The sequence below is a fragment of the Silene latifolia genome, chromosome 5, assembly GCF_048544455.1.
Source record: "Silene latifolia isolate original U9 population chromosome 5, ASM4854445v1, whole genome shotgun sequence".
Classification (NCBI taxonomy): Eukaryota; Viridiplantae; Streptophyta; class Magnoliopsida; order Caryophyllales; family Caryophyllaceae; genus Silene; species Silene latifolia.
Genome location: NC_133530.1, coordinates 90184054 through 90292771, shown reverse-complemented (window position 1 = coordinate 90292771; position 108718 = coordinate 90184054). Strand labels below are relative to the sequence as shown.

The window sequence follows — 108718 nt, the reverse complement described above, 5'->3', positions numbered from 1 at the left end:
CATCACCAACCATTGTAGGTGATGACAAAGTAGAAAAACCCAACCCGTCTTATTTCACTTGGCTTAAACAAGACGGCCTCATACTCGGTGCTCTTATGGGAACCTTGTCCTCGGCTGTTCAAGCCTTAATTGTCCGGGGAAAAACCTCGAAAGAGGCCTGGGACATACTCGCGCAAACCTACGCAAACCCTTCGCGTGCGCACATATTACAACTTAAAGATCGTCTTGAATCGATTGTCAAAACCACTTGACCAATCAATAACCGATTATATGAACTCCATTAAAGCCATCATCGACCAACTTGCTTTAATGGGTAAAGTTCTTGACCCGGAAGATATTGTATTCAAGGTTTTAAAAGGCCTTGATTACAAGCTCTACAAACCCGTCATGGATACCGTTCGTGCTCGAGACAATCTTATCACATTTGAAGCACTCCATGAAAAATTACTACAACATGAATTACTTATCAAGCAACAACAACCCGAAACCGAAATTTTTAACCCCTCTGCCAGTCCCGCATATCGCCAAAACCGTGACTATGGCAACCAACGAAACACCACCAATTACTATCAACACAACCGTGCACCTAACCCTACCACCACACACCCCTACCACACCAACCAGCAGCAACCCGTAAGCAATCCTAACCCACGGCCATTCAAGGGTCGTTGCCAGTGGTGTAGGCAAACGGGACATGTGATTTCTGAGTGTCCCTTCTTCCGCAAATTGTTTCCAAATATCGTGTTCCCTGCCCCCACCAAGTCGACAACCACCACCGCAGGCTCACACCGTCTCCACCGGACCCATACCCAACCCAAATTACCTTCTTGACAGTGGGGCATCACACCACGTAACTCATGTTGACGGGAGCACCAATCCACCAGGGCCGAGCTAGACACGGCATCTACGAGTTGAGCACGCACCAACCGACTGCAAGTTTTATGAAGAAAAGCTCAACTCCTTTATCATGGCATCATCGTTTAGGACACCAAACCTTCGATGTAATGCAAATTATCAATAAAAATTTACCTATTAAGTTATCTAATTTCTCGTCTTGTGAATCATGTCAAATTAGTAAAAGCAAGAAACAACCATTCGGAACATCAACCTTCAAAACCAACGCACCACTCGAACTTATTTTTTCGGATTTATGGACAAGCCCAGTTTATTCTCGTGAACATTACAAATATTACGTAATTTTCGTTGACCACTTTAGCAAATATATTTGGTTATTTCCACTAAAACGAAAATCAGAAATCCAACAAGTTTTTTTACGATTTAAAGCACTTGTAGAAATTTTTTTTCAAAAACCAATAAGACAATTCTTTTCCGACAATGGTGGAGAATTTCAGAAAATGATACCCACCTTGCTCGACAATGGCATAAGCCACTTTACCACCCCGCCTCACACTCCCGAACATAATGGATATTCTGAACGACGACACCGTCACATAGTTGAAACCGGACTAGCCTTGCTTGCCCACGCTAAGCTGCCTACCACGTTTTGGCCTTACGTTTAGCACGGCCACATACCTCATTAATAGACTACCCACAACTACATTACAAGGACAAACTCCGTACTATAAATTGCATAACAAATTACCGGTATATACAAAATTACACAACTTTGGATGTCTTTGCTATCCATGGCTAAGACCATATACAAACAATAAACTTGAGTATCGTTCTATTCCTTGCATCTTCGTTGGCTACTCTTCCACTCAAAGTGCATTTCACTGCCTCGATCCCAAAACCAATAGATTATACACCTCGCGACATGTTAAATTTGTTGAAGATGATTTTTCATACTCTCGACTACACACCACAACCTCGTCACCAAGTGACAATACAGACCCTGATGAGTGGTGTCCTCCTATGCACACCATTCTGCCCGCTGCCACCTCACCCACCCCAAACCACGCCTCAACCACCACCTCGACAACTACACCTATTCCTCGCTCTCGCCACCCAATCACAAATGTATATACTCTACGGCAAACCTCCTTGACTAATCCCATAACCACACATTCTTCCACACCCTCTTCAAATAATGTTAGCCCATCCACTACAACCCCATCCTCGTCCTCTGCCAGACACGAAAACAGCCAGCCATAACCCTCTACACAACAAAAAGTTGTAACCCGTCTGGCCAATAACATACGAAAACCAAATCCACGCTATGCCAACCTTGCCCTTACTTCCGCCTCATCACACTCGCTACCCACAACTGTAAAACAAGCTCTTGTTTCCACTCAATGACGTGCAGCTATGCAAGACGAATTTCGTGCCCTTGAACGGAATCAAACATGGACATTAGTCCCTAAACAACCATCTCACAATGTAATTGGATGTAAATGGGTCTATCGAATTAAATACAACCCCGATGGCTCACTAAAACAACATAAAGCACGCCTCGTTGCAAAAGGTTTTCATCAACGACCAGGATTGGACTATACCGAGACATTTAGCCCAGTCGTCAAACCCGTTACTGTTCGACTAATTCTTTCCTTAGCCGTCACCCAATCCTGGCCATTACGACAGCTTGATGTCAATAATGCCTTCTTACAAGGCACTCTGACAGACGATGTCTACATGGCACAACCACAAGGCTTTGTCGATGAATCAAAGCCAACCTATGTATGCAAACTAAACAAGGCGATTTATGGCTTCAAACAAGCTCCACGAGCTTAGCACACCGAGCTTAAATCGTATCTAATTACCTATGGTTTCAAACAATCTATCTCAGACTCTTCCCTATTTATTTTTAAAACCAATAACATTCGTATATACATGCTTGTCTATGTTGACGATATAATCGTTACAGGACCAAACCACCAACATTTACAATCTTTTATCAACCAACTAGCAAAACGATTTTCCATTAAAGACCTTGGACCACTCTCATACTTTCTAGGTGTTGAAGTCATACCAAATTCACTTGGCCTTCATCTAAACCAATCCAAATATATTTATGACCTACTCCTAAAGTACAATATGTCAAATGCAAAACCGTGAAGATGATAAACCCCTTCACGATCATTCGAACTATCGTGCTATTGTCGGTAGTCTTCAGTATTTATCACATACTCGACCAGATATTGCCTTTACCACAAATCGACTCGCACAATTTCTGCATCATCCTACCGCAACTCACTGGTCTGCTCTCAAGCGATTACTTCGATATCTCCAGGGCACTCAAACCTTCGGCATCCAACTCTATCGGGAATCTCCTTTGTGCTTACATGTAACACCCCCATACTCCAAGTGCCTTACCAGGACCACTCAGGTATGAAGACATTACCATCTCGGTTACCCGAGGCAATGATAATCAAACAACAATAAAGAAACAATGTTTATTATAAATAATTTAGTGAATAGATACAATCCTCAAACCAAACCAAAAGTACGATACATGATTCCAAACTAACTGTCTAACTGAAATGTAAATAAACTAAAGGCTACAGCGGAAGACTCTTATCATCATGTCGTGACATCCTAACTATCCCAGTACTCATCTCAATACCTGCTCAATATCTGCTCACCATCCCCGAATGGATCACCGCAGGTTTACAAAACAACACCGGGGTCAGTACTAATCACACAATCAATATAGATAACAATAATAAGATAAACAGACAGCTGAACTGTCACACACACACACACACCACCAATTCCCATCATCTCAATCCTGACTGTCCACTGGACCAGCCCTGCCAGTGGGGGACCGCAGCCGTACCCACCAAATCCCCGCTCCACATAGTGAGCGATAACCCTGTCCATTAATGTGCACATCCCCTTCCGTGGCGGGTTCCACGAAGGGCGAAACTAGGGCGGGAAGTCACTACCGCAAGTGACCCCACTCAGCCGAGAACGCATCTCGAGAACCATCAACAGCAATCACAACCACAAACACAGTACAATCATATATCAAACAACCAAATACAGCACATCACCAATATCCCATTATGGGACTAATACTGAGTAGGAAATCCTACCCTGGAAAGCACAACAGTCAGACGGTATCAACAGCTGTATCAAAAAGCCTCTTCTACGAACCCTCCTCCTATCATATAACACATAGAGGCTACACATCACATACTACACATAAAAACCCCCAATCTCTAAATTAGGGTTTAACCAAATCAAGGGAAAAACAATAAAAAGGGTACGTAGATCTTACCCTCAACGCAAGGAACTCAACGATACAAATAACGACAAGAACTGACCGTCTGAACTCCGGGAATTGCTAAGAATGCGATTAGGAAGATGAACTTGTTGCTTTCTCTCTTAAACAGGGTTTTAGGTTTTGTAAAAGTGATTTAAAACAATGACGACGATACTTAAATACCTTAATCGCATAATTAACAAAACCCGAGAAAATTCCCCGTAAAACCGGACACTCGATCGAGTACCCAAGGTACTCGATCGAGTACCCCCTTACTCGATCGAGTACCCCAGCTACTCGATCGAGTACCCAACAGGTCAGAAACTATTTTATTTTGCAACTTACCCTTACTCGACAGAGTAAGGGCTACTCGATAGAGTACCCCAAGACTTATAAATACGGAGTATTACAGTCTTCCCTCCTTAAAAAGGAACTTCGTCCCCGAAATTCAAACCACTACTAAACAAAGGTACTCCCACAACATTCCCGACTCAAAAGCCAAACAAAATACAACATAAGACATGATACTAACCCAACTCATCCCGACAAACATACCGACACTACATATAAAAGGTGTATAAAACTCTTAAAACTGCTCGCGATCATCTCCTACCCCCCTAAAAGAAACAAGGTTACGTCCTCGTAACCATACATACCTGATTAAAAAGGAAAGGGTAACGCTCTTTCATAGCTTCCTCTGGCTCCCATGTAGCTTCCTCGGTCTCGTGGTTAGACCACAGGATCTTAAGCAAAACTGTCTCACCACTCCTAGTCTTTCTAACCTTTCGGTCTAGAATCTGCTTAGGCACCTCCAGATATGATAAGGACTCATCTAGCTCTAAGCTCTCTGCCTCCAACACATGTGACGGGTCACTCACATACTTCCGCAGCTGCGATACATGAAACACATTATGCACTCTCTCTAACGCAGCTGGTAAAGCCAGACGATAAGCAACTTCCCCAACTCGCTCTAAGATCTCATAAGGCCCTATAAACTTCTGACTTAACTTGCCTTTCTTCCCAAATCTCATAACCCCACGCATAGGAGACACTTTCAAAAGAACTTTGTCCCCAACTTGAAACTCTATGTCCCGACGATGTAGATCTGCATAACTCTTTTGTCGATCCCGGGCGCTTCTCATCCGTTCCTCGATCATCTTAACTGTTTCACCATCTCATGCACCATCTCTGGTCCTAAAACCACTGCCTCAGCACTGTCGTCCCAACAGATTGGACTCCTACATCTCCTCCCATACAAAGCCTCAAACGGTGCCATGCCAATACTGGTGTGATAGCTGTTGTTGTAAGAAAACTCTATCAAGTCCAACCTCTGCTCCCAGCTACCACCAAAATCCATCACACAAGCTCGCAACATATCCTCAAGTGTCTTGATTGTTCTCTCATCGCCCGTCCGTCGCAGGATGAAATGCTGTACTCATCTTCAAAGTTGTTCCCAACGATTCCTGCAACTCCTTCCAAAACCTCGATATAAACCTCGCATCTCTGTCAGACACTATGTCCTTAAGGACTCCATGTAACTTAAGCACGTTCTTTCGATAGGCCATAGCCAATTGTGCCTTAGTCCATGTATCTTTCATTGGAACAAAGTGAGCTGACTTGGTCAGACGATCCACTATCACCCAAATCATGTTGTTACCTTGTTGACTCTTTGGCAAACCCACAATGAAATCCATGGAAATGGATTCCCACTTCTACTCAGGCACCTCTAAAGACTGAATCTTACCTTGCGGTCGTCATTTGTTCCCCTTTAACTCTGGCATGTCAAACAACGGGACACAAACTCAGCTGTCTCTTTCTTCATCCCAGGCCACCAAAACGTTTTCTTCAAATCCTTGTATAGCTTGTCTCCACCTGGATGAACTGAAAATGGTGTGCAATGCGCCTCTGCCATGATTGTCTTTTTCAACTCCTCGTCATTAGGAACACACCACCTACCATCAAACCTAAAACTACCATCTGTATGAATAGAAAACCGGGACACTGTCCCTTTCTCTACTCCAGCTCTCCACTCCACTATCTTAGGATCCAAAGCCTACTTATCCCGAATATCATCATAAAACTCCAGATGTACTGTCATATTACCCATGACATCTCCTTTCTGCATCATATGTATCCCAAAGCTCGCTACCTCATCCCTCAGCCTCATCAAAGATAAAGCTGTACACAAGGAATGTACACTCTTCCTACTCAAAGCATCAGCAACAACATTGGCCTTCCCTTCATGGTAGATAATCTCCATGTCGTAGTCGCCAATCAGCTCCATCCACCTCCTCTGTCTCATGTTCAACTCCTTCTGCGTGAAGATGTACTTGAGACTCTTGTGATCAGAAAATACCTTAAAGATTGCTCCATAAAGGTAATGTCTCCAAATCTTGAGAGCAAACACCACTGCACCCAACTCCAGATCATGAGTAGGGTAGTTCTCCTCATAAGGCTTCAATTGCCTAGAAGCATAGGCAATCACTTTACCATTCTGCATCAACACACATCCCAGCCCATTCTTCGAGGCATCTGTATAAACCTCAAAGTTCTCGCTCCCTTCAGGCAATGCTAAGACAGGAGCTGTGGTCAAACGCTCCTTTAATGTTTGGAACGCCGTCTCACAACTCTCATCCCAACGAAACCTGTTCTCTTTCCTCATCAACGCTGTCATCGGTCTAGCTATCTTGGAGAAATCTTTCACGAACCGTCGTAGTATCCGCCTAAACCCAAGAAACTCCTAACCTCAAGAACATTCTTTGGTGCCTCCCACTTTGTCACCGCCTCAATCTTCGCTTAGGATCCACACTACCCCATCTTTAGAGATTACATGCCCCGGAAAAGCAACTTTGTCTAACCGAACTCACACTTAGACGACTTGGCATACAACTCATGATCCCTCAAAGTCTCGTGCAACACGATCCTCAAATGCTCCTCATGTTCCTCCTTAGTCTTAGAGTAGACTAAGATATCGTCGATGAATACCACTACAAACTGGTCCAAAAACTGTCCTCAAGATTCTCGTTCATCAAATCCATAAACACCGCCGGCGCATTAGACAACCCAAACGGCATCACCACATACTCGTAATGGCCATACCTCGACGTGAAAGCTGTCTTTGGTATGTCCATCTCTCTAATCTTCACCTGATGGTACCCCGACCTCAAATCAATCTTAGAAAAGACTGTTGCACCGCTCAACTGATCAAACAGGTCATCTATCCTTGGCAAAGGATACTTGTTCTTTATCGTCACACGGTTCGGCTCCCGTAATCTATGCACGACCTCAAGCTCCCATCTTTCTTCTTCACGAAAAGAACTGGTGCTCCCCAAGGCGATACACTTGGTCTAATGTATCCCTTCTCTATCAAATCATCCAACTGCTTCCTAAGCTCCTCCATCTCCTTAGGACCCATACGGTACGGTGCCTTAGAGATTGGCCCCGTCCCTGGCTTCAACTCGACGGTGAAATCTATCTCCCTCTTCGGTGGTAACCCCGGAATCTCCTCTGGAAAAACATCCGCAAACTCCCCCACCACTGGTATCTCATCCACTGCCGGGCTCTCTATTCGGTCATCTCTCACATGGCACAGGATCAAAGGACATCCCTTCCTTAGATAAGACTTCAAGGTAACAGCTGCAATCAACTTAACTTTGGGTTTGACTAGAAACCCACGGTAAGACACACTAACACCCTTTGGACCTCTTAAAGACACTTTCTTTTGATGACAGTCTATCTTAGCTTTATACTTTCCTAACCAATCCATCCCAACTATCATCTCAAAACCGTTAAAAGGAAACTCTAGCAAGTCTACAGGGAAATCAACTTGCCCAACTATCAAAGATACATCTCTAAACAATCTCCCACACGATACAGACTCACCCGAAGGTATGAAAACTTGCTCACTAACAGACTCATATACTCTCAAACCCAACTGTTTTACATGACTCGAAGACACAAACGACTGAGAAGCCCCCGAATCAAACAAAACAAAGGTAGGAATACCATTAACAAGGAATGTACCGGTGATAACGTGCGCATCCTCCTCAGCTGCCTTCTTCTCCATCATGAATAGCTTGCCACTGGTCTTCTGTCCACCTCTGGGACAAGATCTTGGCTGATGCGGTCGGCTTAGCACCCGACCCTTGATTGTTGTTGTTGTTCGTCGGTGTTTTTTGATAAGAATTACCGCCGTTGCGGTTGCCTCCACTCGGTAACTCGACTTCCCCGATTTGGCCATGATCCGGCCCGGTCATTTGCTCACGAAGCTCAGTGCGGGTCTCGAAAAGATCCGGTGCACTCGTGCACTCATGTCTCTTGTGGCCTACACCACCACAACCATAGCAGGTCACTCCCAACTATTACTCACACTCCCACGGCCACGCCCAAAGGAAGCCCCAAAGACTAAACCCGGACCCGAGAAGAAAATCCTTTAGATCGATTGTGGTTGCCTTTCTTGTGATTCGATTGGCCACCACCCTCGCTCTCGAACTTCCTCTTCTCACCACCCGACCTCTCCGAGCCATCTCCATCAACCTCTCCGCTCTCCCAGCCCTCTCATAAGCTTCCTTAACATCAGTAAGGATCCCCACGGGTAACTTATCCATAATCTTGGTGGTCAACCCCCTCTCAAACCTCAATGCCAAATTCTCCTCACTCAAACCCATGTCCTCAAAGATACCTAGACTTCTCATTGAACACTGTAGTACTCAGCCACAGAGATCTCGGCGGTCATCTTAAAACCATCAAACTCTTCTCTCAACTTACTCCTCACATGTTCCTAAGACAAACTCCTTTCTCACAACCCTACGAAACTCCTCCCAAGGTATAGCGGGTAAGCCTTGGTTGGTATACATTTCCTTAGCACTCACCTTCACCGAATCCCACCACTTGCCTCGCTTTGCCTCCCTCGGATAGAACGCACTGTTCCACTCTCATCTCATCGGGACAATGAACCAAGTCTAAGATGTTCTCCATCGCTCTCGACCAACTATCAAGCGATTGGGCTCCCCAACTCCCTTGTACTCTTTCGGGTTAAACCTCGCAATATAGAGGTTGATTTTAGAATGATCAACCTCCTTCTCCTTATTCTTATCCTTGTCCTCATTCACTCTCTTCGGGGGTCTCAAGAAGAGCATCCTGGTGCTCTAACATCTTAACGATGTCATCCACGGTCATAAGCTCGACTCTCGCATACAAAGCAGTTCTCTTGGGCGGCATCTTGAAGCTATATAAGAAAGGGTAAACATAAACACACGTACTAAACCTCAAAACACGAAAACACGCCGCCCAGAACCCACTCGATCGAGTTCCCAAACACACTCGATCGAGTAACGGGCTACTCGATCGAGTGCCCCACGTACTCGATCGAGTACCCAAACTTCGGACCCAAGCGGACCTTCGATCTCTTACCTACTCGATCGAGTATCTAGGCTACTCGATCGAGTGACCCCTACTCGATCGAGTACCCCTAGTTACTCGATCGAGTGCCCCAAAACTCGATTCTGGACTCAAAATCGCCAAAAACCCACCCCATCGAGTCAGTCCCACTCGATCGAGTAACACTAATTCGTAAGAGCTATCCGCATGTTACGTCATATGCTAACATGCTAAACTTTATAAACCACATTATATCATAATAAGCATACTACGCATCTTTTCTACTATCTAGGAAACCATTTCATCATATTATTAAATGCCACATTGTAAATCATCCAACATGTTATCATTTCATCAACAAGTTTCCTCATATCACCATTTTCTTTCACATGCTCAACTTTCTTCTTCAACATCCAACAACTAACACATTCCATCACATTCGTAAACAAGTTAACCAAACACACATACGACTCGACAAACACTTCCCCCATGTGACCGGTTCAAAGTTGTAGGGCGACCCCCGCGACTTTAGGACGTCTCCCAAGCCTTTGCACTAGCTCCCACAACTTTTAACCCGGGTTCATTTTAATTGACTCCCTATGTTCATTAAGTTCATTGGTTACAGGTTTCAGGATCGTCGCTCTGATACCATTTGTAACACTCCCATACTCCAAGTGCCTTACCAGGACCACTCAGGTATGAAGACATTACCATCTCGGTTACCCGAGGCAATGATAATCAAACAACAATAAAGAAACAATGTTTATTATAAATAATTTAGTGAATAGATACAATCCTCAAACCAAACCAAAAGTATGATACATGATTCCAAACTAACTGTCTAACTGAAATGTAAATAAACTAAAGGCTACAGCGGAAGACTCCTATCATCATGTCGTGGCATCCCCTATCCCAAGACTCATCTCAATACTCGCTCAATATCGCTCACCATCCCGAATGGATCACCGCGGGTTTACAAAACAACACCGGGTCGCACTAATCACACAATCAATATAGATAACAATAATAAGATAAACAGACAAATTTGACCGTCACACACACACACACCACCAATTCCCATCATCTCAATCCCGACCGTCCACCGGACGTACCGCGCTGGGGGACCGCACCTGCCACCCACCAAATCCCCGCTCCACATAGTGAGTGATAACCCTGTCCATTAATGTGCACATCCCATTCCGTGGCGGGTTCCACGAAGGGCGAAACTAGGGCGTGAAGTCACCCCCGCAAGTGACCCCACTCAGCCGAGAACGCATCTCGAGAACCATCAACAAAGAATCACAACCACAAACACAAGACAATCATTATATCAAACAACCAAATACAAAGACATCACCAATATCCCATTATGGGACTAATACCGAGTAGAAATCCTACCCGGAAAGCACAATGATCAGACGGTATCAACAATTTGTATCAAAAAGCCTCTTCTACGAACCCTCCTCCTATCATATAACACATAGAGGCTACACATCACATACTACACATAAAAACCCCCAATCTCTAAATTAGGGTTTAACCAAATCAAGGGAAAAACAATAAAAAGGGTACGTAGATCTTACCCTCAACGCAAGGAACTCAACGATACGAATAACGACAAGAAATGACCGTCTGAACTCCGGGAATTGCTAAGAATGCGATTAGGAAGATGAACTTGCTTGTTGCTTTCTCTCTTAAACAGGGTTTTAGGTTTTGTAAAAGTGATTTAAAACAATGACGACGATACTTAAATACCTTAATCGCATAATTAACAAAACCCGAGAAAATTCCCCGTAAAACCGGACACTCGATCGAGTACCCAAGGTACTCGATCGAGTACCCCCTTACTCGATCGAGTACCCCAGCTACTCGATCGAGTACCCAACAGGTCAGAAACTATTTTATTTTGCAACTTACCCTTACTCGACAGAGTAAGGGCTACTCGATAGAGTACCCCAAGACTTATAAATACGGAGTATTACATTACATGCTTTCCGTGATGCTGACTTTGTGGGTGATAAGGATCAATACCTGTCTACAACCGGCTACATTACTTATCTAGGCCGCAATCCCATTTCGTGGTCTTCCAAAAAACAACGAGGTCTTGCTCTATCCACAACTGAGGCTGAATTCCGGGCTATTGCAGCTGTTACAATTGATATTCTATGACTTCGAAATCTACTCACTGAGCTGCGCATTCATGTCACAAAGTCGCCTGCAATTTACTGTGATAATATCTCGGCTACTCTCTACGCCAAAAATCCCGTCTTTCATTCTCGTATGAAGCATATGGCTCTTTCCTTTCACTTTGTTCGAGAACAACTTAAGCTTGGCCACATTCGCATACAACACGTAGCAAGCAAGGATCAACTGGCCGATGCTCTCACTAAGCCACTGCCCAAGCCTCGTTTCCATGATCTGCGTGACAAGATTGGACTCCTCTTCCCTACGTCCATCTTGCGGGGGCGTATTAACGATATACCAAGATCTTGTATACTTTCCATATCTTCCTCAAGCAAGACACAATCTGCAACAAATAATTCAAGTGTATAATTGTAATATATTTTTCCATAACTTGTGTTTATAGCTTTCTTGTATATGACTCCATTCTATTAGGTCATTAGTAGTATAAATAGGATGAAATTCATTGTAATTTTATTCATTGAAATACAACCTTCTTATAGTAACTTTGTAATTTTTCGATGCAGTTCTCGACGCAATTTTCATTTTGGCTCGTTTGGAAACAGTCTCTTTGTGTTACTAACACAAGAGTAAGGTTGTGTACATCTGACCACCCACTTACCCCACAATTTGCGAGAGCCATAAATGCACTAGAGTAATGTTGTTGTTGTGTAAAAATTTGGCATGAGAACTACACGAAGTTGATGAGAACTTAATATCGATCCACTAATTAGAAATTTGGATCTCTAATTCAGTAAACAATAAATTTGGATCTCTAAGGCCCTGTTTTTTCGGACTTAATTTCAGTTATAATAAGTTCAGTTCAGTTCAGTTCAGCTCCATTAAGTTCAGTTCAGTTCAGCCTCATTCAGTTTAGTTCAGTTTATTTCAACATTCATATTATTATTATTCTTATTGATATTCTTATTATTATTATTATTGTTGTTATTGTAGTTGTTATTATTATTATTATTATTATTATTATTATTATTATTATTATTATTATTATTATTATTATTATTATTACTGTATTATATTATTGTATTTACTATTGTTATTACTATTACTATTATATTATTATTATATTTATTATATTACTATATATTTATTAATAATCAATTCGTATTGTTTATATTATTACTATATATTTATTAACAATTCTTTTATAGGACCGTTCTATAGTATATGACTAGCCCAATAGGAGAAAAACCAAACAAAAACATTAATATATTAAGTTTTCGATTTTATTTTGATAAATTTATAATTTATAATGAAAACTAAAATAGTTAATTATGTGGGTTATTAAATTAAAATATTAGGTTACTAAAATAAAAATATTACTCCCTCCTATTCTATATTTTCTTTCCTATTTCCTAAAACGGTTTATTCATGTTTTCTTTTCCTTTCCCATTTTGGAAACATTTTTTCTTATTTTATTTATTTCTCTCTCCTATCACCAAACTCACTCAACTCTTTTACTCATATTTTATTATTTTGGAGGGCATATTTTTTTAAGTAATTTTGTTGGGCTTATGCTATTGAGTTACTCTTACCTAAATATAGGTCTCATAAAACAAGTTGTGTTTTTTATTAGTTTTTACCTTGAGTTTCTTCAAAAGAAGTACTCAGAGAGGGGATTGTCGTTGACTGATCGGAGGTAGTGAACGACAAAATGAAAGTGGTGATTAGGGATGGCAGTGTATAAGGGACCCGACCCAGACCCTTTGCGTCGGACCCTAATGGGTCGTGTTTGTCTCTTAATTTTTGAGACCCGAACGGGTATGGGTCGGGTATGAGTGTTAATAAAACATTTCGGGCCCAGGTTTAATTTATGGGACCCGAACCCGTAATTTAAAAAAAAAAAAAAAAAAAAAAAGGAAAACTTAAAACAACAAAACAAACACCCGCCGTTCCTTAATTCTTTCACAAATAAACCCCCAATTCTTTCCTTCAACTAATAACTCTTGCGTAACACAATAAGATAAAACTCGTCAATTATTTATTCCAATTTGCCTAAGAATTTGAGTGAAATTGATAGTTATAATCAAGCCCTAAGGATTAAAACAGTAAATATAAATCCAGTGTGGAAGCATTACTGCTCGAATTTTGCTTTGATTGTTGTCTGAAGACTTGCTTTCTGATTATTATTATTATAGGTGCAAGCTGGCTGCTTTTCGATTGGTCTTTCTTAAGACGGTTATATCCGTCTTAAACCCTAAATAAGTGGATGGGACAATAATTTCTCATTGACATTCCCCTTTTTTTTCATCCATTTATTCGTATCCGTATTAAATAAGAATTTGTATGTTCCTATAGGTGTGCAATTTACCATTCAACTTGGTTTTAATCCGGCTGATTTTGCTCATAGGCAGGTAAATTCTTTTGGTGAATTATATATACAGTCTTTTCTTTATTTCCCATGTCTCCTTTTGATTGTGAATTATGTATCAGTAACTGTGCAATTAGTATACAATTACGAATATGAGGCAACAAATCGACAAATAATACCCGTTTTAATCTTAAGATTGATATACCCGGTAAGATATTCCCTTACACACCCGTCTTAAACAAGAATTTAAGATTGATATACGCTGTAAGATATTCCCTTATACACTCGTCTTAAACAAGAATTTAAGATTGATATACGCTGTAAGATATTCCCTTACACACCCGTCTTAAACAAGAATTTGTGAGAAAATATAGTCTGGCTTTCAAATAGCATTCTTCCTATTGAAGTACACTATGATAGAAGAAGTGCTAATAATTGATGCATTTCAGTTGCAGAGTAGCAAAAAAAAAAAAGGATGGAATTTCATGTTGTATAGAAATAATTTGCGATTGTTTAGATTCGAGCCAACCATTCGACTTATGTGAGTAGGGAACTAGCTGTTTGACTGGATTTTTAAAATTTAGAATTCAGATTCAGATACTTGTCACCCCCGTCGGCCTATTTAGTTCAAATTTTACATTTTTATTTGACTGTAAAGTATGATTTTGCAGCCGGAGGTCTTGGACCAATAATGGTGACCATTAATGGTGAAGAATGCTCCCTAATAACCTGTTGTCGCCAACGAGAAAGCCGGCAACAAAGTCGTAAGTATGTACCTGAAGAAATATGGCTAGAGATTTTTTCAAGATTGCCTTTCAAGTCTCTTTTCATAAGTCGATGTGTGTGTAAGTCGTGGAGAAACATTATCTTCACCCTGGAAAATATAATCGACACCGACCCTATGTATATTCCCGTGTGTGGTCTCTTTCTTGCATGCCTTGAACCAATAAAAAAGCGCTCTTTTAGCTACATTTGTTTGAGGACCAAGACGTGTTCTATCACACACTTCGACTCTCCCGAAAATAATTTATATTATTCCAGTGGCTTTGAAAGTGGTTTGCTGTCTGACTTATCATTCGACTTTTCAATAATATACAATTTCACAGATCATGCTCGTGATTCGCGGTTTGTTTCATTCATTCCGGCCGGTGGTTTGATTGTGGTAGCTCTTGATGATTACAATTGGGAAGTGCATAATCCAACCACCAAGCAAATCTATGTTGTGCCAACGTCTCCAAGGACGGCAAAACATGGTTTTGAATGCCGTAATGGCTGGGAATTGCCTGGTCACGTCATCAAACTCCCTTCCCGTCTCACTGAACAAAGGTGTGGCTTTATTTTTGTCATATTCTGTACCCAATTGAGGATCATGGAAGTCTACTATTCGACGACTCGAATGTGGAGAAAATATGATTTGACGCTGGACGCTGAAGTTATGACGTCAGGACACTACTGGCATACATTTAATTATGCAGTTTGTAATGAATGTGGAGTTTTGTGTTTATATGTGTTGACAAATAAGGGCCTTGGTGTAGCAGTGAAATTCGAGGGCTCCATGAATTATGTCATGAATCAATACTGTTTTCCTTTGCCTGAAGCCTTAGTTGGAAATTACGTAAGTCCGTCCAAAATTTGGGGGTGTGCTAACAGCCTTTATCTCTCCTACTACAACGATACCGGACTTTGGATCTGGAAAGCGGGTTGCACCCAAATTGATGCGTGGGTGTGGGTCCCTATGCTTGAAATCAACCCTGTGAGACAATGGTGCAAGCCAGTAGCCCGTGAACATCTATCCAAAGTGGTCCTTAATACAAGGGCTCGTGTAATGGTGTTCGCATGCCACCCAGATGTTCCTGTTATGTACCTTCTGGTCAAATCCTCAATATTTGCATACAATTTAAATACGGACACCCTTGACATGATTTGTGGTGTAAAAGATGAAGGTGTTGAGCATATAAACTTTCTTTATTGTGCTGTTGCTTTTAAGCCGTTCCTGAACTTTATGGATGCTGGTGAAGAGGTAATTGGGCATGTCATGTCGCAACTCCAGTCCTTGCTTTGATATTTAGTTGTCATTTTCTAATGGTTTATAATTTATTTACAATTTCTAATATCATTCATATGTGATCTGAGTTGATTTTTCATTAAATTTTTACTGAATTGATATTGGTTTTCTTTCGCTTCCAGTACCAATATAATAAGCATAAGTATAAGGCTCTGCACTGCATCGTGTGTTAAGATGTCTTCAACTCTTGGTGAAATAATATAAGCTTCTTGTATGATTGAACTTAAGTTGGTCTTGCTCTTTGCAGTTGCTGAGCAATGGATGCGAGTACCGCTGAGACTTAAAAGAAGTTGGGCAAAGCAAATAGAGGACCTCACAATTAGGGGAGGAGTCTGTTTATCTTTTAGTTTGAGCCACTCATTTTCTGTTCTAGTAGTTTCATTGCCTGACTTGTTTATTTTTGCTGTGTATTGAAGTAATTAAGATTGATTTCCATTTCCATTTAGTATTAGTATTCTATTTATAGATACAAAGTTTGAAATGGGAATATTTTTGCTGTGTACCAAAGTAATTAAGATTGATCTTTCCACCTTACTAAAAAGTGCATCCTCTGTTGGTCTAAGGTATTCATTCAGTTTTCTTAGTTGTAACTATTAACGATATATCAAGATCTTCTATACTTTCCATATCTTCCTCAAGCAAGACACAATCTGCAACAAATAATTCAAGTGTATAATTGTAATATATTTTTCCATAACTTGTGTTTATAGCCTTCTTGTATATGACTCCATCTATTAGGTCATTAGTAGTATAAATAGGATGAAACTCATTGTAATTTTATTCATTGAAATACAACCTTCTTATATAGTAGGGTTATTTAATAGGAATACTCCAAACTATTGGACTGCTTCTCAAAATACTACAAACTCTATTTTAACTACCAATATACCTAACTTTTACCCTATTTCTCTTTTATTAGAACAGGTGGAAGGGCTACCTGCTAAACCGGTTTCTTTCTCTTTGTTAGTACACTTTTACTATTATCATACACAAATTATTCCAGTAAACCCATTAATCTCTCTTTTTTCCTCCAAAACCCCATTGAACCTCCAAAAAAACGCCATTGATTTTGTATATAAAAAATGTGCAGACCAAATTCAAACCCATTTCAATCATATGCCTAAAATTTTAAACCACTCTTCAATTCACTCATAACCCAATCATTTTAATTTTAGTAAGACAACGACCAACGAAGATACCCAAAGCACGATATTTGGGCTGTACCAATGCTGGAAGACCATACCGAAATCGACTACAACAATCACGTTCCCAAAATGGCAAGAAAATATTGCCGAGAAAATGCAATAACAATTCAATTAGTTGGGTGTAAGGTAAGGTATAAGGCAGTAGGATTTCCGGAGATATCGAACACGGAGTTTGAGGAAGTTGAATCGGGTACGGGTCAGTGTAAATGGAGGAGTGTTGTGACTGGAGGCGGGTTTAATTTGAAGGGAGGAAAGACAGCGGGTCTGAGGAAGTGGAATCGGGTATGGGTGGTGGTGGAAGCGGGTTTTATGTAGCTAGCTACGGATCGGTTATTGTGATGGGTCAGTGTGAAGAGATTTGGTTGGGACGTGGGAGTGATTGTGAGGATTGTGTGAAGATGAATAATGAGTAATGACCTCTTAATCTTCGGAAGAATGGAGAAAATAATGAACCGCTGTAATGGAATAGTAGGAAAAAAATTTGCAGGTTAAATGTTAAGAGGGAAGAAGATGAAGATAGAGTTTTATAATGAGAAAGGTGGGATCGCTTTACCTTTTACCTGGTGCAATAGGTTACCAAATGACCAATTCTATTAAAAGAGAAGGGGTGCAAAAGTTGGGTATATTGATAGTTAAAATAGAGTTTGTAGTATTTTGAGAAGTACACTAATAGTTTGGAGTATTCTTATTAAATAATCCTATATAGTATCCAAGAGCTCACATCGATCCGCCAAAACTCACCTCCAACCCCGCCGTTCCATCTACAAACGCCACACCAAAATTCAATTTAAACCTACTGCAACCATGACTAACACCATCGACACCACCATCTCCAACCCTCACGAAACCACCACTCCACTCACCTCTCTCAATCTCAACCATTGTGTGAAACTCACTCCCATGAACTACACCTCGTGGCACTTCCAACTAACCCATATCCTCTTTGGATATAGCCTACTCAGGTTCCTAGACGGTTCCCACCCATCTCCATCACCAACCATTGTAGGTGATGACAAAGTAGAAAAACCCAACCCGTCTTATTTCACTTGGCTTAAACAAGACGGCCTCATACTCGGTGCTCTTATGGGAACCTTGTCCTCGGCTGTTCAAGCCTTAATTGTCCGGGGAAAAACCTCGAAAGAGGCCTGGGACATACTCGCGCAAACCTACGCAAACCCTTCGCGTGCGCACATATTACAACTTAAAGATCGTCTTGAATCGATTGTCAAAACCACTGACCAATCAATAACCGATTATATGAACTCCATTAAAGCCATCATCGACCAACTTGCTTTAATGGGTAAAGTTCTTGACCCGGAAGATATTGTATTCAAGGTTTTAAAAGGCCTTGATTACAAGCTCTACAAACCCGTCATGGATACCGTTCGTGCTCGAGACAATCTTATCACATTCGAAGCACTCCATGAAAAATTACTACAACATGAATTACTTATCAAGCAACAACAACCCGAAACCGAAATTTTTAACCCCTCTGCCAGTCCCGCATATCGCCAAAACCGTGACTATGGCAACCAACGAAACACCACCAATTACTATCAACACAACCGTGCACCTAACCCTACCACCACACACCCCTACCACACCAACCAGCAGCAACCCGTAAGCAATCCTAACCCACGGCCATTCAAGGGTCGTTGCCAGTGGTGTAGGCAAACGGGACATGTGATTTCTGAGTGTCCCTTCTTCCGCAAATTGTTTCCAAATATCGTGTTCCCTGCCCCCACCAAGTCGACAACCACCACCGCAGGCTCACACCGTCTCCACCGGACCCATACCCAACCCAAATTACCTTCTTGACAGTGGGGCATCACACCACGTAACTCATGACCTCGACACCCTTGCCCTTCACACCCCTTACTTCGGTCAAGATGACCTCATTATTGATGATGGATCCGCTCTCGACATTGCCAATATAGGTAATTTCACTCTCAATTCTCTAAAACTAAATAACGTTTTACATGTTCCGAAAATCTCGCGTAATATTTTGTCAATTTCGAAATTGTGTAAAGATAATAATGCATTTGTTATATTCTCATCCGATTCTTTTATTATTAAGGACATGTTGACGGGAGCACCAATCCACCAGGGCCGAGCTAGACACGGCATCTACGAGTTGAGCACGCACCAACCGACTGCAAGTTTTATGAAGAAAAGCTCAACTCCTTTATCATGGCATCATCGTTTAGGACACCAAACCTTCGATGTAATGCAAATTATCAATAAAAATTTACCTATTAAGTTATCTAATTTCTCGTCTTGTGAATCATGTCAAATTAGTAAAAGCAAGAAACAACCATTCGGAACATCAACCTTCAAAACCAACGCACCACTCGAACTTATTTTTTCGGATTTATGGACAAGCCCAGTTTATTCTCGTGAACATTACAAATATTACGTAATTTTTGTTGACCACTTTAGCAAATATATTTGGTTATTTCCACTAAAACGAAAATCAGAAATCCAACAAGTTTTTTTACGATTTAAAGCACTTGTAGAAATTTTTTTTCAAAAACCAATAAGACAATTCTTTTCCGACAATGGTGGAGAATTTCAGAAAATGATACCCACCTTGCTCGACAATGGCATAAGCCACTTTACCACCCCGCCTCACACTCCCGAACATAATGGATATTCTGAACGACGACACCGTCACATAGTTGAAACCGGACTAGCCTTGCTTGCCCACGCTAAGCTGCCTACCACGTTTTGGCCTTACGCGTTTAGCACGGCCACATACCTCATTAATAGACTACCCACAACTACATTACAAGGACAAACTCCGTACTATAAATTGCATAACAAATTACCGGTATATACAAAATTACACAACTTTGGATGTCTTTGCTATCCATGGCTAAGACCATATACAAACAATAAACTTGAGTATCGTTCTATTCCTTGCATCTTCGTTGGCTACTCTTCCACTCAAAGTGCGTTTCACTGCCTCGATCCCAAAACCAATAGATTATACACCTCGCGACATGTTAAATTTGTTGAAGATGATTTTTCATACTCTCGACTACACACCACAACCTCGTCACCAAGTGACAATACATACCCTGATGAGTGGTGTCCTCCTATGCACACCATTTTGCCCGCTGCCACCTCACCCACCCCAAACCACGCCTCAACCACCACCTCGACAACTACACCTATTCCTCGCTCTCGCCACCCAATCACAAATGTATATACTCTACGACAAACCTCCTTGACTAATCCCATAACCACACATTCTTCCACACCCTCTTCAAATAATGTTAGCCCATCCACTACAACCCCATCCTCGTCCTCTGCCAGTCACGAAAACAGCCAGCCATAACCCTCTACACAACAAAAAGTTGTAACCCGTATGGCCAATAACATACGAAAACCAAATCCACGCTATGCCAACCTTGCCCTTACTTCCGCCTCATCACACTCGCTACCCACAACTGTAAAACAAGCTCTTGTTTCCACTCAATGACGTGCAGCTATGCAAGACGAATTTCGTGCCCTTGAACGGAATCAAACATGGACATTAGTCCCTAAACAACCATCTCACAATGTAATTGGATGTAAATGGGTCTATCGAATTAAATACAACCCCGATGGCTCACTAAAACAACATAAAGCACGCCTCGTTGCAAAAGGTTTTCATCAACGACCAGGATTGGACTATACCGAGACATTTAGCCCAGTCGTCAAACCCGTTACCGTTCGACTAATTCTTTCCTTAGCCGTCACCCAATCCTGGCCATTACGACAGCTTGATGTCAATAATGCCTTCTTACAAGGCACTCTGACAGACGATGTCTACATGGCACAACCACAAGGCTTTGTCGATGAATCAAAGCCAACCTATGTATGCAAACTAAACAAGGCGATTTATGGCTTCAAACAAGCTCCACGAGCTTAGCACACCGAGCTTAAATCGTATCTAATTACCTATGGTTTCAAACAATCTATCTCAGACTCTTCCCTATTTATTTTTAAAACCAATAACATTCGTATATACATGCTTGTCTATGTTGACGATATAATCGTTACAGGACCAACCCACCAACATTTACAATCTTTTATCAACCAACTAGCAAAACGATTTTCCATTAAAGACCTTGGACCACTCTCATACTTTCTAGGTGTTGAAGTCATACCAAATTCACTTGGCCTTCATCTAAACCAATCGAAATATATTTATGACCTACTCCTAAAGTACAATATGTCAAATGCAAAACCGTGAAGATGATAAACCCCTTCACGATCATTCGAACTATCGTGCTATTGTCGGTAGTCTTCAGTATTTATCACATACTCGACCAGATATTGCCTTTACCACAAATCGACTCGCACAATTTCTGCATCATCCTACCGCAACTCACTGGTCTGCTCTCAAGCGATTACTTCGATATCTCCAGGGCACTCAAACCTTCGGCATCCAACTCTATCGGGAATCTCCTTTGTGCTTACATGTAACACCCCCATACTCCAAGTGCCTTACCAGGACCACTCAGGTATGAAGACATTACCATCTCGGTTACCCGAGGCAATGATAATCAAACAACAATAAAGAAACAATGTTTATTATAAATAATTTAGTGAATAGATACAATCCTCAAACCAAACCAAAAGTACGATACATGATTCCAAACTAACTGTCTAACTGAAATGTAAATAAACTAAAGGCTACAGCGGAAGACTCTTATCATCATGTCGTGGCATCCCAACTATCCCAAAGACTCATCTCAATACTCGCTCAATATCTCGCTCACCATCCCCGAATGGATCACCGCAGTTTACAAAACAACACGGGTCGACTAATCACACAATCAATATAGATAACAATAATAAGATAAAGCATAATTTGAAATCACACACACACACACACCACCAATTCCCATCATCTCAATCCCGACCGTCCACCTGGACCCGCCACGCGATGGGGGACCGCAGCCGTACCCACCAAATCCCCGCTCCACATAGTGAGCGATAACCCTGTCCATTAATGTGCACATCCCCTTCCGTGGCGGGTTCCACGAAGGGCGAAACTAGGGCGTGAAGTCACTTCCGCAAGTGACCCCACTCGGTAGAGAACGCATCTCGAGAACCATCAACAAAGCAATCACAACCACAAACACAAGACAATCATTATATCAAACAACCAAATACAAAGACATCACCAATATCACATTATGGGACTAATACTTGAGTAGGAAATCCTACTCGGAAAGCACAACAATGACGGTATCAACAATTTGTATCAAAAAGCCTCTTCTACGAACCCTCCTCCTATCATATAACACATAGAGGCTACACATCACATACTACACATAAAAACCCCCAATCTCTAAATTAGGGTTTAACCAAATCAAGGGAAAAACAATAAAAAGGGTACGTAGATCTTACCCTCAACGCAAGGAACTCAACGATACAAATAACGACAAGAACTGACCGTCTGAACTCCGGGAATTGCTAAGAATGCGATTAGGAAGATGAACTTGTTGCTTTCTCTCTTAAACAGGGTTTTAGGTTTTGTAAAAGTGATTTAAAACAATGACGACGATACTTAAATACCTTAATCGCATAATTAACAAAACCCGAGAAAATTCCCCGTAAAACCGGACACTCGATCGAGTACCCAAGGTACTCGATCGAGTACCCTCCTACTCGATCGAGTACCCTGACTACTCGATCGAGTACCCAACAGTCGAAACTATTTTATTTTGCAACTTACCCTTACTCGACAGAGTAAGGGCTACTCGATAGAGTACCCCAAGACTTATAAATACGGAGTATTACAGTCTTCCCTCCTTAAAAAGGAACTTCGTCCCCGAAATTCAAACCACTACTAAACAAAGGTACTCCCACAACATTCCCGACTCAAAAGCCAAACAAAATACAACATAAGACATGATACTAACCCAACTCATCCCGACAAACATACTGACACTACATATAAAAGGTGTATAAAACTCTTAAAAGCGCTCGCGATCATCTCCTACCCCCTAAAAGAAACAAGGTTACGTCCTCGTAACCATACATACCTGATTAAAAAGGAAAGGGTAACGCTCTTTCATAGCTTCCTCTGGCTCCCATATAGCTTCCTCGGTCTCGTGGTTAGACCACAGGATCTTAAGCAAAACTGTCTCACCACTCCTAGTCTTTCTAACCTTTCGGTCTAGAATGTGCTTAGGCACCTCCAGATATGATAAGGACTCATCTAGCTCTAAGCTCTCTGCCTCCAACACATGTGACGGGTCACTCACATACTTCGCACTGCGATACATGAAACACATTATGCACTCTCTCTAACGCAGCTGGTAAAGCCAGACGATAAGCAACTTCCCCAACTCGCTCTAAGATCTCATAAGGCCCTATAAACTTCTGACTTAGCTTGCCTTTCTTCCCAAATCTCATAACCCCACGCATAGGAGACACTTTCAAAAGAACTTTGTCCCCAACTTGAAACTCTATGTCCCGACGATGTAGATCTGCATAACTCTTTTGTCGATCCTGGGCTGCTCTCATCCGTTCCCTGATCATCTTAATCTGTTCCACCATCTCATGCACCATCTCTGGTCCTAAAACCACTGCCTCAGCACTGTCGTCCCAACAGATTGGACTCCTACATCTCCTCCCATACAAAGCCTCAAACGGTGCCATGCCAATACTGGTGTGATAGCTGTTGTTGTAAGAAAACTCTATCAAGTCCAACCTCTGCTCCCAGCTACCACCAAAATCCATCACACAAGCTCGCAACATATCCTCAAGTGTCTTGATTGTTCTCTCGATCGCCTGTCTGTCGCAGAGGATGAAATCTTTGTACTCATCTTCAAAGTTGTTCCCAACGATTCTCGCAACTCCTTCCAAAACCTCGATATAAACCTCGCATCTCTGTCAGACACTATGTCCTTAGGGACTCCATGTAACTTAAGCACGTTCTTTCGATAGGCCATAGCCAATTGTGCCTTAGTCCATGTATCTTTCATTGGAACAAAGTGAGCTGACTTGGTCAGACGATCCACTATCACCCAAATCATGTTGTTACCTTGTTGACTCTTTCGCAAACCCACAATGAAATCCATGGAAATGGATTCCCACTTCTACTCGTGCACCTCTAAAGATGAATCTTACCTTGCGGTCGTCATTGTTCCCCTTTAACTCTCGGCATGTCAAACAACGGACACAAACTCATTTGTCTCTTTCTTCATCCTGTGCCACCAAAACGTTTTCTTCAAATCCTTGTATAGCTTGTCTCCACCTGGATGAACTGAAAATGGTGTGCAATGCGCTCGCCATGATTGTCTTTTTCAACTCCTCGTCATTAGGAACACACCACCTACCATCAAACCTCAAACTACCATCTGTATGAATAGAAAACCGGGACACTGTCCCTTTCTCTACTCCAGCTCTCCACTCCACTATCTTAGGATCCAAAGCCTACTTATCCCGAATATCATCATAAAACTCCAGATGTACTGTCATATCACCCATGACATCTCCTTTTCGCATCATATGTATCCCAAAGCTCGCTACCTCATCCTCGGCCTCATCAAAGATAAAGCCGTACACAAGGAATGTACACTCTTCCTACTCAAAGCATCAGCAACAACATTGGCCTTCCCTTCATGGTAGATAATCTTCATGTCGTAGTCGCCAATCAGCTCCATCCACCTCCTCTGTCTCATGTTCAACTCCTTCTGCGTGAACATGTACTTGAGACTCTTGTGATCAGAAAATACCTTAAAGATTGCTCCATAAAGGTAATGTCTCCAAATCTTGAGAGCAAACACCACTGCACCCAACTCCAGATCATGAGTAGGGTAGTTCTCCTCATAAGGCTTCAATTGCCTAGAAGCATAGGCAATCACTTTACCATTCCGCATCAACACACATCCAAACCCCATTCTTCGAGGCATCCGTATAAACCTCAAAGTTCTCGCTCCCTTCAGTAATGCTAAGACGGGAGCCGTGGTCAAACGCTCCTTTAATGTTTGGAACGCCGTCTCACAACTCTCATCCCAACGAAACCTGTTCTCTTTCCTCATCAACGCTGTCATCGGTCTAGCTATCTTGGAGAAATCTTTCACGAACCGTCTGTAGTATCCAGCTAAACCCAAGAAACTCCTAACCTCAGCAACATTCTTTGGTGCCTCCCACTTTGTCACTGCCTCAATCTTCGCCGGATCCACAGCTACCCCATCTTTAGAGATTACATGCCCCAGAAAAGCAACTTTGTCTAACCAGAACTCACACTTAGACAGCTTGGCATACAACTCATGATCCCTCAAAGTCTGCAACACGATCCTCAAATGCTCCTCATGTTCCTCCTTAGTCTTAGAGTAGACTAAGATATCGTCGATGAATACCACTACAAACTGGTCCAAAAACTGTCTGAAGATTCTGTTCATCAAATCCATAAACACTGCCGGCGCATTAGACAACCCAAACGGCATCACCACATACTCGTAATGGCCATACCTCGACGTGAAAGCTGTCTTTGGTATGTCCATCTCTCTAATCTTCACCTGATGGTACCCCGACCTCAAATCAATCTTAGAAAAGACTGTTGCACCGCTCAACTGATCAAACAGGTCATCTATCCTTGGCAAAGGATACTTGTTCTTTATCGTCACACGGTTCAGCTCCCTGTAATCTATGCACAGCCTCAAGCTCCCATCTTTCTTCTTCACGAAAAGAACTGGTGCTCCCCAAGGCGATACACTTGGTCTAATGTATCCCTTCTCTATCAAATCATCCAACTGCTTCCTAAGCTCCTCCATCTCCTTAGGACCCATACGGCACGGTGCCTTAGAGATTGGCCCGTCCCCGGCTTCAACTCGACGGTGAAATCTATCTCCCTCTTCGGTGGTAACCCGGAATCTCCTCGGAAAAACATCCGCAAACTCCCCACCACTGGTATCTCATCCACCGCCAGGGCTCTCTATTCGGTCATCTCTCACATGGCACAGGATCAAAGGACATTCCTTCCTTAGATAAGACTTCAAGGTAATAAATTTGTAATCAACTTAACTTTGGGTTTGACTAGAAACCCACGGTAAGACACACTAACACCCTTTGGACATCTTAAGGACACTTTCTTTTGATGACAGTCTATCTTAGCTTTATACTTTCCTAACCAATCCATCCCAACTATCATCTCAAAACCGTTAAAAGGAAACTCTAGCAAGTCTACAGGGAAATCAACTTGCCCAACTATCAAAGATACATCTCTAAACAATCTCCCACATGATACAGACTCACCCGAAGGTATGAAAACTTGCTCACTAACAGACTCATATACTCTCAAACCCAACTGTTTTACATGACTCGAAGACACAAACGACTGAGAAGCCCCCGAATCAAACAAAACAAAGGTAGGAATACCATTAACAAGGAATGTACCGGTGATAACGTGTGCATCCTCCTCAGCTGCCTTCTTCTCCATCATGAATAGCTTGCCATCGGTCTTTGTCCACCTCCTGGGACAAGATCTTGGTGATGCGGTCGGCTTAGCACCCGACCCTTGATTGTTGTTGTTGTTCGTCGGTGTTTTTTGATAAGAATTACCGCCGTTGCGGTTGCCTCCACTCGGTAACTCGACTTCCCGGTTTGGCCATGATCCGGGGTCATTTGCTCGCGAAGCTCTGTGCGTCAGTCTCGAAAAGATCCGGTGCACTCGTGCACTCATGTCTCTTGTGGCCTACACCACCACAACCATAGCAGGTCACTCCCCAACTATTACTCACACTTCCACGGCCACGCCCAAAGGAAGCCCCAAAGACTAAACCGGACCAGGAAGAAAATCCTTTAGATCGATTGTGGTTGCCTTTCTTGTGATTCGATTGGCCACCACCCTCGCTCTCGGACTTCCTCTTCTCACCACCCGACCTCTCCTGAGCCATCTCCACCAACCTCTCCGCTCTCCCGACCCCTCTCATAAACTTCCTTAACATCGTAAGGATCCCCACGGGTAACTTATCCATAATCTTGGTGGTCAACCCCCTCTCAAACCTCAATGCCAAATTCTCCTCACTCAAACCCATGTCCTCAGCATACCTAGACTTCTCATTGAACAGCCTGTAGTACTCAGCCACAGACATCTCAGCGGTCATCTTAAAACCATCAAACTCTTCTCTCAACTTACTCCTCACATGTTCTAAGACAAACTCCTTTCACACCCCCTACGAAACTCCTCCCAAGGTATAGCGGGTAAGCCTTGGTTGGTATACATTTCCTTAGCACTCACCTTCACCTTTGAATCCCACCACTTGCCTTTGCCTCCCTCGGATAGAACGCAGCACTGTTCCACTCTCATCTCATCGGGACAATGAACCAAGTCTAAGATGTTCTCCATCGCTCTCGACCCAACTATCAGCGATTGGGCTCCCAACTCCTTGTACTCTTTCGGGTTAAACCTCGCAATATAGAGGCCGATTTTAGAATGATCAACCTCCTTCTCCTTATTCTTATCCTTGTCCTCATTCACTCTCTTCAGGGTCTCGGTAAGAGCATCCTGGTGCTCTAACATCTTAACGATGTCATCCACGGTCATAAGCTCGGCTCTCGCATACAAAGCGAGTTCTCTTGGCGGCATCTTGAAGCTATATAAGAAAGGGTAAACATAAACACACGTACTAAACCTCAAAACACGAAAACACGCTGCCCAGAACCCACTCGATCGAGTTCCCAAACACACTCGATCGAGTAACGGGCTACTCGATCGAGTGCCCCACGTACTCGATCGAGTACCCAAACTTCAGACTCCAAACGGACCTTCGATCTCTTACCTACTCGATCGAGTATCTAGGCTACTCGATCGAGTGACCCCCTACTCGATCGAATACCCCTAGTTACTCGATCGAGTGCCCCAAAACTCGATTCTGGACTCAAAATCGCCAAAAACCCACCCCATCGAGTCAGTCCCACTCGATCGAGTAACACTAATTCGTAAGAGCTACCCGCATGTTACGTCATATGCTAACATGCTAAAGTTTATAAACCACATTATATCATAATAAGCATACTACGCATCTTTTCTACTATCTAGGAAACCATTTCATCATATTATTAAATGCCACATTGTAAATCATCCAACATGTTATCATTTCATAAACAAATTTCCTCATATCACCATTTTCTTTCACATGCTCAACTTTCTTCTTCAACATCCAACAACTAACACATTCCATCACATTCGTAAACAAGTTAACCAAACACACATACGACTCGACAAACACTTCCCCCATGTTACCGGTTCAAAGTTGTAGGGCGACCCCCGCGACTTTAGGACGTCTCCCAAGCCTTTGCACTAGCTCCCACAACTTTTAACCCGGGTTCATTTTAATTGACTCCCTATGTTCATTAAGTTCATTGGTTACAGGTTTCAGGATCGTCGCTCTGATACCATTTGTAACACTCCCATACTCCAAGTGCCTTACCAGGACCACTCAGGTATGAAGACATTACCATCTCGGTTACCCGAGGCAATGATAATCAAACAACAATAAAGAAACAATTTTTATTATAAATAATTTAGTGAATAGATACAATCCTCAAACCAAACCAAAAGTACGATACATGATTCCAAACTAACTGTCTAACTGAAATGTAAATAAACTAAAGGCTACGCGGAAGACTCCTATCATCATGTCGTGGCATCCCACTATCCCAAGACTCATCTCAATACCGCTCAATATCGCTCACCATCCCCGAATGGATCACCGCAGGTTTACAAAACAACACCGGTCGATACTAATCACACAATCAATATAGATAACAATAATAAGATAAACAGACAATTTGAATCACACACACACACACACACACCACCAATTCCCATCATCTCAATCCCGATCGTCCACTTTGGACAGCCCGCTGCCAGTGGGGGACCGCACCGTACCCACCAAATCCCCGCTCCACATAGTGAGCGATAACCCCGTCCATTAATGTGCACATCCCCTTCCGTGGCGGGTTCCACGAAGGGCGAAACTAGGGCGTGAAGTCACTCCCGCAAGTGACCCCACTCACCCGAGAACGCATCTCGAGAACCATCAACAGCAATCACAACCACAAACACAAGACAATCATTATATCAAACAACCAAATACAAAGACATCACCAATATCCCATTATGGGACTAATACCGAGTAGGAAATCCTACCCGGAAAGCTGTGATCAGACGGTATCAACAATTTTGTATCAAAAAGCCTCTTCTACGAACCCTCCTCCTATCATATAACACATAGAGGCTACACATCACATACTACACATAAAAACCCCAATCTCTAAATTAGGGTTTAACCAAATCAAGGGAAAAACAATAAAAAGGGTACGTAGATCTTACCCTCAACGCAAGGAACTCAACGATACGAATAACGACAAGAACTGACCGTCTGAACTCCGGGAATTGCTAAGAATGCGATTAGGAAGATGAACTTGTTGCTTTCTCTCTTAAACAGGGTTTTAGGTTTTGTAAAAGTGATTTAAAACAATGACGACGATACTTAAATACCTTAATCGCATAATTAACAAAACCCGAGAAAATTCCCCGTAAAACCAGGACACTCGATCGAGTACCCAAGGTACTCGATCGAGTACCTCCTTACTCGATCGAGTACCCCGCCTACTCGATCGAGTACCCAACAGTCAGAAACTATTTTATTTCGCAACTTACCCTTACTCGACAGAGTAAGGGCTACTCGATAGAGTACCCCAAGACTTATAAATACGGAGTATTACATTACATGCTTTCTGTGATGCTGACTTTGTGGGTGATAAGGATCAATACCTGTCTACAACCGGCTACATTACTTATCTAGGCCGCAATCCCATTTCGTGCTCTTCCAAAAAACAACGAGGTCTTGCTCTATCCACAACTGAGGCTGAATTCCGGGCTATTGCAGCTGTTACAATTGATATTCTATGACTTCGAAATCTACTCACTGAGCTGCACATTCATGTCACAAAGTCGCCTGCAATTTACTGTGATAATATCTCGGCTACTCTCTACGCCAAAAATCCCGTCTTTCATTCTCGTATGAAGCATATGGCTCTCTCATTTCACTTTGTTCGAGAACAACTTAAGCTTGGCCACATTCGCATACAACACGTAGCAAGCAAGGATCAACTGGCCGATGCTCTCACTAAGCCACTGCCCAAGCCTCGTTTCCATGATCTGCGTGACAAGATTGGACTCCTCTCCCCTACGTCCATCTTGCGGGGGCGTATTAACGATATACCAAGATCTTGTATACTTTCCATATCTTCCTCAAGCAAGACACAATCTGCAACAAATAATTCAAGTGTATAATTGTAATATATTTTTCCATAACTTGTGTTTATAGCTTTCTTGTATATGACTCTATTCTATTAGGTCATTAGTAGTATAAATAGGATGAAATTCATTGTAATTTTATTCATTGAAATACAACCTTCTTATAGTAACTTTGTAATTTTTCGATGCAGTTCTCGACGCAATTTTCATTTTGGCTCGTTTGGAAACAGTCTCTTTGTGTTACTAACACAAGAGTAAGGTTGTGTACATCTGACCACCCACTTACCCCACAATTTGCGAGAGCCATTAATGCACTAGAGTAATGTTGTTGTTGTGTAAAAATTTGGCATGAGAACTACACGAAGTTGATGAGAACTTAATATCGATCCATTAATTAGAAATTTGGATCTCTAATTCAGTAAACAATAAATTTGGATCTCTAAGGCCCTGTTTTTTTGGACTTAATTTCAGTTATAATAAGTTCGATTCGATTGATTCAGCTCCATTAAGTTGATTCGATTCACCCCATTCAGTTTAGTTCAGTTTATTTCAACATTCATATTATTATTATTCTTATTGATATTCTTATTCTTATTATTATTGTTGTTATTGTAGTTGTTATTATTATTATTATTATTATTATTATTATTATTATTATTATTATTATTATTATTATTATTATTATTACTGTATTATATTATTGTATTTACTATTGTTATTACTATTACTATTATATTATTATTATATTTATTATATTACTATATATTTATTAATAATCAATTCGTATTGTTTATATTATTACTATATATTTATTAACAATTCTTTTATAGGACCGTTCTATAGTATATGACTAGCCCAATAGGAGAAAAACCAAAAAAAACATTAATATATTAAGTTTTCGATTTTATTTTGATAAATTTATAATGAAAACTAAAATAGTTAATTATGTGGGTTATTAAATTAATATATTAGGTTACTAAAATAAAAATATTACTCCCTCCTATTCTATATATATTTTCTTTCCTATTTCCTAAAACGGTTTATTCATGTTTTCTTTTCCTTTCCCATTTTGGAAACATTTTTTCTTATTTTATTTATTTCTCTCTCCTATCACCAAACTCATTCAACTCTTTTACTCATATTTTATTATTTTGGAGGGCATATTTTTTTTAAGTAATTTTGTTGGGCTTATGCTATTGAGTTACTCTTACCTAAATATAGGTCTCATAAAACAATTTGTGTTTTTTATTAGTTTTTACCTTGAGTTTCTTCAAAAGAAGTACTCAGAGAGGGGATTGTCGTTGACTGATCGGAGGTAGTGAACGACAGAATGAAAGTGGTGATTAGGGATGGCAGTGTATAAGGACCCGACAGGACCGCTTTGCGTCGGACCTAATGGGTCGTGTTTGTCTCTTAATTTTTGAGACCAACGGGTATGGGTCGGGATGAGTGTTAATAAAACATTTCGGTAGGGTTTAATTTATGGGACCCGAACCCGTAATTTAAAAAAAAAAAAAAAAAAAAAAGGAAAACTTAAAACAACAAAACAAACACCCGCCGTTCCTTAATTCTTTCACAAATAAACCCCCAATTCTTTCCTTCAACTAATAACTCTTGCGTAACACAATAAGATAAAACTCGTCAATTATTTATTCCAATTTGCCTAAGAATTTGAGTGAAATTGATAGTTATAATCAAGCCCTAAGGATTAAAACAGTAAATATAAATCCAGTGTGGAAGCATTACTGCTCGAATTTTGCTTTGATTGTTGTCTGAAGACTTGCTTTCTGATTATTATTATTATAGGTGCAAGCTGGCTGCTTTTCGATTGGTCTTTCTTAAGACGGTTATATCCGTCTTAAACCCTAAATAAGTGGATGGGACAATAATTTCTCATTGACATTCCCCTTTTTTTTCATCCATTTATTCGTATCCGTATTAAATAAGAATTTGTATGTTCCTATAGGTGTGCAATTTACCATTCAACTTGGTTTTAATCCGGCTGATTTTGCTCATAGGCAGGTAAATTCTTTTGGTGAATTATATATACAGTCTTTTCTTTATTTCCCATGTCTCCTTTTGATTGTGAATTATGTATCAGTAACTGTGCAATTAGTATACAATTACGAATATGAGGCAACAAATCGACAAATAATACCCGTTTTAAGCTTAAGATTGATATACCCGGTAAGATATTCCCTTACACACCCGTCTTAAACAAGAATTTAAGATTGATATACGCTGTAAGATATTCCCTTATACACTCGTCTTAAACAAGAATTTAAGATTGATATACGCTGTAAGATATTCCCTTACACACCCGTCTTAAACAAGAATTTGTGAGAAAATATAGTCTGGCTTTCAAATAGCATTCTTCCTATTGAAGTACACTATGATAGAAGAAGTGCTAATAATTGATGCATTTCAGTTGCAGAGTAGCAAAAAAAAAAAAGGATGGAATTTCATGTTGTATAGAAATAATTTGCGATTGTTTAGATTCGAGCCAACCATTCGACTTATGTGAGTAGGGAACTAGCTGTTTGACTGGATTTTTAAAATTTAGAATTCAGATTCAGATACTTGTCACCCCCGTCGGCCTATTTAGTTCAAATTTTACATTTTTATTTGACTGTAAAGTATGATTTTGCAGCCGGAGGTCTTGGACCAATAATGGTGACCATTAATGGTGAAGAATGCTCCCTAATAACCTGTTGTCGCCAACGAGAAAGCCGGCAACAAAGTCGTAAGTATGTACCTGAAGAAATATGGCTAGAGATTTTTTCAAGATTGCCTTTCAAGTCTCTTTTCATAAGTCGATGTGTGTGTAAGTCGTGGAGAAACATTATCTTCACCCTGGAAAATATAATCGACACCGACCCTATGTATATTCCCGTGTGTGGTCTCTTTCTTGCATGCCTTGAACCAATAAAAAAGCGCTCTTTTAGCTACATTTGTTTGAGGACCAAGACGTGTTCTATCACACACTTCGACTCTCCCGAAAATAATTTATATTATTCCAGTGGCTTTGAAAGTGGTTTGCTGTCTGACTTATCATTCGACTTTTCAATAATATACAATTTCACAGATCATGCTCGTGATTCGCGGTTTGTTTCATTCATTCCGGCCGGTGGTTTGATTGTGGTAGCTCTTGATGATTACAATTGGGAAGTGCATAATCCAACCACCAAGCAAATCTATGTTGTGCCAACGTCTCCAAGGACGGCAAAACATGGTTTTGAATGCCGTAATGGCTGGGAATTGCCTGGTCACGTCATCAAACTCCCTTCCCGTCTCACTGAACAAAGGTGTGGCTTTATTTTTGTCATATTCTGGACCAAATTGAGGGTCATGGAAGTTTACTATTCGATGACTCGAATGTGGAGAGAATATGATTTGACGTTGGACGCTGAAGTTATGGCGTCAGGAAACTACTGGCTTGCATTTAATTATGTAGTTTGTGATGAAAGTGGAGTTTTGTGTATGTATTTGTTGACGGACAAGGGCGTTGGTGTAACAGTGAAATTCGAGGGCTCCACGAAGTCTGTCATGGATCAATACTGTTTTCCTTTGCCTCAAGTCATTGTTGGGAATTACATAAATAACTCGAAAATTTGGGGGTGTGAAAACAGCCTTTATCTCTCCTACTACAACGATACTGGACTCTGGATCTGGAAAGCGGGTTGCACCCAAATTGATGCGTGGGTGTGGGTCCCTATGCTTGAGATCAACCCTGCGAGACAATTGTGCAAGCCAGTAGCCCGTGAACATCTATCCAAAGTGGTCCTTAATGCAAGGGCTCGTGTAATGGTGCTCGCATGCCACCCAGATGTTGCTATTATATACCTTATGGTCAAATCCTCAGTATTTGCATACAATTTAAATACGGACACCCTTGACATGATTTGTGATGTAAAAGATGAGGGTGATGAGCATACAAACTTTATTTATTCTGCTGTTACTTTTAAGCCGTTCCTGAACTTTATGGATGCTGGTGAAGAGGTAATTGGGCATGTCATGTCGCTACTTCAGTCCTTGCCTTTAATATTTAGTTATGTCATTCAAATATCATTCATATGTGATTTGAGTTGATTTTCCGTAAAAATCTTACTGAATTGATATTGGTTTTGTTTGGTTTCCAGTACCAGTATGAGTACAAGTATTAGCTCTGCTCTGCATTGTGTGTGTATGTATATATGATGTCTTAGTCAAATAATATAAGCTTCTTGTACTAGTTACCAGGCTGTTGGACTGCCTACTCTAATCTATGTTGGTCTTGTTGTTTGCAGTTGCCGAGCAATGGATGCGAGTGCCGCTGAGACTTAAAACAAGTTGGGCAAAGCAAATGGAGGACCTCACAACTGGAGGAGTAGTTTTCATTGCCGGACCCGGACTTGTTTATTTTTGCTGTGTACCGAAAGAATTAAGTTTGATCTCCATTTACATTAGTATTCTATTTATAGATACAAAGTTCGAAACGGGAATATTTGTTTATTTACTTACTAGTTTAGACCTGTGCAAAATTGCACGGACATACATAAAATACACATATAAATTAGTCTTAAATATGTATAATTATAACACTATTAGTTTGGATGAACATATTAGGATTAATTAATGGGAATAATCCATATTATAGGTGTCCTTCCTATAATACTCCAAACTATGCTTTAACCTACTATAATCCTAACTATCCTACTCCCTTCTCTGATTGCACTACATAATTTTGTTTACCTGCTGACACAGGTCATCTTCAATTTACTCACTTATCTGCAAGAGAATACAAATAAAAAATGGATTTTTTGTCAAACACAACGTTAAAAAAAAAATTCCAAACACCATTTTCAAAAAAAAATTGTCAAATACAACCTTTAATATTTTTTTTTTGTCAAACACGGCTTTTTGACAACTTCCTGGCCACTGGCAATGGGGTGACTTTCAGTCTATATTTGAGATAGTAAACGAAGTCGGTTTGAGGTGTTCTTGAATTCGTTGGAAAGGTGGGAGTACAAGCTTTTCATGGGTTGTCAACACCGTGGTCAAAGGTGGCCTTATGTGGGGTCGATTGGTGCGTAAAGTTAGGCCGGTAAGAGGAAGGGCAGTAAGTCTGGGTTTACAGCAGGTGGTCAGGGTGTTTTTCGTGGGTCTTTTAATGGGGTTATGATATTTTATTTGGTTTGAAATTTGGTATGTAGGTTGAGGGAAGTGCAAAGTATGTCGTAGTTGTGTTGTTTGTGGTGGTCGTTGGTTGTAAGTGGTGACTCGAGGGGTGTTAATTGACACACGAAAAAATCATATTTTAACTTACATCAACCCTTGTGACCAGTCTTACTTTACACACCAATCTACCTCACATATGACCATATTTGACCACCGCCTTGACAACCGTTGGAAAATCAGTACTCCCACCTTTCAACGAGTCCAAGAACGGCTCAAACCGACCTCGTTTGTTATCTCCAATATCGACTGAAAGTCATCCCATTGGAAGTAGCCAAACTCTGGCCAAAATATCGTGTTTGACAAAAAAAAAATTATTAAAGGTTGTGTTTCACAAACTTTTTTTTTTAAAGGTAGTGTCCAGAAATATTTTTTTTTAAAAGGTTGTGTTTGACAAAAAAAAAATTCATAAATAATAGCAACAACTATCAATTATTATATGTATGAACGTATTTTACAACAAGATTATTGTAAAACCAAACAGTGAAAATAAAAGACGAGTGAGTTAAGCACGAGAAAAACCCTTTTATCATCAAGAAATTCTGATGCTTCACAAAAGAACTCTTTTACATGACTAAACTTAAATTTCTAAAGACTAGGACATTTATATTCATTCCCCTTAATCTTGCTTGGATCAGTAATCAATAACTTCAGGTATATTAACAGGAAACCTATCAATTTTATCAGACCATGCACTTGGTACATTTTTATAACTTGGTCTCTTAGAAACACACTTCCAAACTGCACTATTACACTTAAATCCACTCCCAAAACAAATCTGAAATACCTTATCACCCTTCTTAATTCTTCCTTTGGCTTCATGGTAACACAATGAGTACCAAGTCGAAGACGATGAAGTATTACCAAACCTATATAATGTCATTTTAGACGCCTCAACATCGCTCTCGCTTAACTTCAACATCCCCTTTATCCCTTCAATCACCGCCTTACCCCCAGCATGGATGCAAAAATGATCAAATGCCTTCTTAAATTTCGGAACGTAGACAGCTTTCTTCGTTGTTGCCTTCCAGGGATGGAAGTAGTTCCACAAGAAATGTAAGACGTAGTGTATTTGCTCCGAGTAAGGTAATACAAGTGGCCCTAAGGTTGTCATGTTGATCCTCAGGGCTTCCGATGCTACTTCCACCACTCTTCTTGATAATGACACTCCTACATTGCCAACATCATCAGCCTTCTGGAATACACACCTATGACAAGAACAAAGCCCAATTTTTTTTTTGTTAATTCGAGAATAATTGACAACAATCTAAATCTAGCAAAAACAAAAGACAAATTTTTCATACTATCCCCAGTCAAGTAACATTTTTATTTAAAGCGGACAAATAGTAGCCATAAAATTTCAAATCAACAAGTGATAATAGTATTTCGCTACTCCCTCTGTTTCAGTCGATAAGGCCCAATTTTCAAAATTCCCTAAAAACTAAATATGAGTTATCGCCAGTAACAGAGGAGCACTTGATAATGAAGTTACGTAATGTCGAGTTTCTAAAAGTATCTATAACAGCAGCAATTACGCTTCAGCAAAACCATCCTATGTAGGAGTTTTTATCCCATACAGAGTATTTGATTATTGAGAAATTTAAAATGGAAAAACCGCAAACGACAACCTATATGCTACTCGCGCAGTCGCGCTAGCCTGAACGAAATTTGCACCTGAGTGAGCGTATTTTACCTTGTTAAGCTACCAGATTTTAGATTGAACTTTTAGTTGATAAACTGGATTTAACATGTGAATTAATTTTTGTACAGAAAAAACAAAAGGTTGATAAAATGACAACAAAAAGGGTTAGTGAAAATGCATACGTGTAGGCATCATCCTTGGCACCAAGATGGGTTCGGACAAGATGTTGGAGCTCATACTTAGCCACATCTCTATCACAACTCCGGTTAGACAGCAAAATTGCGGCCCCACCTACCTGGAACAAGCAATTAGCAAGAAGCATAGACTTGACACTCCCTTTGTATAAATTCGAGCAAATGGTCTCCGTACTAAGGACCAAAGCCAGTGAGTTCTTATGAATTTTGAGCAAGTCCTTAGCCAAGCCAATTGAGAGTAATCCCGCACTACAGCCCATTCCAGATAGATGGACGCTCCGAACATTGCTTCGAAACCCAAACTTATTTATAATCATAGCAGCTAATGAAGGTGTTGGACAGTTGACACTACAATTGGTTATGATGATATCAATGCTTTTAGGGCTAATGTTGTGTTTGTTAAGGAGGGTTTCAGTGACCGAAAAGAGCACTAATTTAACCTCTTCCATCGATTGTTTGTACGAGGTATCTACTGGAATAAAATCCATTCCTAAAGTGGCATAACTCTCATTCCCAATCCCCGATCTTATAATTACTTTCCTTTCAAACTCAGCCGCCCCTAATGTTCCAAAGTCCTTCTCACGCATCAGGGAGTGTTCGATGAAAGAGGATATGGGGACACGGTGACTGTCAGGGGACCGGAAACACTCGAAATCAACAAGAAAAATAGGAGCTCTTCTCCAAGATCTGTAGAGAATGATTGTCACAAAAAGAAGAGCTAGGATTAAGTTGAGGTGACTAGCACAAAATCCGATCACGTTGTTTATGTAATTAGAGATGCAATCATCTCGATCAAATTGTAAGAGTCCCTCCATTTTAAATTCTTATCAAGGAAGTGAACTAATTAAATAATTTAAGATAATAGGAGAACATTAAAGGTTTGCCTCATAATTTCTCAGTTTTGGTAGAGATCTTATACTAAGATTACTACTAGGAGGAGGTTAAGGGAACTAAATGCATGTACAGCATCAATTAGGCATATTAACAGCAGAAATTAGGGAGTCATGCAACTTACATGTTTTAGCAGAAAGAAGTACGTAATGAGGTGAAACATAAACACATTTTCTGAGGGTAGACTTATTGGAAATTTGGAACTGCATCATTCATCATAAATAAGGTGCTCCCTCCCTACATAAGTGCATTCCTGTAATTATATGAATCGGGTCGAACACCATAGACAGTTTTAATTTATTTACATAATTTGACAGTGTAGAGGCTTCATTGCAGACTTAGTTGATATATCTAAAAAACCATCAGAACATCATCTATGGAAAGAGATCAGTCATTTTAGGTATTTTACGCCCCCATGCTATAACTCTGTATAAGAACGAAAAGATTGAGCAAAAGAACATACCAGATAAAACCCTCAACAAGAGTAGAGGTAGTCGAACTCCCTGATGATAACAGTAACAGCTGTCTGGACAACAGCTTAAAACCTTAAAGAGACAAGAGTAAATGGCTGAATAAGTAATAACTTCATATTATTTATGGTACTTTCTATCAATTAAATTCACAGAAGCGTATATGAGATAGCCGTACAATGGAGACCAACCCATGCATAATTTTATGAGGATTACACATGTGAGACGGTTTCAGACAAGACACATTATGAAGATCATCACCAGTGGCCAATCACAAATCAAAACTGTCTACTAAACATCCTTAGTTAACAGGAAAGAGAGTAGAAAATGCAGAACAGATCTCCCATGCATCTGAAAATATAACCGTAAATCATAGTATAACAACAGTGGTTTGATGTTTCTGTTCTATAACTGTCACCATTCACTTTTCCACACCAAAAATAATTAGCCCTTACCTACAAAACATATGTAAGGCAGAGTAAACAAGGAAAGCGCTAGTTAAATTCAAGTAATGAATAGAGTCTTTCCAACCTAACACATCGAAGTAACACAGCATTACTGATTGGTGCAGACCACAAAGATTCTCAGTATTCAAAAGAGACAGTTGAATGTAATTTCGCTGAGCTCCTATAGAAAAAATGTTTGTATTATTTTCATTGGCAAGTTACACCAAATCCAGAATTCTAGTTGCTTCATATGAGTTTGAGATAACAAAAATAATAGAAGCAACATCAATATCCTACAATACACAAAAAGAGAAGAGATCCCTAGTTAAAATGATTCTTCATGCTTGGAGACGGCTTATGAACTCCACTTAATGTTTGTGCGAGCTATTTTGAAGAGAAAACTTTGCACGTGGGTCATCTTTAGCTGGGGCACTTTTGCGGTCAAAGTATTCAACGGTTGCAGCACCAACAAGGGCAGTCAATGTAAGGGCTTGAGCATGCAACCTAGGAGAAAACAGCAAACTTTGAACAGTCAGCTGAGCTTAATTAACAACCACGTACTGTTTTCAAGCGAAAAATCAGTGTGATAGAGACATGTTCTACTGATGCATGAGTCAGTTGAAGTTCAAAAGATTGAGTTGATGCATGAGTCAGTTGAAGTTCAAAAGATTGAGTTGATGCATGAGTCTCGCATCAAAATTCTTAGAAGGACATTTAAGAGTGTTCTGCTGATTACAGTAGCTAAACCCTGATAAACCAGACATTTGCACCATCCCATTTCTACTGTATCACATGCTCGTTCAACAGTCAAATTAGCGACTACACGTGGTAGGTTCTGAGAAATTAGAATAGAACACAAACTATAAAATAAAATATTTGAGAGTTTGTTGTCTTGCAACAATGTCTTTAAAATCTCGTATTCTCTCCGTCCCATTCATTTGTTTAGCTTTTTTATTCTTTGTGAGGCATATTTTAATCAAAAAGGAAACAAATGGTTGAGATGGAAGGGTAATTTAAAGACAAGTCAGTGGAGAATTTGATGAAACTTAACTCTACTAATGCAATCGTCATTCTACCCCAAATCACAACGGAAGGGATGGGGTTCATAGTAATATAGCAGCTGAAAGTATTGTAATAATGTGAAGTCTTTTTTCAATGAGTGGCCAGAGTCTTTAGTGCAGGAAATCTTCTGCCCTAATCCTTAACAAAGTCGAAATTGTTTTATCATTCAACGAATGACCAGGCGCTCCAAGAGCCATAAAAAACCCAAAAAATAGATATTTTATCCCCTAGACTATGAATTTCGTTGTTTCACCACAAACCTCGCATCTAAATTGCAAAAATCTACAACACATACTTTAACAAGCTCTTCTGTTAAGGCGGTTTTTAAGCACGATCATCAACACAATGAATTCGGCATCCCAATTAATCAAACCAAATGAATTCAGCAAGCGAATTCAACCGTTACACCTAATATGTCCAATTGCATTATACAATAACAAATTAAAAGTACAAAATAATAATAAAGAAAGGCGTAACCTAGCATGAATGAGTCTGAGTCTGACGCTAGTTTTCATGGTGGGACGAGACCAATTGTAGGCGATTGATCCAGTAATTCCGCTCAACCATAAACACCCTGTCAAATTAATTCCCCATTTTTTTCATTATTCATCATAAATTAAGCGTAATTCTAATTCAATTAAAGAGATGTAAGGTTATTGAAGGTAAAAAAAAAAAACAAAAGGAGAATTACCGCGGTACGAAGCTTGTGTTCGGCGACCCAATGCCTAGCTGATTCCATGGTTGTCTTTGATTCCGCCATGTTTGTCGTTCAATTAAGAATTCAATTTAATTGAAATTGGGGAAGAAATGGTTTTGTTTCTTGGAGAATAAACTATAGGACGGCGGCTTTGGCTAATTTAATAGTCTAAGGCGGGAAAACGGTCCAACGATCTCGGAATTTACAACCTTTTGTGTACCTACTAAACCAATGGTTAGACCTCTCAAATGGATCGGGTATTACGAATTACTATTAGACCTGTCAAGTGGGTGGCGAGGGGTCGGCTTGCGATTAGGTTCTATGAGTTATGGGGCAAAACAATTATTAACGTCTTTTTTTTTATACCATTTTGAATTAAAATAATTTTTTAAGATCACATCATATTTTATATTAATAATTTTTTAAAAAAAATGACTAATTCATTAATAAAATCTTATCTTTATAAATACAAAAATATTTCATGCATCCACACTGATCCACATCACCTTATGCAGTTTTTTTTTTCTTTTTTGTTTTTCCCATAAAATAAATCGTGCGCCACTTTGCCAGTTAGTTGAATTAATTTCTTTTTCATTATAGACTTATCGTGTTTATAATATGATAAGTTAATATGTTTATATAATGATTACTATTTCTTCAACTTTACAATTTTATAACTTTAAGAATATTAAGTAAATAATATAAAATATCAATACAGTATTCCCAAAATTGAACAAATTTAAATTGATAGAATAAGGGCTTAAAAATTGATAGCTTTAAAAAATTACGGAGTAGTTACATCAATCTTAAATAATTTTTTAAGAATGCAATTACCAGATTTACATATTTTCTAATTCTATACAATAATTACCATTTGGTACTCATAAAGTATAACTATTAAAAAAAGGATTAATTAATGGGAATAATCCATACTATAAGTGACCTTCCTATAATACTCTAAACTATGCTTTAACCTACTATAATCCTAACTATCCTACTTCTTTCTCTGATTGCACTACATAATTTTGTTTACCTACTGACATAGGTCATCTTCAATTCCCCCCCCCCCTTTTTCCTTTCTCTCTCTCTCTCTCTCTCTCTCTCTCTCTCTCTCTCTCTCTCTCTGTTTCTGGAATTTCTTTTATTTATCTTCTGGGCTTCTTCTTAATGGTTCTTTCTCCCCTAATCACAAAGCCAGAAAGCCTCTAAACACAAACCCCAATCCATCACCGCACTGCTCCTCCAACCCATCTCCAAATTACAGTAATTAAACTTGAAAAAATCAATAAAACCTAACAAGAAATGCCCCAATCTTGAAAGTTTTTAGGGTAATTAATAAGCAAAAATACACAGTACTACCTCCATCATCACAAAGCAACGCATAATCTTCACAAACCATGGCTACCCACATAAACTTCATCAACACCACACACTAAATTCACCACCATGACTACCACTTTGACAACCATGGATTTGCTCCTGCCCACCTCGAGTCGTCAACAAGCAGTTCAACCAACATGCACAAACTCTAATCGAAATCCGTGTATCGTCCCATAGCAATAATCCATGCGTCACCATCACAACACCAATGAACACGAGTTTGACCCTTGATCCGCTCACCTTCATCCACCGAACACCAAGACTAGAAGCCGCTTGACAAGCACAACCAGTTCCCTCGTCTTAGGCAATCGAGACGCATTCCAAACCACAATCGTATGTGCACCACCCCTCCCAGAGCATCACCAAGTGTTAATGAAGAATGGCGACAATGGCGACAATTGAATTGGATTAGGCGTTAAAATGAAAAAAATTGATAGATGAAGATTGAAGGAGAATAAGGAGTGTTAAATTGTTAATATGTTATTGAGTAAGTGAGAGAATAAGAAAATAAAGAGAGATAATGTAACACCCCCTCATACCAAGGTACCTTACCAAGGACTACCCTAGCATGAAAGGCTGTTACCATCTCGGTTTCCCGAGGTTAGTATATCAAAGTTACAATTTCCAAACAACATTTATCAAAGTATATAAGTTAAAGATTACATTATCTCAGACCAACTCAAAATAAACGTACAAGGTCCCAATACAAATGAAATCCATGACATCTAAACTCATAACAACTAAGCTAGACTTGACGTGGTGACTCCCATGATCGTCCCATAGCTAAACATCTCGCATTACTGTCACAATCGCTCACCATCCCCGAATGGATCACCGCAGCAGTTTTACAAAACAACAACACGGGGTCAAGATTACTCAATCAATATAAGACCACAACAATGCAACCACCGATCATCGATCTCACACAAGAACCGACTACACACCGAAGTGTGTAGCCCCGCCGGATTACCCATCGCAACGGGTAATCCTCGCCGCCAAATGGGTGACCGCAGACCCATCCCCACCTAGTCCGGCTCATCAACGAGCGACTAACAATCCCTGTCCCTTAATGTGCACATCCCCTCCCGTGGCGGGTTCCACGGAGGGCGAACTAGGGTGTGAAGCCACTCCCGCAAGTGACTCCACCACAATCACAATCACATGACATCACAGCCATCTCAATCCGCTCATACCAACATCGTCACAACAATCTCCATACTCCGATGATCAGCAGATAACAACAATTACAATAAGCACAATCTCAAATCAATTGACAGTAAACTGAGTAGGGAAACCCTACCTTTTCGCAATCCGCTATGCTGCAATCAACCATACAAATGCATAACAAATATCACATCGTCACCTACAACAATAATCACATAATACAATTACACATTGCACAATCCCATTTTCCCCAATTCCGTAAACACACAGTAACCCCAACGAATACAAACAACATAGAATAACACTTACCAATAGTAGGATGAGGAAATGTACGTAAGGACTCCGAAGGTTTCGCAATCAACAAAGCAAAGGGGTGATTAAGGAGTAATTAGGGAGAGATTAGGGTTACGTAAGAATGATGAAGTAGAAATGATATTTTGAAAACTGACGCGGATATAAAATAAATCTTAAACGCTCCCTAATCAAACCGTCGAAATAACACTTCGCCAAACCGGACACTCGGTCGAGTAAGTGTATACTCGGCCGAGTGTCCCATACTCGGTCGAGTGTTCACTTTACTCGGCCGAGTGTTCCTCGGCAGAACCAAAACAATACACAACCTCAAACACTACTACTCGGCCGAGTAGGTTCTACTCGGTCGAGTAGTCACCAAGGAAAATCCGTAGTGTTACACTCTTCCCCCCTTAAAAAGAACTTCGTCCCGAAGTTCACACTCTACTATAAAATAAAGCACAACACTACGCCACAAGGCTACACCAACCACATATAACAACACCAAGGGACTATACAAGTCACCACAAAAATCATTATCCCGAGTCAAAGCAAAACAACAAACAAAACGAAACACGACCGCAAAGTTCCAACCCAACCTATAAAACATGGACACTTAACACCAACTCCACAAACTACTCTTCCTTCCACAACATGGCTCACGATATCGTCTCAACTATAGCATAGGCTCTCAATACTGACTCCATAACATTACTTCCATAACACTCAATAGCACTCAATCCACACAAGAAGATCAATCATCAAAACGGAATGTTACATTCTATCATCCTTAAAACGAACTTCGTCCTCGAAGTTTACTCAAACACATAAACATCATCTTCCAACTGTCAAAACCATTAGACTCATAATCATTATCATTCAACCGTCAACATATTTGAAATATTCTCTCATTGCTAAACATCGAACTACTACAAGCACGGTCATGACCTTTAATAAAATCAACACAAATATCCGTCCTTTATGCTACACCAACACTGTACTTCCAATTATACTACCATATGCACAACCATTAAAATCTCTTTTATCGCATCCTACTCCTCTTAAGATAAATGTTACGTCCTCGTAACTCACTAATACCAGATCCTTAGTTATACCTCTCATTATCTTCATCACCACCACATGTCAAAGATAACCACTTATAATCGAACAGTCGCCATGCATATATCTTAGGCTCTCCTACTTAAACAACTCTCATCCTTCAATTCACTCGTCACACCCCCTAACCTATACCTCAAAATCCTTAACTTAACCCAAAACTTCAACTCTTCCCCATTACCGCAACATGACATATATCTTTATATAAACTATATAAAACTCATATCACCAAAAGCATAATTCACACTCCACACTTGTTACGTACACTCACACTAGATCCTCAATTTCTTTTCTTTCATTACCGCAAAACTCATACATAACTGAACATGACACTAATTCCCAATATCCTGCACTCACTATCTCAACAAAAGATTATGAACCACTTGTCGCTTTCAGATCATTACAACACCTATTCCACGAATCACTTGCCATGACTATGACTACCGATGCCTCATCTTAAAACAAGATAAAAATTATCGAATAACTTCTCACCACTGTGTCCCATCAACAGAATATCACTATACCATGACAACAACGAAAACATATACAACTCTCTTTCACATCATACTCTACCCTCATTCCCAAACTGAAACTGGTAAGAAACATCAACAAAACAAAACAACAGTCTTTATGTTCAACCAAAACTCACAAGGAACAAAAAGAACAAAACAACAATCTATGTTTAACTGGTATGCACTTACGAAAACTCGTATTATAGTCATCTCACCTACTCCACCACAACCGGTGACAGCATCGCAACACCGCCACCAACAGCCGCACCATAGTGCGAAAATACCCGCATCACAACAGTAAGTACCGTGCCCGGATCACCACTCGAGGCACCACAACCACACCGATAGACATCCCAACATACACAATCCCATAAACACTGACTCAATATAACATCTTGGACAACAAACTTACTCAAAAGCGCTTTACGGATCACAACACCATACATAATACGGAATAAATAGACAAGAATCTCATGCATACCATCCATACTTTTCATGGAATAAACATATATCATGAATACACATGCAAGTATAACCAGTCTTGTCAGACCACCCAAACTATCACTTTTGATCATCATTCGATTAAGTTACTGTATCCAACATATATTACAAACATTCATATAACAACTTTATGACTAACACACCATACCGCATCTCGTGAAGTCACAACCTCACACAAACATTTACATACTCCTAAGACCCATAATCACATCCAAATAGTCAATCCTGATTACGTAAGTTACCACTTGACAATGAATACCTCTTATCCGGACTTAACTCAGGTGCCCTTCATAACATATCTTCTTTTACACATAATTATCACCACCCGGCGAACGTAGCCATATCATCTGTACCCAACTACTAACGAATACCTCATATATCCATACCTTAAAATCCCTCATAACCAAACATTAATCACCTTCACAAAATCAACCTCATTAGAACAACTAACTTCCCCAAAATAACATCATCCTCAACCACTAGTGACAATACTATGACACCAACATTTTTCATGTGACTACTCTCTTACTATCACTTCTTAATATAACAATTCTTTTCCTCCCTTTGGTTCTCATCCCAAACGACAAACATCAAATATATCTACAAAAATCACCTCAACACTATTTCCAATTTCATCCGTAATCGTATCGTCACCCGACTCACCACCAAAATCTCATATCGTGCAAATTCTTTACCCAACTTTTGCTTTCTTTAATTCCTCGAAACTCATGATTATCATGTTGTCCTGGAACTTCTATATAACTGTAACTCAAATCCTCATGATAGTATCATACATCTCTACGATTCCTTACTTTTATATCACATATCCTCAGTGAACATGTTCCTAGTTTTATTCCCCTTATTCTTTTCTTTTACCCTCGACAAACTCCCTTAATGATTCAACTCTTCATTATTTCTGTCTAACTCTTAAGTGCTTCGGTTACCTTCACATTGCTCCAAACTCAATCCCCATTATTTTATGTCGATATCATCTCACTCTTTCTTACCATGGGTCTTCTCTCATTATACTATAACTCCCAATTGTCACTAATCTATCCATAAAATCAACGTTTAAAGTTCAAACAATTGCATCTCCCTTTTTACATCACTAGGAAACCAAAATTCATCTCATACCGTTAGCTGCCCAAAGAATTACTCATTTCGTGAAAATTCCAAATTCCCAAACTTGGTCAACATCTTCAATTTTACGTCGCGACATATCTCTATCTAAGTTCACTATATACCCCTCTTCTCCATCCATCTAAAGCAACCTTTCATTACCTATATCCTTAAGCAACACAAAGCTAACCGTCTCCCTCTATAAGTCCTTACACATCCCGAAATGTCACTATTCGTATCTCCCATCTCAATCTTTCATTCTCATGCTTCTTTACACTTACATCACTCTTGCCCATATACACTTACTTTTATACTACTCAATACACGACTATTTCACTCATCATATCTCACAAACATGCTCTTTACCTCAATTAGCTCATCATTCTCCCCTTTTCTTTTTCCACTATCCTTCACAACCACATTAACACATGTCCTCCTTACCCAACACATGTCCCTCATAAGCCGTCATTCTCCATGTCATAACTTCCGGTAACTTACGTATCAAGACCGTCTCACATATAAAAGAATGCGTTAAGACTCAAAACATACATGTGTATTTACCCTACGACTCAAAACAATGTAAAAACATAGCCACCGGCTCAAAACAAAAGTAAGAACATAGCCACCGACTCAAAACAAAAGTAAGAACATAGCCACCGACTCAAAGTGACCGCCCGATGAGGTACTCAGTCGGGTACATAACATACTAGATCGAGTACAAGGTACTCGGTCGAGTAACCATATTACTCGGTCGAGTTTTCGACTCAGAAGCAACTCAATTGCCGCAGAAGGATTACTCGGTCGAGTATTGGGAATACTCGGCCGAGTAGACCTTACTCGGTCGAGTATACTACTACTCGGCCGAGTTCACAACTCCAGACGCTAAATAGTATTATCACAGAAAGATTACTCGGCCGAATATGGAATACTCGGTCGAGTATAAAAGACACTCGGCCGAGTAGGGACTACTCGGTCGAGTATAGGCGCAGTTCTCAGCACCGTCCAGTTTTCGTAAAACAGTCATATCTCACTCGTTACTTGGTCAATCTGGGCGTGTGACCTATCGTTAGAATCGTAAGAGGACAAGCTATCACCTCAACTTGGAATCACAGCAATATCATTTCTATAACTCGACTTATGACAGTTTTAAGACAACCCTTCCAAAGTCGGTTTGTATATAAATCAAAATTTCTTTTCAAAACACCCTTAACATGCATAAAACAAACAATAACGACCCAATGCTTCTAAAAACCAGTACATAGTTGAACATTTATCATATTCACATTAAAATTAAACACCACATTTACATATACAGACGCATGACCTTAATCACATGCTTCTACCAACAATCAAGCATTAAAATCATCATATTCATATGCACATGTACCACTACCATACCTCATGCTCAACATTGTATTAAACAGGTAACATGATCACATTCTTCATGCTCAATATCAACCAGATACAATTTCACAATTCACTTTTCATCTTTCACCATGTTCTAACACTTAACATGCCAACATATTCCATGCTCAAAGTTTCAACATCAACAAATCGTCGATACATCTTTCAACTACTACCATATTCCACTTCTTTCCTCATTTAATCCAACCATGCACAAGATTCAAACTACTGATATCAAACACACATAACTCAAACATACAACAGTTTCCCCCCCATGTGACCGGCTTGAGATCGTAAGGGCCTTAGTGCGACTCCGGGACGTCTCCCAAGTCTTTGCGGTAGCTCCAAACAACTCTCCCGGGTTCATTTTATTTAGACTCCCTAAGTTCATTGAGTTCATTAGTTTTAGGTGCCGGAATCGTCGGCTACGATACCACTTTGTAACACCCCTCATACCAAGGTACCTTACCAAGGACTACCCTAGCATGAAAGGCTGTTACCATCTCGGTTTCCCGAGGTTAGTATATCAAAGTTACAATTTCCAAACAACATTTATCAAAGTATATAAGTTAAAGATTACATTATCTCAGACCAACTCAAAATAAACGTACAAGGTCCCAATACAAATGAAATCCATGACATCTAAACTCATAACAACGGAAGCTAGACTTGACGTGGTGACTCCCCATGACTGTCCCATAGCTAAACATCCGCATTACTGTCACAATCGCTCACCATCCCCGAATGGATCACCGCAGGTTTTACAAAACAACAACACGGGTCAAGACTACTCAATCAATATAAGACCACAACAATGCAACCAAGTGATCATCGATCTCACACAAGAACCGACTACACACCGAAGTGTGTAGCCCCGCAGATTACCCATCGCAACAGGTAATCCTCGCGCGATGGGTGACCGCAGCCCATCCCCACCTAGTCCAGCTCATCAACGAGCGACTAACAATCCCTGTCCCTTAATGTGCACATCCCCTCCCGTGGCGGGTTCCACGGAGGGCGAACTAGGGTGTGAAGCCACTCCCGCAAGTGACTCCACCACAATCACAATCACATGACATCACAGCCATCTCAATCCGCTCATACCAACATCGTCACAACAATCTCCATACTCCGATGATCAGCAGATAACAACAATTACAATAAGCACAATCTCAAATCAATTGACAAGAACGAGTAGGGAAACCCTACCTTTTCGCAATCCGCTATGCCGCAATCAATCATACAATATGCATAACAAATATCACATCGTCACCTACAACAATAATCACATAATACAATTACACATTGCACAATCCCATTTTCCCCAATTCCGTAAACACACAGTAACCCCAACGAATACAAACAACATAGAATAACACTTACCAATAGTAGGATGAGGAAATGTACGTAAGGACTCCGAAGGTTTCGCAATCAACAAAGCAAAGGGGTGATTAAGGAGTAATTAGGGAGAGATTAGGGTTACGTAAGAATGATGAAGTAGAAATGATATTTTGAAAACTGACGCGGATATAAAATAAATCTTAAACGCTCCCTAATCAAACCGTCGAAATAACACTTCGCCAAACCGGACACTCGGTCGAGTAAGTGTATACTCGGCCGAGTGTCCCATACTCGGTCGAGTGTTCACTTTACTCGGCCGAGTGTTCCTCGGCAGAACCAAAACAATACACAACCTCAGCACTACTCGGCCGAGTAGGTTCTACTCGGTCGAGTAGTCACCAAGGAAAATCCGTAGTGTTACAGATAACCTCCTTTAAACAAAGGGTTACCTGTTATTCAGGTAACCGGTCAGTTGGGTGTAATGTGGGAAGAAAGTATGATAGTTAGGATTATAGTAGGTTAAAACGTAGTTTGGAGTATTATAAGAAGGGCACCCATAGTATGGATTATTTCCATTAATTAATCCAACATATTAAGCAAGTGGTTTACAATTTAGGAAAAAGCAATCGCTCCAAAATCAAAGTGAAAGAATTATAGTTTCTCCATTCATGATTCACCTCTATTCTATCACTTTCAATTTTCTACATTAATCTTAAATAAACATTCAATTTCCATTTTCTTTCAATACATAAATGAGAAATATATTCATGTGAAATTACGTTTAATTTGTTTTTACGAATGAATACATTATAAATATTTAACTTTTATAACTTTTGCAAATAGGTAGTTAGCTATATTTATCGCGTAAAACACGCGTTGACAAACATTATAAAGTAAATTGGTAGAGTGGAGTTGAATGAAGTAATGAACAAATCCAACCAACTTCTGACATTGTTATTAGACCTGACAAAACTGCCCCAGACCCAAAGTGACCCGAACTTGCTTAACCCGAAACCCGAACTGACACAAACTATGATTGACGTAATTGACCCGACCCGAAAGGCATGACTCATAACTGAGCCGATCTAAAATGACATGAAGTGATCGAAAATGACCTGGAACGATGAATACTAAATCATATTAATGTTATATACATCAAAATTAAGTTTTATAGTTACAACCATCCCTAATAAATAGTTATATTTGCAAAATAATATTTTTTAGGGTTATTTGACGGGAATAATCCAAACTATAACTCCCCTTCTCATATTAATCCATACCATACTTTAACTGAGAATAATCTGACCTATGCATTCATTTCTCTCACAATACACAAGGGTAACCAGCTACCTATTGATCAAGTCACATTTAAAAAAAAAAAAAAAAAAAACTTAAATCATTAGATCAATTGGAACAATACAAGATCAGAACACTAATAACCTCCATCATCTTCATCCTCTTGTCTCCAAAGTTAAAAATCACCAAACCCCATAAACCACAACTTTCCACCGCCGTTCATCACTCCTCTCCGAATCACCGCCACAAGGCCCACAACCCAACAATCGAACTTCATTGCCGCCTTTGATGCCGTCTCCGACTTCGAACACCTCGACAACGATGATAATGGAGCCTTAAAATTAACCCACCAATCCTCATAGCCATTCACCTTCCCAATCATCAGATCTCAGCCCATTTCCGTCATTTTTTTTTAAGGAATTGAATATAATGTTACAAATTTAATATTAGTTGAGGAATAAGATGAAGGAGAAGAAGAACCGTGGGTTGTTGTTTGTGTTCTTCTCTTCTCTGACCGACCTCTTTATGATCGTCCAAGATTTGTAAAAAATAGAAATGATCTTGATAATGTTGGTATTTGTTGGATTTTATTTGGTATTTATTTACTTTGAGATTCAATTGAAGAATCCGGGTTAGTATGAACCCTAATTTTTCTGGGTTAGAAAGAGTAATTTTTGGGGTTCCTTTATACTACAAATTTGGGTATTGCTGTTAATTTGAAGAGATGATGCGATTTGGTAAATGAGAAACTATTATTTTTCATCTGAAATTTAGGGTTGAAGATGAATAGAACCAGGAATAATTCTGGATTGAGAATAGAACCTGGAGGAAGAAGATGAAGAATGGGACCCACATCAATTTGACCCTTTACATTACCTGTTATCACCGGTCAGAAATTGCACAAGTTCAGTACAAGTTAAATGAGTGTATAGTTTAGATTATTTTGAGTTAAAATATGGTATGGATTAATATGAGAAGGGGAGGCATAGTATGGATTATTCCTATCAATTAACCCTATTTTTTAATCAAGATAGCACTAACTAAAGTACTTTAACCATTAACCCGAAAGCGACCCGACCCAACATGACCCATACCCGAAAGTGATCCCGATCTAACCCGACCCGACCCGACCCAAAATGTACGACAAACCCAAAATGCCAGACCCAAACTGATCCGACCCCAATGACCCATTTGTTTCTAAGTTGTATAGTTTCTAAGCATTATATAATAAAGTTTTCGAGTTTTGTTTTAAAAATTATGAGTTTACTATAAAGTTCATACACTTAAACATTATAAACTCAAAAAGTTTGTTAAATTTGAGTTTTGATGACACAAAATTAAAATGTCGGAAAAACAAGGTATTACATCCGATGTACTATCACCAATTGTGTAATTTCTGAGCATTATATAATAAAGTTTTCGAGTTTTGTTTTAAAAATTACAGTATGAGTTTCGCTATAAAATTTATGAATTTATACACTTAAACATTAAGCTTTAAAATTACAATATAATTTAAAAACATTGCATATCAACTCGGTTAAATTTGAGTTTTGACGGCAAAAAATTAAAATTATAAACTTTAAAAATATCAAAACAAATACACAAAAGCTTAATTACAAACGAGGTTTGAGGTATTACAAAGCGTCGTGCTTGTGACGGGTACATTTCGTCACAAGCTGAAGAAGGGGTAAAATATAACCTATTTAAGACGAAAATGTAACAATTTTAACTAAAGGTTACCATAACAATTTCCTAAACTATAATAATTTGTCATTAAAATGATCACATTTTGTGGTTAAAATGGTGATATTTGGCCCGTTTTTAGGCTTGTGATGAAAAGTGTCCGTCTTCAATGAGAATTGTTGTTCTATGTATGAGAGGCTGACAGCAGCTTAGTTGTCATCACACGCTTCTTTTCCCGCCATAGTAAGACGTTGAAGATACGAGTAGCTTTGTTTGCAGAAATTTTTTATCATACAAGCCTCAATTGCTTCAATTAGGGTTTGTAATCGAAGATTTCCTCTCAATTATTTCGCTTTGATTTATCTCAATTTAGCATTGTATAGTTGTAGTTGAATTATACGGCGCTTGAATTTCAAATTACGTGGAAATTTTCGTCATTTTGTTTCAATTTGTTCGTCAGTAAGTGATTCAATGTGATAGAATTTCATTGATATTACGTTTAGCGTTGATGCGATTTCGGTTGTTCGTCTGTAAATGATCAATTTCTTGACCTTGCTGTGCATAATTATTCATGATTAATTTTATCTATGGCTTAATTTGTCGATAGCAGCGTTAATTTCTCATGCAATGCTGCATTTGTTTCATCACTATTCTTCGTCATACAGAATAATGTAGCATGAATTCGGAAGGTTTTTCAGTTGTACATCGGATATTCCGATCCCCCTTACCCTGCAATTTGTTGTTGTATCGGTTGATTTGTTGAGGAAAAGAGATCAGATGTAATCTTACCTTTTGATTTTTGATAGTTCAATGAAATATGTATCAACCGTCAGTAGGTTAAGCTATTTATTAAACTTGCTCAGATATGTTTGTTGTTTCCTATTTCATGAGGATGCAAATCTGTTGTGCTGGAAACTGAACAATTTCTTTCTTTTGGCTTTCAGCCTCAGGTTTCGGATATATTGGTGCGCCAAGGGAAAGGCGGTGAAGGAGATCAATTTTATCTTGGTAGGTTCAACTTGATTTAACTGTTTTACTGCTGGCAATTTGATATCCAATATGTTATGATAGCTTCTGTTTTTCGTTTTTTATATATTCTCTCAAGTCCAAATCTTAATTGAATGTTATATGATCGTGTTACCATGGCATGAGCACACTTGTTAATGTTTAAGTACATGCATTCTTCACTACTTCGTCTAATGTTCATTTGAACTGTACTTATGATAGTGCCTGCGCCCTTTAGTCCTGCAGACCAGTAGTCAAAGGGAGTTTTTAACATATTATGAGCCGGGGACTTATGGAGATATTCGACATGCACTGCCCTTTGTGTGACTGGAGTTGATAGTTTTGTTTAATGTTTACAACTAATTTTAGGCGCAGATTGTTCATTTAGTCTTTTCTCTGGAAGAATTGAACATCTTTTATGTGTAATTCATACTTTCATAGCATCCTGAAACATTTATATCAACAATATATATGTACTGATATCCATGGTATCTGCGTGATATTTTGATTTTCCTAGCACCTGCTAAGCTTTTGCTACTTGATTTGCTATTTCATTTGACAGAGTGGTTGAGGCTGAATATCACTCACCGAAATGGACTAGGAGGTTTAAGATATGCGTTTATCTTCGGAATTCCCTAAATGTACCAGAAAAAAGCTTTGTTTTGAGGTTGATTATGCGAGTAGTCACACACTGTCTTTAAGCTTGTAACTTTGTTGTTGGAAGTTATAGCCATTGTACATATAAATGATTAAATCACTTGCTTTCTCCGGACACTAGTTGCTGTTTCTCCCTGTTTAGTCACATGAATTCTGAGACATGGATGCATAACCATTCTTGTTAATTGTAATCAACTTCATGCATTGTTTGCCTTGTGAAGTAGAAGAGATCGCATGTCAACAAAGTTTCAGTAACTTCGCGACATAGGAAAGATAGAAGTAAACCTGCATTTATTGAGCTCTGGAAGAGTTTCTGTAGTTGCATTGTCTTGTTTTCTTTCGCTTGGTAAAAAAAATGTTCTAATGTAATGTGTGTATTTGCTTTTCAGTGTTGCAGAAGATATGTACTCGTACTACCTAAAGTTGGAATGTCGTAGTTCTTTGGTGATGAATGGATTATGGGTAAGGCAGTACCTACTACCTACTGATCCTCTACTCAGTGGTTTATCATTTGCCTTTTATTGGGTATATTAATGTTTACATTTGTTATCTCAACTTATGAGTTTGAGACATGCCTTTTCTTTTCTTTAAATTACAATAGAAACTGAAGGAAAATATTAACAAATCAATTGGGGATCAACTGCAACAGGTTCCTATCTACTGGTTTCTTGGCAAAACTATCGGTGCCATTTCCAATGTGATCTAGAGTTTGTATAAGGTACAACTAAATGTCAGTCTTGGATTCTAAGTTTTTTTTTTCCGTACTTGTTCAGTTTGTAACTGTAACTGCACCCGCTATAATTTCCAACGTGAGCGGGCTACTATTCTGTAGCCTGAGTCCTGACTGGTGTGGACTAGTTCTTGCATCTGTTGCATGTAGTTTTTCTCACAATTAGTCAAGAACTATAGATGTAGATATTTCACATTTTCACTCCCTAGCCTATTAGTAGTCTTATAAGACTGGACTGTGCCAACATTTCTTCAAGGAAATGGCTACTAGCCCGATGTTCCTACCGCTTCACAGAATGCCGGAATCTTTTTTAGTTTCATGTATGCTGTATGACATTCTATGCCTGTACAACTTTGTGATTGCACATACCTTTCAGATACTGTTCAATCTGATTATTAGCATGGTATCTGATACTAGTCCATTGTGATTTAGGAGCATATATTTTATAAGACAAATTATTGTTTACGATGCATATCCGTCTTAAACATAAAACGGGCCAATAGAATAGGTGAGACAAAAAAACAGAATCTTAGGGACCAGCAAATAGCCTCTCCCATCTATCCACGTGGGGGTGTTATTTGGCCCATTTTAATATTAAGACGGACATATCCGTCTTAAGAGAGACCAATTGACTTTTTATAAAAGACTTAACTTGTAGGCAGGATATGAAATCTCATTTCATTACTCAAGCTATTGTCAGTAATCCTATGAAGTGAATGTCTAAATTACCAAATTGGATTAAAAAGTGTTTGGTGACTTATTGTTAGAGGAAAAAAAATCACTGGAGGTCAAATGGGCATGAAACTTGGCTGGAGTTTAAATCTAACATATGCATCATACTTTCACATTTTATTCAGTTTTTTTTCAAAGTTATTCTAAAGTAGTTATCATTAATTTTTGATTGCTTGGAACTTTGAATGTTCTCTTTGTTTTTTCCCTCCCATTGTTTTTATTTTGTCGAATAATGGAATAACTAAACTTATTTCTTAGGAAATGCACAATGGTAGGAGGCCTAGTAGCTCATTCCCAACTCTTACACTATGTCACGATATATATTCCTAACAATAGAAAAAACTCGGATAACTTTTAAGTTTTAACAGCGATCCATAGTCTCACACAATTTCCACGGAAACAACGCCTATATCAATAACCTACTCATGCATTAGGAGTGGTCATCGACAAAGATTTTTTCTTAAGAAGCTTTCTAAGGGGACTATTGGGGTTAAAATGTTACATATCAACCGTTTTAGCCCTTAGTGCCTCTAAAGCTCCCGTCCATAAAGGTAAGAGGGAATCGGATGTAAAAACCTTGTCCATGTTTTGTGAAACTATTTGGAGGTAAAACGTAGTTGAATATTGAAAAATGTATTAGAGAATTTAGGCAGGAAATTCTACTATCTTTAGTTGTTCGCTTGTTCCTTTTATTTAGTGTCTAGTTTAAACTTCAAAGTTGCAGTAATATGATTATTTCTTCTCGCCACGTAAACTCACTGAGTGAAAAATTAATTGTTGTGAAAGAGAAATCTGATTCTTCAAAATTCTTGATGTCAATTGCTACTTGCTGCTTGATCTTCTCTAGTTAGTATAATGAATTGATGGAAGTATATGCTGTCAATAAGTAATATAAAGATTTACTGAATCTTAAGGAATACTTTATATTTCAATTTTTTCACTACATATGCTGTCAATATGAATCAATTTCACCAACTTGAATTTACAATATCGGATTTGTACTTGGAGTTTGAGGTGATTATCCCAATAAATTTGTTTTCAGTAGACTTGTGCCTATACAAGTATACATGGGCTTTTGCCTAATAAATTACACTTTCTTTAGGTGATTATGAGCTTATATACTCTTTCTCTCTTTCTTTAATGGGTGTGAACCTAGCAAGGGATTACCTAACTACATTTCAATCAAATATTCCTAAGCCGGTTAAAACTCGTAACCATATATCACGAGGGCATCATCTACAACATTACGAAATTGGTATGTACGGAGTGTTGTACATGATGCCTAAATTTGGAGGGTTGTAATTGTACAACAATACTGCTTTTGTATTTTCTCTTTGTTTGATTTATTACGAGTCCATACATAATTGAGATTTGCCCTACCCAGTTTGGAGGGTTCTTGGTTTCCTGCTTGTGATATTGCTTGCGCTCTATGGTTCAAAAAGCAGGTTTACTAAATTTCACACATCATTTTGCAGTGTGTGGACACGGCCTATGTTATTGTCTTTTTCTTTCTTTGGCAGACACTAATTTCAGGTACTTTAATGCTTTGGTCCCCACAGAGAAGCTATTTCTACTTTGATTAATTAGTATTGATAAGTGATTAAGTCATTGTAGCTTACAGCTGGTGTTTAGTACATATTCTCACAGGCACTAAACAGACGATTTAGTACTGTAATGTGTGCCCCCCTCTCTATTCATGTTACAGTAACGATATTGCCTAACATTGAAAGACTAACATAGTTGAAACATTAGCATTATTTTCCTTTCATTGGTGTGGAAAGGTCGAACTAACATAGTTGAAAGATTAGCAAGTTAGCATTATTTACATGGCAGTATGTCAGCCACTTGATTTCCTAAATGTTATGACTTATTAGTTGAAAAGTAAATCAAGTTATCACTTTTAAGCTTAAGTCTAATTTTCGTATTGCTTTAAGGTACTCCATATAACACTAGTATTGACTATTGAGTATTGCTTTAAGCTACCATATTCGCCATGTTTGGGAAGCCCGCCCTTAATTTATTAATTACTTCCTCCGTCCCAATTATTTGTTTACCTTATTTTTATTCTTTGTGAGGGGTATTTTAATCAAAAGAAGACAAATGATTAGAATAGAGGGAGTAATTAGCATGTCCGTGGGACTAGCCCTAGGAACTTTTAGGAGGACCTTTCAGAAATCCCCAATTTTGAACTGTGTTTGATGACATGAAACTTATTCACCATGCTTTGGGGAGATGAAAATTATGATCCAGATTGTAGCTAACTCCTAATTGTAGCTTTGTTATCTAAATGCGATGGAGTAGTTATTGATGGAGTATTTTAAAATTTTGAACTTCAGTGATGTGCTAACTCTGAAATAACACAGAAACGTTTTGCTGCCTGAGATTTGTAACATGGGTCCTCTGGTGCGATTGTAATATGATTGTGACTAAGGAAATATATCACCTAAGTATCGAATATTGATGTTCATATAAAAAATGATTTTTTTTGTTTCAAATTCATTTGTTTGGAATGTTGAATTGAATTGTTATCCATCTATTGTAGATGGGTTGTTTTAAATTCATTTGTAGTCTACTAGTGAGACATCTATTACGAAACGTTTTTGGATTAGATGATCTTGACTGGTTACCAACATAATATCTGTTTATCCTTGGTAGTCTTTTATATTAATACTCCTCTTAATCTATATTATCTATGAATTGCCATACATCATACCAACAGCTCAGGAGGAATAAAATACTAGGTTGATTGTAATATTCAATGCAACTTTGGATGCCTGAGCCTGACCTTTATTTTATACACAAAAGGACAAAGTCCAGCAATTATTTGCTGGAGATCTCTCCCCACAATCTCGGAATAGTAGCATCATATAAACATGGTTGTGCTCGTCACCTAAATTCTACAACAATGAGAAACATACACGTGCATTGCTGTGAGACTCTATAATTTCCCCTTTTACTGGTATCAATAGATCTAGATCTTACCCTGGGAGACTATAGTATAGGCTACACTTGTACAAATGCTTGCTTTAATACCTAGATTAAATTACCATGCTTGATGTAAAATAAAAATACTCATTTAACTCCTTATCATTCTTCTTATTTAATTATGTAGATGGAGATGAAACCCACCAGGCCACCATGAGGTTTAGACTCAGTTGTTTTCCTCGCATATCTTCCACAATTCGAGTGGTCTTTTGCATTACATGTGGGATGCCTTGGATTATCTTGGACAGGTACACTTTGCCTGATTACCATGCAGGGTCTTGAAAAAGACATTAATGTAAAATGAGATGAGATAATCCGAAATGAAATCAAAACACAATTTATGGTGGAACTTTTTAAAGGTAGTAGTATCTTTTTAAAGGGTATTAAAAGAATGCTTTTTAGATTAAAGGAGGATCTTGTGAAGCTATCGTCGTGGAAAGACGACTAATTGAGAGGGGACCAATACTTAGGTCAGCTTATGCATAATTGTAGCTTTGTTATTTAGCAATAACAAAGTTTACCTTTTAACTTATCCCACACATAATATTTGCCAAGTAAAGCAAACTTGGGTGAAATTTAAAGAGACCAGTTTCTCTCCCAAGAAAGAAAATTTGTGGAAAGATTCTGGCAAGTCACGCCTAATAGACTTCGAGTCTGTCACCCTCGGGTGGCTTATCTGGTATACGTAGTTTGGAGGCTATCACGTACACCCGAGGGTTTACCCAGTGCGCACCGAAAGTAGCGGCGGGTTCCCTCGTCACCAAAAAAAAGAAAAAAAAAAAAATTTACTAGTTAGGTTGAAGACGTACCGTGACCTGCTTCCGAAGATCTTTGATATAATCAACAGCCAATTCTAGCATATCTGCAGTGTTTGTTTGCTGCAGTGCCACAAATGGTGTAAATTTGTTGTTCGAGATACTTAAGAACACAGTACCTACTTTTAAGAGGAGCTTATCTAAATCTACAGCTATCTTTGGGGACAAATGACTAACCTTGTCCATGTTGGGAACTAGGTCTTGAAGCTTCCTCATCCTTTCACTAATCTTTGTCCTTCTTACCTAAAGTGAGTAGTAATATACCAGTGTAAGTATGCTTGATAAGAAACCATAAAAATTAGTATAACTGATTCAAATTTGCGAAAAGTCTCTGAAATGATTTCGGTAGCAGTGTCATTTTTACCCTCTCTGCAATGCTTCGAGGGTGAGTAGCAAATCCTCTCTTAGCCCTTATTCTAAGAGGCACAGCATCTTGGAGATACAGTAACTTCTCCATAGCAGAGAGTTCAGATGTTGTTGTGCTGGGTAGACTTAGATGACGAGCCAATTCCGATGCACGGCCTCTACTTTCTCCGGTCTGATAAATAATCAAAATCTTTATCAAACAGTTATCATGTTTGTTCCTTAAAAGAAGGAATCACAAAATAGATCTCATCATAAACCTGGTTTTCTGATAAATTCTGTTCTGAAAATATTTTCCTATCATCATCTTCATCTAAGCCGGGGATTGTCTCAGACAAGATTGAGTCAGCCCATGAGCTGATACCGTTGCTGAAATTTGTTTCTTCAAGGCTGTTCATTTTCATGATTTTCTCCTCAACTTGTGAGTTCTGCCTCATGAGCCCCGGTCTAGTAGATGGTTGCCCTGATGAGTAATTTACTTGATCATTATTGCTGCTACCGCTACCATAGCTACCCATTTCTCTCACCACACCATAACCTGCCATAATCTAGCAGTTTTGAACTTCAAGGTGGAAATCGATTTTTTTGGCAAATTGGAGTTAATTAGCAAAATAATTAGGGAGTTGGGGTTCCTTTGAAACTATTTTGTCCCAATGGTGTCCACGTCATCACTTTCATTTTTTTTCCCAATTTTTAGGCAATGTTTCTTAGCGGCTTTGTCTCTTTGTCATTTTTCAGATGATAGATACCATAAATTTATGAAAAATAGAAAAATAGGGAAGCCGCTAACTTTCATAGCGGCTTCCGTGGTTGTTCATTTTTAGAATAGGCTGCCATCCGTGTTTGAAGGTGAAATTTTTTGAAAACAGTAGTAAGCCGCTAGGTTTCTTAGCGGCTTCACTATTCATTTTTTTTTTTCTTAATACTATAAAAGGATGATTCATGGCAGCCGACGCCAATTCATTTTGGGATTAAGGCTCTGATGTTGTTGTTGTTCTACTATAAAAACTGGAAAAAAAAATAAAAACTAATGACGTGGTTGGACACCATTGGGCAAAATAGTTTCAAAGGAACTCCAACTTCCTAATTATTTTGCTAATCAATACCTATTTGCCAAAAAATTCATGGAAATCAACCAAAAAAGAAGAAAATCTAGAATTTGATCTTTTTTTCTTAGATCTGCAAGAAACAGGAAAACAGCTAGGAAAAAGGAAGATACCGTCAATATTAAGGTTATCGAAGAATCCTGCGGGGGAGCTGCTATGCCTAGTGAGACTAGTAGTAGTAGTATTGATATCACGTCCCCCAATACCAATCTTCATAAGCGGTTTAGAATGCATCCTGACTGAACTCGCAGCTGAAGCTGAACTGTGCTGATTCGCCAAAGGCGGTTTTGATGTACTATGATAGATCATCGGAGAGGAAGTATTATAATCACCCTCTTGCTTCACCTTAGCTGTAAGTTCGGGCCTCATCTGCGAATTTTCGGGTATTTCACATAAGTTTTGTGACAAGGAGTTGTTTCCATCATCCATACTAGACACAAACTTTGATAGGATGTTTTCGGTTTCGGGACTTAGCGGTCTAGCATTGAAGAAATCCCCTTTAGTATTTGAGATATCACCTCTATCTCCTCCATTAGCTCCACCAGTATTAGTGACTGTATCAGCAGCATCAAGGAAACTTGCAAAATAAGAACTCGGTGCAGACCGAAACCTCGTTAAACTGTTCACCTGTTGCTTCTGATGCTGAAACTGCTTCTGTAAATCTTGGAAATGATGCTGGTACTGTTGCTGTTGAAAATCGGAATCCATCTCTTTATCTATCTCCCTTACTGCCTAAAAAACAGGGAAAACAAGGGTAAAAGAAGTCAATTTTAGTTGAGCATAGCCATATCCATTTCTGACCTTTACATTTACGGCTGATAATAATATGTACTACTTGGGACAACAGAATTTACATGGGAGCCTAAAACAAAACCAAACCAATAAGAAGAATCTCTCTCTCTCTCTCTCTCTCTCTCTTCTTTCAGCTCTGCTTCTGATAAATTGAATGATCAAATGAGAGAATAGTAGAGACAGAAATTGTTATTTGCTTATTTATTATATTTGATAAAATATTTTTTACTGTAGTTTTGCCAAATCAGAACAGTAAATAAATCATAAAATATGGCTACTTTGGTAGTAGTTCCTAGCATATTTCCATATTAGTTGGTTGACAGAAACACCCTCAAACACTATGCTTATTCTCAATGTTTCCTTTTTCATCACATGTGAAATGTTGACTTCCTGGTTGTGACTTGTGTTAAAGTTATGTAAACAATTTGTTTACTTAAAATACTACTTTGCATAATTATATTTTATATCACTATTTTTTAAAAGTTAGATTATAACTAAGTCTATGTGAGTGCTGTTACTGCTGTATGACTTTTACTGCCCTTGGTACATAGTACTAAGTATTGTGCGAGTTTACAATTTTCCCTTGACAGAGTCAAATGTCGATACTGCCGAAATAGGGAATTCATAATGAACTGTTGATGTTTAAGTAGTACTGTGTTAAGCTTAATGACTGGCCATGTATTCATAGTACTTGTTTACCTAGGACATGCTATTAAATTTCGGTTTGAGATTTTACCCTGAAATCGGTTACGAGAGAGACTCAAAACCTTTGTTACTCAGTTACGATGCAATGTTGCGGCCGAGATTTAGGATGGTTTTTATTGTAATTCAAGTGTTCTTTTTAGGGGAAATAATTGAATGGGGATTTACTGTTATATCCTCTGTTGGACCACCAATACCATCATACATCATAGATGTCAGTATGTCACCCTTATTTATTTGGTTTAAATATTGCTTTTATGTTGTTTACTTTTCTTCTTGCGTTAATTAGTGATAGGTTTATGCATTCAGACTTTGTGGGGTTAGAAGGATAGGATGAAGAGATGACTCATCTCAACAATGACATTTTGAACTAATATATACACCTAAGAAGTAGTCTTTCACCACTCTAAATTTTTGATTGTGAGTCTTGCTTGTGACACACTCACAAGCTCGTGAAATCCCACAACCCTTTTTCTTTTTAAACGTTATTTAAATTGTGTGTGAGTCGTCACAAATTTGTGACAGTCACAAGTAAGAATTTTTGAAATAAAAATAACATCAAAATTTGTTGGCGAGAAATCTCGCTCTTTTGGCAGTAGCAGAATAATCGTGGAACTTTAGTGAGTTTACATGTGTTTCTAATTCCTGTCCTAATTATACCATTTTTGATATGGATAACCTTGCTTGGAGGGGAGGGTTGAAAGTGAAAGAGAGGGATAATCTATGGATTGTCTAATTGTCTTCCTAAACACTCTTTTGATTGTCAAGCTTTAATCCCCCTTATATAGACAAGAATAAGGGATAACTAAAATTTTCCCGCCTAAATAATTTATTCAATAATCAGATCTCATAGTGTGAGTATTTTGTATAAAATAGGACCATTTCATAGTGTGAGTCTGTCTTATGTTGGAATTTGTGAAAGATAACTTAAAAGCACAACTATTTCTCTTTCATCTAATACCATTATTAATTTACTGAAAAGAGTTGAGACAATACTCTTAACACATGATATCTTTAAGAGTTTTAAGGGTTTTAAAATGGTAAAAGGGCCTTTCACTAAGCTCTAGGGACATCTTTTAACTCTTTTCTGTAAGATTAGGACATGTCTCTAATTCTCATACATGTCTTTTAAGCTCCTTTATTTCTTATGCTATATGTGACATAATATCTACTCAATATGAACGAAGTGAGCTGAAATCGGCACATTTGGTTGATCACATACTGTCAAAGCCTCTAAGGTTAAGCGTCTTGACAGGTGCCAAAGAAAAAAAGTTCTAGCATCCTTTAATTCATCCTTTTTACAGGTGCCAAAGAAAAAAAGTTCTAGCATCCTTTAATGACTCAGTAATCGATGCAGGGCGCTGAGCCGCTGAGATGTGGGGGGGTTATATTTTAGGATCAAATAAAACTGCATTACTCTTCTGCTTTGTGTATCTCTTGTGCAATTCTGCTTATAAAAGTTCATTATCAAAAGGGTTAAGTTAGTTTATAAACGGTTTAGAGTGTCGGATTATTATCAAAAGGGTTAAGTTAGTGTATAAACGGTTTAGAGTGTCGGATTATTGAAGTATGCATGCAGAAATGGACTAGATTTGACATGCTTTGGCCCCTAATCTGTTGTAATGGCATTGTTGGCAATCTGTATTGTTACTGAGGAACTGAGGAATGTATCTGACTACTGTTTTTTGTGCTTTGTTAGCCCATATTATGTATTGGGCTTGAAACTGAATTCATGATTTCTACTAATATTGCCTAACACAAGTAACTCAGGGAGAGTCTGGGGTGTTAACACCAGTTGAGCAATATCTTATACGGAGTTTTAGTTACTAAAATCATATCGTATAGATTTAGACTAAAGAGAAGCAGGGAACTGCCAACGATTTCTTTAAAGATACACGTATGTGGAGCGATGCTGGGTGCAATATACTGTTCCGCCTTAGCACATTAAACAAAAAAGGTTGAGCAATGATCGTAATCCCATCCTATGGTAATTATTCATCCCATCCCGTGGTAATCATTCATCTCTCAAGGATGATATTTCCCCCCCCGAAAATGCACAAGGATCAAACAGACTACCATAAGCTACAACAGGTACTGAAAACTGACTGAGTCTGTTGCTTATGTGATTCTTTCTGTTCCTTCAAAGGTCTGACCTTCGTAATTCGACTGTAACAAGTATGCATGCAGAAATGGACTAGATTGCTATTTCCTCTTTTGCAGTGTGTATCGCCTGTGCAATCCCGCAAATAAAAATTCATTATCAAAGGGTTAAGTTAGTGTATAAACAGTTTAGACTGTCGGATTGTTTAAATATGCATGCAGAAATGGACTAGATTTGACCTGCTTTAGTCCCTGATCTGTTATAATGGCATTGTTGGCAATCTGTATGAATGCTGATAGCATTTTGTTGTTGATTTCTAAGTGCTGTTGTAGTTCACCTCTGTCTTTGTATGAGATTTACCAGTTAAAGACTTGACTTTTGTGAGAGAATAATATAGATCAGAAGGATAAACTGAAAAAATAGTTCAAATTTAACTTCAAAAATTTAACAAGAAGATTATTTTGCTGTTGAAACTGATACAGTATGCAGTAGTATTAGTATATCAGATTATCAGTATACGGGATAGAAAATATTCTAAAATGGATATTATTTGTGACGAAGGAGATGTGAACATTTTATGATATAAAAAAGTAAATGTTTCTGATAAATAAAAATATGTGGATGATTATTTTTTTAACATAAAATGGTCACATTTTCTCTGTCATAACTTGTGGCCGTCACAAGAGACACCAAGATGGATAAATATTTACAAAGCAAAATGTTATAGGTGGGAAGAATGAGAGTAGGGTCACTTACTCTGAAGAAACCAATAAGAAAACACATCTTATCTAAGATATCCTATCCCTTTATCCAATAGTTTACACTCAAAGCAAAGCCAAGCCACTAAAATCACTGTCATATTTTACATGTATTTCTGTCCTAAAACATAGAGAACACAAAACCTGTGGTACTTAGTTCACTGAAAACCAGAAGAGAGAAAAAAAAAAAAAACTACAAGGAAAAATGGCAGCCTCACTTCAGGCTTCAACAACCTTCCTGCAGCATACTAAGGTTGCTTCAAGAAACACCCTTCAACTTAGGTCTACTCCTAATGTATCCAAGGCTTTCGGTGTCGATCACTCTGCTGGTAGAGTCTCCCTGTCTCTTCAATCTAATGTTAAGGAGTTGACTCAAAAGTGTGTTGATGCTACCAAACTTGCTGGTTTCGCTCTCGCCACCTCTGCACTCATCGCCTCGGTATGTTTCCTGATCTTTTACTCGTTTTGTACCAATCATTTGTTTACCTTTGATTAAAATACCTGGGATCATTGATCATAAGCTCAGAACTCGGTCCAAGTTAATGTTGTATGATCCCAGTCCATGAAGAACTCCATAATTTCAGTATTTCTTGTCCATATTTATACTTTTTACGTTGAATCTTCGCTTTTTATGTAGTACTCCCTCTGTCCCGGTCAATTGTTGTCCTCTGATTTTGGCACAAAGACCAAAGAAAGAGGATGGGACCAATTACTGATGACAAGTGTAACAAATTGAGTATGAATGATCAAATTACTTATGAAGTTCATTCTTAAAATAGAAACGACAACAATTGACCGATACCCCCAAAATGGAATAGGACAACAAATGACCGGGACAGAGGGAATATGTTTTTTATGATCATTATAGATTTCTCAACCTCTTACTCTTTTCCTTATTTTTTTTGCAAAACAAACCATTAAGTTTCTATATGGATGAAGGGAGTATATATTTTGCATGCATAAACATATATCATGCATCATGTATGTGGCTGGGATCAATTCTGTATACAAATGCTCTTTGGTAAACAAAATGGTACTGGTAGATGAATCATGGTACAACTTTCAGATAGATAAAAATTTCTGATGCAGCGATTCTCTGATCAGAATATATAAGAACAGTTGCTGTAACACAGATTACTTGTATCAAGTTTGAGTTGATTTTGTGTCAATGGTGGTATCCGGTTCATGAAATTTTACGAGTGATGCTAAAAAGTATATGATCAGTGTAGTATTACTGTACAGCAGAAGTTTATTCATTATTTCAGACGTAGACTGTCGAACAGATTTAGAAATGAACAAATTATGTTCCGGCTTTCAAAGTATAGTTGCTTAGTTTCTGTTTCCATAAATTCTGTACTGTAATGATGGTGACGAGAATAACTCGGTTCTAAGTGAATGCTGCATTATTATACTTTTCACTACTCTTCTTTTGCTGAAATTGTGTTTGTTAACAGGGAGCAAATGCAGAGGGAGCTCCGAAGAGATTAACCTTTGACGAGATTCAGAGCAAGACTTACATGGAGGTCAAAGGAACTGGAACCGCAAACCAGTGCCCAACCTTAGGTGATGGAGTGGATTCCTTCGCCATCAAACCAGGCAAATACCAAGCCAAGAAGTTCTGCCTTGAGCCCACCAAATTCACAGTCAAAGCCGAGGGAGTGAGCAAGAACTCCCCACCCGATTTCCAAGACACAAAACTCATGACCCGTCTCACTTACACCCTTGACGAAATTGAGGGACCCTTTGAAGTCTCATCTGACGGCACTGTCAAGTTTGAGGAGAAAGACGGTATTGACTACGCTGCTGTCACCGTTCAACTGCCTGGTGGCGAGCGTGTGCCCTTTCTGTTCACTGTCAAGCAACTGGTTGCATCTGGCAAACCTGAAGCTTTCAGTGGAGACTTCCTTGTACCATCATACCGTGGCTCTTCCTTCCTAGACCCAAAGGGCCGAGGTGGATCCACTGGTTACGACAATGCTGTTGCATTGCCAGCTGGCGGGAGAGGAGATGAAGAGGAGCTCCAGAAGGAGAATGTCAAGAATACTGCTTCATCAAAAGGGACTATTACCTTGAGTGTGACCAAGAGCAATCCGGAAACAGGGGAGGTTATCGGCGTCTTCCAAAGTCTCCAGCCATCTGATACTGATTTGGGGGCCAAAACTCCCAAGGATGTCAAGATTGAGGGTATTTGGTACGCGCAGCTTGAGCAATAGTTTGTGTTCGTTTTTGTGTATAATGTCATGATTATTGTTGTCGGAGCTCGTTTTATTACAATCTGAAAGCTATTTCTGAAACAATTACATAAGCTGTTAGACCGCATCTAACCTAGGTTTAATCTGCGTAAATTAACAGATTGCATTTACCTTTTAAGTTTCAATGAACTAAAATCGATTACAGGTAAGTAAATCATACGAAAACTGAAAATGTTAGACCGCGTCTAAGCTAGGCCCTGCCAGAAAATATAAAAGTACGAGTAATTAAGTAAATCATACGAAAACTGAAAATGTTTCAATGAACTAAAATCGATTACAGATAAATATGCAGAAGAAAACTAAAAAGATTGATAGAGATCTATGATTCATGAGTGGCGTCTAATAAAAATTCTCTCAGTCTGTCCGTCAGCCCACCAAGCCCGATCAATGTGAAGAAATTGATGGCAAAGCGGGTGTTCCTCAGGTTATCTCTCGGGAAAATAGACTCAAACGAGGAACTCATTGATGGATCATTTAATCGGTCATTAAGCAAACCGATACCCAACTGCTCAGCCAACTCCTGGAAAAGAAACTTTATAAAGATTCGAGAAGAGGAAGTGGTTTCGTCTTCTGTCAGCCTGACATAAGCTAAGATACGCCATGAAAGAGCATTAGTCCCTAGCAAATGAGCAAAGAATTTAGCCACATTGCGCAGCTTGTTCGTCTCCAGACGATGAACCATCGAATATTGCTCCACAAAACATCTCTCAAAATTACTCTTGGTACATTTGATTTATCATACACAATCTTTGACCCAATAAACCATAAAATTTAACATAAGTCTTTTCTTGGATGCAACACTGCAATAACATTTTACATAACTCGATCTCTAACCCGGGTTCAAGTTTTATTTTCAGTAACTTATGCCCGGCTGCTTCAAAATCATTACTCGACATAATCGTCAGATATATTTCTCTCCGTAGTTCAACTAGGTTTCTATTAGTACCGTCTTCTATCACCATTCGCTCTTCATCATCAGATTCATCTTCGTCTAAATCGTCTTCATCATAATCTTTATATTCATCTCCGAGCATGGAATTCTTTAACTCCTCATATTTTGTCTCATTTTCGACAAAATTGGTATCCATCTGGAAAACATCGAGACAAGTCTCAGGATCGATGTCATCAGTTAAAGATATCTCATGGGTAATCTGATCTTCGAGGTTAACAAGATCGAGTTCAGGTAAAACAGAAGGATAACCCTGAAATATACCCTTTCTGATAGCGAACAAATCCTCAATCATAAACTCGACTCTCCTATCAATTTCTCCTTGGTACAAAATCCCGCGAAATCTCTCAAAAATGGCATGCATAGACTTAGGACAAAGTTCTTCAAGAATGCACCCACATTCTTTAACAAACTCAACTGCGACTTCAACACTATCATAACTCGGCTTTTCTAAAAAAGCCGTAAGCAACTCCAACGCGACAATTTCATGAATTACTCGCTGGTTTACGAGATGAGCGATGAATTTAACCGAAGCAGTTAGTTGATGTTTATTATTACGCTTGTAAGCTCTTGTAAGCTGCAAAGCTACCCTTCGAACTAAAAGATGTCCGATTTCAGGGAATTTTGAATTCACAACCGCGATTAATGAAGCATAAACATGGCTAAAACCGGGGTATATATCAGTTGCGATTTCATACAAATTCGACAGAATAATCCTCTTCCTCGAATTAGATTCTCGTTGAATAAATCGGGAATTATGTTCTTGATATTACAAGTATTAACCTTGTTTACTAACCCATTAATGCTCTTTCGAAGAGCATCCCAGTTCGATCGCTGGTATGACTCACTTTCGATATCCCCGACTTCGGTGATTTGAAGAGATAGAACAAGTTATGATTAGAATAAACACATAACATTAAATAGCATATTTATTTATTAATATTCCTCTTCCTCGAATTAGAATAATCCTCTTCCTCGAATAATCCTCATCCCAGAATAATCCTCTTCCTCGAATTAGAATTTTTCAAATTCTAATGTGATTTGAAGAGATAGAACAAGTTTTTTATTTCCTTTACGGTGCCACAATTCAATTTATGTCGTGAATCATGATTAGAATAAACACATAACATTAAATAGCATATTTATTTATTAATATTTTTACTCGACTCTCGTATCAATCATCCAATAGTTTTTATTTCATATTTATTAATAGTTTATAATTACTAATTTAATGTCACATCATCAAAACTCAACGCTCATTTAACCATTTTTACATTAAGGATACCATGGGTACAAAAATGGAACTTCACAAGGATATCATAGGCAGATTCTTAAAAACATGGATATCATGGGAAATCTGACCAAATTAAAGGGTACCATTAGAAATTTCCGTTAAAATAATCTAATACACGAATTATTATTTCAGACAGTCTTAAGTTAAGACATACTCTCAACAGAGTTAATTGTGAGAGATCTTAACTTAAAACCGTATTAATCAAAACCTACCGAATCAAATATAAAAAAAAAGAAAAAAAAATATTAGTAGGCTCCAAGTCCTAACCGCTAGTTTTTAAGTCGGGGCAAAATAGTGAAGAAGAGAGACCGCGAAAGGCCCTTGGATTATCCTTCAAAATTATAAGGTAAATAAATAATTAATCCTTCAAATTTTCTTTTGTTTTTACTCTAATCTTTAAATTAATTTTTGATTCAAATGTATCAATTCAAGTTTCAAATTGCTTAATTGTACTAGTGTTTGAGCTAGGGTTTTGTTTTTCCCCAATTACCTTTTTGAATCAGTTTTTATAATTAATTTTGCCGATTCATAGCTCAAATTGTACTGATTAACAACTGAATCTGTGGTTAAATTTTAGGGGAACTGTAATTTAATTTGCTTGGTTAAAAAAATTTCAATTTACTGCAGATACCCAATTGATTTTTATCTATAAAAATCGAAACTTAATTGAATTCTTGCCAATGCAGCTCATGTTCATCTGTAATTGTGTTGTGTAGAACTAATTTTGGGTTGCAATGTGGTTCAAATTAATAAGTTTATATTGTACCTTGTGTCTGTCATCCGACTCCCCTTATCCCGCAATTTACAAGAGCCCTTGGGAGCCTTGAGGCACTAAACTACTGAAGTAATGTTATTGTTTTTGTATATTAGAAGTTGTAACTTGCGTATTTAGCTTTTATTTTCGGTTTTTTGATAGATAGGGCAGTGAGTAATCACTCTGGCTGTTGAGGAACAAGATAACTTCATTAAAGACTTTAGCTTGGTATGTTTTTTTCTTTCTTTTTAGCGATGCGAGTTTTTGTATGGTATTGGTATGTGCATGAAAGAAACATGGTATTACTGAACTCGAGTAACCGGCTTTCATTTCTTGGAAGAGTTTTCTCAAAGGGTGTTAATTCCATCTGAAACCTTAAGAGCGATTTAATTTTTCGCAAAAAGAGGATTATCTGTTGGTATAGTTTCTTTCTAGTACTCCCTTTGTCCCACAATTTGATCCTATTTTCATAATATATTGGCTGAAATGCAAGTGATCACTTTCTATGCCTTGTACAATATTTCATTTTAACCTCAACAACAATAATCAAATCTAAAGGTTAAGTGTTACTCCGTAGTATACTATTTCTGTGGAAATTAGTAAGAGGTAATGGTACTAAATTTTGGTGTGTACCTATGAGAATCAAAGATATGGGCTGGCAACTTGGCTAAGACTTTCCTCAACTTTTATTCGTACATTGTCACTCCGGGAAGTATAATTCGTTGTAGTTTGTCCCCTTTTTTTATGAATTTTTATAATTACCGGTGCCAATTATTACTTGAAACCAAATGAACTCTAGAGTCTAGAGTATTTTCCCACATATCCTTACATATTAGCTCCAAATCAAAGGCAAACAATCTTGTATGGATGGAGGGAGTAGGAATAATGGCTTCACATGATATAGTTAATCTATTTGCAGTTGTTAATTGGCATTCTGGTGCATTTAGTTATCTACTGTATGTTGCTGTCGGATAAGAAAGATAGTCACTCTACGTCTCTACGGTTAATATTTCTCTGATGTGAAAAAAAACTTGATCTCAACCTCCGGGCCCAATAAGCCTCGGTTGTGAATTACACTGTTGTGAGTTGTAGACAAAGGATTCACCTTTTCGTTAGTTTGGTACTTTGGTTTACCCTCAGTTAGTGCAATTTTGTAGCAGTCAATATCACACTTAAGATAATGGTCAAATGTTCCACGATTTTGAATGTATATAGGAATTAAAAGCTTGTTTGGATGAGGGTTTTGAAGGGAAAGGGAGGGGAGGAGAAAGGGGGGATTCAAAATCCCTTGTTTGGATAACAAGTGCGGTAGGAGGCAAATGGAGGGAGGGTTTTGGAGGGATCCATTTTCCCTCCGTTTCCAAGGGAGCGAATAACTCTCTTCTTTGGTTTTGGATTGTAGTAGAATAAAGCAAAATGATTCATTAAATTGGTTGTGCTTTTATTGTGATGTTTCAGTCATTTGATTCCATTCTCGACACAATTTTCGATATAGTTCATCTGGAGACAATTCTTTGTGTCAAGGACTAAGATTATGTACATTGAACTCCGCGCCTTTTGTGAGAGCCCTTGTGACACTGGAGTGCTGTTGTTGTCTTAGTCTTTTCACTTTGGTTAGAAATACTTAGAATACTATTTAGTATTCCGTAGTTGCTGAAGCTATCTGAGCTCAGAATTCAATTACAGCTAACCTTAATATGGTTGGAAGGGCTTACAACTTCACATACTGGAAATTTGCTAATAGTCTCACTTGTTGTTGTAGTCTTTTCACTTCGGTTAGGGTGTGTTTGGATTGAGAGTTTTGGAGGGAAAAGAAAGGAAGGAAGAGTAAGGGATTTAAAATCCCTTGTTTGGATAGCAAATGAGGGTGGAGGGAAATAGAGGGGGAGAGATTTGGAGGGATTCAATTTCCCTCCTCCAAGCCTAATCAAAATCTCTCTACAATAGGCAAGATTTGGAGGGAAATTGTATCCAAACAACCACACTCCATTCCCCCTCCCCTTCCCTTCTCTCCCTTTCTCTTCCCTCCTTCCCCCTCCCCTCCCTTTCCCTCCACTTTTGTTATCCAAACACACCCTTAGAATTCTATTTAGGCCTTGTTTGGATAGGAAAAAAGGAGGGAAAGGGAGAGGAGGGGGAAGGAGGGAAGGGAAAGGAAGAGAAGGGGGAGGGGAGGGAGAATGGAGGAGGTGATTTTCCCTCCAAATCTTGCCTATGTTAGTCGGGAATAATTTGCCTTAAAGGAGGGAAATGGAGGGATCCATTTTCCCTCTCCTCCAAATCCCTCTACCTTCATTTTACAGTTTTACTAACCAAACAATGGATTTCTCATCCTTCCAATTCCCTCCCCTCCCTTTCCCTAGAAAACCCTGAATCCAAACACACCTTAGTATTTACCGTAGTTGCTGGAGCTATCTAAGCTCAACTTTCAATTTCAGCTGACCTTAATATTCTCATGTTATATCATTAGTTAGGTTCCATTATTGAGCTCCTATCTCCCACCCAGCTTTCCACCAGAGAAACTCGGGTTTGAATTGTCATTTGAGGCAATGTTGAGGTCTGAGGGTTCCCTCAATCACCCCTTTATGGGCTGATACATCTTAACTATCCCTCTCAACCTAAGAACACTTAAGAAGCTTTCATATCTTTTTCTTAAGACTCGAAAGTACAGTATATTGTATCTGATTGGTTATCTTTGTTCAGTTGATCTTGCTTAAGACCGTCTTAACTTAAGACGTCTCACAACCTCCTTTTAATCGGGTGTGAGAGTTGTCTGAACTTAAGACTTAAGACGGTCTTAAAGACTTAAACAAGAATTGGTGATCTTTGTTATATCCTTTTAATCTGCAGCTTTGCATCTCTTGTATTGACTAGAAAACCAATCCCTGCAGCATGTAATGTTGATTGGTGAATTCTTGTATTGGCCACAGAATTCTTTTTCGTAGGGGACGGAACAATGAACTCTATACAAAACCATAAGCAGAATTTTGATCAGTCCCTCTCATTTGAGGATGTCTCCAAGTTATTTCCTCTACCTCTGTCCGAAGCAGCTGACATTCTCGGTGTCTCTTCAAGTGTTCTTAAAAGACTATGCAATGAGAATGGTCTTGAGCGGTGGCCCCATCGAAAATATCTGGCCGGAAAAACCATTGAAGAAATAAAAAAAGAAGCCATTAAAGAGAAGAGCAAAGCGCTGGGAGGAAATTCGCAGGCTGACAAACATAAGAGTAATGGCACAACTGCTAGATCCACTCCAGAGTTGTCCAAACCACAAGGCAATGCTGGCAAAACAACTTGGCGACCCCATCAAACACTAGCTCCGGTCTTACCTTTGGAAGTCTCTATCTTTACCGAAGAGTTCAAATATGGATTCCCCTCAAATGGATTATCAAGGTCCACCAATAAATGGTGGGGAAGTGGATGCGGTAACAATGGATCTTCAAAGGACGAAGCTAAAACTACCTTAGATGTCAAAGATGCTCTGGAATCTCAAGTGGAGAAAGTTTCATTGGCCGCTATTAGAAAACGAGCACTGGACGAGGGACAGAAGGCACTGGCAAGCGGTGCTCTGAAGAAACACGGGGCTGACCAACTAGAGAAGGAAGAGCAGATATTATTAAGGCGATTATTCCAATCAAGTTAATTCATGCACGCTCATCTCCAGTCTATCCAAGTTTATCAGAGGTCCTCTTTTAGAAGGTTAGACAAGTTTACAGTATCGTTTGCCACCCTTCCCTTCTAATTTACCTTCTCTGTCACTGGTATTGTAAATCGTTAGTAAAGGTCGACTTTATGTCATAGATTCTCATGTGGCTGGCTTCATAGTAGCAACTAGCATGTTAGAAGCCTAAAAATAGACATCTAAAAGGGTTGTTTTGGAGGGTTCATGTTCATTTGACGAATGTATATGCATCATCCCCAATCCCCATGGGCGGCTAAGTCCCTGTTCAGTCATGAGAGCAGAAACCAGGCCTCTGGTTTTGTTGATCAAATTTACAAGCTTTATTGATTGGATTCAATCTAAACCTTGAAGTACCCTATTTGACGAATGTATATGCATCTTAGACCTGGCAAATGGGTCATTCGGGTCGGGTTATTTTCGGGTCAATCTTATTGGGTCACTTTGGTTCGGGTCAATCTGGGTTGTTTGGGTCATTTCGGGTCATGATTTTGCCTTAACTAGGTCATTTCGTGTCATTTTGGGTCACTTTGGGTCTATTGAGTGATACATTTCAGGTCTCGGTTCAGCCTTAACGGGTCGGGTTGGTCAGGTCAGCTTTGCCAGGTCTATGCATCATCCATCGCAATACTATTAAATATCGGTTTTAGCATTGATCTCTGAATTGGCCTTTGTTTCGGAAATGTGGTGTGGTATTGCAGACGAGATTTGATACCGTGGGCATCATATCATATCATATGTTACTAAATGAGCATTATTAGTACAAGTTTACCAACCATCTAGGACCACAAGACATACAACATACATTTCTGGAGTAACACAGAGATGATATGATCTTGAAAGATTATTTGCAATTAGTGATATCAAATTCTGACAGCGATACCTGGCCTGCTTAAACCAGATTAAAGGGTGTAGTAATTAGGACAATGTGCTTTAATCTCGCTGTCTAATGTAGATTAATACATATACTGGTCCGCTTTCGTATATGTATCGATAATTAAAAGTACTTAAAGGTCCCAGTTGATAATTGTATGATTAAATTATACACGACCTTAGAAAAACCAGTATGATATTATAATGTTAATCCCAGTTATTATGGTTTAATTGTCTACCATAAAACAGACAGACGTACCATATTGATTTATAAGCTTAAAAAAGACCCACATGGGAGCCTCTTCCCTCTTTGTTCGTGTTGCTCTTGTCCCTTTTCTTATTCATCCTTGGCCTGCCGATGATGAAATGACATCGAGTAAAGAAGGGCTACAATCAACCATGAGAAAATTGGACCACTTGTGTTAATTGTAAAGGACCAAGGTAGGCCGTCACCGGGTACTAGGGGTGAGCAAAAATATACGATACGGTATACGGTTTGAGTTATACGAATTTCCGTATATACGATATGAAAATCCGTATACATGATACGGTTTTATAAAAACCGTACCGTATCCGGGTCGGGCAAAAACGAAACCGTTTCTGACACGGTTTGAAGTTTTTGTTTAAAAAAAAAAATGCAAAATTCCTCTTTCAACTCCACTCTTTTAATGTTTTTTACGACTTTTTTTTACTAACTTATCTCAATAAACAAAAATCAGCTATTTATAAGAGGTGGTCATTTTAGAGGTACTTATTAACTCTTAAATAATTAAAATGTTTAATTAGGCATTTGTCACCAAACTGTATCCGTATATACGGATTCCGTATACACGGTTTTTCCGGGTACCCGAAAACCGTATCGGATCCGTATAGTGATATTTGCGATTTTTAAAACCGTATACCCGATACGGTTTTGAAAACCGTATCGGGTACACGGTTTTGCTCACCCCTACCAGGTACTGGGCAGTACCAAGTCTTGGTACCACCCTCTCACACAGAAAATGTATGATCCATGATTTTCAATTTGTGAAATCACATAAGAGGATGTGAGAAAGTAAGATCGAGACTTTGTATCATCTGGTGGGTCGATCTCATTTTTTAATAGTAAAATCAAGTCTTTAATGCATTGGGTTAGTTTTTGCTTGAGATCATTTATCATGGCAAATAGAAAAGTAATATAGGGCCATTATAAAATCATATCTATTGAGAGAAAACTTAATATTACTAAAAATCGTGATGAAGTGTATTAAATTTAGATGATGAGATTCGAACTTGTAATATATACATTGAAATTAAATCTATGGAGACAAAAGTTAAGTCAAATAAGTAACAATCTCTAACTTTGATCGTGATTAAGTGTATTAAATCAGATAATGAGATTTGAACTTGTGATCTATGAGTCTCGCCTTTAAAGTTAATTCAAAAGTTACCATCAGACTTTAGATTTGGTAGTTGAATTTCTTGTGCTATTTAGTCGAATAACTTACTCTGTAACAACTAGGACATTGTAAGTTATTTTTCTCTTACTGTCAAAAAAAATATAGTAACAATTTCTTAACTTTGATTGTGATTAAGTGTATTAAATTCAGATAATGAGATTTGTACTTGTGATATACGAGTCTCGCTCTTAAAAGTTAAGTAAAAAAAAAAAGTAACAATCTCTAACTTTGATCTTGATTAATTGCATTAAATTCAGATAATGAGATTTGAACCTGTGATATACGAGTATGACCCTTAGAAGTTAAGTCTAACTAACAATCTCTAACTTGGATGGGTGAAAAGGCCATCAATGATGTCTGAGTGTTAGAAAATGAATACTCATGTGTACTAGGGACTAGGGAGTATGTTTCAATCTTATCATAAGATGATATCATCGGTCGATAATTCGATATGACACTAAATTCATAACCAACAAGCCTAGACTTGTTGACATGACACCGAACGGAAGCTTGGAATTAATAGAAGGATAGGGACACCTCTAAATCAAGGACATACCCATGTTTTTCTTCTTTCTTTGCTTGAGAGTTGAGATAATGTATCATGCAAATAGGAAAGTGATATTGCATCACCATAAATTCATATCAACTAAGAAAAAAAACTTAATATTACGACTTAAAAATAATGATTTAAGTAAATTAAATTCAGATAATGAGATTCGAACTTGTTATATATATATATATATATATATATATAGAAATAGGATCATATGAGTTTAGTTTTTTTGGTGAGTTACCCCTCTAAATCTGAACCACTAATCTAATCTAAGATGGATGGCTGAGATTAGATCTTACCCAACCTACAAATACCCACTTTTTCCTCAATATCCCCCATTATTAGAAAAAATCACTCTCTCTCCTCTTTCAACCTCTAAAAAACCAGAAAAAAAAAAAAAAGAATCAATAAGAATTATGAAATTCAATCTTCATCAATTTCGTTCAAGTTACAGCTACAAACTCAGTGTTCATCATACTCATTCAAATTCGTCATCAATTAATAAGGAGATTTCGTCGTCACTTTCGCCTCATCTTCGTATTTCTCTTCAATTTCACAATAGGTAAGTACTAATTTTGTTTTTCCAGATCTGATTTGTGCGTTTTCATTATCGTTCTTATCTAATGTTCGTTTCATTTTCGTTGATTCGTTGTATATCTGCTTGTTCTTATGTCTTTGTTGTTAAATTACTTGTTCTCTCATTGTTTTTGCCAATAATTTCTAAGGTTTTGAGTTTGAGATGAGAATTCTAAATGATTTGTGCATTTTCATCTTGTTTGTAAGGTGTTTGAGTAGGTTTTTTTTTATTCAATTGTGTTTTTTGTATCTTTGATAATATCTCGAATTCTCTGGTTAATCTGTTAATAGCAGTTATTGTATTACTTTAATCGAGTTATTGTATTATTCAAACTCAGTTATTGTATTTTGTATTTTGCATTTACTTCTTGTTTGCTATGTTTGAATATATTCTGTTAATAATAGTTATTGTATTGCTTTAACCGAGTTATTGTATTATTCAAACTTAGTTATTGTATTGTTTTAACTTAGTTGTTTCAAATTAAAGTTGTTGTAAGATGGCGTATTCTTATATAATCTGTTTAGGTTGGTTATAATAATATTACACCTCAATTATTGTATTGTTTTAGCTTAGTTATTTCAATTTGGAGTTATTATTGTGGTCTTATATAATATGCTTATAGTCGGTTATAATAGTATACTTTACTTCTCTAAAATATCCAGTTATTTTATAGTTGTTTTACGGTTATTGTATTATACAAACTCAGTTATTGTATTTTGCAGTTACTTTTTTTTCTGTTTTAATCATTAACAACGAGTTATTGTATTGCTTTAACCGAATTATTGTATTATTCAAACTTAATTATTGTATTGTTTTAAATTAGTTATTTCAAATTAGAGTTGTTGCAAGATGACGTCTTCTTATATAATCTGTTTAAGTTGGTTATAGTAATATTACATCTCAATTATTGTATTGTTTTAACTTAGTTATTTAAATTTGTAATTATTGTTGTGGTCTTATATAATCTGCTTATAGTTGTATAGTAATTTATAACTTACTCCCTTTTTGTTTTTATTTCTTTCAGTGAGCTTTTGTTGTCTGCTAGTTCAGCCCACATCAATAGGCAAGACATGGTTCTCGTCGGGAAGAAATATCGGTGGAAGAAACGTGAACACAACGGCAAGACACGGTTCTCGTTGGAAGAAATATTTTTAGACGTTGTAATAGAGATAAATATATGTAATATTTGTGATGTACTATTGTTAGATGTATTATTTGAAATGCTTAGATGTAATGATGATGATGCTTAGCTATAATTTGTTGTAGATATTTAAGTGTAATGTGTTGGAAACAAAATAGTTATATAATAAAAGTAAGTGATTTGTTTTAGCCATGTTATATATAATTATTTCATTTTTCAGATTTTGCAATTGCATTAACCAATCTCAATGATTGATTGAATGGAAATGACTAGTTCTTCAATTAAAGAAGATGAAAACAAACACACGATAGATATTTGAATATATTTGAGTTTCATCTTAATACAATAACACAATTTACTCATTACAATAACCGAGTTTCTACATTACAATAACTACAAATACCGGAGTTTTACATTACAATAATCGAGTTTCTACATTACAATAATCGAGTTTCTACATTGGAATAATTACAAATACCGAGTTTCTACATTACAATAGATGAGCTTTTCTACATTACAATAATTGAGTTTCTACATTACAATAATTGAGCTATTCAATTAAACAAGATAAAAGCTAACAACAAATGACCAAGTAAATACATCAATTTTTCCATTGAACGTCAATTATCCGCGTCTATCTTGATTCAATCTGCAAATCACCAAAAAGAAGAATATAACTTAACAGAACATCATATAGAATGACTCGGTCAATATATTATAATAACTAGACTATAAAATAACTGTAATTGAGTTTAAACAACTAACGAGTGAATAACTGAATCACATATAGAATAACTGACTTTATTCATTACAATAATCGAGTTTCTACATTACAATAACTACAAATATCAGAGTTTCTACATACCATAACTGAGTTTATACATTACAATAATTGACATCCTACATTACAATAACTGAGTTTCTACATTACAATAACTGAGTTTTTGCATTTGAATAACTACTCCCTCCACTTTCCTATTTTCACCCCATTTCCCCTTTTTGGCAAATTATCTATTTTCACCCCATTTCTCTTCTTTCCTTATTTGGACTACCTTTTTCATTATTTAATCATTCTTTTCACCCCACCTACATCTCTTTTATTACTTTTTTCATTATTTAATCATTCTTTTCACCCCACTTACAACTCTTTTATTACTTTTTCATTCTTTAATAACTTTTCTTAATATCCGTGTAAAAAGAAATGGGGTGAACAAAAAAAAGTGGAGGGAGTATTAAATAACCACGTTTCTTCATTACAATAACTGAGTTTCTATATTGAACTAGACATTATAACATACAATTGGTGTGCTAAGTTATATTACCAACCATTTTTGAGGATTATGATAATAAATCACCAATCAAATGCCAACAGTATGATAGACAAGCATATTAACGGAGTAACAATTGAAATAACTCGCAAAATAACATATATTCACTTACATAATCTACACTTACCTTCGTTTTGTCAATTTGCGCTAGGGTTTCTGCAAATTTTGGGCAAAAATTGATGATTGATGCGTGTATTAATCAAACTGAATGAAGATAATGAATTAATTTTGTGTTTTCAACTTGAATTACTCAAGTTTTGAGAAACTTTGATTGGATTATGCCATAAATTGGAAGAAAATAGGAAAAAAGAGGGGAAGAATGAAGAAAGGGAGGGGAAAAAATAGTAAGCAGGGTAACGTAGAACAAGAATGAACTGGAAGAGAGAAAGAAAAATTAAAGTTGTGTATTTTTGTGTGGGTTAATCTCAGCCCTTGATCTTGTTAGATCCAATGGTATATAAATGCGGGGGTAACTCACGAAAAATGGCAAACTCACCGGATCCTGCCTCTATATATATATATATATATTGGAGTCTCGCTCTTAGAAAATAAGTTAAATAACTAATAACTGTTAGGTGCAAACTCATATTTCATACACTGGTGGAACACAAATCCAACGAAGGATATTCACGCTTCCGCAACACTAACAATCTCTATCTTTGATGCTTGAAAAGGTCATCAATGATGGCATAATGTTAAAAAATGAATACCTATATGTATTATGTTACAACTTTATCGTAAATGATATCATATGAAAATTTACAACGATTTAAAATCGAGACATCATCGGTCGATACGACACTAAAATTCATAACCAACAAGCCTAGACTTGTTGACATGACACTAAATTAATTGAAGCTTGGAATTAATGGAATGGGGACAACCCTAAATCAAGGACATACCCATGTTTTTCTTCATTCTTTGCTTGTACTATGGACCAAGTCTCTAAATTATTGAGAAAAATCAGAGTTAAGGAGTAATTGAATAGTTACATAATTCCAAATATTTTGAGGTGCCATAGGATTAGGCTAAACGATAAGCTTGGTTTCTAGTGTTTCATGACAACTACAGAATTGTGTCACGGCTTTGAATTATTAAAAAAAAAAAAAAAAAAAGAGGAATTTCGTATATATTATTCCTAATTTGGCCGACAAATGGAACAATTTCTATGACTTAAGTATGTTTCTTTTTTAATTATTCTTGCAACTTTTTTATATAAACTTCTAGCTTTTGTGTATTTCTATTTGTCCTATATATTTGATTTTTTTTATAAATGTAAATAAATGATTGAGAATTTAAGAGTTTATGAAGAAACTTGAAAAATTAACCCTCCTCAATGTACAATATAAATTCAAATTTAGGTAATGTTTAGTAATTAGTAGATCCCTTTCGATATAAATAAACTATAAATTATAGATTTTATTAGCAGGTTTGACCAGCATATTTTAATTCGTAGAATTAGTTGAAGTGTTTGATAATTAGCAAATTAAAATTAAAATTAATAAATTGTTATTTTAATATAGCACAAATTTTGAACACACACCTATAATCTATAATACCATAAGTCTTAACTTTATCGTCTTGAAATATAAAGGATAATACTTAAATTATGACCTCTATATTTAAGGTTAACAATCGACTCTAAATTATTGATATATATAAACGATATTTGTTCGACGTCAAATTCAGATACAAAAACATATTGATGTAGAAATAAATATAAATGTGTGTGAGTAGCTAATTATAGTAGTAGAGTTCAAAATAGATGGGGATACATGTTTCTTATATGTTTGTCACCAAGATGATTGTTGTTTTGTTGATATTATATTTGAGAATTTGAGAAGTGAGTGATGCACATGGGTTAGTGTGACACCCCTCGTTGAGGCAACTAAATATAACTAGTAAATCGTGGCGGAAACACGAGATTTTGAAAACTTTTAAGACTTCTAATGAAGTCCAACGCGAGGTATCACCAACACGATAAATAAGTTTAGATAGTTAGCTTTAAGTTTACAATACAAGTCTGTTTATTGGGGAAAAGATATCCCACGAATTAACATAGATTCGAAAAGTAGGTGAGTCTATTATGTGATAACTAAATAAGGTCCAAGGTAAGAACTCGCTAGCTCACACGGTCTTGCCCACTTAAGCTTCATCACCAACCTGTCATTCATAATAAATATGAAAGCCACGATCGGTGGGGAGTAACTCGGGGGTTCTCCACCCACAATATGTCAAAATACAAGTAATTAGGAATGTAATTAAATAAACAAGTATAAGAATAAACACTTACGGTGACAAGGGAATCATGATTAATATACAAAATGCAATAAGAGTAGTTATGCATAAATGTGAGAAGAATAATTAGGTCCAACGGTCAAATATTGACTCAACTCAAATGTAAGACAAATTACAAAGTATAGACTCAAACAAGACAACCCTCTAGACTCCAACCTCTTGGTAGGACGACGATCATAATACGGTCCTAGTCTAAACTGGCCGGACTCTCGGGATGGACGACACCCGGTCGACAAACGATACCAAATCGTATCCAAGACTCGAAATATGGTACACCTAACCGTGCCCGAAAGTCGAGTAACCTCAAGCGGAACCTTGTCACCTAACCGTGACCCCCGGTCCGAAAAAGGCGGAAGGAAAAATAGCCCAACTCGGAAACAATGGCACCTAACCGTGACCCAATGTCCGAGGGCAAATAAATAAGGTATGTCGAGTAGTCTCACAATGTAAAAGTCACACTTGGTTCACAATTACGAGCAACAAAGGTTACCCAAACATAACGTAAACAATTCATGTGAGGCATGCATAAAGTATAGGAGTAAAACAATATTAGGTGTACTCTCAGGTGTGGGCACATTGCGCCCACCGCAAAGGATACCGCCGCAAGGTGAAACAAGATAAAAATCTTTGATATGTGTGTTTTTCTTAGGCATGGGCCGTGGCCACCCAGCAGGAACACGCTTTGGGTGAAACAAGGTAAAAATCGATATGTGTGTTTTTCAGGTAGGATTTCCGCCGCCCACCGTGAGGAACACACCAGCTATAAAAGACACCAAATTGCATTTGTCCCGCTAGGTTGGTAGGCCATTCTTGGTCCACCGGGCAGGACATACATTGAACTTAAATAAACACAAGAGGTGCTTTGCCGGTTGGTAGACCGGCTGCCGGTCCAAGCAAAGTCATACAAATACTAATTTCCCCTTGTTTTTCAACTCGGGGAGGCATGGTCTCGCTGCCGGTTGGCAGGTAGTGCCGCCCCCACCGAGGAGGACACCCAAAGACACGAAATCATCAACAAACAACTTCCAAAGTCCTCCAAATTCCACTATCTTTCATTCAATCATTTCATGCTCCTCTAATATGATGAATACTCAGAAAATTACCACTTTCAAGATGTAATTAGCATATGGGGTTGTTTATCAATCATTAAAATAAGGTTTAACCATGTAATTATGAGAGAAATTCTTTAAGACAAGTCTCATATTTCAACAAGGCACAAAACTACTCCTTAAACATGTGAGGATTTCCATACAAGCATTCTACTCAACATCAAATCACCAAAGGGCATGAAAGACATCAAATTTGACATTCATGTGAGTCTAATACTACACAATTCACACAATTTTAACATAAAAGTCGAGTAACCCATCACCGTTACCTTTTTGCACTTCAATCTTCTAAAGACTCGTCAATGATGTAGCTATCCTCCTCCGGGTTGTCCAAGTTCTCCCCTAAACACAAAAATAAAGGTATTAAGTCAAGAATCCACATCCTTGTAAGATGAGAATTTCGAAATAGAGGAAAAGATGGCAACTTTCTTACTTAGAAAGAAGGGAAATGAGAAAAGGAAAAGAATGGCGCGAAAAGGAACGAGATTGGTGAAGAATTGAGTGAGATATGGTGATTTTAGGGTTAGTAAATGAAGGTTCAACAATGGTGGGGTGGTTGTTGGGAAATTTCAGAAATTACAAGTGAGGGAGATGAAGTTGTGAGGGTTTAGTTGAGGTTTTGTGTAGAGAAAAGAGGGGAGAAAGGCCCATGAGTCAAGTTAAGCCCAATAACTCAAAATGAGTCGGTACCCACTAGAATTTTCGTCCCAAGTCTACTATAACTCGAGTCGGAGAATAATATTATTAAAATCTACTATTATTACCGTTACACGGCCACGGCTATATTTTATGAAAATAAGCTTTAAATAATAATTATTTAATAAAAATTACTTAAAAGTTTATTTAAAAATATAAGGAAAGCGCGGGGTGTTACAGTTAGTCCCAAGGTTGATGGTGGTTAAGCTGGTGGAGTTGGCCATGGGCGGGGCCGGTCCGTCATGGTTAGGACCTCTAACCATCCAAACAAATAAATACAGTTCATACAAATGAAAATTACAAAATTGACAATACTATTGTTTATATGTCATGCATATGATTGATGGACCCTTTATTATATAAACTATTTTGTAAATTGGGACGTCTACAAAATATATATGACGAGATTTCGACATCTAAATTGACTAGATATTGATTGAACATTGATAGATGAACCATTTCAACCAAAACCTTAAGGTGATGGTTGAGGCCCAACTATTATAAATATTCCTATTAAACATATTGTGAGTTTTGTAATGGCGATAAAATCATTTGCCAAGTTTAACTCGTTAATTATCAGCTTAATTAGGCAGAGTACATATGTCACGTGTATGTTATCATTCCCGAAGATATAGTCGACATGTCTCGAGCCAAAATTGTTCGATCGAGAGCATCGTATCCATATATAGCTTTAAAGATTACAGTTAGTACTCATTAGCACTTAGATCAACTGGTAAAAGTTGTTCTAACTTGACTAGAGGTCTTGGGTTCAAAGAATGAAATGCAGCAATGTTACTTGGCTCGGATTTGCTAGACTATAAACCGAATGATATACACTAAAATTATTACAATTAGTGTTTTAATTACTTCTTGAAACTAAAATGTGAGTTTCTCAATCAAAACAAATTTAATTGATAAAACAAAACTAGTAGAAAAAGACAAAGGATGAATAGAAAAAGATAGATCAAGAGTGAGTTTGCCGTAAGAGGCAGGCAAGTAAGTTACTCTAATTAAGCTTAGACAAAACAACTAACCTATTTGTGTTGGATAAATAAATAAAAGAAATAAAAACAGAAATCTATGTAATGGGCACGACTAACTGCACGAGGCATATATTGATATTGATTATATATACAAAGTAAGTCATGAAATCAAGATTTCTGGCCGTCGAATGTTTCGATCACATCGTAGCATTCTCCTTTGCAGCGCAACCTACACTCTACTCTTCTAACCACTTCTTTGAAATACGCGCAAATTCTCATTGTATCGTACTATCCGTCGTAAGTTTAAGACGGGTCAAATATTATATTACTTATGTGCCATCTTTTTGGATAATACGATACAATGATACATGCTTGGATTATTGGATATTTTAATACGTTATTTCGGAAAAATTTTGATTGAGCCTATTTTTCAAAAGTTTATGTCATGCATTTTTAAAGTTTTAAAAGAATATTGAGATTATCCAACGTTATTTCATGAGCGTAATTCTTTGACATGTATTCTAAACTTTCTCTTTATAATCTTTATTAGGCATTTGAAAAGTTAATATTAAAACTCGGTAATACCTTCTAATACGTCTGTTTACACATTTGACAAAGTTAGTGAACGTAGTTGAATCACGAGATATAACATGGCCACTAAACTTTATTTCCAATTTGAGTGATCTTTATCATGCATACAAAAAGTTTAATATTGAAAGTTTCATTTTGATAATGTGGTATTATTATTATCTGTCGAAAAAATCAGTAAATATGATAATGATAGGACTTCTAGTTTTAGTCTCTTACAATATTAGTATTATTCCCTAATACTCTTACATACAAAACACTACATTCCAAATTCCAAATCAATTAAAGACCGATCGAAACCTATTCAAGACTCATCCTTGTGTGGATTTATTTTGAAATTAAAAACACATAATGACGAGGCTAGTTTTAACCTTATTGCGTAAGTGTTAAATCATGAAAATGGGTTTGGATCTTATCCTTAATTCATAATTTCATGAAGATTCCACTCTAAAATCAATTAACAGTAGAGTGAATAACCTCTTCAAGCCGGGTAGGATCACTAACGTGGTAAAACTCTTCTTCACGAGTTTTAACACTGATGCATTCCCTATGCTCAAAATAAACACGAGACCTCTGATTAAGTTAGAACAACATCTTATCCGTTAATCTAATAAGTACTTACGTATATAATCCCTTAACTTTCTTCTCTTTTATCAATTTCTCTTTTATCAATAGGAGACGCTTACATGTCGATAAACCACATAATAAAGCTCTTAACGATAAGTAATAATGTGACATTACTTACTCATGAATAGGATGGACCATTACAAATGTCTTTAACACTTGTATGTTAATTAATTAACCTATCTACCTTTTTTATATTAACCAAACACTAGACTATTATGTCTAGACTCCACCCTGACATACATCATTCTTCATTAAGGGTATTTTGTTTAATGTATTTTAACGTATAATAACCCCTTCACTTTATAAAAGTTAGGGACAAACTTTAACAGTGGATAATCAAATCATGTGATCTATTCAGCTATACGCACATTTTGCGAAATTAACAAACATAATGCTGCACTGCCTCACATAGTCACATTACTACCACTCCCCAGTCCCCATATCTTACTAGTTTGCTAATATATAAGTCTCGTATCTAATCATGCTTCACTGCCTTTTATTAACATTTAACATTTATTTAATCATCCAAAAAAAAAAAAAATTGCTTAGCCATATAGCATTAGATTAGCACTGAAACTTTGATTATATATATGACAATATATATAATAAGTTGAATAAAAGCAGAATGTTTGATCACAATATTGGAAATAATAAGTTGAAGTGATAACTAATTAACAGATTAACGGGTTTTAATTTAATAGAATTTTTGACCAAAATATTTTAATTAAACAGAATTAGTTAAAGTGGTTAACTAATTAACGGATTAAGATTAATAGATTGTTATTTCTCTGTAAAATGAAGTAAATTTTATTAGTTTAGAATATGTTATTCAATATTTTGGGATAAGCTTCATATTGTAATTAAAACAACATATTCATCCTAAATATGTTGTTTACCGAAGACCAAAAGTGACATACATATTGATTGTTCAAACATGATAAAACCTTGATTATGTTAAAAACAATAGTAAGTCTCTCTCGTGACGCGTCAAATATCACCACATGGGTAGATAAGACAAAAATCAGAGTACTTAGGGAGTCCAAACTCACAAATAATTTGTCTTTAGCTATCCATGTGGAGTTTTATTTGTTATCACAAGCTTGTGATGGATATTGTACGTCGCAAATGAGAATTTGTGTAAAAATAATTGTCAACATAATGTTTACCAAACACTCCCACATTTGCTTAAAATAATGACGTCTATATAATACCCATTCTATTCTAATGAATTATATACATTTGCTTTTTAGGCATTATTTATGTGTGAGGAGAATCTCCGATACAACTTCTAATACGGAGTATATAACTTAAAAGATAGTCATGTGAGATCTTGTTTAAATTGTCTTTTCGAGTATATTATGAATATTAAACTATTATAATTTTTAGTAATATATAACCAAAAATATGAATAAAAGAAAACGATCATTGATATACGTGTATAAAGCAAACGTATAAAATTCATTAAAATATTAAAATGGAGGAAAAATATACGGAGTATGATTTTGACATCCTCACTTACATTTGAAATAAAGAATCGTCTTGACATTCGACGAGGACATACGAGGATTGTGGTTGAGAGCGACTGCAAGACTTTGATAGACGCGGTTGTGAACAAAGCGAAAGGAAGAAGCGATTTTCATTTGATGATCGAAGACATATTGTCTTGCTGTTTTGAATTTGATGATGTTAAGTGGTCTTTTGCTAGTAGAGGTTTTAATAGGGTAGCGCACGAGTTAGCTCAGATTAGTGCGGGTTATAACGATCGTAAGCTATGGGGTCATTCTGATCTCCCACGATGTATTGCTGAACTTATTTCTTTTGATTCTTATAATATCAGTTAATCCCATGATTGGGAATTCAAAAAAAAAAAAAAAAGAATCGTCTTGACATTGTGTTGTTAGATTGGGAAATACTCCGTAACATTATTAGCAAGATTTTCGAAAGCTTAATTAATCATCGACCTCTAAGTCATAAAACTTGCTTAAATGTAGTTAGCATTATAGCATTATTATTAGCAAGACTTTGAATGCCTAACTAATCCACTAGTTATTACATCCTATTTTTTTATATTATCATTCAATGTGACCTCTCTCTAAAAAAAATTGATCAATTCAATTGGTATAATGATTTCTAGAAATGATGGCATTGAATGTCTTTGAATTGTTGAGAAAGACCATCTCAATCATAATTTTAAGTTGACGATTGAGGTCTAATTAATATTTTAATAGTTTAATATTATAATACACTCCCTTATTCGTGGACTTCTCCATATATACCGTGTGCTGAAACTCACCTGTGAGATATCGATCGGGGGGCTTTGGATTTGAAGTTGTGACCTCTTGGTCACTGGCTCGGGTAACATGTTGATAAGACATCTCCACCAAAACCTTTAGATAATAGTTGAGAGCCGGTCAATATTTTAATATCCTAATTTATTGAAATTGTCTTGATAAAGAGAATTACATTGACATAATTAAAAGCTAAAAGAACCAAAATTAACAACCAGGTTAATAAAGGTTAATAAAGTCTCACAAAGTTGAATATTACTGTAACCTTTTTCACTCATTTGTGAGTTAAAAGTTAAAAAGTTAAAACGACTTCGTTGCAAGTCTATAGTCTTCATTAGTCTCCCTCTATGGTTAAAGGTTCATTTCTCTTTAGAACCCTTAAATTTTGGCAGCAAAAGTACATCTTAATTTATGCCAAATTTTGTGCTTGAGAACGTTTATTTCTTGACAAAAGTGATCGAATATATGCATGCACTTCATGACCTCAAACATGTATGGTGTACATAACTTGTTCTTGTTCATCTATCACTAGTCTTATCAAGAACCGTCTGTTTCACAATCGAAAACTACATGATAAACATCTCTGTCTTTTTCACATTGATTCGAACCGAAAACGTTACTTACATCGATCTCGTTTTACCGATATTCTTTTATATTGTCAATTCAGTAAAAAAAAATTTTTTAAAAAAAAAAAAAAGTTAATGAACAAGGACGACATAATTAATCGCTAAGCTTCATCATTGCACAACATGAGGAATATCTTAAAAGCAGAGTAAAGCATAATTAACAACAATTATACTTACCCAATTTCTTTCAAATGTTGGTGATACCAATCATCAAATACTTGCGATAGTTATTACATGATATAGTCTTAGATTCTGAGTCTGTGAGACGGTTTTATAGTCAAAGGACAATTCATTTGTTGAATAAATGGTTTTTGTCCAAAATTAACCTCACCATATAAAACTGTCGTATTCTATAATTCGAGCAATACTCGAAATAAAAGACAAGAATTGGCAGCACCATAATCATAAGTTCGAACCCATATATCCAATTTCTGAACCAACACATGTGTAATTCACGTGAACATTACATGAACAACAATTATGTTGAAAATTACCAATATACCCTCTCAAGTCTCAACACCTCTCTACACTCTACCATCTACACTACCCCTACCCTTATTTTACCAACTCAATTTACACTAATTTAATTAACCAAACTAATTAAAAAAAAAAAGTAAAAACTTTAAAAATCCGTTAGTGAAATATTAGCCTCATCCTCGGATGAACACGAGTACACAGGCGACGAGGGGATTGACGGGGGCGCCCGTAACTTCTGAAAATACTCCCTAACATCAAATGTCGCCTTTTCCGTTAAATCAACCGTCGCCACGTCGGGAACAAACGGAGGCCGACCAACTTCGGTTAGTAGGTCCCACTTCAACCCTCTAAAAAACTCGTGCTCCTTAATTTCTTCCGCTCCTCTATACCTTCCCAATCTCTTAACCGGATCTTTCTCCAACAACCGTTCGATCAAATGAATCAACTCCGTCCGTTGCCCGACAAATTCGGGTTCCTTCATCAACACGTTTCGAAACGTTTCTTTTCTGTTGTTCCCACGAAACGGTGTTCTACCGTATAACATCTCGTACGCTAATACACCTAGGGCCCACCAATCAACTCCGAATTCGTGTCCTTCACCTCGTACCACCTCCGGTGACACGTACTCCTCCGTCCCGACAAACGAATTCGACCGTTTCCCACCCGCGAAGCTCATTCTCCGCCTATTTACGGGCGAAACTCGAGCCGAGTTCGCTTTTTTTAGACCCGTATCCTGACCCGACCCGTACGCAAAAATGCGACTCAAATGATTCCGTCTCGACGCGGAAAATGGTGGGGCCGGCGGATGATGTTTGACGAATTCGCGGATTACGTCAGGATCCGACCCGGCGTTTCCGGACCCTTTCTTCCTCCGAATAAGCTTTCTCGAAAGGTCAAAGTCCGTGAGAGTCACGTGACCCGACGATTGTACGAGAATATTTTCCGGTTTAAGATCACGGTACGCGATTCCCATGCTATGGACATGCGCTAACGCACAAACGATCTCCGCTAAATAAAACCGAATAGCGGAGGTACTAAACACGCGGTCACTCATACCGTACCGCAGCGCGTTGAGATCACCGCCGCTGCAATACGGCATGGCCCAGCCCATTAACTCTTCGGCCTCAAACCAGCCCAATAACGACGGTAGAAACGTATGGTTATTATCAAACGAGGATAAAACCGTCATTTCCCACCTCGCTCGTCTATCCGCATCGTGTTTTAAACAAAGGACGGATTTCTCCATCACCTTTAATGCAAACGGACTTGCTGCACTCGGGTCGGATACACGATCGTAAGCCAAGAATACGGTCCCCATGGCGCCTTTCCCGAGGACCTTAATCGCTCGAATGTTGTCCAAGTCGAGAGTTTTTTTCGAGTTGCGAGGGTTGTTAGGGCTGTTGTTGTTGTTGTGGATGTCCATTTTTGTTTTAGAGAGAGAAAGAAGAGGGAAGAAGGTGAAGGAGAGAAATGGTAGGAGAGAGATGAAGAAGAGGTTGAGGAAATGGAGGAGCTATAAATAGTAGGTGGTAATATTGTGTAAAAGAGTAATAGTACCAATGCAATGTACGTATAAATTTATTTTATGCTGTACGTGAGTGTAATGTATCTGTACTTTGTATTTTTGTCTAACTGTTGTTAACTTTTGTGTTATTTAATTTGATTATTGTTCGTGTAAATCAATTGATATCTTTTTTTTTTTTTTTTTTTTAATGGTAGGCTTTGGTGTTATTACGGTACTAGTATAGATCCCGCGCAAATACGCGGTTTTTTAGATAGGGATATTAGAGAATGTAACAATTATACTATTGGTATTTAATAGTGTAAATCCCGCACATTTGCGGTATATATAGAGGTTTTATTTTTAGTTATTATTTAAATATTTTAAATTGATACATTATTAATTTTTCATATTTTTCATATACCTCATCGTATTTCGATATAAGAAAAAAATGAACTATGAACTAATCAAGAGAATTTAGTAAAGTTATAAAATATGTTTAATGAAATTTTTTCTTTAACATAAAACTAATGATTACAAATAATAAATTTTCTCAAATTATGTTAATGATTTTTTATTTTTTTGTCATGAAGCTAATTATATCAGTTTAATATTTTGTTTTATACAAAATGTGTCAAGTCATTCTCTCATATATAATAATACATAACAAAAATTTAGAAATTTACAGTTTATAAAATTATAGTGAATTTATCTTCTTTAATTAAAATATTATAATTTAGATTTTCAAAGAAAATATTATTATTTGATTAAAAGGTTATATTTTTTTGATGAAGTGATAATAATTTAAAGAAAGAAGTATTTTTGTTTTCTTATTTAGCTTGATACCTTTTGGAGGAAAACTTTGGTGAATTTTATTCTCTTAGTATATAGGAGGATTCATTCCAAATTTTATACCTTCAAATTTTTATACTTCACCTAATTTATTTTAATATGAGAAAAAAAAACGTAGTATGTCATGAATTTTTTTTAACATAAAGTTAATGATTTTATTTTATAACTTTGCTTAAATTATCTTAATGAGTTTTTTTCACGTAGCTAATAATATTATTTTATTATTTTATATAGTTTAAGTATGTATTAAGTCATTTTCGAAGAAAAATTAACAATTCTGTATTTTATAATTTTATACTCCTTTTTTTATTTTGATTAAAACATTATATAATTATAATTTAGAATTTAATAAAAAAAATCATGCTTTAAGAAAAAAATTAGTTTAATTGGAAAATTTTATTTCATTCCTTATATAAGTAGGTGGAGTTTGGAGGGAAAACATTAAGAAAAATTAACAATTCTGTATTTTATAATTTTATACTCCTTTTATTTTATTTTGATTAAAACATTATATAATTATAATTTAGAATTTAATAAAAAAATCATGCTTTAAGAAAAAAATTATAGTTTAATTGGAAAATTTTATTTCATTTCTTATATAAGTAGGTGGAGTTTGGAGGGAAAACTTTTGAGAATTTTTATTCTCTTAGTAGTAGGGAGATGGTAGTTGTGAGATGCAGTGATGGATTAAGGATTTAAATTCAACGGGATTTGGAAAATTTTAATAGGCAAACGAATAATAAAATTGGAAAACTTATGCTTTGAAAGGTTTTTTTGTCAAACACAACCTTTAAAAAAAAAAATCTTCCAAACACTACCTTTAAAAAAAAAGTTTGTAAAACACAACCTTTAATAAATTTTTTGTTGTCAAACACGACTTTTTGGCCGAAAGACTTAACATTTTGTAATGGGTAACTTTCAGTCGATGTTTGAGATGCAAACGATGTCGGTTTGAGGCGTTTTTGGACTCGTTGGAAAGGTGGAAATACAAGATTTCCCGGGGTTATCAATACGATGGTCAAATGCGGCCTTATGTGGGGTCTATTGATGTGTAAAGTAAGGCGGGTCGGAGAGATTAGCGGGTGGTCGGGGATTTTTAGTGGGTCTTTTAAAGAGGTTATGATGCTTTGTTTGGTCTGAAAATTGGTGTGTAGGTAGCGGGGAGTGTAAGGTAGGCCGTAGTTGTGTTGTTTTTTGTGGTTATTTGTTGTAAGTGCTGGTTTGAGGTGAGTGAATTGACCCACAAAAAAAGAAATTCTACTTTGACATTCTTTTGAATGTTTTTTACATCCAAATTTACTCCCCTCGAACCACCACTTGTAACCAACAACCACCACAAACAATACAACTAAGACCTACCTTGCACTCCCCGCTACCTACATACCAAATTTCAGACCAAAAAAAGCATCATAACTTTTTTAAAAGACCCACTAAAAACCCCGACCACTTGTTAATCTCTCCGACCAGCCTTACTTTACACAACAATAGACCCGCATAAGGCCACTTTTGACCATCGTGTTGATAACCTATGGAAAGCTTGTATTTCCACCTTTCCAACGAGTCCAAGAACACCTCAAACCGACATCGTTTGATATCCCAAACATCGATTGAAAGTTACACCATTGCAAAATGCCAAGTCCTTCAGCCAAAAAGTCGTGTTTGACAACAAAAAATTTATTAAAGGTTGTGTTTTACAAACTTTTTTTTTTAAGGTGGTGTTTGGAAGAATTTTTTTTTTAAAGGTTGTGTTTGACAAAAAAATCCGCTTTGAAAAGTATAACTAAAAATTTCGAAATTGGCCAATTTTCAATAAAGGCAAGGCCCAACTGCTAAGTGCTAAGTGCTAACCCTCTCCTAACTCCATCGTTAAGAGGATGCATGGTATCCTATACCTAAGGTGCACCTATGTCTACGCATGTAATAATAAAAATGGTTAAAAAAGTGTAAGAATATATGAAGTAAAAAATAGTGATAAGGAATATACATTTCCTTGTTATGATAGATTAGAAATAAGAATATATGATAGGTTAGAAGTTATTCCGTTATGTATCAAGTCATATGTCGGAAATGGTACTTACAGAATAAAGAGTCGGATAAAATATCATTTACCCTTCATTTTACAGTCAATTAATAATTACTCCCTTTTATATACAGTATCTGTTTTCTAAAATCTCCTTTTTATAACTTTTTTTTTCTTTAAATAACTCCCTTAAGATGTACTTTTATCCAAAATTGTTCAAAACTCCAACTTATGTGACTTATTCCATCTGTTTTTGAACCTATTACGTTTGTGGCTTAGCCAACTTATACTTTGAAAGATATAACAATCGATAATAAGTTTAAAAACAGACGAAATAAGTCACCTAAGCTGGAGTTTTGAAGCAATTTTTGATAAAAGTGCATCTTAAAGAAGTAAACTTTTTAAAAAAAATTATAGAAGGAAGTTATTTTAGAAAACAAGTATATAACTTAAGGATATACTTCGTATAATAGTTTAAACATTTTTGTCCTTTATTTTGTTTGTAATTAGCACCAGCTAGGAGTTTAATGTTTTTTTTTTGATGAAATCTCGTGTACTTCTATGACAATATGTCACATTTTGATAGTTGTGAGTTTTGTACCATTATAAATTAGTTTTAGTAGACAAATTCATGCGTACATTTCTTATCTTTTGAGTAAAGACCAACATACTTCATAAAATGGGTATTAGACTGATCCATCGGGACCAAATAGTGGTTATTAATAGTGGTGGAGCCAGAATTTGAAGCCCGTTGTTAGTGTAACTCGAGCTTGAATTCGGCATTGGAAGTGTGGCTTGAGCTTGGGTGGCGGCGAGCTTGGCTCTTTGCTCGAGCTCTTGTTTAGATTAGTTTCTTTTCATGAATTAAATGTAAAATAGTTATTGAATACCACAATCCAATTTACAAGTTGTACTATGTTATTTAATTAGAAAAATAGCTATTTAAATTTAAATTAAATGGTTTTTCTAATATTTTTTAAGACTCCATCATGAAAATTTGAAAAATAAACTCATTGTTTTGTTACCTTTTTCAGTGAATTATAAAGGAAAAACATATATATGTGCTCTGTATTGCATATTTAGTGAATGTGAAAATTGAAACTTATCTAAAAAGGACGGAGTACTAAAAAAAGCAAATTGTAATATTAAAAAATTTCGCGCTGTAACCTGCTTGGCTTGACTCGCCACAAACCTGACCAGAATCAAGCTCAAGCTCGAGTCGAGCTTACACAAGCCGAGTCCTAACCGACCGTATCTCGAGCTACTTGCGAGCTATCTCGTTTCATTATCACTACTAATTGTATGCATACAAAATAATAAAATATATTTAATTTCTGTAATTTATATGAGTGAGATTACAGCGTATAAGCGAGGTAATAATATGAGACCGAGAGCAATGGATGATAGTTGGATACGAATATTATTATACTCGTGCGGCGAATTGAATTGACTCTGTGCTTATGGGACCTGGCTGCATTTGATTTTGTATAACGACAAGGTAAATGATAAATTCACACGTTCGAGCATTTATAAGACTCAATTAATTTCAATTATTAATAGCCCACATTTACTATCCATCCATAAATACACAAAACAGAAAAATCCCTGCAGATGCAAGAAAAATCCCTGCATTTGATTAGACAAATACCATATGTGTCTTGCCTAAAATTCAATAATATGTTTTCATTAAAGTGAACTAAAATAATGTCATTACAATAGATTAATAGTATTTCAGGAAAACTGGAAACGAAAATCTAAAAAAATCCTATGAATTATAACAAAATTGTTTAATTGCCATATTTTTTCTTATTAATATAGAAAATAAAATTTTTCAAGAATTCCAAAACCTCCATAATGCATGGAGGAGGATCTGGTTCCTGGCTCCTCCTTGATCATTAGAAGTTCTTTTAAAATTTATATTCTACAAGGGTAACCAAAAACTTTTGCGAAATGAATATGGATTATATTATGAAACTCAAGTCCTATGAATTAGAAGTTTTTAGGAAAATTTAATTCATTGATCAGCCAAACGATTTATAGTATTAATTATTCCTTTTCATAATTTTGAAAAACGATACAAATAAAAAGGAAATGAGAGGAGTATCATTTTTTGTTAAATTTGTGATGACTTGATTTTCAATGCCATTTTCTTTTAATTCGTTAATCTCATACTCATTTCTTTAGTGATATACACTAATTTCATTAAGATAAGTATATCTCATTTGATAGTATTAGTTCACGATAGGTTATTGTAAAACAATCGGTTATTTTACTTAATTACCCCTACCTCCGATCCACTAACAACTACCATGATTTGCTAATAAGGGCATCAAGGTACTTTGTTTATGGTTTTCCTATGTTTTATCGTAAATCTGTTTTACAAGAGACTTACTCTCCAACTATATAGGCGAACGGAAATACAAGAAAACGGGATAACGTCAATGAAAATCCTAGCTCTGTCACTGAAATCATCCCCTAAAACAAATCAATTTCTAACAATAATGAGCAACAAATTAGTTTTAACAAACCAACTTTAAAAATTTGTTTGTTCATAAAAAAATTGGACGTACGTACGGTTAGACCACATGAAATGCAAGGGGTATCCCATGATCTAAGGGTATAGGCGAACGTGCCCTTTGGATGCAGACGAGGGACTTGGTTGGAATGTTGTTTCCTTGTTATTGCGTTCTTTGCTTATTGCTTATTTTTTTTTTAATTAATTTCTTCTTCCTAGGTTTTATGATCATAATGATTGATGAGGATAATCATATTAAAATATTAATAACTTATCCTTTATTATGTACTTGGCATTTTATGATAATTTAATAGGAGTTTAGTAATAAAGATATATATAATAAGTTAGAAGAAAATAATAATGGAGATAATTGGCATCTATAGATGTTAGTGTAGGCGGTATGACTATTAGACGAACAATTAATAGATAAACTTACAGAACTTTGTGAGAAAGATGTCGTGGCGTGATAGAATCACTGCCCTAAAGTTGAATTTGCCCCGCTCGATACACACGGCCTCTTAGTAGAGCTGATCATATGGCCCAGGCCCGCTAGCCCGACCCGGCCCAGCCCGATTTTTCTCCGGGCTTGGGCCTCGATTTTAGGCCCGAAAAGCCCATGGCCCGAAGCCCATGGCCCGATTCAATATAATAGGGCCGGGTTTGGGCCGCCTTTACGGCCCGAATTTTGGCCCGGCCCGGCCCGAACATATGCAAAATTTACGAATATGTACAATTGAAGAATGTTAATAAGCATTTAGTAAAATAATTAACCAATTAATTGTTGTATTGTAAATAAGCCGTAGTCACTTGTTTACATGTATTAGTTTGATAAGGCTTAGTATTTTCCGTTAGCAGTATTTATATTATAAAAAATGAGCTAATGATTTTGTATTACACTAGTGTCGATAAATTGTTTACCATTATCGGCTTGCTAAGTCAATGTTTTTGAGCCTAAAGAACAACAAATATCAAATCAATTACAAAACTTAAACAACATACATGAGTGAGCACCGCACTAAAATATATTATTACACTACTAAAAATTGTGCATTTAGTTTTTATGAGTCACCTCAAGCGGTTCATAAAAGCTACATTAGGTTACTAATTTTTAATTGACAATACTCGAAAAAAATCACATAATTCTATACGAAAATTTTGATAATAAATACACAAAGTATCTAACTTCATAGTGTACATTTCTAAACTTATTTCAAGAGGAAAAATATTTAGCCCGAATTGGCCCGAATCGGCCCGAAAGCCCGCTTTAAGCCCGCACGGGCCGGGTTTGGGCCGATAAAAATAGGCCCGCAATTGTAGCCCGGCCCGACCCGACACGCACACGTGGGCTTAATTTAATGCTTGGACCCGGCCCAAACCCGGCCCGGCCCGGCCCATGATCACCTCTACCTCTTAGCAACCAACTTCCCAGGGTTACACGACTTCCGAGTCTAAGGTGTACGACAAAGACTCAGATTGAGAATTACTAACAGAACATTGCCAAAATCAGCTATGAAAGAAACATATTAAAGAAGGATTGAATTGAGAAAGAGTAGATGAGAGAATGTGTTGTGTGTTTTGGAATGACAAAGGTAGTATTTATAGGTACATAAGGAAGGATTTTAGAAGCGTATTAAATATGTCTTGTAAATTGTATTTTGGAAGACCGCACAATTAGCATGGAGAAGGCAACACTCAGTTTAGAAGACTGAGTAATCCGTATGGGAAAACCGCAATAGTCAGCATAGAAGACTCAACTATCAAACTTGGAAATTGTGCAAAAACCACATAAAATTCCAACACTTCCAACAATTCCAACGATTATACTAATGTGGGATAATAAGAGCTTCTTTTGAAGCAATAATTCCAACAGTAAGATCCATAGTATCACGCCAATTGTTAATTACGATCTTTCGGACTCCATTTTTAGATAGAAAAGATATCCATTGGCTGTGATTCGTAAGATCGCAACCCAAAATTCTAAGATAGAAGTCATGAACCGGACCATTATGATGGAGAAGTATACTGCTAATAATGAGGCAGCATTCTCGCCAATTAGAAGTCTCAGCATTATATTTAAGCTCCTTGCGGAAATTATGATCAAAGATAAGGCTCTTTAATGATAACCAAGTATGTCTCCATTGTTTTTTTTGCAAGAACATCGAGCGGCCCTTACGAATTGGCAATTTTTCCAGGATTTTATCAATCACAATATCTGGAACATTGCTGATCAAATCTTCCATCTTTGTCAAAGACTCTTGAATAAGGCTATATCATGCAAGTTATAGATGCATAATTGCATTGTTGAATATGTAATGGAGTATGAATATATTCTGAAGAATTTGCAGGATAAAAAGCTGAATGGCTAAGTGGTTGTATTCCTTTGTGGGATTTTTTTTTTACTCCATTGATTGTCATGTATCATAATCCGAAGGATCGAGTTTTTTGGCAGATTATCAAGAGTGATGGATAATCTGATCGTATAATGGGTTCACAAAGGTTGTGAATTGTAAGTGGATATTGAGATCTCTTACACAATGTGATATCATGATAGTACGTACGTAAATTATGAAGAGGATATTGAGATCCTCCTACCAATGGCCATGGTAGAAGTTGGTGTTGGTGGCACCACAAGGAATGGATTTAAAGCCTATTGGGAGTGAATCGTGACGGGGCTCCCCCACTTGGGTTTACCAAGTTCAATGGGTCAAACGAAGTCACGAGGATCTCATATTGTAATACTACTACCATTCCTATTTTTAAAAGTGATGTAGTATTCTTTCTATATATTGCGCTATTTCTGTCATGTGAGGAAGGCTGAGCTAAGCTCTTAATAAGTCCATAGTCCTTTTTAAGGGTGGTTTGTGTGATCAAACCTGATGGACTTACCTATGTGAATGTGGGGGAATGCCCTACCCCCTATGAGGTTCTTAGGCTTTAGGACCTCTAGAGCGTTCACGAGATCCCAGGCATGTGAGGGGCACCTTTTATGACATTTCGCGAGGACGAACACAGATTCGAATGCAGGTTTGTGCGCAGTTATCCGTTACAAACCACCGTGGAGAGTCCAATGCCGAGAGCAACTCGATACGGTCAGAAAGGTGTAATTGTATGCACCGGGTGACAATTCAATTCCCCAGGAACATTGTCATCTTAAGACTTGCGTTCCGTTGCCTTAATCAGCTATATCTCTTCTTCTTCTTTTGAATCGAGCGGGGCAAATTCAACTTTAGGGCAGTGATTCTATCACGCCACGACATCTTTCTCACAAAGTTCTGTAAGTTTATCTATTAATTGTTCGTCTAATAGTCATACCGCCTACAGTCTAAAGTTGAAATTTTTTTTTTCTAAAATTTTCTTGCTCGTTAAATTTTTATTTAAGGCGATATGATTATGTATGTTTTTGCTGATTCATCACCAAAAGTCGATTTTTTTTTTATATACATCTTAGCTTTCATTATCTATCACATTCGCGGATTAGTTACGATTCTTTTTACACATGCTGTATAAATGTATGCGTTCATAGTTATCTACTTTTCTGTGAGTGGAGTGTATGTACATTGAAATTTCATTTCTACAAGTTGTTTATATTACAAATTGTATGAGATAATGACGAGACAAGTAGTTTTGGTATGCATAAATAGAAAAGTAGTGTACATGTGCATGTGTATTTTATGTTGGTAACAAGAATATGTGTTGAGCCAAACGCTAGAGTCTCGTATAAGAGTGTGTTTTATTTTTTTGTTTTTTATTGAAGTTTTCTTTCTTTTACAATGCGTGGACATATATCAATTCAAGGTGTGAAGGATGAGTACTAGTTTTTAGTAAAGTTGTGCATGGTTGTTCCATAATTTTGTTTTGACGTTGAAGTCAAAGTCCTTAATTTGTGCCCTAAAGTATTTGTTGTGCTTATAATATCACACAAAATTCATGGGTTGAATTCCGGATTACCAGACCAATTTATTTGTCTTCATATGATAGTCCAATATTTTAGTAAAGTATAGACGTTTTGTTATATAAGTGACTCAATCTCATGCATGATGTTGTCCTATTTACGGTGGACCTTTATTTTCTCATTATTATTTGCTTTGTTGGAAATCTATGTATACAGAGTATTTTTGTGGATACATATGATGATATGAATGGCATGGTTTGTTGTGTTGTCGCTTATGTACAACGTGACAACATGTGGGGGAAGTAGGTTAATATTCTACCTTTTATTGAGTAAACTTTGTAAAAGTTTTGTCTATCCTCTCTAAGTTGTGAAAAATGTATATATGTGATATATTTGGAGATATATGGAGCGTCTTAAAAGCAAAATTTTATATATTTGTGCAATACAAAATTGGATCTAAAATAACTTGTTATGAATAGATGGTTATGACAATGAATTATTTAGCATCCTGGTTTATGATGTTAATAATTTCCTATATGATAATATTGATCTTTGGTGACATGTTTCAGAAAGGGTAATTTTTTGTTCATCATGTTATGCCATCTTGAATGTTAGCTTTGAAGATTAAAATATTGTTAATGATGTCTGCTTAGTCAATGTTTTGATTAAGTTGTGGATTGTGGGGGCGTCTAGTGAAGGTATGATTACCCTTAACTTTGTCTTCGTAAGACAATTGAGTTTCAGTTATGGAAGTGGTTATAATGACTATTACATGGGATTGGTTGATAGATTGTGAATACTCCGATTTTGGGATTGTATAAACCTGTTTCTCTAATTATGAAACTTATGAATTGTTGGTTGGTAATAAATGTGTGCGAGTAATTTCTTGTATTTGGTTTAAATGCTTATATTAAACCAAGAAAAAGGGTAAAAGACGTATGAAATATATATATATTTGGTTATGATTTTGCGATGTTTCTTTCCTGAAAGTTGATGATAATTGGAACTAAGATATGAGTTTTTAATTAAGATATATTCTTGAGTTTATACATGACAAGATAAAATTGGTGGAAAGGTTGTTACATTCATATATATGATGTTTGTATGCATTACGAGAGATATGATATAGCTTATATCGTTGTTATAGGTGATGGACACCATGGTTTTTTGTAAGCTAATCCATGAAAACGTTTGTATCTTTGGGAATGAGTTTGCAATTTAATTGAACGTCGAATAATTATGATATTTATTTGACTTTGGAAAACGGTATCTTTCATAATGCTATATCATGCAAGTTATAGATGCATAATTGCATTGTTGAATATGTAATGGAGTATGAATATATTCTGAAGAATTTGCAGGATAAAAAGCTGAATGGCTAAGTGGTTGTATTCCTTTGTGGGATTTTTTTTTTACTCCATTGATTGTCATGTATCATAATCCGAAGGATCGAGTTTTTTGGCAGATTATCAAGAGTGATGGATAATCTGATCGTATAATGGGTTCACAAAGGTTGTGAATTGTAAGTGGATATTGAGATCTCTAACACAATGTGATATCATGATAGTACGTACGTAAATTATGAAGAGGATATTGAGATCCTCCTACCAATGGCCATGGTAGAAGTTGGTGTTGGTGGCACCACAAGGAATGGATTTAAAGCCTATTGGGAGTGAATCGTGACGGGGCTCCCCCACTTGGGTTTACCAAGTTCAATGGGTCAAACGAAGTCACGAGGATCTCATATTGTAATACTACTACCATTCCTATTTTTAAAAGTGATGTAGTATTCTTTCTATATATTGTGCTATTTCTGTCATGTGAGGAAGGCTGAGCTAAGCTCTTAATAAGTCCATAGTCCTTTTTTAAGGGTGGTTTGTGACAGTCAAACCTGATGGACTTACCTATGTGAATGTGGGGGAATGCCCTACCCCCTATGAGGTTCTTAGGCTTTAGGACCTCTAGAGCGTTCACGAGATCCCAGGCATGTGAGGGGCACCTTTTATGACATTTCGCGAGGACGAACACAGATTCGAATGCGGAGTTTGTGCGCAGATTATCCGTTACAAACCACCGTGGAGAGTCCAATGCCGAGAGCAACTCGATACGTATGAAAGGTGTAATTGTATGCACTGGGTGACAATTCAATTCCCCAGGAACATTGTCATCTTAAGACTTGCGTTCCGTTGCCTTAATCAGCTATATCTCTTCTTCTTCTTTTGAATCGAGCGGGGCAAATTCTACTTTAGGGCAGTGATTCTATCACGCCACGACATCTTTCTCACAAAGTTCTGTAAGTTTATCTATTAATTGTTCGTCTAATAGTCATACCGCCTACAGCTAGGTGTTCGTGTAATGAATGAAACAAATTAGAGCATAATTGAGTATTGATCCGTTGTATAATGAGTAGTTTTTTCTTAATATCTATCCATCTCACTTTATCATAATATTCTGGTTAGTATTTGACCGTTAATTTTTCCAATTGTAAAAAAATTATATCGACTTAGGTCCCGTTATTCTTTTCGGTTTAATTTCAGTTTATTTCAACTCAATTCAGCTCAGCTTAATCTAACTTTTTTTATCTCAGTAAATTTCAATTCATTTTAGCTCTATTCAACTCATTTTAGCTTAAAAAATAAAGGCCTTAATTTATTTTATTATAATGAGTAATCAATAAATAAACATTCATGTACAAGTTTAATTAGTTATAATATACTCCGTATTACGAAGTACTCCGTAGTAGATTATTAGTTATATTACTATTATATTTCCTACCAAAATGAGATATTGTCACACCTATCCATCGAGATACAATTGGAGATACAAGTATTTCTTTAATTCTTATTGATAGTCACAAATTCCTATGTAAGATAATTTTATAAACTAGTTTTTGTAAAAGTACTTACAGTTTTACTTGAATACACGATAAAAAAAAATATAAATAATTGTTAGAAGCTAAGTTATTACTCTGACTTGGCTTTGAGCCTTTGAGGGTCAAACACGAGTCACACGACACGGTGTCAGAATGTCGAATACGTTTGTTTTACGCGAAATTATAATTGTTTGCTCTAAAATAAAGTGTCGAAGTATCATGTGATACCAAACATTCCAAGGGTTGAATATGCGACAATCAACCAAAATGGAGGGTTCATGACATAGATTAGAAGTCAAATCTTGTTTATTAGGTGATAATGTGATATCCCTTAATACCAAAACTAATTACATACTTATGCAAGCCAAGTTTGTATGGATGAATTATTTGCACGAAGAAACAAAAGACTTAATTAGACTTTAGACGATTATAGATTATAAGCCCTTTTTCCAACTACCAAAAATGTCAAAAACTCAAAGGTAGAGAATCTTAGAGGTGGTTTAAGCTGGATATATTTTGAATAATTGTATTAAAGGACATTAATCAATGCCTAATAATAATAGTAATAATAAGTGTGGAGTAGTTTGACGTACAAAACAGTTTGAATTATTAGAAGGTCAATAATAAAGCAGAAGTATTGGTGGCAGGCATGCATGCATGGTACTTGCGTTAGGTAGAGCATAAGTATTGCTGAATTTGCATTTGCAATCAAATTTGTCATGCTCTAAATATATGTATGATAATCGTTAGTTGTTTTTGCGCCATTGCCTGATAAAATCCTACCTAAAATTTAAGTCTTATAAAAGTATAGAATAATAATAGTAAATATATTTTGTAATAAAACATATTGTAATAAAATATACGTAAACATATTAGTGATAATGAACTTTATCAAAACCTCAAGTTAATTAAATCGCAAACACTTTATTTTATCAAATTTGCTAAGTGAAATATATATGACATCGGCCGATAAACTGTGAAAAAAAAAAACTCATTATTCAGAATCGAATTTACACTCCAATATTATTTATTTTATATAAAAAAAATCCAATTTTATTGGACATCTATTATAAATATTTTACTTATTTAAATCAAATAATTATTAACTGTATGATATAATTAGATTAACAAACAAGATGATTTTTTTAACTTATTTAAATCAAAAAGTTGAAAAAAATGATCACCTGATTAACAAACAAGATGGTTTTTGTAACTTTTACGATGTAGTAGTATTTACACAAATTTAATCTAGTCCTAGATATATTTCATTTCTGGTTCCGTCCCTGATTTTGTACGTGGCTATTTGATTGAAATCAGCAAATACGATTTTACAACAATATTTTATAGAGTTGCTTGCTTTCGAACGTTTTTATTTCAAAGTTATTGAGAATGTTTTATATATAGCCTTTGTTTTTAACTAAAAGCTTTACCCCCTACGTATTCTAGTCTTTATTAATCTTTAGAAGTTGTTTAGTATTTTTGTTATAGGCATTACTACTTTTAGGTTGTCTGTATTTTCCATGGCAATGATTCCCTACGAAATTAAATACTCGTTATTTATTTATCATGAGTTAAACTAGTCCGCATCCTCTACCAAACCAATTAACCTTCTTGTTTGTTATTCACGTGATCATTTTTTCAACTTTTTTCTCACTTACTCATCTTTGTTCTTCGGTCTTCATTTGGAGGTCTAAGTGGAGTTTATGTACTTATTTACTTTAGACTTATAAGCTAAGAAAAATATAAAATCTTGACATTGAGAAGGTATAAATTTCTCGATTTAAAACGTAAGTTTTTGTTACATGTATTTCCTAATTAAATCTGGTCGATCCATCCTCAGGGCTCAAGCTTATATATACGAGTTACAAGTACATATTGGTCATGTTCGGTAGAAGCAGATTCATGCTGAAAACGTTACCAGACTACGGTTAATAAATATTAGTAGCAGGTTTTATTATCAAATTAAATTAGTAGAATTAAGAAAGGATGTCTGGTAAATAGCAAATTAATTAAAGGATAATTACAATAACTTCATGTATAAATTGAATATGCTAGTACAATTAGCAGCATATCTAAAAATAGTAAATTCGGATCAATATACTATGAGAATATGTCGTTTACTAAACACTTGAAAATAACAAATTGATAGGTCAATCTACTAATTAGGACGAAATCTACTAATTTCACCTAATATATTGTTTACAGAACAAGACTATTATCAACTCGTTTACCTATTAACTAAACTTTAAATTGTAGATTAATGTGGTTGTTTACGTTATCTTTGGACCCTTGAAACGTTTTTAATTTGTGAGAGGGAAATGTCATACATATAGCTTATAGTTTTCATGAAGAATTCACTCACTTTATCCCTTTTACATAGTAGCACAGCAAAAAAACAATAAAATCCTTTAGTTGGGTAGAATTCAAGTAGAAGTATAGTCAATTGTGAACGATCTTTTGTGTCTCTTGTAAGCCTTTAAACATGATTGCCCCACGAGGTAACCCTTTTGATTAAAAAGTCGGTCCATATCATATTATGATGGTCATAAATAAAACAATTTCACCCAATTAAATTCTAACTTTCATAAATTGTATTCCTGTCTGCCATCATTTTGTTGGAGAAATTGTAAGCTTCCACCTAAGATAATTAATGTCAAAAATATAGTAAAAAAAATTAATGGTGGTGACAACATATTACATATGGACATATGGTATATGCTTCGACCATTTCTAATATTATAATCATAAATTTCTGTCTTAGCTTTTTAGCAGTAGTTATTGTGTACGACCGTTATACCGTATAATGAATATAAAGTGACTATTTTATGATAAATAATGATTATTTTATATTATATAGTGATTATTTTCAAAAAAAAATGTGAAACAACTATGACAATTTCTTAAGTTAAGTTCATTTAGACTTAACGGTATCTGATTAGGGTTTTTTCTAATTTATTCCTTAAGTTAAGTTCGTTCAAAAGTCATTTCTTATATGATCGTACCATACGACAGTCTACTTTAATGAAGGTGAGAACATATGATATATGCTTCAATCAATTTTGATATTATAATATAGTAAATAGAAATGTTAGGTTTAGTTTTAAGAAACTTATAGACTTAAAATGTCAAAGTTTACTTTAAAGGAAAAAGCTCTAGTTACTTTCATAATGCCCTTGTCGGCCATAATATGTCACCTATGTACAAATTACAGAAACTTTTGTTTCTAATTATTCTTTTAAGCCAAGCTTTAACATATCAAATGTAATCAACCTAAGTGTAAGGAAATCACTCAAATCAGTGTCTCTTCATGTACCAACTGAGGTTATATTAACAATAAACAAATACTTGTGGAGGTCGATTTTTCATTAATAAAATGTATTTTTCCTAGAATTGTGTAAGAATATTTTTTTCTGCGTCACAAATAAATCCACTATATATACTCCATCCTTATATATTAGAAGATGCATCGAAAATTTTTAAGGTTCAACATGAATTTTACATAGTTACATGATACGGATATACACTAATACAGCTAGTACAAAATGTAAAATTTGGGAATCAAACCCTAACTCCTAAGTAATATGTACTCGCCACTCGGCCCGTTATTCCAAGATATTATCTTCTCCTAAAATATAAGACCCATTATACTACAATACTACGGTAAAGAAGGTACTGAATGATGAAGTTTGTTTAAAATTACGCGTGCTATTGTGGCCGTGTACGTAGCCATGTTATTATTGCTATCTAATACTACGTTCGATAATGTAACAATCATGCCCTATCACATGTACACGAACGTCAAACTATTTTGCACGGCTTGTGCATGTAACAAAGAATGGAATAATTGTTCTTATACAATTACTCGTATTATATATACGGCTTAATATATCAAAAAAGTCTTAAGCATGTGGTTATCTGAAGACAAGTTACGGGTTTAAATTCCCTTTCCCAATCCCTCATATATTGTATTGGCTTTGTATCTCGTTTAATACTAAAAGAAATATATACGTACTCTTTAATTTACATGGTCTTGTTGTTTTGGTTTATTTTCAGACTCGTGATCAAATATATTTGAGAACTAAAGGTGATTACGGCCATCATTTCAGGCAAAACAGTATGTATGTTTAAAGTTGAATAAATAATACAGAATATTATACTTTATATAACCGTTTGATAGAATTACACACAAAAAAATATACCTTATTGATTTGTAAAAAAAATTAGTGAACTACATTAACCTCGAGATGGCGCAAATACACAACCTTAAATTCATCAAATCACTCTTACAAAAGAGTGGTTGATTGACAAACTAACAATGGTACTTCATACATATTCTTTACCAAATACCAACACACACTAACAAAATCAAACTTATAGATGGCCAACTAAAGAACACAAAAAGTTTTAATTAGGTGATTACTTTTAGATGAACACCAAAACATAAAATACAAATTTATAGTAATTAACTATACTTAATGGTTAATGCACCAAATAATAAGGACAATGTGCCTCCCTAGAAGGGCATAGAGGGGTTAATCACCATTAATTAGTCTCTCCATGGCCATAGAAGGTCATATTAATTTGTACCTTTTATTCGATCAATTCTTAAACAATGAATGTAAGTGAAGTTCCATGTAATCTTATCTATCTCCCAACTTATTATCAAGTCATTCACCACATAAAAACTAGGAGACAAATATGCTAAAAAGATTATTTGTCCTTTTTAAAGTACACACGCGTGACTAAGTGGGCGAACTCACGAGGTCATA

The 108718-nt window shown here is 37.0% G+C and overlaps 7 protein-coding genes, 2 long non-coding RNA genes and 1 pseudogene across 22 annotated transcripts; 5 read left to right on the top strand and 5 right to left on the bottom strand.

Annotated features, from left to right (window-relative positions):
* The first annotated feature begins 13644 nt into the window (after positions 1-13644).
* Positions 13645-16677, top strand: LOC141656250 (uncharacterized). 2 transcript variants are annotated; one of them, XM_074463077.1, is made up of 4 exons: positions 13645-14097; positions 14726-14818; positions 15161-16074; positions 16367-16677. In XM_074463077.1, exons 2-4 carry the CDS (start codon positions 14746-14748, stop codon positions 16394-16396), a joined length of 1017 nt encoding a protein of 338 aa, XP_074319178.1. In that variant the 5' UTR covers positions 13645-14097; positions 14726-14745; the 3' UTR covers positions 16397-16677. The 2 variants fall into 2 exon arrangements, with proteins under 2 accessions (XP_074319178.1, XP_074319177.1); XM_074463076.1 differs by having other exon boundaries at positions 13645-13881; positions 14042-14097; positions 14726-16074; positions 16367-16676.
* Positions 16678-32166: 15489 nt separating this feature from the next.
* On the top strand, positions 32167-35092 carry LOC141657862 (uncharacterized). Of its 2 annotated transcripts, none has more exons than XM_074465244.1 (4): positions 32167-32403; positions 32564-32619; positions 33248-34596; positions 34884-35092. In XM_074465244.1, the coding sequence occupies exons 3-4, from the start codon at positions 33268-33270 to the stop codon at positions 34911-34913; spliced, it is 1359 nt and encodes a 452-aa protein (XP_074321345.1). In that variant the 5' UTR covers positions 32167-32403; positions 32564-32619; positions 33248-33267; the 3' UTR covers positions 34914-35092. The 2 variants fall into 2 exon arrangements, with proteins under 2 accessions (XP_074321345.1, XP_074321346.1); XM_074465245.1 differs by having other exon boundaries at positions 32167-32619; positions 33248-33340; positions 33683-34596.
* Positions 35093-36316: 1224 nt separating this feature from the next.
* LOC141657861 (3-ketoacyl-CoA synthase 7-like) lies at positions 36317-38599 on the bottom strand. Its single transcript, XM_074465242.1, has 2 exons — positions 37636-38599; positions 36317-37019 (listed from the first exon to the last, which is right to left on the bottom strand). The coding sequence occupies exons 1-2, from the start codon at positions 38460-38462 to the stop codon at positions 36446-36448; spliced, it is 1401 nt and encodes a 466-aa protein (XP_074321343.1). The 5' UTR covers positions 38463-38599; the 3' UTR covers positions 36317-36445.
* Positions 38600-39579: 980 nt separating this feature from the next.
* LOC141656249 (uncharacterized) lies at positions 39580-41599 on the bottom strand. The gene is made up of 3 exons (XR_012548448.1): positions 41208-41599; positions 40994-41090; positions 39580-39958 (listed from the first exon to the last, which is right to left on the bottom strand). It is a non-coding gene; the product is annotated as an uncharacterized LOC141656249 (long non-coding RNA).
* Positions 41600-53121: 11522 nt separating this feature from the next.
* Positions 53122-59478, top strand: LOC141657860 (uncharacterized). Of its 5 annotated transcripts, none has more exons than XR_012548877.1 (6): positions 53122-53338; positions 53965-54028; positions 55072-55144; positions 55332-55430; positions 57590-57677; positions 59257-59478. It is a non-coding gene; the product is annotated as an uncharacterized LOC141657860 (long non-coding RNA). The 5 variants fall into 5 exon arrangements; XR_012548875.1 differs by having other exon boundaries at positions 53125-53338; positions 55332-55416; XR_012548873.1 differs by having other exon boundaries at positions 53126-53338; positions 55332-55458; positions 57620-57677.
* Positions 58910-65002, bottom strand: LOC141657857 (transcription factor bHLH122-like). Of its 2 annotated transcripts, none has more exons than XM_074465238.1 (7): positions 64984-65002; positions 61527-62145; positions 60568-60845; positions 60309-60482; positions 60122-60187; positions 59939-60007; positions 58910-59406 (listed from the first exon to the last, which is right to left on the bottom strand). In XM_074465238.1, exons 1-7 carry the CDS (start codon positions 64984-64986, stop codon positions 59365-59367), a joined length of 1251 nt encoding a protein of 416 aa, XP_074321339.1. In that variant the 5' UTR covers positions 64987-65002; the 3' UTR covers positions 58910-59364. The 2 variants fall into 2 exon arrangements, with proteins under 2 accessions (XP_074321339.1, XP_074321340.1); XM_074465239.1 differs by lacking the exon at positions 64984-65002 and adding an exon at positions 62268-62600.
* Positions 65003-65813: 811 nt separating this feature from the next.
* Positions 65814-68063, top strand: LOC141657858 (oxygen-evolving enhancer protein 1, chloroplastic). The gene is made up of 2 exons (XM_074465240.1): positions 65814-66205; positions 67221-68063. The coding sequence occupies exons 1-2, from the start codon at positions 65972-65974 to the stop codon at positions 67977-67979; spliced, it is 993 nt and encodes a 330-aa protein (XP_074321341.1). The 5' UTR covers positions 65814-65971; the 3' UTR covers positions 67980-68063.
* On the bottom strand, positions 67605-71382 carry LOC141655748 (uncharacterized; annotated as a pseudogene).
* On the top strand, positions 70500-75051 carry LOC141657855 (uncharacterized). 7 transcript variants are annotated; one of them, XM_074465230.1, is made up of 3 exons: positions 70500-70607; positions 71178-71243; positions 73946-75051. In XM_074465230.1, the coding sequence occupies exon 3, from the start codon at positions 73972-73974 to the stop codon at positions 74656-74658; it is 687 nt and encodes a 228-aa protein (XP_074321331.1). In that variant the 5' UTR covers positions 70500-70607; positions 71178-71243; positions 73946-73971; the 3' UTR covers positions 74659-75051. The 7 variants fall into 7 exon arrangements, with proteins under 7 accessions (XP_074321331.1, XP_074321335.1, XP_074321333.1 ...); XM_074465234.1 differs by having other exon boundaries at positions 70507-70607; positions 73961-75051; XM_074465232.1 differs by having other exon boundaries at positions 70507-70607; positions 73907-75051.
* Positions 75052-90222: 15171 nt separating this feature from the next.
* On the bottom strand, positions 90223-91860 carry LOC141657854 (serine/threonine-protein kinase UCNL-like). Its single transcript, XM_074465229.1, has one exon. The coding sequence runs from the start codon at positions 91718-91720 to the stop codon at positions 90443-90445; it is 1278 nt and encodes a 425-aa protein (XP_074321330.1). The 5' UTR covers positions 91721-91860; the 3' UTR covers positions 90223-90442.
* Positions 91861-108718: the final 16858 nt, after the last annotated feature.

Coding starts and splice junctions, on each gene's coding strand:
- LOC141656250 (XM_074463076.1), top strand. CDS start 14,746: ATGGTGACCATTAATGGTGAAGAATGCTCCCTAATAACCTGTTGTCGC. Junction 16,075..16,366: donor TTATGGATGCTGGTGAAGAG/GTAATTGGGCAT, acceptor TGCTCTTTGCAG/TTGCTGAGCAATGGATGCGA.
- LOC141657862 (XM_074465244.1), top strand. CDS start 33,268: ATGGTGACCATTAATGGTGAAGAATGCTCCCTAATAACCTGTTGTCGC. Junction 34,597..34,883: donor TTATGGATGCTGGTGAAGAG/GTAATTGGGCAT, acceptor TGTTGTTTGCAG/TTGCCGAGCAATGGATGCGA.
- LOC141657861 (XM_074465242.1), bottom strand. CDS start 38,462: ATGGAGGGACTCTTACAATTTGATCGAGATGATTGCATCTCTAATTAC. Junction 37,020..37,635: donor GCCAAGGATGATGCCTACAC/GTATGCATTTTC, acceptor TTCTTGTCATAG/GTGTGTATTCCAGAAGGCTG.
- LOC141657857 (XM_074465238.1), bottom strand. Junction 60,846..61,526: donor CGATAACCTTAATATTGACG/GTATCTTCCTTT, acceptor AGATTATGGCAG/GTTATGGTGTGGTGAGAGAA. Junction 60,483..60,567: donor AGAATTTATCAGAAAACCAG/GTTTATGATGAG, acceptor ATTATTTATCAG/ACCGGAGAAAGTAGAGGCCG.
- LOC141657858 (XM_074465240.1), top strand. CDS start 65,972: ATGGCAGCCTCACTTCAGGCTTCAACAACCTTCCTGCAGCATACTAAG. Junction 66,206..67,220: donor CCTCTGCACTCATCGCCTCG/GTATGTTTCCTG, acceptor GTTTGTTAACAG/GGAGCAAATGCAGAGGGAGC.
- LOC141657855 (XM_074465230.1), top strand. CDS start 73,972: ATGAACTCTATACAAAACCATAAGCAGAATTTTGATCAGTCCCTCTCA.
- LOC141657854 (XM_074465229.1), bottom strand. CDS start 91,720: ATGGACATCCACAACAACAACAACAGCCCTAACAACCCTCGCAACTCG.